Source organism: Mustela nivalis, assembly GCF_964662115.1.
Source record: "Mustela nivalis genome assembly, chromosome: X".
Lineage (NCBI taxonomy): Eukaryota > Metazoa > Chordata > Mammalia > Carnivora > Mustelidae > Mustela > Mustela nivalis.
This window is the reverse complement of record NC_139040.1, coordinates 47,602,246-47,746,424: the sequence shown is the minus strand read 5'-3', so window position 1 is coordinate 47,746,424 and position 144,179 is coordinate 47,602,246. Positions and strand designations below refer to the sequence as shown.

General features: G+C 36.6%; 1 pseudogene across 1 annotated transcript; it reads left to right on the top strand.

Annotated features, from left to right (window-relative positions):
- Positions 1-24,480: 24,480 nt before the first annotated feature.
- Positions 24,481-141,748, top strand: LOC309855888 (Y-box-binding protein 1 pseudogene; annotated as a pseudogene). Its single transcript has 3 exons — positions 24,481-24,624; positions 25,860-26,051; positions 140,415-141,748. The product of its transcript is annotated as a Y-box-binding protein 1 pseudogene (transcript).
- Positions 141,749-144,179: the final 2,431 nt, after the last annotated feature.

The following is a 144,179-nucleotide window of genomic DNA, read 5'->3' as shown; positions in this document are numbered from 1 at the left end:
AGGGTTCTTGCTGAGCAAGAAGACTGATATGGGCATTGTTCCCAGGATGCTGGGATCATGGTCTGAGTCAAAGGCAGATGTTTAACTGACTGAGCCACCCAGGCATCCCTCTGCTGATTTTAAAACAAGATGGCTTGTTATTTAGAGACTTATTTATTTATTTATTTACTGTGAACTTATATTTGGTCAGATGTTATCTGTGGGATATTTTGAGGTGATAGTTTGAATTGAATTCATGTATAAGATATTTTGGTTGTCCGTGTCAGTTTTGTGTTGTTTTGTTGGTGTTTTGGAGCACAATCAATACAGAAAAGTGTAAAACAAAGTTTCAGCTTTGATTTTTCAATTGTGGTAAACTATGCACAACATAAAATTTATCATTTTTAAGTGTAAAATTTTGTAGCATTAAGTACATTCACATTGTTGTGTGCCCATCATTACAATCTGTTTCAGAACTTTTTCATCATCCCAAATTGAGACTCTATACCCATTTAAAAAAATAATAATTCCTCATTTCCTCTTCCTCCAGCCTATGTAGCCTCTATTTGACTTTCTGTTTATATGAATTTGATCATTCTAAGTACTTCATATAAGTGGAATCATACAATATTTGTCCTTTTTGTGATTTCTTTCACTTAGCATAATGTCATCTAGGTTCTATATTGTAGTATTTATCAGAATTTATTTTTAATGTTGAGTAATATTTCGTTATATGTGTGGATATACAAACACACATACATATTCATCTGTCGGTGTATATTTGGGTTCTTCTCACCTTTTGGCTATTATAATAATGCTACTATGACATGGGTGTACAGATATTTGTTTAATTTATTGCTTATAATTCTTTGCACATATACCTAGAAGGGGAATTGCTGGATATATGTTAACTGTTTAATTTTTTGTAACATGTTATACACCTTCCACAGAAGCCTCACCATTTTACATTTTGGGGAGAAATGCACAAGGGCTCTAGCTGGTCACATTCTCATCAACACGTTTTTGATTTTTTTTGTTTTCTGTTTGTTTGCTTGTTTTTGTAATAGCATCTTAATGGGTGTGAAGTGGTATCTCAATGTGAGTTTGATTTGCAATACCTTAATAATTAGGGATGTTGAAGATTATCTCATGTATTTATCAGCTATTAATATACCTTCTTTGGAGAAATACATACCCATTTTTTAATTGAGTTAGTTTTGTTGTTGTTGTTATTGAGTTGTGTGACCTTATTATATAATTCTGACTATAAAGTATTTATCAGAAAAGTGATTATCAAATTCTTTTCACTCTCTTAATAGTGTCATTTTATGCACATAAGTTTTTTTTTTCTTAATTTTGATGAAAGTTACTTTACCTGTTTGTTTTATGTTGCCTGTATTTTGTTGTCATTGCCAAGTCCAATGTCATGAAGTTTATCCCCTATATTTTTCTTTAAGTTTTTTGGCACTTAAATTTCACCTCTGATCTATTTCAAGTTAATTTTTATGTGCTGTAAGGTTAGTGTCCACCTTTATTCTTTTTCATGTTGATATATGTCTTTTGCCTGATGTAGAACCTAAGAAAACAATAGAACAGATCAATGAAACCAGAAGCTGGTACTTTGAAAAATTGATAAATATCTATCCAATCTTAAACAAAAAGAAAAGTAAAAGGATATATGTCTTTCCCCATTGGACAACTAATAAATTTGAGGGTTTATTTCTGGGCTCTTTATTCTATTTTATTGATCTATATGTCTGTCTTTATACCAGTACCACACTCTTTCAACTACTGTAGCTTTAAAATAAGTTTTGAAATTAGGACTTTGAATCTCCCAACTTAGTTATTTATCGAGTTACTTTTTCTTGCTTAGGTTCTTCTGAGATTTAATATGGATTTTTCTATTTCATTTGAGTTTTGATGGTGATTACATTGGATCTGTAGGTTGACTTGATTAATATTCACACATTACCATATTAAGCTTTACAATCTATAAATAGAAGATGCCTTACCCATTACTTTTGTCTTCTCTAAATTTTTCAGAACTTGTTTTATAGTTTTTTGTATTCATGTCTTTCACCTCATTGATCAAGTTTATTCCTAATTACCTTATTCTTTTTGATGTTCTTGTAAATGAAATTGATTTCATAAATTCATTTTCAGATTTTTCATGATTAGTGTATAGAAGTGTAACTGAATTTTTAAATATTTTTTGATCTTGCAATATGCTACATTTACTTATTAGCTCTGATAGATATTTTTGTGAAATCTTCAGGATATCTACATATATGGACATATCTTCAAAAATAGATCATTTAACTTCTTCATTTCTAATTCAGATTTTTTTCCTCTTGTTTTACTGCTTTGGCTAGATTTTTCAATACAGTGCTGAATGGAAGTAACAGATTGGTAATTCTTAATTTGTTCCTGATTTTAGGTAACAGCTTTCAATATTTCACCAGTAAGTTTGATCTTAGCTGTAGATTTTTCATATATGGCCTTGAATATCTTGAAGTTTTCTTCCATTCCTAATTTGATGAATGATTTCATCATGAAAGAGTGTCATACTTTCTACATCAATTGAGAAGTTCATGTAGGTTTCTTCTTTTGCCTTCATTCTGTTAATGTGGGGTCTTATGTTGATTTATTTTCACATTTTGTATTCTAGGATTAACAGAAGACACAGAACATGTTGCTGACTTCAATATAGCTTTGGTGATTCATGCTTTCTCTTTATTTTTAGCCTCTAATGATGACCCTTTCTTATCTGATATTTGCACAATACAGTGAAGTCTTTAAAACATTTTTATCCAGTATTTTTATTTTGTAAGACAAGATGTTTTCTGAAACATGTAGCCCACCATATTGCCACACACATAACTGCATCATCACTCATTTTTGTCAGTTTTTATTAAAGGCCATACAACACAACTGATTATCTTCTGCAGTTTGTTTCTAGACAATGTGTGAATTTACACAGTGTTCAGGGACAAATCTTTGGTAATAAACATTTCCACATTTTGGTTACCAAGATACGGGTTCTGAAAATCCTAATTTCTAACATTTTTGTAATTATATACAGCATGCAGACTGTGTTTAACTCATTAATTAAAACTTAGTGTATGTTACATCACTGGTTTGATAATCAAACTTCTACTCCTGGACTTGTAACTGTTGCTCAATTGGCACTTCCAAAATCTCTCTTTTTGGGAATTTTATTTTGGGGTGAATAAGCAGAAAAATTCTGGAGATATAGGGTAGTGTATCAATGCAGAGACATTTGGTATACAGTCGCAGATAGATAGGAACAGAGAAACTTCAATCCAAGATGGTAATATAGAAAGACCCTGATTCACCTGTTCCATGGAACACATCAAATTACAACCATTTATATAGAAATTTCTCCTAAAAAAGAACTGAAGGCCAGATGAACAACTTCTGTACAGCAAATTGTAAAGAGAATGACGAAAGAGAAATATAGCAGATACAGAGACATGGTAATAGAGGGAACCCCAAACCTTAACGCCAGGAACTTCATTAGGGAGGGATAGTACTGAGGGTCCAGGAACAGATTAATATTTCCTTCAGCACAGAAAGAAAACAAATAAACACAGTTTAAGAGAACAACTAGTATATAAAAAAACCATCCCTAAAACTTGCCAGGCTGCACTGGGAGCTGCTTTAACTCTCTCTGTATGGAAGAGACTGATGGACAAAGCCTATATTCTCCCTCTAGCTTGAAAGCACAGACCAGTACATGCTAACCAGTTACCCAGTTAGCTAATCAGACAGACAGTTAACCAGTATGCCACATCAATGAACTCAAGGCCCCTAACACACCAACCCCAACAATCTCCACCAAGGTGGTAACAGGGTGGTGTACATGGGGACAACCCTGGTTAGCAGTCACTATAGTTCCAGCATCCCCGCCAAGAAGACATAACTAGAAGGTACCTCAGAACGCTCTAGGCTCACACCATTTTGGCTTCAGAACTCTTGCTAGGGCACATCCAGACCAAAGTGCTCTGGAACCTTTTGGTTGACATCTGCTTTGGTCCAGTTGCCCTGACAGGGTTATCCTTTTGCAGGGCATCCTGGAAACCCCTGGCATAAGTCTACCTCATTTCAAGTAATCCTGCAAGAGAACTCCCAGCATGGAGTTGACCAGATTCCTCAATGTGCACTCACTTTGGATTTAGCTGTCCTGTTAGTGTGCCCTCAGCATGTAGAACTATGGGAACCCCCACCCTACCTCTACTTCAGCTTTAGCTGTCCTGCCAGAATTCCAGCTGTGAAGAAAGCTCTGGGACCTCCTGGTGTGAATCCTGCCTCAACTCCAGTCATCTGGATGGGACACCATATGTGCAGAAATCCCTGGAGCAGCCAAGATAAAAACTTCAGCTTTAGATATCCTGCCAATGTACACCCTGTCTACAGAAACTTGCAGCACACTACCTTCACCCATTTCAATTTCAGCTGTCCTGTCAGGACATCTAGAAGATTGAGAGGCCAGAGAACCCCAGGCCATATCAGCCAGAGATCAATCCAGCCAACAAAAGTCACCAAGCATACATACTCTACCTAGTGGATAATTATTCACAAGACTGTTCCTTCAAGTTCAGGAGAAGTAGCTGTTCTGCCTAATTCTTAGAAATAAACACAGAAAGTCAAACAAAATAGAGATACAAAAGAATATCCTCCAGACAAAAGAACAATACAGAGCCTCAGAAAAAGAACTAAATGGAATAGAGATAAGCAATATGCCAGATAAAGAATTTAAAGTAGTGTCCTGGGGTCAAGATGGTGGGTGTTTCATCTGGTCCCTCAAATTTAGCTGGATATCTACCAAACCATTCTGAACACACATGAATTCAACCTGAGATGTAAGAAGTTTTATCTGGATCTCTGCAAGCAGAAAAATGACTACTTTTTGGAAGGTAGGAGGTCAGAATCTTGAATCTTCAGGGGAAATATTGGAAGACAAATAAAGTGGACAGGGAGCCTCTATAAACCAGCCAATGGAAAGTAATATAATACTGGAGCACAAAGTTGGGACCCTCTGAAATCTGCTCTAGTGAGAGATACCCCTTTCTGAAAAGGGAAAAGCAAATGAACAGAGCAGAAATCCAAGCGGATCTTTGTGGTCTCAGGATCTCAGGAGACTCAGAAAGTACATGGGAGCCTGAACCGATAGAGTGCCCAAGCAGTGGAGCATTGACACTGGTTATGGTCAACAAGCACAGAAGTGACTCTCAGCTCCAGTCACCATAAACTATGAGCCAAGCCAGTAGGGATACCACTCTCTGCCTGAGCACCCTGAAAAGGACCAGAAGGTGTGGGCCATTTAACAACATAGAGGGAGCTTAAAATAGTTTACATCCATGACAACAGCTCTCAGGGCAGTGTGGCCCACAAAAGAACACAAGGGCAAAACTTAGCATGACCTGGGAACTGTAGAAAAGGATGCACATGTGAGCCCACAGCAACTAGCAACTGCAAAATCAAAGTGAAGCCATGCCCACAGGTCCCCATAACTCCCCCTGGAGAGGAGCAGCACACATGAATACCATGAGTCTGTGGGTTGGTACACACAGAAGTGGAGACTCTTTGGCCTGGAGGATCTATTGAAGAAAGGGGACTGTGAACTTGTGGCTCTGGGCCAGAGATTCCCAAATGGCCCTATTTGTTTTGACACTCTAAAGAGAAGTAGAAAGCCACCAGGGAACAAAAGCCACACAGATGTCCAAGTCACATTAAGCCCATCCAGTTGATAAGGAGTGGGGCAACTCCACAAAGGAAAAGATACCTGAGAATCCCAGCAGCTGGACCCTCCCCCAGAAAACAGACTGGAAGAACAGGTGAATGAATAGATTATTTCCCACAGAACTATAGAACTCCAGCACTAAAAGAAAATAATATAAGGAGCTCAATATGTTCCCTCATGACTCGTTTATACTTCAGAGTAAAATCTCCATTTCTTTTTTATTTCTTTTCTTATCCTTTCTTTTTTTTTTTCACCCTATCCTATTTCAAATAGATTTTTATTTCCCAACTTATATTTTTAAGTAGCTTTTAACTTCTATTTTTTCACATCTAAGTTTTATAGATTTATGCCCCATTCTAGCCCATTTTGCACTTTATTCAATTTTATATACATATGTACATATACACATACATATGTATACACACACACAAGTTTGGATTTCTTTGTAACGTTAGGATATAGTGTCTTCTAATATACAGACAAAAATCAATCAGGAACAGGCAGACCACCCTGCTTTGTCCACCCTGAAAGACTATACTCTCTTCTCCCCACCCCACCTTTTTTATTGTTTTGGATCATTTGGGCTTGGGTGGCATATCTGTGGTAGCTTTTGAACACTTCTGTTTTTTCTGAGTTCCATTGATATTTTGGGCTCTATTCATTTGCTCAACCATCCCTAAACGGAATGACTAGGAGGAGGACCTCTCAACAAATAAAAGAACCAGAGACAATGTACTCTGTCACAGAACTAATGGATATGGATATAAGCAAGATGTAAGAGATAGAATTCAGGATAGCAATCATGAAGTCAATAGCTAGGCTTGAAAAAAGTATCAGTGACAAATAGAATCTCTAAGGGCAGAAATGAAATCTAATCAGGTCAAAATTAAAATTTCTATGAATGAGATGCAGTCTAAACTGGATACTCTAACAGGCAGTGAAAATGAGGCAGAACTGTGAATCAGTGATCAAGAAGAAATGCTGAAAAAAAGGAAGAAAGTTGAGGAAGATAGTGATATGCAGCTAGTAGCCCATGAAAACAGACTTATATAGACCAATTATGCCATGAAACATTCTAATGTCAGAATTAATGGGATCCATGAGGGTGTGGGGAAATTGTATCTGAACATATCTTAGTTGAGAAATTCCCTAATATGGGGAAGAAAACAAGCATTTGTGTCCAAGAAGCAGAGAGGACCCCTCTTAAGATCAATCAAAATAGATCAACACCCTAGCATAAAATAGTGAATCTTGCAAATCTTAGAGCCATGGAAGCTATCCTGAGAGCAACTGGGGAAAGAGATTTCTTATGCATGGAGTGAATAGCATCAGAATAACATCAGACCTCTCCTCAGAGACCTGGCAAGACAGAAAGTGCTGGCAAGGCATATTCAGGATGCTAAGTGAGAAGAACATGCAGCCAAGAATACTTTATCCAGCAAGGCTGTTATTGAGAATGGATGGAGAGATAAGAAACTTCCAAGATAGGCAGAAACTGAAAGAATACGGGACTACCAAGACGTCCTTGTAAGAAAAATTGAGAGGGTCCTATTAATGAAGAAATACCCCAAGAGTAATATAGGCCATAAATTAATAATATACAGAAACAGGGACTTTATGAGCAATAAAACGGCACTAAATTAAAATCTTTCAATAGTTACTTTCAATGTGAATGGGCTGAATACTGCCATCAAAAGAAACAGGGCTTCAGATTGTATTTTAAAATAGCAGGACCCATCCATATGTTGTCTACAAGAGACTCATTTTCAACCTAAAGTCACCTCCCAATTGAAAGTAAGGAGATGGAGAACAATCCACCACACTAATGGACCTCAAAAAAAGCTGGGGTAACAATCCTCATATCAGACAAATTAGATTTTAAGCAAAAGACTGTCATAACAGATGTAGTGGGACACTATATCACACTTAAATAGTCTATCTATCAAGAAAAACTTGGGACGCCTGGGTGGCTCAGTTGGTTAAGCAGCTGCCTTCGGCTCAGGTCATGATCCCGGCGTCCTGGGATCGAGTCCCGCATCAGGCTCCTTGCTCAGCGGGGAGCCTGCTTCTCCCTCTGCCTCTGCCTGCCATTTTGTCTGCCTGTGCTCGCTCTCTCCCCCTCTCTCTCTCTCTGATAAATAAATAAAATCTTTAAAAAAAAAAAAAAGAAAAACTAACAATTGGAAATATCTATGCCCCTAACACAGGAGCAGCCAACTATAGAAACCAACTAATAACCAAAATAGACATATTGATAATAATACATTAATAATAGGAGATGTCAGCATGCATAGCTACAATAGTAGGAGACCCTAACACGCATAGCTATAGACAGATCATCTAAGAAGAATTTCAACAAAGAAACAAGAGCTTTAAAAGGCACATTGGACCAGATGGACTTCATAGATATATACAGAACATTCCATCCTATAACAACAGAATACTCATTCTTCCTCGAGTGCACCTGGAACTTTCTCCAGAATAAATGACATACTGGGTCACAAATCAGATCTCAAACATACCAAAATATTGAGATTATTCCCTGTATATTTTCAGACCACAATGCTTTGAAACTGGAACCCAACCACAAGGAATAATTTGAAAGGAATGCAAACACTTCAAAGTTAAAAGGTATCCTACTAAAATGAATGGGATAACCAGGAAATCAAAGAAAAACTTAAAGAATTCATGCAATCCAATGAAAATGAAAACACATCCATTCAAAACCTATGAGATACTGCAAAGGTGGTCCTTAGAAGGAAGTACATAGTCATCCAAGCCTCTCTCAAAAAATTAAAACAAACAAACAAACCCAAAACCAAACCAAAACAAAACAAAACAAAAAACCCACAAATGCACAAGCTAACCTGACATGTAAAGAACCTGGAGAAAGAACAGCAAATAAAGTTTAAGCCAAGCAGGAGAAGAGAAATAATGAAGACTAGAGCATAAATAAATAAAATAGAAAACAGAAAAAAGGGAGAACAGATCAACAGACCTAGAAACTGGCTTTTTGGCAGAACTCATAAGATCGATAACCCTCTGGCCAGATTTATCCAAAAGAAAAGGGAAAGGACCTGAATTAATAAAATCATGAATGAAAGTGGAGAGGTCACAACTAACACCAAGGGAATAGAAACAATTATTAGAACTTATTACCAGCAAATGTATGTCAAAAAATTAAGCAATGTGAAAGAAATGAATTTCTTCCTGGAAACTTATAAACTACCAAGACTGAAACAGGATGAAATAGACAATCTGAATAGACCAATAATCAGTAACAAAATTGAAACAATAATCAAGAGCCTCCCCACAAAAGAGTCCAGGACCAGGTGGCTTCCCAGGGGAATTCCACCAAACGTCTAAAGAGCTCAAACATATTCTACTGAAGCTGTTAAAAAAAAAAAAAGAAGAAGAAGAAGAAGGAAAGAAAAAAAGAAAATTAAAGAAATAGAAGGAAAACTTCCAAACTTCTTCTATGAGGCCATTATTATCCTGATCCCCAAAGCAGGGAAAGACCCCTTAAAAGGAAAACTACAGACCATTATCCTTGATGAGCACGGATGACAAAATACTCAACAAGATCCTAGCCAACAGGATCCCACAGTATATTAAAAGGATTACCCATCATGACCAGGTGGGATTTATTCCTGAGATGTGAGAATGATTCAACATTCACAATCAACCTGATAGATTGATTTAATAAAAGAAGAGACAAGAAACAAACGATCCTCTCAATTGATTAAAAAAAATGACAAAATACAACATCCTTATGATTAAAGCCAAGTGTAGGGATAGAGAGAGAATACTTCAATATCATAAAAGCCATCCATGAAAAGCCCATAGCAAATATCATTCTCAATGGGAAAAAACTGAGAACTTTTCCCTTAAGGTCAAGAACATGACAGGGATGCCCACTCTCATCATTATTATTCAACATAGTACAAGAAGTCCTAGCCTCAACAATCAGACAGCATAAAGAAATGGAAGGCATTCAAATTCCCAAAGAAGTCCAACTCTCTATCTTCACAGATTACATTTTACTGCATGTGAAAAACCCAAAAGACTCCACCCTCAAAATAATAGAACTCATATAGCACTTCAGCAATGTATCATGATAAAAAATGAATGCACAGAAACCAGTTGCCTTTCAATGTAACTGGAAAAAGAGAAACTAAGGAATCAATTCCATTTACAATAGCACAAAAAGCCATAAGATACCTTGGAATAAATCTAACCAAAGAGGTAAATGATATATATTCTAGAAACTACAGAACACATAAAAGAAATTGAGGAAGACACAAAGAGATAGAAAAACATGCCATGCTCATGGATTAAAAGAACGAACATTGTTAAAATGTCTCTGCTTCCCAGAGCAATCTACATTTTCAATGCCATCCTTATTAAAATACTATTGGCATTTTCCACAGAGCTAAAAGAAACAATCCAAAAATTTGTATGAAGCCAGAAACCATCTGGAATCGCCAGGGGAAAGTTGAAAAAGAAAACCAAACCTGGGGACATTTTGGTGCCTGACTGGAAGCTATATTACAAAGCTGTTATCTTCAAGACAGCTTGATATGGGCACAAAAACAGACACATAGATCAATAGCTCAGAGTAGAGACTCCAGAAATGTACCTTTACCTCTATAGTCAACTAATCTTTGGCAAATCAGAGAAGAACATCCAACGGAAAAAAGAGAGTCTCTGCAATAAATGGTGCTGGGAAAATTGGACAGCTGCATACAGAACAATGAAACTGGACCATTATTTTACAGCATACATAAGGATAAACTGAAAATGGATGGAAGACCTCAATATGAGACAGGAATCCATCAAAACCCTAGAGGAGAACATGGGCAGTAAATTCTTCCACATTGGCCACAACTTCTTTCATGACGTTTTTCTAAAGGCAAGGGAAATAAAACCAAAAATGAACATTTGGAACTTCAACAAGATAAAAAGCTTTTGCATATCAAAGGAAACATACAGGGGCACCTGGGTGGCTCAGTGGGTTGAGGCCTCTGCCTTTGGCTCAGGTCATGATCCCAGGGTCCTGGGATTGAACCCCACATTGGGCTCTCTGCTCAGCTTCATCTTCTTTCTGCCTGCTTCTCTGCCTGCTTGTGATCTCCCTCTGTCAAATAAATAAATAAATAAAAATTAAAAAAAAGAAACACAAAGGAAACATACAACAAAACTAAGAAGCAACCCACAGAATGGGGGAAGATATTTACAAATGATATTGCAGATAAAGTGCTGGTATCTAATATCTATAAAGAATTTCTTAAAATCAACCCTCAAAATAAAAATAATCAAGTCAATAAATGCCAGAAGACATAAAGAGACACTTCTCCTAAGAAGATGTATATATGGCTAACAGGCACATGAGGTGAGGATGTGGATAAAGGGGAAACCTCTACTCTGTTGGTAGGAATGCATGCTCAGATAGCTACTCTGGAAGCACTATGAAGGTTCTGCAAAGTTGTTGACTATAGAGCTACACTATTACCCAGAAATTACACTACTATGTATTTACCCCAAAGATACAGATGTAGTGAAAAGAAGGGACACATATACCCTAATAGTCATAGCAGCAGTGTCCATAATAGCCAAACTGGATGGAGGTGAGATGTCCCTCAACAAAAGAATGGATAAAGAAAGTGTGGTTCATATATACAATGGGATATTACTCAGCCTTCAGAAAAGATGAATAACTGCCATTTGCATTCAACATGGATGGAACTAGAAGGGATTATGAAAAGTGAAATAAGTCAAGCAAAGACAATTATCATATGGTTTCACTCGTATATGAAACATAAGGAATAGCACCAAAGACCATGGGGGAAGGAAAAGAAAACTGAATGTGAAAATGTCAGAGAGGGAGACAAACCATGAGAGTCTCTGGACTCTGGGAAATAAACTGAAGCTTGCAGAAGGAAGGAGGTGGGAGATGGTGTCACTTGGTGATGGGTATTAAGGAAGGCATGTGTGATGATGAGCACTGTGTGTTATACACAACATCTAAAACTAATGATGGACTATATGCTGGCTAATTTAAAATAATAATACAAAAAAAAAGAAAGAAAGACATGGCAAAAATAATTTAAAGTAATGATCATAAAGCTACTCATCAGGCTGAGAGAAGAATAAAATAACTCAAAGAAACCTTCAATAAAGAGATAGGAAATCTAAAAGAGAACCAATCAGGTTTGAAGATTATAATCATTGAAACTAAAATCACTAGAGGAAACAACAATAGATTACTGGGTACAGAAGAATGTAGCAGTGATCTTGAAGACAAGGTACTGGAAAACACCCAAGCTGAACATCAGAAAGGTGAAAAGAGTTTTAAAAATGAGGATACTTCACAGATCTCTGACAACATCTAGTGCACAAGCATTAACATTATAGAGGTCTAAGCAGAAGAGAAAAGTTAAAGGACAGAAAAAATATTTGAAAACTTCCTTAACCTTGGGAAGGAAATGGATATCTCAGTTAAAGAAGCACAGAGAGCTCCAAACAAGAGAAATCCAGGGAGCGCCACACTAAAACATACAAAAATTATGTCAAAGGTTGAACATAAGAAAATTTTGAAAGTACCAAGAAAATTTCCAAAAGTTCATTTTTTCTTTTGTTTCCTTTGCCTTAATCAAGATCAAAAGCTTGTGCACAGCAAAGGAAACAGTCAACAAAACAAAGAGACAACCCACAGAATGGGAGAAGATATTCGCAAATGACAATACAAAGGGCTGGTATCCAAGATCTATAAGGAACTTCTCAAACCCAACACCCAAAACAAGATAATCAAGTCAAAAAATGAGCAGAAGACATGAACAGACACTTCTCCAAAGACATACAAATGGCTAACAGATACATGAAAAGATGTTCATCCACTAGCCATCAGGGAGATTCAAATCAAAAACACATTTTGATACCACCTTACACCAGTTAGAATGGCCAAAATTAACTAGACAGTAAACAACATGTGTTGGAAAGGATGTGGAGAAAGGGGAACCCTCTTACACTATTGGTGAGAATGAAAGTTGGTACATCCACTTTTGAAAACAGTGTGGAGATTCCTTAAGAAATTAAAAACAGATCTTCCCTATGACCCTGCAATTACACTACTGGGTATTTACCTCAAATATACAGATGCACTGAAAAGAAGGGCCATTTTACCCCAATGTTCATAGCAGCAATGGCCAGTCGCCAAACTGTGGAAAGAACCAAGATTCCTTTCAATGGATGAATGGATAAAGAAGATACGGTCCATCTATACAATGGCATATTATGCCTCCATCAGAAAGGATAAATACCAAGCTTTCATATCAATATGGACAGAAATGGAAGAGAGTATGCTGAGTTAAATAAGTCAAGCAGAGAGAGTCAATGATCATATGGTTTCACTTACTTGTGGTGCAGAAGGAATAACACAGAGGACATTGGGAGATGGAGAGGAGAAGGGAGTTGGGGGAAATTGCAGGGAGAGACAAGTCATGAGAGACTGTGGACTCTGAGAAACAAACTGAGGGTTTTGGAGGGGAGGGGAGTGAGAGGTAGGGTGAGCTCTGTGGTGGGTATTATGGAGGGCATGTATTGCATGGAGCCTTAGGTGTGTTGCATAAACAATGAATCTTGGAACACTGAAAATAAATAAAATAAAATAAAATAAAATAAAATGAAAAAAAATGTTAAAAAGAAAAAGTAGCAACAGAAAAGAAAAAAGTTACCTATGAGGGAAACGCTATAGAGCTGTCAGAGAATTCCTCAGTAGAAACTTTGCAGTACAGAAAGGAGTGACATAATGTGTTAAAACTGCTGAAGGGAAAAAACAAAAACAAAAACAAACTTACAACTAAGAATACGCTACCTGATAATATTATCATTCAGAATTGAAGAAGAGATGAGGATTTCCCCAGACAATCAAAAGTTAAAGGATTTTATCATCACTAAACCAGTGATACAAGAAATGAACTTCTTCAAGGGAAAAGAAAAGGCCATTATAAGAAAATTATTAATAAATTATTTAAAATAGGACAACATACACATAAACCATGGAAAAGGGAATAAAAAAGTTGTCTTTAGAATGCATTTGAACATACAAGACCGTCAACTGCTATGGATATTGTATACGGACCTTATAGTAACCACAAAACTGAAACGTAAAACAGATACACAAAAAATAAAGACAAAGAAAGCCAACACATCACTGCAAAAACTCATCAATCACAAAGAAAGAGAAGAGGAGAAGAAAAGAATAGAAAATTACATGAACACCAGAAAACAACAAAATGGCAATAAATACATAATTATCAATATTTTCTTAATTTTTATCTTGTTTGTATGCTTCAAGTTTTTATTTAAGTTCTAATTATTTGAATGTATATTATATACATTTAATGTATAATGTATATTGTAATATTGGTTTCATGAGAAGAATTAGTGATTCATCATGCACATATATCATCCAGGGATTATTACAATTGCCCTCCTTAATATCCACTACTAATTTAACCCATTCGCCACTGATCCAGTTTTCTCAGTAGAGTCAAAAGTTTGCTTTATGAGATATGCCTCCCTCCTTTTTCCCTTTCCTCTAAGTTCATCTATTTTTTTTCTTAAATTTCACATGAATGAAATAATATGGTATAATGTCTTTCTCTGACTGACTTATTTCACCTAAGGATAATACTTTCTAGTTCCATCCACATTGTAGCAAATGGAAAGATGTCATTCTTTTATATGCCTGATCAATATTCATATCTATATACTACAACTTCTCTATCATTTATCAGTTGAAGGACATTTGGGCTCTTTCTATAATTTGTCTATTGTTGATAAAGTCACAAAACAGTAGGGAACATGTATCCCTTAGAATCAGTATTTTTGTATTGGTTAGGTATATACCTAGTAATGCAATTGCTGGGTCAAAGGGCAATTCTATTTTTAACACTTTGAGGAATCTCCATACTGCTTTCCAAAGTGCCTGCGCTAGTTTGCATTTCGAGCAATAGTGTAAGAGGGTTCCCCTTTCTCGGCATACTTTCCAAAATCTGTTGTTTTCTGTGTTTTTCATTTTAGCCATTCTGACAGATATTAGTTGATATATTGTTCTAGTTTTGATTTGAACTTCCCTGATGATGAGGAATGTTGAGCATCTTTCTGTGGGTTCGTTAGCCATTTGGATGTCTTTGAAAAAAGAAAATGTCTGCTCATGTCTTCATATCTTCATTTTTTAACTGGATTATTGGTTTTTGGGTGTTCAATTTGTTAAATTCTTTACATATTTTGGATATTAACCTTTTATTGCATGCATCATTTGCAATTATCTTGTCCCATTCCATGGGTAGCCTTTTAGTTTTGTTGATCGATTCCTTCACTGTGTAGAAGGTTTTATCTTGATGGAGTCTCAATTTTTACTTTTGTTTCCCTTTTGGAAACATGTCTACCAAGAAGTTGCTACAGCCCAGGTAAAATAGCTTGCTGCCTGTGTTTTCCTCCAAAAGTTTGATGAGTTCCTGTATCATATTTAGGTCTTTCATCTATTTTAATCTATTTTTGTGTATGGTGTAAGAAAGTGTTCCACTTTCATTCTCCATCTTACTGTCCAGATTTCCCAATACCGTTTGTTGAAGAGACTGTCTTTCTTCCATTGCATATTCTTTCCTGCTTTGTCAAGGATTATTTGACCATAGAGTTATGGATCAATTTCTCCTATTTTGTCTCATTGATATATGTGTCTGTTTTTATGCCAGTAGAATACTGTTTTAATCACTATACCTTTTAAATAGAACTTAAATTATGTAATTGTGATGCCTCCAGCTTTTCTTTTCTTTTTTTTTTTTTCCAAGATTATTTTGGCTATTTGGGATCTTCTGTGGTTCCATAAAAATTTTACGATTTTTTTTGTTCTAGCTCTATAAAAATTGCTGGTAATACTACTTTTTTTTTAAATCATGTAAAGAATTTTAGTGTATTTTTTCTGTTAAAACAGTGGGTAAGAAATTATTGTTTCTGTGGCCCCCAAACACCCTATCAAACACAGAATGTAATAATATACTAATAAAACAATCATTAGCAATTGTCCTTGTAATTTGCAAAGGGATTTTACATATAATACTTCACTCAGTTCTTCTTTGACACAAACTGTACAAAATAGAAAACTAAAGTGAACCAACTTTCCCAATTTGCAAATGGCGATTTCAGATTCAAATTTATTTCTGACTCCGAAGTCCATGATCATTCTGTTGCCTCTGACTACTGAATAAATTAGCCACATCATACCAAATGAAGAAATTATTTAGCAAGAATATCATATCCAAGTTATAGCAAGTGATCTTGGCTGTGATATCATACTTCAGTTACACAAGATATTACCCTTGAGGAAGACTGGGTGAAGGGCAAATGGGGCCTCTTTGTACTCCTTTTTTTTTTTTTTCTTTTCAGTGTAACAGAATTCATTGTTTTTGCACCACAGCCAGTGCTCGACGCAATACATGCCCTCCTTAATACCCACCACCTGGCTCCCCCAACCTCACACCCCTCAAACCTTCAAAACTCTCAGGCTGTTTTTCAGAGTCCATACTCTCTAATGGTTCACCTCCCCTTCCAATTTCCCTCAACTCCCTTCACCTCTCCTCTCCCTATGTTTTCCATGTTATTTGTTATGCTCCACAAATAAGTGAAACCATATAATAATTGACTCTCTCTGCCTGACTTAATTCACTCACCATAATCTCTTCCAGTCCTGTCCATGCTGCTACAAAAGTTGGGTATTCATCCTTTCTAATGGAGGCATAATACTCCATAGTGTATATGGACCACATCTTTCTTATCCATTCGTCCATTGAAGGGCATCTTGGTTCTTTCCACAGTTTGGCAACCGTGGCCATTGTTGCTATAAACATTGGGGTACAGATGGCCCTTCTTTTCATGGCATTTGTATCTTTGGGCTAAATACCCAGGAGTGCAATTGCAGGGTCATAGGGCAGTTCTATTTTCAACATTTTGAGGAACCTCCATGCTGTTTTCCAGAGTGGCTGCACCAGCTTGCATTCCCACCAACAGTGTAGGAGGGTTCCCCTTTCTCCACATTCTCTCCAACACACGTTGTTTCCTGTCTTGCTAATTTTGGCCATTCTAACTGGTGTAAGGTGGTATCTCAATGTGGTTTTAATTTTAATCTCCCTGATGGCTAGTGATGATGAACATGTTTTTATGTGTCTAATAGCCATTTTTATGTCTTCATTGGAGAAGTGTCTCTTCATATCTTCTGCCCATTTTTTGATATGATTATCTGTTTTGTGTGTGTTGTGTTTGAGAAGTTCTTTATTGATCCTGGACATCAGCCTTTTGTCTGTACTGTCATTTGCAAATATCTTCTCCCATTTCATGGGTTGCCTCTTTGTTTTATTGAATATTTCTTTGCTGTGCAGAAGCTTCTGATCTTGATGAAGTCCCAAAAGTTCATTTTCGCTTTTGTTTCCTTTGCCTTCGGAGAAATATCTTGAAAGAAGTTACTGTGGCTGATATCGAAGAGGTTACTGCCTATGTTCTCCTCTAGGATTCTGATGGATTCCTATCTCATGTTGAGGTCTTTTATCCATTTTTAGTTTATCTTTGTGTATAGTGTAAGAGAATGGTCGAATTTCATTCTTCTACATATAGCTGTCCCATTTTCCCAGCACCATTTATTGAAGAGACTGTCTTTTATCCACTGTAAATTTTTTCCTGCTTTGTCAAAGATTATTTGACCATAGAGTTGAGAGTCCATATCGGCGCTCTCTACTCTGTTCCACTGGTCTATGTGTCTGTTTTTATGCCAGTACCATGCTGTCTTGATGATCACAGCTTTGTAGTAAAGCTTGAAATCAGATAACGTGATGCCCCAGTTTTGCTTTTCTTTTTCAACATTTCCTTATCAATTTGGGGTCTCTTCTGATTCCATACAAATTTTAAGATTATTTTCTCCAGCTCTTTGAAAAATACCAGTGGAACTTTGATTGGAATGGCATTAAAAGTATAGATTGCTCTTGGCAGTATAGACATTTTTAACAATGTTTATTTTTCTGAACCAAGAGCAAGGAATGGTCTTCCATCTTTTTGTGTCTTCTTCAATTTCTTTCATGAGTGTTCTGTAGTTCTTCAAGTACAGATCCTTTACATCTCTGGTTAGGTTTATTCACAGGTATCTTACGGTTCTTGGTGGTATAGTAAATGGAATCAATTCTCTAACTTTCCTTTCTGCATTTTCATTGTTAGTGTATAAAAAAGCACTGATTTTTGTACATTTACTTTGTATCCTGCCACGTTACTGAATTGCTGTATGAGTTCTAGTAGTTTGGGGGTGGGGTCTTTTGGGTTTTCCATATAAAGTATCATGTCATCTGCGAAGAGAGATTTTGACTTCTTCATTGCCAATTTGGATACCTTTTATTTCTCTTTGTTGTCTGATTGTTGTTGCTAGGACTTCTAATACTATGTTGAACAAGAGTGGTGAGAGTGGGCATCCTTGTCACATTCCTGATCTCAACGGGAAGGCTGTGAGCTTTTTCCCATTGAGAATGATATTTGCTGTGGGTCTTTCATGGATAGATTTTATGAAGTTGAGGAATGTTCCCTCCATCCCTATACTTTGAAGCGTTTTAATCAGGAACGGATGCTGGATATTGTCAAATGCTTTTTCTGCATCAATTGAGAGGACAATGTGATTCTTTCTTCTCTTATTGATTTGTTCTATCACATTGATTGATTGGCGAATATTGAACCATCCTTGTAACCCTGGGATGAATCCCACCTGGTCATGGTGGATAATCTTTTTAATACACTGTTGGATCCTGTTTTCTAAGATCTTGTTGAGAATTGTAGCATCCATATTCATCAGTGATACTGGTCTGAAATTCTCCTTTTTGGTAGGATCTTTGCCTGGTTTGGGGATCAGGGTAAGTCTGGCATCATAAAAAGAGTCTGGAACTTTTCCTTCTGCTTCAATTTTTTGAAACAGCTTCAGGAGTATAGGTGTTATTTCTTCTTTGAAAGTTTGGTAGAATTCCTTTGGGAATCCATCAGGTCCCAGGCTCTTGTTTTCTGGGAGGTTTTTGATCACTGCTTCAATCTCCTTATTTGCTATTGGTCTATTCAGGTTGTCAATTTCTTCCTGGTTCAATTTTGGGAGTTTATAGTTTTCCAGGAATGCATCCATTTCATCTAGTTTGCTTAACTTATTGGCATATAACTGTTGATAATAACTTCTGATGTTTGTTCCTATTTCCTTGGTGTTAGTTGTGATCTCTCCGTTTTCATTTATGATTTTATTAATTTGAGCTTTCTCTCTTTTCTTTTGGATTAGTGTGGCCAATGGTTTATCGATCTTCTTGATTCTTTCAATAAACCAGCTTCTAGTTTCATTGATAACGTTCTACTGTATATCTAATTTCTACCTCATTGTTCTCTGCTCCAATCTTGATTATTTCCCTTCCTATGTGTGGAGTTGGTTGTATTTGTTTTTGATTCTCCAGCTCTTTAAGATGTAGAGACAGCTGGTGTATTCTGGATTTTTCAAAAATTTTTGAGGGGGGCTTGGATGGCTATGTATTTCTCCCTCAGGACCACCTTTGATGTATCCCATAGGTTTTCGACCGAAGTGTCTTCATTCTCATTGGTTTCCATGGTTGTTTAAGTTCTTCTTTGATTTCCTCATGGATCCAAGCATTCTTAAGCAACGTGGTTTTTAGCTTCCAGGTGTTCGAGTTCTTTCCAACTTTTCCTTATGATTGAGCTCCAGTTTCAAAGCATTGTGATCTGAGAATATGCAGGGAATATTCTCAGTCTTTTGATATTGGTTGAGTCCTGATTTGGGATCCAGTATGTGGTCTGTTCTGGAGAAAGTTCCATGTGCATCGAGAAGAATGAGTATTCTGTTTTAGGGTGCAATGTTCTGTATATATCTATGAGATCCATCTGGTCCAATATGTCCTTCAGTGCTCTTGTTTCTTTATTGATTTTCTGCTTGGATGTCCTGTCTATTACTGAGAGAAGTGTGTTAAGATCTCTTACTATTTATGTATTCATATCAATATGACTATGATTAATAGTTTTCCTATGTAAGTGTCTGCTCCCATAATGGGGGCATAGATATTTACAATTGTTAGATCATCTTGGTGGATAGTCCCTTTAAGAATGATTTAGTGTCCTTCTGTATCTCTGACTGCAGACTTTAGTTAAAATTTAATTTATCTGATATGAGAATCGCTACCCTGGCTTTCTTTTGAGGCCCTTTGGAATGAAAGATTCTTCTTTATCCCTTTACTTTCAGTCTGGGTGTATATTTAGGTTCAAAATGGGTCTCTTGTAGACAACATATGGATGGTTCCTGTCGTTTTATCCAATCTGCAACCCTGTGTCATTTTATGGGCTCATTTAGGCCATTCACACTGAGAGTTATCATTAATAGATATGTTTTTATTGGCATCATGTTACCTTTGATGTCTTTCTTTGTGTAGATTGTCTCTATATTTCTGTTCAATGATATTATTAAGATTTTTCCTCTTATATAGAACCCCCCTTAATATTTCCTGCAGTGTCGGTTTGGTGGTTGCATACTCTTTTAAGCCTTGCCAGTCTTGGAAACTATCTCTCCATCCATTTTTTTTTTTTTTTGAATGTCAGTCTTGCTGGATAAAGTATTCTTGGCTACATGTTCTTCTCACTTAGTGCCCTGAATATATCTTGCCAGCCCTTTATGGCTTGTCAGGTTCCTGTGGACAGATCTGCTGTTATTCTGATGGGCTTTCCTCTGTATGTAAGGAGCTTCTTTGTCCTAGCTGCCTTCAAGAGGGCATGTCTACAATTATATTTCCTCATTTTTTTTTACCAGGTGCCTCAAGGACTTTCAAGAACCTCTAATCTTGGGGGGAGACCGTTCTGCTTCTAGTACATGAACGCTGGTTCCATTCGCATGATTGGGAACATTTTCATGGAGAACTTGTTCCACTATATCTTCTAGACATCTTTCTTTCTCCTCCCTTTCAGGGATTCCAATAATTCTGACAGTGGAACATTTCATGGCATCATTTATTTCCCTGATTCTGTTATCATGGCTTCTAAGCTGTTTGTTCCAGGCTTCCTCCTGATCCTTTCTCTCTATCTGTTTGTCCTCCAGATCACTAATTCTATCTTCTGTCTTAGTTACCCTAGCTTTGAGAGAATTTAGATTAGATTGGAACTCATTGAGAGCATTGTGAACATCATCCCTGGTGTCTTTCAGTTCTGCCCTAATCAATTCCGTTTAGTCATCCATGGCTTTCTCCACCCTAGCTATTGCCTGGATAATTCTTTGACTGAATTCCCTTTCTGACATGGTGTCTATGTTGATAGCCATTGGTTCTATTGCAGAAAGCCCATCCTCTGAATTTTTCTTCTGTTGTGCATTCCTCCTCCTAGTCCTTTTTGTGAGAGATGGCTGAATGGATGTAGCTGGATGTATCAACCGTGGTGCAGTCAAGGTGCACCCTGAAATGCTTCTGAGCAATCAAGAGTCCCCACCCAAATGAAAGAAAAAAGAAAGAGTGAAAAAAGAAAAAAACAAGTGAGAGAGAGAGAGACAGGAAAAAAAAAAAAGAAAGATAAAAGAGAAGGCTCAGCCCAAATGGGTGCCTAGGTAATATTTATGAAGTATAGAAACAAAAAAAGACAAACAAAAAGACTGATAAAAGTAGATGACAAGAGAATATATATATATATATACATATATATATGTATATATATATATATACATATACAAATATATATATACATATTTATACACACACACACACACACACACACACATATATATATATATATATATATATATGCAAAATGAAAGAAAACAGAAAACCAAAACAAAGCAAAACAAAAAGAACCTTGTCAAAAAGAACCCCAAGTAGAAGATTTATATACTATCAGGACAAACACAAATACACAGAAACACTGGCAGAAGAAGATGGGAGAGTGGTTATAAATTCTCAGTGTGGGTGTGGAAGGTTATTTTGATTCTTCCTGGGTGTATCTTGATATCTTTGTTAAAGGACTTAACTTTCCTAAGATAAAAATTGGTTTACCTATAGGGGTAGCATTGATTGGGGAAAGGGGATTACCTTGAAGTTAAACTATATATGAATATTTAAAAATAAAATAAAATAAAGAATAAACAGAACTAAAATAAAATAACATTAAAAAATTAAAAAATAGAAAGCAAAAGAAAAACATGGGTATATGTATCAAAAAGTTCAGGTTAAAAAGTTATTATGGAATTTGATGTACTGCACATCTCACTGTGATGGTAAATAGGTTAAAAAATAATCTATATATAAAAATGAACCAGAATAATGGGAATGAATTAAAAATAAAAGTTGTATCTATGAAGTAGTGGTGGTTGTTCTTTTGTCTTTCTTCCCCCCCCCCATTGGCTTTCCGGGGGAGGGGCCTGCCACGTGGGTTTTAGGCAGTGTTCCCTGAGTTAAGTCCTCCCGCCCCCCCCCCAAGGGGGTGGGCTCTGAGGAAACCAGTTTTTCAGGCTTTTGTTCTCTGGAGGTTTTTATGATTGTTTGTTCATTTGTTCTCTCACCTTGACGGCTTTTGATGGCTTTTGGAGGTTTAGAGGAAAGCCAACTGCACCCAGACCTCCCTCTCAGAGAGAAGCCTCAGTCTGTTCCCCTCTGAGTGCTCCAGAGCACATAAGTTCCCCCTCGGCCACTGGCAGAGCATGTTCCAAGTCGCGGTCCCTGTGGACACAGGAACTTCTGCTTGTACACAAAACCATGACAGTGGCGGCTGTCTGGGCAGCTCTGGACCACCAGAGAGGTTCGAGTCAGCGATCACACACTGAGATTTTCCCACTGGCCTGAGCTGGGAGTGCCTAGACTTTATGGGTCCAAGAGCGCCCATGTGCACCTTTCTCGGGGAGAGGTGTGGGGCCCAACTCAGGCTCTGATAGCACGACATGGCGCATGCATGGGGACTGCAAAAAGGCTGTAGTTCTGCTGACTGGTGAGGCTCCCAACCCCTCACAGGAGCCAAACCCCACGCTCTCTCAGACGTGCTCGCGTCTCAGGGACCAAGACCTGGTTTCTTTCCTGCATGCTCTCTGGCTCAGCACCAGGGATATCTGTCCTGGGTCCAGGGACTTTTGCCCCTGTCCCTAACTGCCCCAATTCCCACAATTTCCCCCCACGATCCTTTGCTCTTTTGAGTGCTTTCTACCAGACTCCAAGTTAATGCTGGTCCCCAATTGCAGGGCACTCTCATATTGGGGTATTACTTTCCAGGGGGTCACCTCTGTGTGACTCCCTCCCTCTTTTGTTTATCTTCCAATATCAGTCCGACATTCCCACTCTGCTTTACCTGACCACTGGTGTCTTCTGCTCCCATAGAGATCCAGACGTGTATAATTCTAATCTCAGGCTGATTTCATGGGTGATCAGAGTTCTTTGGTAGGTAATCAGCTCTCTTAAGGGTACAGGTCAAAATGGCGCCTCCTCCTACTTCCCCACCATCTTGTCTCCCCCTCTGCTGGTGATACTTTGATAGGGATTGCATTAAATGTGCATATTGCTTTGGCCAATACAGACATTTAAGCCGTATTTATTCTTCCAATCAATGGGAATGGATTTTTTTTCACTTTTATGTGCTATCATCAATTTGTTTTATAAGTGTTCTATAGTTTTCAGAATACAAATCTTTTCCTTTTTTCAGTTAGGTTCATTTCTAGGTATTGTGTCCTTTTTGGTGCAATTGTAAATGGGATTGGTTCCTTGATTTCTCTTTCTATTGCTTAATTTTTGGTATAGAAAAATGCAACAGATCTCTATATATTAATTTTATATCCTGTGACTTTACTTAATTCATGTAAAAGTTCCAGTAATTGTTTGTGGAGTCATTCATGTTTTCTACATAGAGTATCATGTTATCTTCAGATAGTGAAAGGTTGACTTCTTTGCTGATTTGGATGCCTTTTATTTTTATTTCTTGTCTGATTGCTGAGCCTAGGACTTTTAGTACTATGTTAAATAACAAGGGTAAAAGTGGACATCTTAGTTTGTTCCTTACCCTAGAGGAAAAGTTTTCATTTTTTTTGTACACGGTTTTTAAGGTGTTGAGATATATTCCTTCTATCCCCACTTTGTTGAGGATTTTTATCAATAAAGGATGTTGTAGAGAGAACCCAAGATGGTGGAGCACTGGGGGACTCCTTTTCAACAGGTCCCTGAATTCAGCTAGAAATCTACTAAGCCACTCTGAACACCCATGAAATCAGCCTGAGAAGTAAGATTATACACATCTGGATCTCTACAGGGGTAGAGGATGATCAGTCAAGAGGTACAAAGAATGGAGTTGGGATTAAACAGGTATTGGAGGAAAAAGAGATGGGGGAGGGAACCACCAGAAGCTAGCCACTGGAAAGTAATACCCTAGTACAAAAGTGCCCTGTTCTTGGAGACCAGCAATAGCTTGGACACCCATGGCTGCAAGATGGGAAGGGACTGATAAAAGCATTCAAACATAACAAAGGGGCTTAAGGGGAAAACACTGAGACTGGGCAGGTGCTACAGGTGCTGACCTATGCCCACGGTTCTGGGACCAGCTGCAGCTGCTGCCCAACCTAGCCTAAGAGGACCCTGTGTGGACTTGAGTCAACTGTCACTGCTGCCAGTGCCACCACCACTGTCACTGCCACTGCCTGCACCCAAGAAGACATGGCTTTGACTGGAGCCCACAGTCCAAGAAATGGCTGCCACCAGGGCCCAAGCTCACCCAAACAAGGATCTCTTATGGTTTTGGTGGCACAGGGATATAGAGACAAGCAAGGATCTGGTGCAACCACTGAGATGATTGCTGGGGTTGTGCACAGCTTGTGGGAGTCTACAGTTTTCAGAGGCACTTACAAATAAGGGAGAATATGTGTTCTGGAGTGCTCAGAATGGAATAGACTGTAACTTCTCTATGAGGTGGAGGTCAGGGTACAGACAATTTACTTTGCTCTGACCCTCAAAAAGGCATGAAAAGCCACCAGAGAACAAAAGCCTCCAGAAAACAAAAGCCAAAAACACAGATTCCACAGAGTCCAACCCCTTGATGGGGGCAGGACAACTCAGCCCAAGCAGGATTGACTGAAAAACAGCACAGCAGGACCCTACCCAGAAGACAAGCTGAAAGAACAAGAGGACAACAGCTGCATGGTCCCCGTAAAACTGTAAAACCCCAACACCAGGGGAAAACAATATATTAAGCTCCTGACATTACCTCATGGTCTGTATATTTCTTAGATAAACTTTTCTCTCTCTTTTTTAAAAATTTTAATTTTTTTAAAAAATTCATTCTCATTTTTTAAAACTTACTTATCATTTCAACTAGATGTTTAATACAATATATTCCATAGTAACTTTTTCTTAAAGATTTTATTTATTTGAGAGTGTGAGAGAGATCACAAGTAGGCAGAGGGGGAAGGGGAAGCAGGCCCCCTGCTGAGCAGAGAGCCCCGTGTGGGGCTCAATCCCAGGACCCTAAGATCATGACCTGAGCTGAAGGCAGAAGCTTAACCCACTGAGCCACCCAGTCAACCCCTGTAGTAAACTTTTAAACTGAAATTTTTTATACATGTACTTTTCTTTCTTTTTCTTTTAGATAGCTAGATAGAAGCTTCAATGTAGTTCTTTCCCTTCCCCCCATTCACTACTACCTACATATATATATATATATATATATATATATATATATATATATATACCAGTTTTAATTTCCCTGTATCTCTGGGAAGTAGATGTTTCTAACAAACAGAAAAAAAAATACACCCAAGAAGAAATGAAATACTCTTCCCAAGGGATTATAGCCATCTTCCTGTTACCCCCCCCCTTTTATTTGGGTTCCTTTTATTTTTCTTTTGTCAGTCTTTTTTTTTTTTTTTTTGTACTTAATAAATCTTACTCTTAGGTCCCATTTTTGCTTTGTTTGTTTTGTTTGGTGTTTTGTTTTCTTTTTGTTGACTTCCAGTTGTGCCAAGCCTTCCCAAGGTGAAACTTGCCTGGATTATGGTTGATATTTTTGGCTGCACATACTCTCAAATACAACTTAACAGAATGACTGGGAGGAGGAACTCCCAACAGAGAAAAGACCGAGAGACAGTGGCCTCTCCCACAGATCTAATGGATATGGATCTAAGCACCATGTCAGAAATAGACTTCAGGGTAGCAGTTATGAAGACAATAGGCTGGAGAAAATTATTAATGGCAACATAGATTCCTTCATGGAAGAAATGAGAGCAGATCTGGTACAGCATAAAAATGCAATCAATGAGATCCAATCTATTCTAGATGCTCTAATACTTAGGGTAAATGAGGCAGAAGAACAAATTAGTGAACTTGAAGACAAACTGATAGAAAAGAAGGAGTAGGAGGAGGCCTGGAACAAACAGCTTAAAATCCGTGAAAGCAGAATTAGAGAAATAAATGATGTCATGAGACATCCCAAGGCCAGAATTATTGGGAACCCTGATGGGATAGAGAGAAATAGAGGGCTAGAAGATATATTTGAGCAAATGGTAGCCAAGAACTTCCCTGGAAAATGAAACAAGTTTTGTGTCCTAGAGGCAGAGAGGACCCCTCCCAAGATGCTCCAACATATAATATTAAAGCTCACAAATCTTAGAACCAAGGAAACCATTTTAAGGGCAGTTAGAAAGAGGAGATTCCTTACATGCAGAGGAACATCAGAATAATGACAGACTTGTGTACAGAGACCAGCAAGCCAGAAAGGGCTGGCAAGACATATTCAGGGTACTAAATGAGAAAAATACACAACCAAGAATTCCTTATCTGGCAAGGCTGTCACTCAGAATGGATGGAGAGGTAGGGAGCTTCCAGGACTGGCAGAGACTGAAAAAATATGTGACCACTGGAGTGCCTGGGTGGCTCATGGATGGACTGGAAGAGATTATGCTGAGTGAAATAAGTCAAACAGAGTGAGTCAATTATCATACATTTTCACTTATTTGTGAAGCATAAGGAATAGCACAGAGAACATGGAGAGATGGAGAGGAGAAGGGAGTTGGACGAAATTGGAGGGGGAGAAGAACCATGAGAGACTATGGAATCTGAGGAACTAACTGAGGGTTTTGGAGGGGGGGGCGTGGAGGAGGTTGGGTGAGCCTGGTGGTGGGTATTATGGAGGACAGATATTGCATGGAGTACTGGGTGTGGTGTATAAACAATGAATTCTGGAACACTAAAAATAAATTTTAAAAAAATAAATAATTTTTTTAAAAAAGAAAGAAATTATTTTCAATAGCTATATGACAATAAATTAAGCAACCTGGAAGAATTGGAGGGCTCCCTGGAAACCTATAAACTACCAAGACTAAAACAGGAAGAAATTGACAACCTGAATAGACCAAAAACCAGTAACTAGATTGAAGGAGAGATAAAAAAAAAAAAAAAAACCTCCCAAAAAATAAGAGTCCAGGAACTGATGGATTCTCTGGGAAATCCTACCAAACATTCAATGAAGAAATGTGACTATTCTCCTAAAGTTGTTTCAAAAAATAGAAACAGAAGGAAAACCTCCAGACACTTTCTATGATGTCAGCATTACCCTGATCCCCAAGCCAGGCAAAGACCCCATCAAAAAGGAGAATTTCAGACCAACATCCATGATGAATATGGGTGCCAAGATTCTCAACAAGATCCTAGCTAATAGGATCCAACAGTACATTAAAAAGATTATCCACCATGACAAGGTGGTATTTATCCATGGGATGCAAAGGTGGTTCAACATTCGCAAATCAATCAGTGTGATTGAACTCATAAATAAGAGGAGAGACAAGAACCACATGGTCCTTTCAATTGATGCAGAAAAAGCACTTGACAGCATCCTTTCCTGATTAAAACTTTATAGAGTATAAGGATAGAGGGGACATTCCTCAAGTTCATATGATCCATCTATAAAAAAAAAACCCACAGGAACATGACAAGGATGCCCACTCTTACCACTACTGTTCAACATAGTACTAGAAGACCTAGCAACAGCAATACCACAACAAAAAGAAATAAAAGCTATTTAATATGGCAAAGAAGAAGCCAAACTCTCTCTTCTCAGATGATATCATACTTTATATGTTTATAGCAGCAATGTCTACAATAGCCAAACTATGGAAAGAACCTAGATGTCTATCAACAGATGAATGGATAAAGAAGAGTTGTATATCTATACAATGGAATACTATGCGGCCATCAAAAGAAATGAAATTTTGCCATTTGTGACGACGTGGATGGAACTAGAGCATATCATGCTTAGTGAAATAAGTCAATTGGAGAAAGACAACTATCATATGATCTCCCTGATATGAGGAAGTGGAGATGCAACATGGGGGGGTTAAGGGGTAGGAGAAGAATAAATGAAACAAGATGGGATTGGGAGGGAGACAAACCATAAGTGACTTTTAATCTCACAAACAAACTGAAGGTTTCTGGGGGGAGGGGGGTTCGGATAGGGGGGTGAGGTTATGGAAACTGGGGAGGGCATGTGCTATGGTGAGTGCTGTGAAGTGCGTAAACCTGGTGATTCACAGACCCGTACCCCTGGGGATAAAAATATATTATATGTTCATTAAAAATTAAAAAAAAAAAAAAGAAAGAAAAGAATGTGCATTCTGCTGCTTTAGGATGAAATGTTCTGGATATATCTGTTAGGTCTATCTGGTCCAGTATGTCATTCAAAGGCACTGTTTACTTGTTGGTTTGCTTCTTAGATCATCTGTCCATTGTTGTATGTGGGGTGTTAAAGTCCACTACAATTACTGTACTTTGATCAACGAGTTTCATTATGTTTTATATTAGTTGATTTATATATTTGGGTGCTCCTGAGTTGGGGGCATAAATATTTGTAATCAATAGATCATGTTGGATAGTCCACTTTATTATGATACAATGCCTTTCTTCATCTCTTGCTCTACTCTTTGGTTTAAAATCTAGTTTGATATAAGTATAGGTACTCCAGTTTTCTTTCGATGTTCATTAGCACTATAGATGGTTCTCCATCTTCTCATATTTAACCTGGAGGTGCTTTAGGCCTAAAATGAGGTTCTTGTAGACAGCATGTAGATGGCTTTTGTTGTGTGTAGGTTTTGTTTTGCTTTGTTTTTATCCACTCTGATACCCTATATCTTTTGATTGGAACATTTAGTCCATTTACTTATTGGTGATTATTGGCATTATTGAGTAATACTATAGTAATAATATAATATTATTGAGTAATATTATTATTATTATTATTATATTATTATTATTATTCTGGGGATTTTCTTTGTTCCTTTCTAGTCTGTGTTACATAGTCCTCTTTTGTATTTCTTTCATGGATGGTTTAGTGGTCACAAACTCTTTTAATTTTTGTTTATTTAAGAAACATTTTATCACTCCTTCGATTCTGAATGACAGCCTTGGTTAATAAAGTATTTTTGGCTGCATATTTTACCCATTAGAACTTTTGAATATACCATGCCACTTTCTCTGGCCTGCCAGGTTTATGTGACGAGTTCTCCTGTTAAACTTATTTTTTTGGTGTCTTATTATTTTTTATCTTCCCTTGTGGGTTAGGGATTTCTTTACCCTTGCTGCTTTTAGAATTCTGTCTCTATCTCTATATTTTGAGAATTTTACTACAATGTATCTTGGTTTTGGCCTTCTTTTGTTGATTTTCAGGTGAGTTTTCTGTGTCTCTTTTCCTGGGACCCTTATAATATGAATGTTATGAATGTTATTGTGTTTTTTGGATTTGCTGAGATCTTTTAAGTCTACCCTTTTTATCCAATTTTGTTTCTTTCCCTCTTTTTTTCAGTTTCATTATTTTCCATAAGTTTATCTCATATCAGTTATTCATTCTTCTCTTTCTACCTTTGCAGTCATTACATTCAGTTGATTTTGTATGTTGGTTCTTAATTTTTTTTTTTATTTTTTAAAAAATTTCAGCCTGAAAAGTTGCTATGTCTTTTATGTCTATGGTAAGGACTCCCTAGTTTCTTCTTTGCTTTTCTCAAGCACAACTAGTCTCTTTAAGTTTTTTTTTTTATTCTGTTCAGTCATAATATATATATATATATATATATATATATATATATATATATATATATTATTATTTCCCTGTCTGTGACATTTTCTTGTTCTTTCTTTGGTGTAAATTCCCCCATTTTGGCATTTTGTCTAGGTCTCTGTCTTGTGTGTGTTAGGAAAGCCTATTATATTTCCTACTACTGAGGATAAGAGTTATATTAATAAGAAGTAATACACTATGCAGAGCCTGACACTTTAGGAAGTGTTTCTGGTGTTTGTTGTGTGCAGTCTGCTATTATGTCTTGGCTGTTCTTTCCCTCAGGTCAGTCGTCTGCAAAGTTTCTCCTTGCCTGCAGTAGGGAGTCCACTGTTTGGTGAGTTTTAACCAAATATGTTTTGGCTTACCTTTTACAAGAGGCTAGATTATATTTCCCCTAGAGCTGAATATTTGCAGCATCCTATGGTCAGTAGACTTGGTGGTTTCAGGGGGCTTGTGCTTGTGTTCTGAGGGAGGTACCACTGTTTTTCTGACTCTGAGGCACACCTATTCTTGTAGAAAAGCATCTTCAGAGCAAAGGGGTATTCAGCGTTTGGTGAAAGTAGTTCAAGCCTACTCTGTGGATGCTGTAATGCTCACTTCAGTCTCTCCATGGTCATGGACAGGGATACAAATGGCATCAGCTGACTTTCTCATTCCTGGAGGAGGGAGTTTCCTCCCACTGCTGTTCATGTAGCTCTTATGGAAGAGCAGTCTTGTTCATGGGTCCCAGGCATTCCTTAAATCTCTGCATTCACCATTCTTTGAGCTATCTACCTACCAAGTGGCAGTGGTTTTGCATTTTATCTCAGTCATGCTCGTGATGTTTCAAAAATCCAGGTTTTAGGAACTAAGTAGTCACAGACACTTACTGATCCTCTGGGGGTGGGTCTCAACACACTGGCTCATGCCATGCCACTTTGTCCCATAATGGAAGTTTTATGAATATGCAAGGGTTGGAGTTTATGGAAAAGTGCAGTAAAGAGCTACCATCCAGGTGGGCTGCCCTCAACTGGTGTCTCTGCTCATAGGCCAATTAACAGGGAAGCTCAATGGTGTCGAATGTCTCTTTTGTCCCCTGACAGGCAGTGCCATCTCTCTCAAATGCACTCCAAATGGGGAACAGTTTCTCCCAATGCAATCCAGAGGATTCCTGAACCATGCTGTTAAATCTTGGGCCTCTGCTCTCCTTCACAGAAACACTGCTATGCTCACCAGGCTCCACCCTGGTGATAACATAGACTTCTAAAATTTCAGACTTTGAGCTCTGTTACTTGTAAAAATTTGCAATTATCAGTGCCTCTCAATTTCCTCATCAATTGTTTTGGGGAAGTGTTTTTCTTGTGCAATACCCTGTGTTCTCTATCTCTGTCTTTCTGTCTCCCTCTCTCTCCTCTCTCCCTGATTCAGAGTCTCTCTTCTCTGCAGTTGATGATTCTTTCCTCCCCTAGATCACATCTCCCCACCTCCTACTTTCCACAGTGTGACCAGTTTTCTCCCTCTGTTGTCCATTTTGTTCTCTCATTCCTCAGATGGATTTCCTCTCAATAATTACTTTAAATGTAAATGGCTTAAATGCTCCAATCCAAAGACATAGGATGGAGGAATGGATGAAAAATAATACCTATCTTTATGCTGCCTACAAAGGGCTTATCTCAATCTTAATGGCACATATGGACTGAAAGTTAAGGGATGGAAAAATAATTACCATGCAAAAGAAAGAGAGAGAAAGCTGTGGCAGCAATACTTACATCAGACAAAATAGAATTTAAACAATACAATAACAAGAGACAAAGAAAGGCATTACTTCATAAGGAGTGAATCAATCCAAAGGTCAATATAACAATAAATATCTTTTCACCCAGCATTGAAGCACCTGAACACATAAAGCAAATATTAATAGACTTAAAGAGAGAAATTAATGGTAATAAAATAATAATAGTGGATGTTAACACCTCAATTACATCAATGGATAGATCATCTAGGCAGAAAATCAATAAGGAAACAGGATCTTTGAATGCTACATTAGGCCAGATGGGCAAAACATATATATACAGAATATTCCAGCCAAAAGTAGAGACTACACATTCTTCTTAACTGCACATGGAATGTTCTTCAAAAGAGATCAAGTGTTATGTCACAGAGCAACTATCAATAAATTTAAGAAGATTGAAATCATACCATACATTTTTTTTCTGATCACAGTGGTGTGAGACTAGAAATCAAGGGGAAAAAAATGGGAAAACACAAGCACATGAAAGTTAAACACCATGATTTAAAACAACCAATAGGTCAACAAAGAAATCTAAGAAGACATTAAAAAAATTGCACTGAGACAAATAAAAATGGAAACACAACAGTCCAAAATGTTTGGGATGCAGCAAAAGCAGTTCTTCTTTTTTTTTTTTTTTTTAATATTTTATTTATTTATTTGACGGACAGAGATCACAAGTAATCAGAGAGGCAGGCAGAGAGAGAGGAGGAAGCAGGTTCCCCGCTGAGCAGAGAGCCCAATGCGGGGCTCGATCCCAGAACGCCAAGACCATGACCTGAGCCAAAGGCAGAGGCTTTAACCCACTGAGCCACCGAGGTGCCCCCAGATCTTTTTTATTATTTTATTTTATTTTATTTTTTCAGTGTTCCAAGATTCATTGATTATGCACCACACCCAATGCTCCACGCAATATGTGCCCTCATTAATACCCACCACCAGGCTCACTTAACCCCTTACCCGTTCCCCTCCGAAATCCTCAGTTTGTTTCTCAGAGTCCACAGTCTCTCATGCTTAATCTCCCCCCTCCAATTTACTCCAATTCACTTTTCCTTTTCTTCTCCTAATGTCCTCCATGTTATTCCTTATGCTCCACAAGTAAGTGAAACCATTTGATAATTGACTCTCTCTGCTTGTTTTATTTCACTTGGCATAATCTCCAGTTCCATCCATGTTCATATAAAAGTTAGGTATTCATCCTTTTCAATGAAGGCATAATATTCCATTGTATGTATGGACTATATCTTCTTTATCCATTCATCTGTTGAAAGACATCTTGGCTTTTTCCACAGTTTGGCTATTGTGGCCATTGCTGGTATGAACATTGGGGTACATATGGCCCTTCCTTTCACTACATCTGTATCTTTGGGATAAATACCCAGTAGTGCAAAAGCAGTTCTAAAAGGGAAATGCATAACAGTACAGAGCTACCTCAAGAAACAAACAAAAACTCATATAAATAATCAATCCCTATATATAAAGGAATAAGATAAAGAAGAACAAACAAAACCTAAGTGAAATAGAAGGAAGGAAATAATAAAAATCAGAAATAAATGAGAGAAACAAAAAAAAAAAAAAGAAAAAGACAGAGAGAGAGATATCAATAAAATCAAAATCTGTTTTTTGGAGAAGATGAACAAAATTGATAAAACCTTAATAAGACTCATAAAAAAAGAATCTAAATGAATAAAATCAGAAAGAAAAGTATCAGCTGACACCAAAGAAATATAAAGTATTATAAGAAAAAATATACATATATATGTGTCAATACACTAGTCAATCTAGAAGAAATGGATAAATTTCTAGAAATCCACAATCATCCAAACTTGAGTCAGATAGAAATAGAAAATCTGAGAATAATGGGGTGCCTGGGTGGTTCAGTTTGTTAAGTGTCTGCCTGCAGCTCAGTTATTGATCCCAGGATCCTGGGATCAAATCCTATACTGGGCTCTCTGTTCAGTGGAGAGCTTGCTTCTCCCTCTCCCTCTACTGCCTCTGCTTGTTCTCTCTCTCTCTCTGTCAGATAAATAAATAAAAATATTTAAAAAAAATAAAATCTGAGAATATTAATTTCTAGTAGTGATATTGAATTTAAAATTTTCAGAATATCACTTTGTTCTCTATAGTTAAGAGTCTATTTCTTGGTTTGCCTCTCTTCTCCCCTCTCCCTGTTCCTTTGTTTTGTTTCTTAAATTCCACGTATAAGTGAAGTCATATGGCATTTGTCTTGCCCTGATTGACTTCTTTCATTTAGTATAATGCTCTAGCATCATCAACATTGCAAATGACAAGATTTCAATCTTTTTGATTGCTAAGTAATATTGTATTGTCTATATATACCACACCTTCTTTATCAATTCATCAGTTGATGGACATTTGGAATCTTTTCATAGCATTTGAAAAAGTATAACACCCATTCATGTTGGAATTTCTCAAAAAAATAGGTTAAGAGTGAACATACTTCAACATAATAAAGTCCATTTATGAAAAAATCCACAGCTAACATTACACTCAGTGGTGAAGAACTGAGAACTTTTCCTTGATTAAGATCAAGAACAATAGAAAAATGTCCACGTTCACCACTTCCATTCAACATAGTACTAGAGGTCCTAACCACAGCAATCAGATGAATAAAAGAAATAACATGCATCTATTATTGGTAAGGAAGAAGTTAAAGTGTCATTCTTTGCAGATGACATATTCCTGTAAGTAGAAAACCCTAAATAGTCTACTGAAAAACTACTAGAAGTAAAAATGAATTCAGTAAACTTGCAGGATACAAAGTTAATATGCAGAAATTAGTAGCATTACTATATATGAATAACAAATTAGCAGAAGGAGAAATTAAGAAAATAATTCCACTTACTGTTGCACCAAAAAGGATACAGAACCTAAAAATAAACCTAACCAAGGAGGCAAAAGACCTGTGATCTGAAAACTACAATATATTGATGAAATTGAAGGTGACACAAAAAAATGAGAAAATATTCCATTTTCATGGATTGGAAGAACCAATATCATTAAAATGTATATTCTACACAATGCAATTTATATATTGAATAAAGTCCTTATCATATCACCAACACTTTTCACAGAACCATAACAAAAAAACTTGTATAGAACCACAATAGATCCTGAATAGCCAAAGCAATCTTGAGAAAGAAGTAAAAAAACTGTTAGGTAATGAAAACATTATGGTACTGGCAAAAAAATAGACACATATCAATAGAACAGGATAGAGAGCCCAGAAATAAACCCATTCTTATATGTTTAATTAATCATTGAGAAAGGAAGCAAGGATATACAATAGAAAATTCACATTTTCAATAAATTGTGCTGGGAAAACTGTGCAGCTACATGCAAAAGAATGAAACTGGACCATTTTTTTATAGCACATGCAAACATGAACTCAGATTGGATTAAAGATCTAAATGTGAGATTAAAGCCATAAGAATCTTAGAAGGCAGGCAGTAATTTCTTTGACACCAATTGTAACAAATTTTTCTAGATATGTTTCCTCAGGTAAGGAAAACAAAAGCAAAAATCAACTATTGGGATTATCTTAAAATAAAAACATTTTGCACAGCAAAGAAAACCATCACCAAAACAAAAAGGCAACTACTGAATTGGAGAAAATATTTTCAAATAATGTATCTAATAAGGGGTTAATATCTAAAATGTACAAAGAACTTATACAACTCAATATCAAACACAGTGTGATTAAAAAAATGGGCAGAATATATGTAAAAAGCAAGACATGAATAGACATTTTTCCAAAGAAGACATGCACATAACCATCAGACACATGACATGTCCTCAAAATTAATAATCATCAGGGAAATGCAAATTGAAACCACAATGAGATGCCACCTTACAGCTGATAGAATGGCTAAAATAAAAAAAACACAGGAAATATAATATTTTGGTAAGTCTGTGAAGAAAAACAAGCCTTCATGTTCTTTTGGTGGGAATGCAAATTGGTACAGCCAGTGTGGAAAACAGTATGGAGTTTCCTCAAAAAAAAAAAAAAAGTACCATATGATCTAATAATTCTGGATTTCTTTGGGTATTTACTCAAAGAAAACAAAAACACTAATTTGAAAAGATATATGCACCCCTATGTTTATGGCAGGGTATTTACAACATCCAAGATATAGAAGGAACCTAAATGTCCACTGATAGAAAACTGGGTACAAAAGAGGTATCCATATATCTATCAATTATCTATCTATCTATCTATCTATCTATCTATCTATCTATTTATCTATCTATTGGTACAAAAGAGGGATCTATCATCTATCTATCTATCTATGTATCTATCAATGTAGATATCTACATATCTATCATATGTAGATTTATGGATATCTATCTATCTATGTAGATAGATATCCATAAAACAGGATGTGACCTTGCCATTTGTGACAACATGGATGTATCTAGAAGATATTATGATAGGTGAAGTAAGTCAGGAGAAATAAGGTGAGAAAGACAAATACCATAAGATTTCACCCATATGTTGAATCTAAAAAACAAAACAAAGAAACAAAAAGCAGAATTAGACCTATAAATAGAGACTGATTAATTTTCAGAATGAAGGGAGGTAGGGGATGGGAAAAAATAGGTGAAGGGGAGTAGGAGATACAGACTTCCAGTTATAGAATGAATAAACTATGGAAATAAAAGGTACAGCATAGGGAATATAGACAATAATATTGTAATAGCATTGTATGGTGACAGATGATAACTATACTTGTGAACATAGCATAATGTATAGAGATATTGAGTCATTTTGTTGCACACCTGAAGCTACTATAATATTATATATCAGCTATAGTCAAATAAATAATAGAGAAAATCCATTTAAAAAGGAGAAACGAGCAGATAAGAGGAGGGAAGCCTATAAGTAAGAAAGGCTAAATTTTTGGCTGATATAAGGACATAAGTCATGAAGATACATAGGACATGATAAGTAAAGAGGAAGGAATGAGAGATCAAACAAAAGTCAGCAGGAATTAACACTGGGTAGAACTGATAAAAAGGGGGCAAATATGAATATCCAGAGTAAGTCAGGGGCAAGAATAGCAAAAATAGCTGAAGGTTTGCCTTAAAAATCCTCTCTAACTTCACAGGACCCGAATGGAGGTTGGGAAATCATTTCTTAAAATTGACAGGATATCTTGTTAGTATAATTCATGGCTTTATTTTACTAATTTTATCTATTTACCATATCTATTATCTATCTATCTGTCATCTATCTAACTGTCATCTATCTATCTATATCTATCTATATCTGCATTATCATCATCTATTTCTCTATGTATTTTGCTGATAGTTTTGTTTCTCCCACAGAGAAAATTCATGATCTTTATAATACAAATTTTCTGATTAGAAGATACTTTTCTTTCTAATTTGTGTATTTGTGTTTTGGTTCCCAGCAGATTAAGCTTTCCAGAATTCTGACCTATGGATAAATAGAGACATGACAATTTGGAAAATGATCAGGAACCAGATTTGTTACTAAGTGCTTCCATTATCACTATGACAGATTTAGAGCTCTTTAAATTTCGATCTCTTTGCCCTGATAGTTATTCTTTATTCAAGAGCTTTCTGAGTTAAACATCCTTTTGGTGCATTAGCCAAACCCTCAGCTTAAGTATACCTTTATCCTTGGATTGAAAACTATTTAGGAATTTCTTGATGTCATTTTCAAGACAGTGGCTATACAGCTTACTCAACTAGAATTACCCATTGGGAAAAAGCATGAGAGTGAATCTTTATCCTTATCCATAGTCAAAAAACCCTACCATGTTGGTATCACATGGTATCATGGTCGGCATCATGGTTGGTATCACAACTGAGTGCTAAGTCAGCATTTCTATTTCTTTAATCCTTTCCGGAAAGGACCAAATTTTCACTGGGTTTGGGATCTTATTATATCAACTTTCCAGAAAAGAAGATGACTACAGTAGGGGTTGCTTGTGGAATTTGTATGATATTTTATAATAAAAACAAACTTTTAATTCATGAATTTTATAAGCCCATACATAAAATGTTCCTTATGGATGTATATAATCTATCATATTACATCTACTAATGTTTGTCTCCAGTTTAACCTGAGTCATAAAATATAAAGATAAAACTATGTTACCTGAAAAGATAGTATCTTTGACACATTTTCTTATTTTATTAACTACCTGCCATTTTAAAATGTTAATTAGACTTATTATTAATCCTTTTGTCTTTTTGTAGTCTTCCTGCATAGCACTATTTGCAGCATTTTGAGTCATCCATATGTACCAGGTGTTTCCTTTCTGTAATTAAAAAAGCACTGACCACAGTTAAGTTTTACAAGTTATAAACTGATGAATTCCTTTTAAAGATAAGCACATTATGGAATGAAACATAGCTTTTGAAGAACTTAACCTCATTTTCAAAAGCCTTTTAAAATAATTGATTCTGCCCCCACCAAAAAAAAGTGCCAATAGCTTCATGGAAGAATGAGATTTGGCAGTTAAACAAGTACTTATCAATTCCATGTCAGTACAAGTTCCAGAATTTGCATTCAATCTAATAGAGTCCAAAATTTTAAACTCAGTAATCATTCTTTTATTGTTTCAATGTTGTGTCTTATAATTTCATCTTTACTTAGTTACTATGCTCCTGACTTAAAAAACTATTTCTGTTTAACACTTTCATCAAATATAGTATATAAAAAATAAAATATACATCTTTGTTATTTTAAATTTTGTAAGCTTGATTAATATTTGGAAGAAGATACATGTAAAATATTATTTTTTTTCTTTTCTGCTACTGACTTTAAACTCATCACATATTTGTAACTCGCAAATAAGTAGTCCAGACTCTTTCATTAATGAATATTAGGCACAGTTTCAACATATATTATGCCAGAAAAATTGAAGAAGACTATATGTGATTCCATGTGATAGCTGATGAAATAATATTGGCCAAATAAAATTGAACTATTGATCAATTTGATGTGGTGTGCCAGTGAAAGTTTTATTTCTCTATGATGATTAGTTTTTTGTTTGTTTGTTTGTTTTTAAAGACAGAGATCACAAGTAGACAGAGAGGCAGGCAGAGAGAGAGGAAGGGAAGCAAGTTCCCTGCTGAGCAGCGAGCCCAATGCGGGGCTCGATCCCAGGACCCTGGGATCATGACCTGAGCCAAAGGCAGAGTCTTTAGCCCACTGAGCCACCCAGACATCCCTGATTAGTTTTTTTTTTTTTTTTTTTTTTGGGATTAAGGCAATCCATTTATTTTTTTTTTTCAATTTATAAACATATATTTTTATCCCCAGGGGTACAGGTCTGTGAATCACCAGGTTTACACACTTCACAGCACTCACCAAAGCACATACCCTCCCCAATGTCCATAATCCCACCCCCTTCTCCCAAACCCCCTCCCCCCATCAACCCTCAGTTTGCTTTGTGAGATTAAGAGTCACTTATGGTTTGTCTCCCTCCCAATCCCATCTTGTTTCATTTATTCTTCTCCTACCCACTTAAGCCTCCATGTTGCATCACCACTTCCTCATATCAGGGAGATCATATGATAGTTGTCTTTCTCTGCTTGACTTATTTCGCTAAGCATGATACGCTCTAGTTCCATCCATGTTGTCGCAAATGGCAAGATTTCATTTCTTTTGATGGCTGCATAGTATTCCATTGTGTATATATACCACATCTTCTTGATCCATTCATCTGTTGATGGACATCTAGGTTCTTTCCATAGTTTGGCTATTGTGGACATTGCTGCTATAAACATTCGGGTGCATGTGCCCCTTTGGATCACTACATTTGTATCTTTAGGGTAAATACCCAATAGTGCAATTGCTGGGTCATAGGGCAGTTCTATTTTCAACATTCTAAGGAACCTCCATGCTGTTTTCCAGAGTGGCTGCACCAGCTTGCATTCCCACCAACAGTGTAGGAGGGTTCCCCTTTCTCCACATCCTCGCCAGCATCTGTCATTTCCTGACTTGTTGATTTTAGCCATTCTGACTGGTGTGAGGTGATATCTCATTGTGGTTTTGATTTGTATTTCCCTGATACCGAGTGATATGGAGCACTTTTTCATGTGTCTGTTGGCCATCTGGATGTCTTCTTTGCAGAAATGTCTGTTCATGTCCTCTGCCCATTTCTTGATTGGATTATTTGTTCTTTGGGTGTTGAGTTTGCTAAGTTCTTTATAGATTCTGGACACTAGTCCTTTATCTGATATGTCGTTTGCAAATATCTTCTCCCATTCTGTCAGTTGTCTTTTGATTTTGTTAACTGTTTCCTTTGCTGTGCAAAAGCTTTTGATCTTGATGAAATCCCAATAGTTCATTTTTTCCCTTGCTTCCCTTGCCTTTTGCGTTGTTCCTAGGAAGATGTTGCTGCGGCAGAGGTCGAAGAGGTTGCTGCCTGTGTTCTCAAGGATTTTGATGGATTCCTTTCGCACATTGAGGTCCTTCATCCATTTTGAGCCTGATTAGTTTTTTAAATCATCTTGTTTAGATCTTCGAAATACTTCTTCTTGAAAAATCTTACTGTGAAGTAGACATCTCTTTTTTGCCCAAGAATTTTATTCTGTTAAGACATGAACCTAGTATTTTTTTTTTGAAGAATATCTTCTTTTTCACATTCAATTCATACGGTCTACCTAGGATTGAGATCATCCCCAAACATTCAAGGTTACACCCTAATTAGCCTAAGCCATTTATCTGTTCTCAATGATTGTTTTAAGGATAGATATTTTTCCTACTATAGCCAATAATATACAATCAAAATTTTGCTAATGTTTCTGGGAAATAGGCTGTTATTCTTTCTTCTTGGACAGAAATATGAGATGATGTAGACATTGCAGACAGTGTCAATATCTTCGGATTTTATAGAGTTTGAATATGAAGCCAACCAAGCTGGAGGAAGAGTAATGACATAGAGATAAAATGAGTCCTGATGACATCATTAAACCCTAAATACAGCTGTTCATGAAGCAATTTCTACCCTAGGATTTTTCAGTAGTTAGGCAACCCACATATTCCTATCTCTCTCTTCCCCAGCCTCTCCCTTTTTTTTTTTTTTTAATCTTAACACACTGTATGTTGAGTTTTCTATTACTTGAAGCTATGGGTAAAATATAAATGGATAGGTAAAATGAGAGTAAATGGGTAAAGTTCTCCAAACTTGGAACATGTTACCATAGTTATCAGGGCTTCTTAAAGCCTAGGATTTTAATAAATGTTACTTTTGAGAAAAGGTGAGGTGAGGAGCTTAGATTTTTATATTTTTAATACATCTATATTATATAAATTTTTTGAAATATCTTTGAAATGGTGTATAAGAAAGCAACTTATTTCTGTACATTGATTTTGTATCCTGCCACATTACTGAATGCTCTATGAGTTCTGGTAGCTTGCGGGTGGAGTTTTTTGGGTTTTCCATATGAAATATCATGTCATCTGCAAAAAGAGAGACTTTGAATTCTTCTTTGCCAATTTGAATACATTTTATTTCTTTTTGTTGTCTGATTGCTGTTGCTAGGTCTTTTCAATACTATGTTGAACAATAGTCGTGATAGTAGGCATCTTCCTTGTTCCTGACCTCAAAGTGAAGGCTATTACGTTTTCCCCATTGAGGATGATATTCAATGTGGGTTTTTCATAGATAGATTTTAATAAGTTCAGGAATGTTCCCTTTATTCCTATACTTTGAAGGGATTTAATCAGAAATGGATGCTGTATCTTGTCAAATGCTTTTTCTGCATCAATTGAGAAGACTATGTGGTTCTTCTCTCTTCTCTTATTGATTTTTTTTTTTTCTATCACATTGATGTGTGAATGTTGAACCACCCTTGCATTCCATGGATAAATCCCATCTGGTCATGGTGGATAATCGTTTAATGTACTGTTGGATACTATTAATTAGGATCTTGTTGAGAATCTTGGCATCCATATTCATCACGGATACTGGTCTAAAATTCCCCTTTTTGATGGGGTCTTTGCCTGGTTTGGTGATCAGGGTAATGCTGGCTTTATAAAAAGAGCCTGGAAGTTTTCTTTCTCTTTGTACTTTTTGAAACAACTTCATGAGAATAGGTATTATTTCTTCTTTGAATGTTTGGTAGAATTCTCCAGGGAATCCATCAGTTCCTGGACTCTTGTTTTTTTGGAGGTTTTTGATCACTGTTTCAATCTTATTTCTAGGTATTGGTCTATTAAGGTTGTCAATTTCTTTCTGTTTCAGTCTTGGAAATTTATAGGTTTCCAGGAATGTATCCATTTTATCTAGGTTGCTTAACTTACTGGCATATAGCTGCTGATAATAATTTCTGATGATTGTTTCTATTTATTTGGTGTTAGTCGTAATCTCTCCCTTTTCATTCATAATTTTATTAAATTGGGTTCTCTTTTCTGTTGGACTATTTTGGCCAGTGGTTAATTGATCTTATTGGTTCTTTCAAATAAACAGCTTCTAGTTTCACTGATGTGTTCTACTGTTTCTCTAGTTTGTAACTCATTGATCTCTGCTCTAATCTTGATTTTTTTCCCTTCTTGTGCATGGATTTGCTTAATTTGTTGTTGATTTTCCAGTTCTTCATGGTGTAAAGAGAGCTGGTGTGTTGGGGATTTTTCATTTTTTTGAGTGAGACTTGGATGACTATGTATTTCCTCCTAAGGGCCACCTTTGCCATATCCCATAGGTTTTAGACCAATGTGTCTTCATTCTCTTCCATGAACTGTTTAAGTTATTCTTTGATTTCCTGGGTGATCCAAACATTCTTTTTTTTTTTTTAAAGATTTTATTTATTTATTTGACGGACAGAGATCACAAGCAGGCAGAGAAGCAGGCAGAGGGAGAGGAGGAAGCAGGCTCCCCGCTGAGCAGAGAGCCTGATGCGGGGCTCGATCCCACGACCCTGGGATCATGACCTGAGCCGAAGGCAGAGGCTTTAACCCACTGAGCCACCCAGGCACCCCGATCCAAACATTCTTAAGCAGGGTGGTGTTTAGCTTCCAATTGTTCGATTTCCTTCTGTACTTTTTCTTGTGGTTAAGTTCCAGTTTCAAAGTATTGTGGTCTGAGAATATGCAGGGAATAATCTTAATCTTTTGGTATCGGTTAAGTACTTATTTGTGACTCAGTATGTGGTCTATTCTGGAGAAAGTTCCATGTGCACTTGAGGAGAATGAGTATTCTTGGTTTTAGGGTGGGATATTCTGTATATTTCTATGAAATCCATCTAGTCTAATGTGTCATTCAAAACACTTGTTTTATTGCTGATTTTCTGTTTAGATTATTTGTCTACTGCTGAAAGTGTCATGTTAAGATCCCCTACTATTAATGTATTCATATCAATATGACTATCTTGATTAATTGTTGTCTTATGTAGTTGGCTACTCCCATACTGAGGGCATAAATATTTACAATTGTTAGGTGTTCTTGGCGGATAGACACTTTAAGAATGATGTAGTGACCTTCGTTATCACTGACTACAGTCTTTAGTTTAAAATCTAATTAATCTGATATGAGAATCACTACCCCAGCTTTCTTTTTTTTTAAGATTTTATTTATTTATTTAACAGACAGAGATCACAAGTAGGCAGAGAGGCAGGCAGAGAGAGAGAGAGAGAGGAGGAAGCAGAATCCCTGCAGAGCAGAGAGCCTGATGTGGGGCTTGGTCCCAGGACCCTGGGATCATGACCTGAGCCAAAAACAAAGGCTTTGACCCACTGTGCCACCCAAGTGCCCCTACCCCAGCTTTATTTTGAGGCCTGTTGGCATGAAAGATACTTCTCCATTACTTCACTTTCAGTCTGGATATATCTTTAGGTTCCAAATAGATCTCTTGTAGACAGGATATGGACAGGTCCTGACATTTTATCCAACTGGCAATGCTGTGCCATTTTATGGGATTGCTTGGACTGTTCACATTGAGAGTAATTATTGAAGTTCATGTTGCCTTTGAAGTTCTTGTTTCTATAGATAGTCTCTGTAAATTTCTGGTCTATGTCACTCTTGGGTTCTTTCTTTTTTTATAGAACCTACTCCCCCTTAATATTTCTTGTAGGGCCAGCTTGGTGATCACATACTCTTTTAAACCTTGCTGGTCATGAAAGCTCTTCATCTCTTCATCCATTTTGAATGTCAGCCTTGTTGGGTAAAGTATTCTTGGCTGCATGTTCTTCTCCTTTAGTGCAATGAATATGTCTTACTAGCCCTTTCTGGCTTGCCAGGTTTCTGTGGACAGGTCTGACATTATTCTGATGGACTTTCTTCTGTACATAAGGAATCTCTTCACCCCAGCTACCCTCAGGAGCTCTTGACAAAAATTATGATTCATTAGTCTCACAATCAAGTGTCTCGATGTTTTACTAGATTTGTTGATCTTAGTGGGTGTCCTTTCTGCCTCTAGGACATAAACACTGGTTCCATTACCCAGATTGGGAAAATTATCATCGAAAGTTTGTACAACTGTATCTTTTTGTATTCTTTCTTTCTCCTCCCCCTCAGGGATCCCAATAATTCTGATGTTAGAACATTTCATGGCATTATTTATTTCCCTAAATCTGTTTCCATGGCTTCTAAGTTGTTTGTTCCAGGCTTCCACCTGATCCTTTTTATCCATCAGTTACTCCTCTAGATTACTAATTCTATCTTCTTCCTCAGTTACCCTAGCTGTTAGAGTATTCAGTTTAGATTGGGTCTCATTGATGGCATTTTTAACATCTTCCTGCATGACATTCACTTCTACCCTTAGAGATTCCATGTTGTCATTAATGATTTTCTCCAACATAGCCATTGCCTGGATAATTGTTACCCTGAATTCCCTTTCCAACTTATTGTTTATGTCCATATCCAATAGTTCTTGTGGAGAGGGCACAGTCTGAATTTTTCCCTGTTGGGTGTTCCTCATCCTAATCATTTTGGTGAGAGGTGTTTGAGGGGATATATAGTTGAATATATCAACCACAGTCCAGACAAGGGGCACCCTGGAACGCTTTTAAGCAATCGGAAGTCACAGCTCTCCACTGGCATCTTCTGCCCTTGCAGAGGTCCAGGATTGTATAGTCTTATATCTCAGGCAGATTTCATGAGTGTTCAGAGTGTTCTGGTAGATAATTAGCTCACTACAGAGAACCGATTGAAACAGGGTCTCCTACTTCTCTGCCATCTTGCCCCTTCTCCTAAACAGACATTTTTAAAAAGAAATCACAGTTGGGGGAAATTGGAGGGGGAGACAAACCATGAGAAACTGTGGACTCTGAAAAACAGTCTGAGGGTTTTAGAGGGGCGGGAGGTTGGAGGTTGGGTGAGCTTGGTGGTGAGTATTATGGAGGGCATGTATTGCATGGAGCACTGGGTGTGGTGCATAAACAGTGAATTCTGGAACACTGAAAAGAAATTTTAAAATAAATAATTTTTTTAAAAAAATCACAAATGGACAACAGGTACATAAAAGATACTCAGCATTACTGATTGTCAAGGAAACGCAAATCAAAAACAGAATGAGGTAACACTTCATACCTTTTAGAAGGGCTATCATCAAAAAGACAAGAGATAATGTTGATGAGGGTGCAGATAAAAGGGAATATGTGCACTGTTGTTGGGAATATAAGTTGGTATGGTCATTGTGGAAAACAATGTAGAAGTTTCTTAAAAAATAGAAAATAGATTTACAATATGATCCAGCAATTCCACTTCTTGGTATATACCCAAAGGTCATTAAAGCATAATATCAAAGAGTTTTCTATACTCCCATGTTCACTCTAGCACTATTCACAATAGCCAAGATACATAAATAGTCTAAGTGTCCATCAACAGATAAATGAATAAAAAAAAGTGATTATATATAAAATTCAGCCATGCAAAAGGAGGAAATCCTGTTATTCCTGGCAACACAAATGAATTCTGAGGATGATATATTGAGATAAGCCAAACATAGAAAGAGAAATACATGATATCACTTATATATGGAATCTAAAAATCCAAACACATAAAAGCAGAGAGTAAAATGGTAATTAAAAGGGCCTGGGAAGTTGGGGGGCATAGAAAGATTTTTTTTTTTAAAGAACAAACTTACAATGAGTAGCAAATAAGTTCTAGGGATCTAATGCACAGTATAGTGAATATAGGTAACCCTATGTGTTATAATTATCAAAGTTGCAAGGAGACTAGGTTTCAATTATTTTGAAGACAAAAAATAAATAATGGTTATGTGATATTATAAAAGTGCTATCACTACAATGACATCATATTAAAATATAAATAAATTAATTAATATATTGCATATCTTAAATTCACGCATTGTAAAATCTCAAATATATTTAAATTAAAAAGAGAAAATCATGAATATATAATAAGAGAAATAAAATATAATGCAATTAAAGACTTGGTGTCCTACATTTTGGAATACAAAATGTTGCATAGAAAATGTCTAGTATTACATACAAATTCATAAATTACCCCAAGTTCAGAATTATATGTTAAAGAAAAAAAATTAAGTAAAATACTCAAGTCTGAAATAGAACATGACAGATTTTACTCAAGAGTTACCTAGAGGATAGCACATTTTTTGACATATGTTAGGCTGCATAGAAATAACAAACATTTACAATAAAATAAAACTCTCTTAAAAATAAGATATACCAGATTCCTGGGCGCCTGGGTGGCTCAGTGGGTTAAGCCGCTGCCTTCGGCTCAGGTCATGATCTCAGGGTCCTGGGATCGAGTCCCGCATCGGGCTCTCTGCTCAGCAGGGAGCCTGCTTCCTCCTCTCTCTCTCTGCCTGCCTCTCTGCCTACTTGTAATCTCTCTCTGTCAAATAAATAAATAAATCTTTAAAAAAAAAAAAAAGATATACCAGATTCCTCCATGAGATTTCTAAAGATTCTGTTACTGAAATTGCATACTATTTGCATAATATTTTTAAATTTAAAAAATCTTCTAAAATGTGATTTTCAATTTGATCATTAGAAATGTGCCTGACAACAAAAACATGATTTACGGTTTCAACAATTTTTACATATGATTAAAATCAGAGTAATGTTAGATAGTGGAACATGTTGATTAAATAATTAATTGTTATTTTATGCTATTCTTCTGAAATAAAGGTAGAATCATTCAGAGACAACTACTTTGTTGCTTCAAAATCTGGGACTATATCCTCTTGTTAGAGTTCTTCTCTATGACTACCAATTTTTTTCTTAATATAGTTTCTCTGATATTTCAAGAAATGATCTAGTCTAAGAATATAATTAGAATACACCAATAAAGCTGACAAAGATGGAGATCACATACCAGCATTCAATAGAGGAACTCTATGGAAAAAAAAAAATTCCAACAGTATTTAATATTTGACCATGCTCATAGAATTTAATATACTCAGGCTGATTTTGCCTTGGTTTGATTTATTCACCAAGAAGTAGTAAACTGAATTGGAACGGACTATATGTATTTGAATTATCACGGGGAGAATATAGCTCTCATTTTTTAATCTCCACATGAAATGTAAGATCTACTTGTTAGTAGATAATGCCCAATTTCCTACACAATATGAAACCTGAATTAAGATATCATATATGGTTTGAGGAGGGGCAAGATGGTGGAGAAGTAGGAGATCCTGTTTCAACTGTTTCCCTAAAGTGAGCTAAATATCTACCTGAACACTCTGAGCAACCAGGAAATCAGCCTGAGATGCAAGATTCTGGATCTCTAAGGGGGCAGAAAACATCAGTGGAGAGGTAACACAGAGTGAGAACATTCAGACTGATATCAAAGGATAAACAGAAGGGGAGGGTAGCCACCAGAAGTGACCCATTGGAAAGTAAAACCCCATTACAAAAGTGCCCTGTGTTTTGGAACCAGAATTAACATGGAATATGTTTTAAAGCACTCAAAAAGAGCAAAAGGTCTTCAGGGGCATCTGGTGTAATCAGGCAGTCATGGGCAAGGACCTAAGCCCACAGACCCAGGACAACCAACACCAGCAACCTTCCATGCCAGAGAGGATGAAGTGGAATCCACAGTCTGTGGCCCTTGAGCCCCTGGATTTCCACTGTTTGTACCACTGCTCAACTGGGCGTCTTACTGCCCATGTGTGAGACAGTCTGGTATGGGTGCTAGTTGGTACTCTCTAGGTCCACAGCCTTCTGCACTCTGTGTGCCCTGCACAACTGCAGGGTTTGAGTGAACTCCCAGCTACACCTGAGAGAGCTTGGTGTGGACACCAGCTGGCAGCCTCTAGGCCTGTGGCCTTCTGCAACTGGCCAAGGGTCTGAACACTCCGAGCCTATGCCTGAGAGAACCTGGTGCAATATTTGGTCAGGAACCCTCAGAAGTGGCAACATTCCATGTGAGGGTCTGAGCATACCCTGTGTGGCCCTGGACTCCAGACAGCAATCCTGGCAAAGGCAACCACCAGAAGTGGGTTCCCTGGACCAATACCACTCAAAATTTTAGTGACACAAGGGTGCAGAGACAAGCAGGCACCTTGGGCGACCACTGAGACGATGGCTGGGGACATGCACTGCCTGTGGAAGTTTGTGCTATTCAGCATAGTTTGCAGAGAGGGAGTCTGTGTGTTCTGGAACACTCAGAGGGAAGCAGACTGAGGCTTGTCTCTGAGGTGAAGGTCTGAGCGCAGTTTGCTTTCCACTAAACCTCTGAAAAGCTGCAAAAAACCACCAAAGAACAAAAACCTCCAGAGAACAAACACCTGAAAAAACGGTTTCCACAGAGCCCAGAACATTGATAGGGCAGAGGGCGGAGCCAGACTGACTGAAAAACAGTGAGACAGGCCCCTTCCCCAGAGAGCAAGCCAAAAGAATGAGAGGACAACCATCACAGGGTCCCCATAAAACTATAAAACCACAACATCAGGGATAAACAATATATTAAGCTCAGGAGATTGCCCTAAAACCTATATATTTCATAGATACAACTTTTTAATTTTTTCAATTCGTTCTCAGGATTCTTGTTCTTTTAATGTTTTTAACCTACTTAAAATTACAACTAGAGGTTTAATACAAAATATTCCATAATACCCTTTTAATTTGAACTTTCTTCATACATATTCCTGTGCTTTTCTTCTTCTTTTCTTTTTTTCTTTTTTTTAAAATATACATATAGATATAAGCTTCAAGGTAATCAATTTTCCCTATTCAATACTGCCCCTATATATAAACCAGTTTTAATCTCCCTTTATCTCTGGAAAATTGAGTACTTTAACAAAGATATCAAGATACACCTAGGAGGAACCAAAATAACCTTCCTTGCCCACTTCAAGGATTTATAACCACGCTCCCATGTTTTTCTTCTCTCAGTGCTTCTGAAAATTTGTTTTTGTTCTGGTATTAAATAAATCTTATCCTTGGCATTCATTTTTTCTGGGTTTTCTCCTTCTCCTTCTTCTGCTTCTTCTTCTTTTTTCTTATCATTTATTTTCTCAGTATTTTTGTTTGTCCGTTTTTGTTTATAAACCTTATAAATCTTACTTTTGGGATTCATTCTGGCTAGGTTTTCTCTTTTACTCTCTCTCTCTCTCTCTTTTTCTTTCTTTTTTGTGGTGACTTCTAATTCCACCAAAACATTTCAGGGTGCACCTTGCCTGGTTCGGGGATGATATATTCTGCTATACAACCCCTCAACCACCTCTCACCAAAATAACTAGGACAAGGAACACTCAACAGAGGAAAAATTTAGAGACAGTGCCCTCTCCATCAGAACTATTGGATATGGACATAAATGGTATAATGGAAAGGGAATTCAGGGTAACAATTATCCAGGCAATGGTGGCTAGGTTGGAGAAAACCATTAGTGACAACGTGGAATCACTAAAGCTGGAAGTGCGAGACAACCTGGCAGAAGTTAGAAATGCTATCAATGAGATCCAACCTAATCTAAATACTCTAACAGCTAGGGTAACTGTGATAGAAGACAAAATCAGTGATCTAAGGACAAAATGATAAGAGAAAAGGGATCAGGAGGAGGCCTGGAATGAACAGCTTAGCAGACATGAAAACAGAATTAGGGAACTAAATGATGCCATGAAATGTTCCAACATCAGAATTATTAGGATCCCTAAGAGGTTGGAGAAAGAGAGAAGACTAGAATATATAATGGAACAAACTCTGGATGAAAAATTCCCCAATCTGGGGAATGGGACAAGTGTTCATGTCCTAGAGGCAGAAACGTCATCCACCAAGATCAGTGAATTTAGAAAGACCACAAGACACTTAATTGTGAAACTCACAAATCATAATTTTAGGCAAGAGCTTCTGAGGGCAGCTAGGGGATGAGATTCTTTATGTACAGAGAGAGGTCCATCAGAACGATAGACCTGTCCACAGAAACCTGCCAAGCCAGAAAGGGCTGGCAAGACATATTCAGGGCACTAAATGAGAACAGGCAGTCAAGAATACTTTAATCAGCAAGGCTGACATTCAAAACGGATGGAGAGATAAAGAGCTTATAATACTGGCAAGGTTTAAAAAGGTTATTAAACTACGAAGGTGGCCCTGAAAAAAAATATTAAGGGAGATTCTATAAAAGAAGAAAGAAGCCAAGAGTGACATAGAACAGAATTTTACAGAGACAATGTATAGAAACAAGGAATTCACAGGCAACATTATGCCAATAAAAATGTATCTTTCAATAATCACTCTCAATGTAAATGGCCTAAATGCTCGTATAAAATGACACAGTGTTGCAGAAAGCAATAGAACCCATCCACATGCTGTCTATAAGAGACACATCTGGAACCTAAAGATACATCCAAACTGAAAGTGAAAGGAAGGAGAAGCATCTTTTGTGCCAACGGGCCACAAAAGAATGCTGAGATAGTGATTCTCATACCAGATTAATTAGATTTAAACTAAAGGCTGTAGTCAGAGATAAAGTAGGACACTACATCATTCTTATGTTTAGTTAGCCAACATATAACCATCATAGGTTTTCATTGTAGTATTCAACAATTCATTAGTTGCATATAACACCCAGTGCTCATTCCAATGTGTTCTCTCCTTAATACCTGTCCCCTGGTCACCCCATCCCCACACCCCCTCCTTTCTGTAACCCTCATTTTTTTCCCCCGGAGTCCAGGGTCTCTCATGGTTTATGTCCCTCCCTGGTTTCTTCCCATTTAGTTTTCCCACCCTTCCTCTGTGGTCGTTTGCTCTATTCCTTATGTTCCTCATTTGAGAGATACCACCGTCAACCAGCCAGAATGGCCAAAGTTAACAAGACAGAAAACAACAGGTGTTGGCAAGGTTATGGAGAAGGGGGAACCTCCTTGCACTGTTGGTGAGAATGCAACCTGGAACAGTCAGTCTGGAGAAAAGTACGGAGGTTTCTCAAGACTTTAAAATAGAGCTACCATATGACAAATTGATTGCACTACTAGGCATTTACTCCAAAGCTTGGGCATTTCTGAGAGTCTCTAAGAAGTACTCAACAGAAGAGGATAAAACCATTTATTTGTAAAATTAATAACAAAAGGATTAGGCTTAGGTGGGGACTTACAGGTTGATATTTCCACTTGGGTATCAAGTCTGACTTCTGACTTCTCCATTCCATATGATCACAGACCCAATCCAAAGAATAATGTCATATCTTCATACTTCTACAATATATGGCAACCTAGACTTTTTTTGAAACTTGAAAAAAAAAGTAGGACAGTACATCATTCTCAAAGGGTCTGTCAACTAAGAAGATCCAACAATTGTAAATATTTATGCCCCCAATATGGAAGCAGCCAACTACTTAAGACAACTGTTAATCAAAATAAAGCATCATATTTATATGAATACATAAATAGTAGGGGACCTTAATACGACACTCTCAGCAATAGACAGATCATCTAAACAGAAAAACAGCAAAGAAACAAGAGCTTAGAAAGATACATTAGACCAGATAGACTTCATAGAAATATACAGAACTTTCTACCCTTAAACAACAGAATACTCATTCTCCTAGAGCACACAAGGAACTTTCTTCAGAATAGACCACATACTGGGTCACAAATCAGAGCTCAAAAGATACCAAAAGACTGAGAGTATTCCCTGCACATTCTCAAACCACAATGTTTGACACTGGAATTCAACCACAAAAAAAAAAAAAAAATTGAAGGAATTCAAACACTTGGAAGCTAAAGACCACCCTGCTTAAGAATGTTTGGATCAACCAGGAAATCAAAGAAGAACTTAAACAATTCATGGAAACCAATGAGAATGAACACACATTGGTGCAAAACCTATGGGATATGGCAAAGTTGGTCCTGAGAAGGAAATACAATGACCACCCAAGCCTCACTCAAAAAAATTGAAAAATCCCAAATACACCAACTCTCTTTACACCTTGAATAACTGCAAAATCAACAACAAATTAAGCCAACCCCATGTACAAGAAGGGAAATAATCAAGATTAAAGAGGGATCAATGAGTTAGAAACTGGAGATATAGTAGAAGAACACATCAATGAAACTAGAAGCTGATTCTTTGAAGGAATCAATAAGAATGATAAACCACTGTCCAAAATAATCCAACAGAAGAGAGACAGGACCCAAATTAATAAAATTATGAATGAAAGTGGAGATATCAAAAGAAACAGCAAGGAAATAGAAACAATCATAAAAAAATATTATCAACAGCTATATGCCAATACGTTAAGCAACATAGAAAAAAAATGGATGCATTCTAGGAAACCTATAAACATCGAAGACTGAAACATGAAGAAATTGGTAACCTGAATAGACCAACTTCTAGTAATGAGATTGAGGCACTGATCAAAAACCTCCACAAAAATAAGAGCCCAGGACCTGATGGATGCCCTAGGGGATTCTACCAAACTTTCAAAGAAGAAATAATACCTATTCACCTGAAGTTTCTTCAAAAAATAGAAACAGAAGGAAAACTTCCAGACACTTTTGATGATGCCAGCATTACCCTGATCCCCAAATCAGGCAAAGACCCCATCAAAGGGGAATTTCAGACCAGTATCCATGATGAATATGGATGGCAAGATTCTCAATAAGATCCTAGCTAATAGGATCCAACAGTATATTAAAAAGGTTATCCACCATGACGAGGTGGGATTTATCCATGGGATGCAAGTGTGCTTCAACATTCGCAAGTCAATCAATGTGATTGAACTCATAAATAAGAGGGGAGAGAAGAATCACATGGTCTTCTCAGTTGATGCAAAAAGGGATTTGACAAGATACAGCATCCATTCCTGATTAAAACCATTCAAAGTATAGGGATAGAGGGAACATTCCTCAACTTCATAAAATCTATATATGAAAAACCCACAGCAAATATCATTCTCAATGGGGAAAAGCTGATAGCCTTCCCCTTGAGATCAGGAAGATGACAAGGTTTCCAACTCTTGCCATTGTTGTTGAACATAGTAAGAAAAGTCCTAGCAACAGCAATCAGACAACAAAAAGAAATAAAAAGTATTCAAATTGTCAATAAGAAGCCAAGGTCTATCTCTTCACAGATGACATAATACTTTATATGGAAAACCCAAAAGACTCCACCCCCAAACTACCAGAACTCATACATCAATTTAGTAATGTGGCAGGATACAAAATCAATGTACAGAAATCAGTTGCTTTCTTATACTCTACCAATGAAAATATATAAAGGGAAATTAGAAAAGTGATTCCATTTACTATAGCTAAAGAACTATAAGATACCTGGGAATAAACCTACCCAAAGAGGTAAAGGAGCTGTACTCAAGGAATTACAGAACATTCATGAAAGAAATTGAAGAAGATGGAAGACCATTCCATGCTCATGGATTGGAAGAATAAACATTATTAAAATGTGTATACTGCCAGAACAATCTATACTTTCAATGCCATCCCTTCAAAATCACACTTATATTTTTCTAAGATCTGGAAAAACAATCCTAAAATTTGTATGGAACCAGAAGAGACCCCTAATTGTTAAGGAAATGTTGAAAAAGAAAAACAAAACTGGGGGCATCGTGTTGCCTTATTTCAGGCTTTACTACAAAGCTGTGATCACCAAGATAGCATGGTACTGGCACAAAAACAGACACATAGATCAGAAGAACAGAGTACAGAGTCCAGATATGGACCACAACTCTATGGTCACATGATCTTCAACAAAGTAAGAAAAAAATATCCAGTGAAAAAGACAGTCTCTTTAATAAATGGTGCTGGGAAAATTGAACAGCTATCTATAGAAGAATGAAACTTGACCATTCTCTTACATCATACACAAAGATAAACTCAAAATGGATAAAAGACCTCAATCTGTGCCAGGAATCTATCAACATTCTAGAGGAGAACATAGGCAGTAACCTCTTCAACATTGGTCATGGCAAATTCTTTCAAGACATGTCTTCAAAGGCAAAGAAAACAAAAGCGAAAATCAACTTTTGGGACTTCTTCAAGATCAAAAGCCTCTATACAGCAAAGGAAACTGTCAACGAAACAAAGAGGCATCCCACGGAATGGGAGAAGATATTCGCATATGACACTACAGAAAAGGGGCTGATATCCACAATTTATAAAGAAATTCTTCAAACTCAATGCTCAAAAAACACATAATCACGTCAAAAAATGGGCAGAAGACATGAACAGACATTTATCCAAAGAAGACATACAGATGGCTAACAGACACATGAAAAAATGTTCATCATCATTAGCTATCAGGGATATTCAAATCCAAACCACAATGAGATACCACCTTTTACTAGTTAGAATGACCAAAATCATAAGACAGTAAGCAACAAGTGTTGGAGAGGACGTGGAGAAAGGGAACCCTGTTACACTGTTGGTTGGAATGCAAGTTGGTGTAGCCACTTTTGAAAACGGTGTGGAGATGCCTTAATAAATTAAAAATAGAGCTTCCCTATGACCCTACAATTGCACTACTGGGTATTTACCACAAAGATACAGAGGTAGTGAAAAGAAGGGCCATATGTACCCAATGTTTATAGCAGCAAGGTCTGCAGTCTCCAAACTGTGGAAAGAGCTGAGATGCCCCTCAACAGATGAATGGCTAAAGAAGAGGTGGCCTATATATACAATGGAATATTACTCAGCCATCAGAAAGGATGAACACTTCACCTTTAAATCAACATGGCTGGGAATGGAAGTGATCATGTTGAGTGAAATAAGTCAAGCAGAGAGATTATATTATCATACAGTTTTGCTTACTTGTGGAACATAAGGAATAACATGGAGAACATTAGGAGAAGGAAATGAAAAGTGAATTGGGGGAAATCAGAGTGGGAGACTATGATAGACTGTGGACTCTGAGAAACTGACTGAGAGTTTTAGAAAGAAGGGGGTGGGGGGATGGATAAGCCCAGTGGTGGGTATTAAGGAGAATATGTATTGCATAGAGTAATGGGTGTGGTACATAAATAATAAATCTTGGAACACTGAAAAAATAAAATAAAATAAATAAAAGCAGTGTAAGTGTTAAGATGAGATACTTAGGGGGACGCCTGGGTGGCTCAGTTGGTTGGACGACTGCCTTCGGCTCAGGTCATGATTCTGGAGTCCTGGGATCGAGTCCCGCATCAGGCTCCCAGCTCCATGGGGAGTCTGCTTCTCTCTCTGACCTTCTCCTCGCTCATGCGCTCTCTCACTGTCTCTCTCTCAAATGAATAAATAAAATCTTTTAAAAAAAAAGATGAGGGGCGCCTGGGTGGCTCAGTGGGTTAAGCCGCTGCCTTCGGCTCAGGTCATGATCTTAGGGTCCTGGGATCGAGTCCCGCATTGGGCTTTCTGCTCAGCAGGGAGCCTGCTTCCTTCTCTCTCTCTCTCTGCCTGCCTCTCAGTGTACTTGTAATTTCTCTCTGTCAAATAAATAAATAAAATCTTTAAAAAAAAAAAAAAAGATGAGATACTTAGGATCAATATTATTTACTGATGCAATCAATATGGTACAATGAAAATAAACAAATACTTTCTCTGAATTCAAAATTAGTAAAGAGGTATATTCCTGGACAAGCTGTAATTTCCCTTTAAAATTAAAGAAAGCTTCCCTATGGAATATCAACCTAAGTATGATCCATGATATACTACAGGATAAATCAGTGTCTCAAAAGTAGTGAGTCATTAAGGTAATGTTTCAAGGTAATTCTGAAGGCAGGTAATGTAATGTACATGATAAAAAGGTGTTTTATTTATTTTTTAATTTATTTTATTATTTTTTCATTATGTTCAATTAGCTAACGTATAGTACATCATAGGTTTTTGTTGTAGTGCTCAATGATTCATTAGTTACATATAGCACATCAAGTGCCCTCCCTAATACCCATCACCCAATCACTCCATCCCATAACCCCCCTCTCCTCTGTAACCCTCAGTTTGTTTACCAGCGTCCAGAATCTCTCATGGTTTGTCTCCCTTTCTGATTTCTTCCCATTCAGTTTTTCCTTCCTTCCCCTGTGGTCCTCTGCTCTATTCCTTATGTTCCACATGTGAGTGAAACCATATGATAATTGTTTTTCTCTGCTTGACTTATTTCACTCAGGATAATCGTCTCTAGTTCCGTTCATGTCAGTGCAAATGGTGAGTATTCATCTTTTCTGATAGCTGAGTAATATTCCATTGTATATACACACCGCACCTTCTTTATCCATTCATCTGTTGAAGGACATCTAGGTTCCTTCCATAGTTTGACTCTTGTGGACATTGCTGCTATGAGCATTGGGGTGCATTAAAATATGATAGATAGAGCCCTACATGTGGAAAAGTTACAGATGAAGCAAGTCCAAGTTCTGCATACTTTATATACTACCATAGAATTGCAATATCACCAAAATTAAGAGGTAATGGTGGAGTCGTAAGGATTTCTGCAAACAGTTGACACATTTGGTGGGGCCAACACTAGGGCCAATAACATACAGCTCTCAACTCTCAGCAAAGCTACTTTTGTGAAATAAATGGATAGAGGTAATATCTGGACACAACCTGGAGAAAATAAATTTATTAGAAAGAACAGTTATTTATAAGTGTATTAGTTTGTATGTGTTTCCCCTCAGATACACCTAGATCCATAATGATAAAAGTTATTATTATACTTGGAAAACATAATAACAACAAAAAAGCAAATAATGAGCAAATATCCAAGTCCATTGCATGTGTGACAATGAAATTAAAGGAAAAGAAAAAAGAAGTCTTCAGTGACTTTTTTGAACCTGTGGCATATATTGTTATTGCACAGCATAGGCATGTTTCTGGCAAAGAATAGTAATAAAATATTTGATTTACATCTTCAAAGTTACAAAAAGGTGGGAAATAAAATCTTTCAGGCTCCCCTTTTAGTTCTGTATTGTAACTTGAAAATCAAAGTGTCATTTGACATTAACGGCTCGCAAATTTGGATATAATAAAAAATTATTATTGCTTTGGTCAATGTGAGCCAGGCTGAAGGACTGTGAAGGTCACAGAGGCCAATTCTGTAGTCAGTTCCAGGAAGGATTTGGTAATTTTATGACCATTAATAATGTTTGTGGATTTCATGCAAGCTAAGCTAATGAAGAGGGTAGTCAAAGCCATGCTGCAGTGTTTAAAATAGCCATCTCCCATATGTTAAAGAAATAATTTTATTTTCACCTTGCACCATTAGCTCAAAAAAGATGATTTTCTCCATCTGGGAGATTCTAACCTAGGCACTGTGCTCTTATAGAATCAAATATGACTACATTAATGGCATTAATAGAACTATCTCACATTTTTTTAAAGATTTTATTTATTTATTTGACAGAGAGATCACAAGTAGGCAGGGAGGCAGGCAGAGAGAGAGAGAGAGAGAGAGAGAGAGGAGGAAGCAGGCTCCCCGCTGAGCAGAGAGCCCGATGTGGGACTTGATCCCAGGACCTTGAGATCGTGACCTGAGCTGAAGGCAGCGGCTTAACCCACTGAGCCACCCAGGCGCCCCAGAACTATCTCACATTTTTATAATAATTAACATTTTACAAAATAATTTCTATCTAATTATTCATTTACTTTTCATAGTACCCCAAAGTAATGATAATCATCTGGGATATTATTCTTACTCTTTGTTTGTTTTTTAACCTGAATAGAACCCAGGCCAGATATTTCTTAGAACTCATATAAAGCCCTTTACTATTGATGGCTATAGAACCAGAGAACAAGGTTAAGGGGGCTAAGTAATTTCACTGCTTTTGATCTCAGCTTTCTTACCAGTAAAATGAAGAAGATGATCCTTAAGGTATCTCCAGCTCTAACATTACAGAGAGCTATGAGTCCAGTTTGCTGTCGAAGCCAACCTCATTTTGACATAAAATCCTTCCAGCCTGACTGTTTAATAACCTTCTATCATCCTTGTAGTACTGAGGAAAATGTACATGCACTGTTAAGAGCTGATGCGTCCATTTTATCACTAATGTGTTTTGCTTCTTAGGAAGCACATCATCAGTATTGCATGAATTCACATATGCTTTCTTTTCCTTTTATTCTCTGTTAAAATAAAATCTTATACAGAAAGCTTGTATATTAACATCATGTTCAAATTTCAAGGTACAGTGAACTTAGGTGTTTAAGTATGTAACATATATTTCAAAAACTAAAATTAATTTCTACTGGAGTCCTTATTTTGTCTGAAGCAGAAATGGTAATAAAGGTACTGTTCAGACAAACTTAGTCACTTTTATTATGTTTCACAGTCAAATTAACGGCATCCCTCTTGCACCTCCCTTCTCCCCATGTTATATTCTAAGCTTACGAGGGTGTTTATGCTAATGCCACAGGGATATCACTCTTAATTTTTATTTGTCTTTATTTTCTCAGATGCAACTAATTCTAAATTCCTTTTTTAAAGATTTATTCATTTATTTGACACAAAGAGAGAGTACACACACACAGGCAAGGGGCACTGGAGAGGGAGGAGAAACAGGCTCCCCACTGAACAGAGAGCCCAATATGCGGTTTTGATCACAGAACCCTGGGATCATGACCTGAACCGAAAGCAGATGCTTAAGTAACTAAGCCACCCAGCAGCCCCAAGATGCAACTAATTCTAATACTGAATTGCATTACTGTACTTGCTAGTATCATTTTGATGTAATTGTGTCCTTACTTGATTCTCTGGTGGATTATCCACACTTGAACTTTGTTATAGCCTAATCTCATAGCATTCACAAGATACCTGTAGGTCTGTTGGTTTTCTCTCCTTCTCAGCTAGTTTTCACACCTGACACTTGGAGATCATGGGGAAATTTTTGTATTTAGCTTAGTTCCTTCAGAACTTTAGGAAACCCAATGTACCTCTCTCATACTCCAATTATTAGAAATGTCATACTATCGATTCTTGGAACATGTTGTCAAGGGAAGACTTTTCCATGAGCCTTGTAGAATACCTGTGTTTTATCAGAGAAAGAGGTTCAAATAGTTTCTCATGGGGAAATCTAAAATTAAAGGGGTTAATATTCCCCTCTTCTCCAAATCTTAGACTGTGTTACCACATTGTTCCTAAATTTACATTCTCTCCAAATTATTAATGTCTCTTATTTGGCCCAGAGAGCTCTGTTTTCCTTCTCCTGTGACAGGAAAAATGGCTAGCTAAGTATTTTTACAAATATAAGGTATATGATAGGACTTGGGACCTTGGAAGTTCAATGTTAGTAATACATTTTTATTGTTTTTCTTTGCATTTCAGCTGCGATCTCACTTTTCTGGATATAGAGGCCAAGTTGAATTTAAATAGGAATGAGGGTGAGGCAATGGGTACCAAAGAAAAGCCGGAAGGATGTCAAATTAAGGAAATAACTAGGAAGAGTAAAAACAGAAAAGAATCAACCACAGAGACTAATGATTTACATATGATGTCTCCATATACAGATAAAGTAGGAACTAGTTAGAGACCCACCCACTGTCTTTTGTCTTTTTCCCCTTGAAATAACCACTAGAATTTCTCAGAATCCACAGTAATCATTGGAACACAGTTTGAAAACTACTGGGACATATTAAAAATTGGGGTTTAGTATTGATTCTACAATTACCTATTTATGTGATTTTGGTTAGGTCACTTAATCTCTTGTGCTCTGCTAACCACATTTAAAAAATAATAACAAAACATATTAAAACAAAAAGGTAAAATTAGACCTTCTATGTGTAACTCATAGGCTACTGAAATGAAAACACACAAAGTAGATGTAAAGCACTACTAGAGTCAAGCACTATAGTCAAAGAAATACATGTTTCCATACACATTATATATCTATACAGAAACAGAGAAAGAATGTTTATTTTCTTTTTGTTTTACTCCTCCTGGTTCTTTCAAGATCTCAGCACTTCACTGAAAATATTTTCACAATAATGAACTGTCTTATAGTGAAATTATGATGTGCCTTTGGTGTGCTCAGAGACTTCATTACCATGACTTGCTAGGCATTGTCTCCACAATCATACCCCATTTATACAAAACATTTTCTTCATCTTTTTCTCTGTCAAAACTTACCTTTCATTCAGGATCTTGAGTGCTACTGTTCCATTCCTAATAATTCCTGTTATCTTGACAAGGATCATCTAAAGGCAATGATCCAAATTATATTAGCAACTCTAGTTGTGTAAACTTAAGTCTAATTGTGGATATTAATATTGTGTAAAGGTATTTGAAAAAATTAGTGGTGATAGCAAAAGTAGGAGAAGCAGAGTAGATGGGCAGGGAAAAGATTTTTTTAATATATCGTAAATAACACCAAAGTTTATTAATTGAGCTCAGCCTTTAAATTATTAAAAATGTATTGATCTAGAAAGAAGGCATGGTTAGTAATCTTGAACATTCATTGAAGGATAAATATCTGGATAATAGATTAGTGTGCATGTGTGTGTGTACATGTGTGTAAATTTTGTGCACACATACTTGTGATTGGGAAAAGGGAATATAAATATTTCTTTCCATCAAAATTTAATCTGTTTTAATTCAGACAAGATTTTGCAAACATTAAAGAGAACAGGGGAAACCAGCAATAGAATTTGCAAGAAATGAATTAAATGACAGTATTACTGAGCTATAACATACAAAGTGTTTTGGAACATGCCACTACTTTATTGAGTCATTTCTTTCCTCTGCTGTTGTTTCAAATCCCATGCACAAATTAGGAATATCCCAAGCCTACAATTTTTTTGCTTTATGCTTTAGACAGACCAAGGCATTATTCAGCAGAGACAAAACCCTTGACAATATTTCTTGGCTGGCTCCATATTCAATTAGCTTTGCCATGTTTTTCAAAAATAGACATATAGTTGAGACTATTATAAAATATCTTTTGTAGTGGAAGGTTAAAAAAACTAATCAAAATCTTGCCATGTCTCTTCCCCAAAGAAATCTCATTCTCCATACAGAAACCAGATTATCAGAATCTAAGGAGGAAAATCAGTAAAAATTATGGAGTTTGGAAAATATAAACAAAGAAAAAATTTTCATCTACAGCAATAGCTGAGAATGGCATTAGAACTAAGTGCCATTCAGATGCTGTAAAGCTGATGAAAATGGATGGAACTGTACAACTTAATGGTGCAAAAAGATGGGTTCAGCTATTTGTTCAGAAGGAACATTTCAATAAATTCTTAAATGTATTTCAAAGTTGCTGTCATCACTTTGTGTTTTCTAAATACCCGCTGGGGGAAGATGGCAGAAGTGGTAGATATCAAACCATCTCTTTTTCAGAAAAAAACTCCATTACCAGTAATAAAGACCTGAATTCCTCTGCATGGAACTTGTCAGTGGAACTCAGAACAAGCATCATATTTTCTAAAGTTGTAGCTATGGGCACAACTATTGGGTAGAATTGATAAAGTGAAAGTCTTATTTTTTATTTCCAGTATCTTTATTAAGAAATATCAAAAGTTCATTACAGTTTCATACACAGTTTCATAAATTTCAAGTGAAGGCAAAAGTAGAGATACCATCATATGTATGTTTGAACACTACAGTAGATAACCAGAGGTAACCCTATAATTTCTGTCACATTGTTTAACAGTGGGCCCACAAAATGCCTTTTCCCCACTTCTACTATGTACAACATAATATCTTACGTTACTATAAAGAATTTAGATGTGTCATAAATACTTCTTACATATTTGTCCTTTTATTTTATCATCGATGTTACCCCAAAAACTGAGCTATTTATAAGAAGCACAAAATCTTTGAGTCCCACTCATTGCTGTTTGTAGTACATTTTCACCAAGCCTACTTTGAGAGGGGGATAACATTACAAATTACATGTTACCATATTATAGTTGGGAAAGAACTACACACATTTTTTTTTTAATTTAGCATTTAACAAAAAGGGGAGAATCACTAAACTTGGAGACAAAACACCACAGTCTTTCAGTGGAATCATTAAGTACAGGACATGTCTGCCAATTCCACTGAGCTCCTCACAAGCAGTAAATGACATGACCAAGAACTGGATCCAGGAACACCAACACACAGTAATGAAAGGGATCTTCCTGGGGAAAATACATCACAATCTTTTATGTCACAGACATTGCATCAGAATGGCATTACATTTTCAAAACAATTGAGAATAGTATGTCATTAGCACCTGATGAGAAACACAATGGTGTGATAAGCCTTGGTGAAGCCTAGTGCTGGGATCTTTTAAGTAGGTTTTTGAAGATATTGTACAGCAACATCAGAATGACCCATCTTAAGAGGAATGACTCTTTATTCATCCATATGAGGCTGCAAGTCTCATTGGGCTTGCATTCATATTCAGTGACAGAGAAGGGTCTAACACACTGGCAGTGACCCTGCTTGCGGTAAATGTAGAACTTGCCCTGCCACACCATATTCAAGGTCCCAATGAAAGTGAAGGTCATGATGATCTGGATGGGTTGCTTCTCTCCAATCTTAGTTGGGGCCACACCCTCTGTGTCATATGTGTCCATATAAACAATTCTGTCCCCTTCAGACTCTTTAGACTTCAGCTCCAGTTGACAAGTGCACCACCAAAGGAAATGTTTTCAAACTGAAATGTGGTGGGTTTAATGGTGAAGCAAAAGTCTTCATAAAATTGTTGACTTCACTGTTAGAAACTGGATGATAATGTCATTAGAATCTGAAGTACAAATACTTGTGTTCTCCTACTTCCTTCCATGGGGATGCACATGACAGGGGAATGGAGAAGAAATATTTCCTTTATCTAATAAAATGGTCACATATTCAATATTTGACATACCGCTTTCATATACAAAGGAATGATAGGACTCAATTTACCTCAAACTATATAATTCAATGTTTCATCAAGATTAAGGCAGAATTTAAAAGAAAGAATAAGGCAGAATTCCATTCCTTTCTTTCCTTTTTTAAAAAGAATCTATTTATTTATTTGAGAGAGAAAGAGAGAGACAACAGAGAGAGAGGAAACACAAGCCAGGGGAGTGGGAGAGGGAGAAGCAGGCTTCCAACTGGGCAGGGAGCCCAATGTGGGGCTTGATCCCAGGACCCTGGGATCATGACCTGAGTGAAAGGCAGATACATAATGACTGAACCACTCAGGCGCCCCAGCAGAATTCCGTTTCTATTATATAATGGAATATCCCTTTGGCTATTCGAGGTCTTTTCTGGTTCCATATAAATTTTAGAATTATTTGTTATAATGGAAAATAACTGAAGAATAGGTAGCTAATTCTTGATTATTTTAAAATAATATAAAAGATACAGCCACATTCCTTCTCGACCATCTTTATGTGAAAAGATTCTCAGCATATTTGAATTAAGCATGATATAAGTCACTGAGATAGCTGGGTGGAAATTCCTAAATGGGGATGTAGTCTTGCCTTTTCAAGGTCACTAAATAAAATATCAGCCAGGGAAGTAAGAACTGTGGGTCATTACCATTTTGAGACTACTTAGGAACCAAAGTGAAATGAATCAGTGGTCCGTGTACTACGCCTACAGAACTGTATCAGATATGCCCCAAAGCACCAACATAGCTAGTATTTATTAGAGGTCTGGCTGGCAGTCTTAGGAAAATGGTCAGTGCCATTGTTACAGGAGAGGTCAGTTCATTAAAATTCAAATTTTACTTCTTAGCTGTAGAAGTGACTCCTTTAGAACCAAGTTGTGACATTTTTGCTTTAGTAAGCCAAGATCTTCAATCCTCATTACCTTCAAATACTTATTAAAAACAAAAACTGATTTTAAAATATTATTACAAATATTTATCTTTTGTTTTCTTTCTTGGAAATTCTAATTAAATATAACAGTAATATGTGAATATTCAAAACATTTCAGACTATTAAAGAATTAAGTTATAGGCACCCTATACAAATTATCAATTAACATTATGTTTAGTTTTATAAGACTTACATCTCAATTTTTCAGCAATAAAAACTCTTCTTGCAGACTGTCATGACTTAAAGGAAATCATGTAGTATTTGACCACATCTGAGATATTTTCATGAAAATGTTTAAGATATTACACTACACCAAAGGAAATAGTTGAAAAGTTTAAGAAATGGACTCAAGCAGTCGCTTGTAGTTTGGCTAAGCAATGCAAAAGAGTTGATGTTTTCATATCATTCATGAATTTCTATATTGTGGCAGTCATTTCAAACTTGCAAACTTGTCAATAGAGCTGTGCATGAGAAAGGAAGAGAGAGTGCATGGGGAAGAGAGGTGAGACAAAGTTGACCAACAGTAATTTTTAAATAAATGTCTTGGCATTTTCGTTTGAAAAAAAATACAGAAAATCTAGAAAAATACTACTGACTCTTTAACTTCATCCTGTTTTCCCATTTTAAAACACCTTACATGATTTGTCAAAACCAATAAATGAACACTGGTATATTACAATTATCCAAAGCCCATAATTTATTTATTTTTCTTTGTGGCCACCTAATGTCTCTCTCTCTCTCTTTATTTTTCTGTTGCAAATTATTATCCAGAATAACATATTTTTATATTTTTATTTTATTTTATTTTTTCAGTGATCCACAATTCATTGTTTATTCACAACCTGCAGTGCTCCATACAATAAATGCCCATTTTATTTGTTTTTGTGTCTTCTTAATCTTCTCAGATCTATGACAGTTTCTATAATCTTTCTTTGTTTTTCATTACCTTAGTAGTTTTAAAACGTACTAATATTTTATGGAATGTCCCTTAATTTTGGTTTATCTGCCTTTTAAAGTAACTAGACTGTATAATAATTTGTAGGGGAAAATGCCATGGAGCTAAAGTGTTTTCATTCTACTGTATTTAGCTGTAACTTAAGGAATTATCTACATTGGTGATGTTAACATTGAGCACTTGGTTAAGTCATATTTATTCACTGTAAAATTAGTATTTATGTCTTTTTCAAACTCTATTCTTTGGAAACCCATCACTAATTTCAGCCTACACTCTGGCGAGAATGGTAGTTGGGGAGAACGTTTAAGCTCCACCTTGATGAGTGGTCTACAAATGTACACCTACAAAAATTATTTGTACATTTTTAAATGACTCAAACTAAATTTTATGCAATGTCTATTTTATCATAATAAAAAATAGGTATGTATAAGATAAAGTCAACAGAATTTAGTAACTGGTAAGAAGTAAAGAATAAGGGAGGAGGATGAATTAAGGAAGACCCGAGTGCATACCTATATATTTTATTTGGAAATTTCACATAAGAAATATGTGTCTATTCACCTCCATTTATATTTATCAATAATTCATTTATATCAGTTCAAAGTCCTGTATATTTATTTGGTTTATAATCCAATACTACTTTATTTATTTATTTTTTTTTTGCTCAAATTGTTCCAGTTTTGACTACTGGGAGCTATTTCACATTGTTTCCTGTATCCCTTCGGCATGCCCCATAAGTTTGTTTTTACAGACTTCCTTATTTTCAAATGCTATAGGATTCTCCAGGCTCATTGATATATTCCTTGCTCTAATTCTAGAATCAACCATTTGTTCAAAGATTTCACATTCCTTTTTTAGGAGAATATTTATCTATCTATCTATCTATCTATCTATCTATCATCTATCTATGTATCTATCATCTATATATCATCTATCTATCTCTTATCTATCTATCTATATAATTCCTCTATTCAGTTTTAGAGGTGTTTCTATCAGCCCAGGTAGAGAATCAGAGAGTTCTAGATCAGTATTATAGAGATTTAATTTTATTTCATTCCTCATTGCTCAAAAACACTCTTAATAAAACTGGATTAGGGAAGTAGAAGATAGTATCAAAGGGTAAGCTAAAATGCTAAAAATTAATTCTTTCTCAAGGTATTAGTTTGTAATGTTTTGGGAACATCTAATATCATGGTTGGAGAAAACCTTTTCATTCCCTTTTCCTCCCCTCAGTCCCTGAGTTTCCTAGTTCGAGTATTTCCACATGAGTGATATGCAATGTCATTCAAGGAATGGAAAGCAGTTGAGATTTTTCATGTGATTATTGTGTGTTGTTGAATGTCCCTTAAAGCAACCTCCAAGAAAGCTTCAGTCTGTACACTTTCTGAATGAATGTTGGATTTCAATTCTTGTCAGGTCAAGGATTAAGATAGCAAGTTAACTATGGGTTCTCTACATTTTGGGGTGAGTGTAATTCATTCATTCTCCAGGCCTGAGCTGACTACCTTCCAAAGATCTCCAATCACCCACGAAATCAGCCTGAGATCAGAATTATACACGTTTGGATCTCTACTGGAGCAGAAGATGCCAGTGGGCAGGTAAAGTGGAGTGGGAAAGTCGGACTGATATGGGAAGATAAACAAAAGTGGGAGGGAGCCACCAGAGGTGACCCGTTGGAAAGTAATATCCCAATATGAGAGAGCTCTGCGCCTGGGGACCAGCATTAACTTGGGAGTCTGGTAGAAAGCACTCAAAAAGAGCAAAGGATCACTGGGGGGGAAATTGTGGGAATCAGGGTGTTAGGGTCCGGGATTAAGTCCCCAGACCCAGGAGAGCCACCCCTGGCTCAGAGCCAGAGAGAGTGAGGCAGAGAAACCTGGTCTTGGTCCCTGAACCACCAGCACGCCTCAGAGTGCTTGACGCCTGGCTCCCTTGAGGGGCTAGGAGCCTCTCCAGCCAACAGAAGCACAGCCTTTTTGCTGTCCCTAAGCAAATGTCCTGCTGTACCACCAGAGTCCGAGTCGTGCCCCGCGCCCTACCCTGAGAGAAGTGCACAAAAACAACCAGCCAGATTCGCTCAGACCTGAAAGACCAGGCACTGCCAGCCTGGGCCAGCGGGAAAATCTCAGTGTGCGATGGCTGCTTGGAACTTCTCTGGCAGTCTGGAGCTGCCCAGACAGCCACGACTGCTGTAGTTTGGAGTACAAGCAAAAAATGGGACCGCGACTGGGAACCTGCTAGGGGGGATTTATATGGGCTCTGCAGCCGGACTGAGGCTTCTCTCTGAGAGGGAGGTCAGGGTGCAGTTTGCTTTCCTCTAAACCTACAAAAACCATCAAAAGCGGTCAAGGCGAGAGAGAAAAACAAAAGTGAACAAATATAAAAACCTCCAGAGAACAAAAGCCTGAAAAAACCAGTTTCCTCAGAGCCCACCCCCTTGAAGGGGGCAGGAGGACTTAGCTGAGAGTACTTCAGGGACTGAAAACCCACGTGGCAGGCCCCTCCCCCAGAAAACCAACCAGGAAATGAAAAAAAAAAAAAAGACGACAAGAGAACAACCACCACTGCTTCATAGGACAATATTTATTATCAATTCGATCCCACTATTCTGGCTCATTTTTTTTATATAGTTATTTTTTTATTATTATATAGATAATTTTTTAACCTATTTACCATCACAGTGAGATGTCCAGTACATCAGATTCCATAATAACCTTCTAACCTGAACTTTTTGATACATACACCTGTGTTTTCCTTTTGCATTTCTATTTTTTAAATTTCTTTGTTTTTAAATTTTAGTTTAGTTTAGTTTATTCCTTTTTTTTAATTTTTATTTTCTAATATTCATATAGAGTTAAACTTCAAGGTAATCCCCATTCCCCAATCAATGCCACCCCTTTAGGTAAACCAATTGCTAACCCCCCCTTATTTTAGGAAAGTTGAGTCCTTTAACAAGGATATCAAGATACATCCAGGAAGAATCAAAACAACCATCCTCACCCACACTGAGAATTTACAACCACTGTCCCATCTTTTTCTTACACCAGTATTTCTGTGTTTTTGTGTTTGTCCTGATAGTATATAAATCTTACACTCAGGGTTTTTTTGACGAGGTTCTTCCTTTATTCACATATATATATATGCAAATATATATAATTGTTTTCTCTTGTCATTATACTTTTATCAGTCTTTTTGTTTGTCTGTGTCTGTTTGTATACTTCATAAATCTTACCTTGGGACCCATTTGGGCTAAACTGTCTCTTTTATCTCACCTTTTTTTCCTGTCTCTCTCCCTCTCTCTTTTTTTTTTTTCTTTTCCTTTTCTTTTTCCACTCATTTGGGTGGGGAACCCTAATTGCTCAGAAGCATTCCAGGGTGCACCTTGACTGCACCAAAGTTGATACACCCAGCTACACCCGTTCAGCCACCTCTCACCAAAATGACTAGGAGGAGGAATGCCCAACAGAAGAAAAGTACAGAGGATGGACCTTCTGCAACAGAGCTAATGGCTATCAACATAGACAATATATCGGAAAGAGAATTCAGGCTAACAATTATCCAGGCAATAGCTAGGTTGGAGAAAGCCATGCGTGACCAAATGGAAATGATTAGGGCCAAAATGAAAATGACCAGAGATCACGTTTTCAATGTTAGGGAAGAGCTGAAAGCTACCAGAGATGAGCTTCACAATGCTCTCAATGAGTTCCAATCTAATATAAATTCTCTCAACGCTAGAGTAACTGAGACAGAAGATAGAATTGGTGATCTGGAGGACAAAGAGATAGAGAGAAAGGATCAGGAGGAATCCTGGAACAAACAGCTTAGAAGCCACGAAAACAGAATCAGGGAAATAAATGATGCCATAAAACGTTCCAACGTCAGAATTATTGGAATCCCTGAAGGGGAGGAGAAAGAAAGATGTCTAGAAGATATAGTGGAACAAGTTCTTCATGAAAATTTTCCAAATCTCGTGAATGGAACCAGCGTTTAAGTACTAGAGGATGAAAGGTTTCCCCCCAAGATTACAGATTCTCGAAATTCCTCGAGACACCTAATAGTAAGAATGAAGAATTACAATTGTAGGCAGAACCTCTTGAAAGCAGCTAGGACAGAGATCCTTACGTACAGAGGAAAGCCCATCAGAATAAATTCAGACTTGTCCACAGAGACCTGGCAAGCCAGAAAGGGGTGGCAAGATATATTCAGGGCAACGAATGAGAAGAACATGCAGCCAAGAATACTTTATCCAGCAAGACTGACATTCAAAATGGATGGAGAGATAAAGAGTTTCCAGGACCGGCAAGGCTTAAAAGACTATGCAACCACCAAGCCGATACTGCAGGAAATATTAAGGGGGCTCCATTAAAGGAGGAAAAAGCTCAAGAATAGCATTGAACAGAAATATAGAGACAATCTACAGAAAGAAAGACTTCAAAGGTAACACGATGTCGATAAAAACGTATCTATCAATAATCACCCTCAATGTGAATGGCCTAAATGCGCCCATAAAAAGGCACAAGGTTGCAGACTAGATAAAATGTCAGGACCCATTCATACGCTGTCTAGAAGAGACCCATTTTTAACCTAAAGATACACCCAGACTGAAAGTGGAGGGATGGAGAAGCATCTTTCAAGCCAAAGGGCCTCAAAAAAAGGCTGGGGTAGCGATTCTCATATCAGACAAATTAGATTTTAAACTAAAAACTGTAGTCAGAGATACAGAAGGACATTATATCATTCTTAAAGGACTATCCACCAAGATGATCTAACAATTGTAAATATCTATGCCCCCAATATGGGAGCAGCCAATTACATAAGAAAACTAGTAATGAAGATAAAGAGTCATATTGATTTGAATACACTAATCATTGGAGATCTTAACACACCTCTCTCAGAAACAGACAGATCATCGAAGCAGAAAATCAATAAAGAAACAAGAGCATTGAATGTCACATTGGACCAGATGGACCTCATAGATATATAAAGACAATTCCACCCTAAAACAACAGAATACTCATTCTTCTCAAGTGCACATGGAACTTTCTCCAGAATAGACCACATACTGGGTCACAAATCAGGACTCAACCAATACCAAAAGACTGAGATTATTCCCTGCACATTCCCAGATCACAATGCTTTGAAACTGGAGCTCAGTCACAAGGAAAAGTTCTGAAGGAAATAAAAAACCTGGAAGCTAAAGACCACCTTGCTAAAGAATGCTTGGATCAACCAGTAGATCAAGGATGAACTGAAACAATTCATGGAAACAGATGAGAATGAAGACACTTCGATCCAAAACCTATGAGATACAACAAAGGCGGTCTTAAGGGGGAAATACATAGCCATCCAAGCCTCCCTCAAAAAAACTGAAAAATCCAGAACACAGCAGCTGTCTCTACACCTTAAAGAACTGGAGAATCAACAACAAATCAAACCAACTCCACACATAAGAAGGGAAATAATCAAGATTAGAGCTGAGATCGATGAGGTAGAAACCAGAGATACAGTAGAACGTATCAATGAAACTAGAAGCTGGTTTTTTGAAAGAATCAATAAGATCGATAAACCATTGGCAACACTAATCCAAAAAAAAAGAGAGAAAGCTCAAACACATAAAATTATGAATGAAATAGGAGAGATCACAACGAACACCAAGGAAGTAGAAACAATCATCAGAAGTTATTATCAACAGTTATATGCCAATAAGCTAAGCAACCTAGATGAAAGGGATGCATTCCTGGAAAACTATAAACTCCCAAAATTGAATCAGGAAGAAATTGACAACCTGAATAGACCAATATCTAGTAACGAGATTGAAGTGGTGATCAAAAACCTCCCAAAAAACAAGAGCCCAGGACCTGATGGATTCCCTGGGGAATTCTACCAAACTTTCTAAGAAGAAATAACACCTATTCTCCTGAAGCTGGTTCAAAAATTGAAGCAGAAGGAAAACTTCCTGACTCTATGAAGCCAGCATTATGCTGATCCAGAAACCAGGCAAAGACCCTACCAAAAAGGAGAATTTCAGACCAATATCACTGATGAATATGGAAGCTAAGATGCTCAACAAGATCCTATCAAACAGGATCCAACAGCACATTAAAAAGATTATCCACCATGACCAGTTGGGATTCATCCCTCGGCTACAAGGATGGTTCAACATTCGCAAATCAATCAATGTGATAGAACAAATTAATAAGAGAAGTGAGAAGAACCACATGGTCCTCTTAATTGATGCAGAAAAAGCATTTGACAAAATCCAGCACCCGTTCCTGATTAAAACACTTCAATGTATAGGGATAGAGGGAACATTCCTGAACCTCATCAAATCTATGAAAGACCCACAGCAAATATCATCCTCAATGGGAAAAAGCTTGCGTCCTTCCCATTGAGATCAGGAACACGACAAGGATGCCCACTCTCACCACTCTTGTTCAACATAGTATTAGAAGTCCTAGCAACAGCAATCAGACAACAAAGGGAAATAATAGGTATCCAAATTGGCAATGAAGAAGTCAAACTCTGTCTCTTTGCAGATGACATGGTTCTTTATATGGAAAACCCAAAAGACTCCACCCTCAAACTACTAGAACTCATACAGCAATTCAGCAACGTGGCAGGATACAAAGCCAATGTGCAGAAATCAGTGGCTTTCTTATACACTAACAATGAAAATACAGAAAGGGAAATTAGCAAATCGATTCCATTTACTATAGCACCAAGAACCATAAGATACCTGGGAATAAACCTAACCAAAGATGTAAGGGATATGTACTCAAGGAACTACAGAATACTCATGAAAGAAATTGAAGAAGGTGCAAAAAGATGGAAGACCATTCCATGCTCTTGGATTGGAAGAATAAACATTGTTAAAATGTCTATACTGCCTAGATCAATCTATATTTTAATGCTAGTCCGATAAAAATTCCACTGGTATTCTTCAAAGAGCTGGAGCAAATAATCCTAAAATTTGTATGGAATCAGAAGAGCCCCCAAATGGCTTAGGAAATGTTGAAAAACAAAATTAAAACTGGTGGCATCACGTTACGTGATTTCAATCTTTACTACAAAGTTGTGATCACCAAGACAGCATGGTACTGGCATAAAAACAGACACATAGACCAGTGGCACAGAGTAGAGAGCCCAGATATGGACCCTCAACTCTGTGGTCAAATAATCTTCAACAAAACAGGAAAAAATATACAGTGGAAAAAAGACAGTCTCTTCAATAAATGGTGCTGGAAAAACTGGGCAGCTATATGTAGAAGAATGAAACTCGACCATTCTCTTACACCATACACAAAGATAAACTCAAAATGGATTAAAGACCTCAATGTGAGCCAGGACTCCATCAGAATCCTAGAGGAGAACATAGGCAGTAATCTCTTGGATATCAGCCACAGCAACTTCTTTCAAGATATGTCTCCAAAGGCAAAGGAAACAAAAGTGAAGATGAACTTTTGGGACTTCATCAAAATCAAAAGCTTTGCACAGCAAAGGAAACAATCAGGAAAACAAAGAGGCAACCCACGGAATTGGAGAAGATATTTGCAAATGACAGTACAGACAAAAGAGTATGGTGAGAGTATGGTGATTATGCTCAGTTCCTTTTGCCTTTAGTTTTGCAGACTCCACTCATTTCCAAAATGATTTAATTCAACAACATTTTTCCCATACATATCAGAGAATCTGATTCATGTTTGTGATACAGTTACATTTTTTTTTTTTTTTTTTTTTTTTTTGTGCACCGTTCCTGGAATACTGCAATACCAGGTCGATGCATGGAGTGGATGGAGCAAGCTCCTATTCCATCTCCTAATTCCAAAAATCCATTTAATATATTGTCCTCGGATAGAGGACGTATCAGATATTAAACTGATAAGAACAGATATTACACTTGATCTTAGCCAAAAGGCTGAGAAGCGATACAGTTACATTTTTGACACATTCTGCATTACATCCAGATATTCTCTGATCTCCTAAGTGATTTTGTTGATTTGCATATATGAAGGTTTACTCTTTTTTAATCTTAAACTTTATGGTTTTGACAAATATAGTCATGTATCCATCATTAAATTATCATACAGAGTAGTTCCACATCCTTAAATATTCCCTTTGCTTCACTTTTTCAGCCCTTCCCCAAGACCCTGGTAGCCATTGATCTTTTTACCATTGCTACAATTTTGTCTATTCCAGTCTTAATTTTTTTGATGTATTCATTCAAAATGTGTTTTTTTTAAATTTTTAAATTTTTATTTTAAATTTCTTTTCAGTGTTCCAGAATTCATTGTTTATGCACCAAACCCAGTGCTCCATGCATTATGTGCCCTCCATAATACCTACCACCAGGCTCACCTAACCCTCCAACCCCCACCCCTCCAAAACCCTCAGTTTTTTTCAGAGTCCACAGTATCTCATGGTTCATCTCCCCTTCCAATTTCATCCTCTCCATCTCCCCATGTCCTCCATGTTATTCCTTATTCTCCACAAATAAGTGAAACCATATGATAATTGACTCTCTCTGCTTGACTTATTTCACTCAACATCATCTCTTCCAGTACTGTTCATGTTGATACAAAAGTTGAGTATTCATCCTTTCTGATGGAGGTATAATACTCCGTAGTATATATGGACCACATCTTCCTTATCCACTCGTCCGCTGAAGGGCATCTTGGTTCTTCCCACAGATTGGTAACTGACCATTGCTACTATGAACATTGGGGTACAGATGGCCCTTCTTTTCACTACATCTGTATCTTTGGGATAAATACCCAGTAGTGCAATTGCAGGGTCATAGGGAAGATCTATTTTTAATTTCTTAAGGAATCTCCACACTGTTTTCCAAAGTGGCTGTAGCAACTTGCATTTCCATCAACAGTGTAAGAGCATTCCCCTTTCTCCAGATCCTCTCCAACACTTGTTGTTTACTGTATTCTTAATTTTGGCCATCCTAACTGGTGTAAGGTGGTATCTCTATGTGTTTTTTATTTGAATCTCCTTGATAGCTAATGATGATGAACATTTTTTCATGCGTATGCTAGCCATTTGTATACCTTCATTGGAGAAGTGTCTGTTCATGACTTTTGCCCATTTTTTTACTTGATTATCTGTTTTGGGGGGTGTTGGGTTTGAGAAGTTCTTTGTAGATCTTGGATATCAGCCCTTTGCCTGTACTGTCATTTGCAAATAACTTCTCCCATTCCATGGGTTGCCTCTTTGCTTTGTTAACTGTTTCCTTTGCTGTTGACACCAGTTTTTAAATTAACTGGGTAAATACCCATGAGTGTAATTGATGGATCATGGAGTAAAAGCATGTTTAGCTTTAGAAGGAACTGATAAACTGTCTTCTGAAGTAGCTGCTGCATTTTACATTTCCACCAAAAATGAATGAGAGTTCCTTTGTTTTGCATTTGCATCAGCATTTGGTATTGTGAATTTTTATCTATCGCCTATCTATTACTTATCTATCTATTTTTTATTTGTTTGTTTTGAATTTTAGTCATTCTAATAGGTGTGTAGTGATAAATCACTGTTGTTTAATTTGAACCTCCCTAATGACAAATAATGTTGGCAATATTTCATTTGCTTTATTTTACATTTGCTTTATTTATGCAACATACTGCATGCATATGTTAATGAGGTACCCAGATCATTTTCCCATTGTTAACTGGATTGTTTGCGTTTTATTATTGAGATTAAATGATTCTTTGCATATTTCACAGAAGTCCATTATTAGTCACTTTGAAAATAATTTTCTGCCAGTCAGGCTTGTGTTTTATAGAATAGAAGATTTATTTCAAAACTTTATTAAACCCAAACTTTTTTTTCTTTTATGCATCATGCTTTTGATGTTGCATATAAAAACTCATAACCAAACTCAATGACTTGTGATTTTCTTCTAAGTTTTGTTCTAGAATTTTTGTATTTTGCATTATAAATTTAGGTTTTTGAAATATTTTAATTTACTTTTTTGTAAACTTTAAGTTTACTGTGTAGGTTTTAATATTTTTTCCTGCATGTGGTCATCTAATTGTTCTAGCAACATTTGTTGTAAATATTATTCTTGCTCCATTGAATTGCTTTTGGTTTTTGCTAAAATATCAGTTTACTATATTTGTGTGGGTCCATTTCTGGGCGCTCTTTCTATTGCCTTTATTTTGTGCTTATTCTTTTCCCCATTCTCTTAACTGGTTAGCATTTCTTTATAATAAATCCTGAAATGGGGTAATTGGGTCTTCTGGTGTTACCTTCCTTCTTCAGTATTGTGTTGCCTAATATAACACTTTTGAATTCCATATGATCTTTAATAAATAAAAAATCTTTAAAAAAAAGAGTCAGAAATATGATCTTTAGAATTAGTTTGTGGGTATATACAAAAGAGTTTCCTGAATTTTTTAATGGGATGGCATTGAATATCTAGATCTTATTGGGAAAACTGACAATTCATCAACACTGTATTTTCTAACCAATAAACAGAATTCTCACTCCATGTATTTAGATGTTTGATTTTTTTAAAAACTGTTTCATAACTCTTCACATAGAGATATTATACATATTTGGTTACATTTATACTTAATAATTTCAATTCTTGAGGTGTTATTATAAGTGAAATTTTTACATTAAATTATTTTTTAAATTTTATTTATTTTTCATTTTTTTAAAAATTTACTTTCTGTACAGTTAACTTAGAGTGTTATATTGATTGCAGGTGTACAATATAGTGTTCCAACAACTCTGCATTACTCAGTTTTAATAATGATAAGAGTATTTATTATCCATTACCTTTATTTATTTTTTTTTATTATTACCCATTTTATTACCCATTTCCTATTTCATCCATACCCTACCCACCTCCTCTCTGGTAACCACAAGTTTGGACTCTATAATTAATAGTCTGCTTCTTGGTTTGCCTCTCTCTTTTATTCTCCTCTATTCATTTGTTTGGTTTCTTAAATTCCACATATGAATAAAATCGTATGCTATTTGTCTTTCTCTGACTTATTTCACTTAGCATTATAATCTGTTATAAAGATCAAGATTTCATTCTTTATATGGCTGAATATTTCTTTACCCATCATTTATTAATGAACACTTGGGCTGCATCCATTATTTTGTTATTGTAAATGCTGCTATAAACATAGGGGTGCATTTATCTCTTTGAATTAGTGTTTTTGTATTCTTTAGGTAAATACCCAGTAATGTTATTACAGGATCATAGCATAGTCTATTTTTAAACTACATACCGTTTTCCACAGTGGCTGCACCAGTTTGCATTCCTACCAACAGTGCATGAGGGCTCCTTTATATCCACATCCTCACCAACATCTCTTGTTTCTTGTGTTGTTGATTTTAACCATTCTGACAGGTATGAGGTGATTTTTCTCACTGTAGTTTTGATTTGCACTTTCCTGATGATGAGTGATGTTGAGCAGGTTTTCATGAGTCTATTAGCCATCGGATGTCTTCTTTGGAAAAATGTCTATTCATGTCTTCTGCCCATTTCTTAACTGGATTATTTGTTTTTTGGTGTTGAGTTTGATAAGTTCTTTATGAATTTTGGATACTAACCCTTTATCAGCTACATCATTTGCAAATATCTTCTCCCATTCAGTAGTTTGAGGTTCAGTTTTGTCGATTGTTTCTTTCACTGTGTGGAAGCTTTCTATCTTGATATAGTCCCAAATAGAATTGTAAATAGAATTACTTTTTTAAAGCTTTAAAATCTTGGCTTTTATTAGTATTATTTACTTTATTAATATTGTCAAAGTTCATTGAAATATGTAAAAACACCTAACAATTAGAGATCATCACTGCCTCTATATTATTTCTTTACAGCTTTGAATGTAGTCATATTTCAATTCTTATATGAGAGAAAGCTCTATTATGGTCTATGAGGGATATTATCTATGAGAAAAATAAAACTCATTACAGTATTGTCAGCAAATTGATCAACACAAACAAGTAAAGATGAATCATAACATATTCATTTATACATTGCCTGTAATGTCCTCTGAAACTTGGTGGGTATACATAGCGCTATATATGTATATGCAATTTGGCTTAAATTTGTGTTTTGGTGGGTAATGAGCCAATGAACTACCATAACATAAGTTCTGTACCATGCAATTTCCTAATGAACACATTCAGTAATCTAAATATATAATAGAAGAATCATTAATTATGTTGGGATATAATAGGGAGAGTTTTACATTTTCCAGCTTTATTGACTTCCAATTGACAAATAAAATTGTATATATTTAAAGTGTAGAAGATGATATTTTGGTATACATATACATTGTGAATTGAGTACAAAAATCAAACTAATTAACATGTCTATCACCTCATATAGTTACCATTTTATTTTTGTGGTAAAATAACTTGAGGTGTATTTTCTTAACAAATTTCAAGTATATTACATATTATTAGTAACTATAATAAGGTCTCCAGACCTTATTCATCTTATAACTGAAAGTTTGTACCCTTCAATCAGTAATACATCACTTCTCCCAACCCTAACCTCTGGTAACCACCATTCTAATTTCTGTTACTACGAGCTTCACTTTTTTTTTTTTTTTATAAACATATAATATATTTTTATCTCCAAGGGTACGGTGAATCACCAGGTTTACACACTTCACAGCACTCACCAAAGCACAAACCCCCCAATGTCCATAACCCCAACCCCCTTCTCCCAACCCCCTTCCCCCCATCAACTCTGTTCGTTTTGTGATATTAAGAGTCACTTATGGTTTGTCTCCCTCCAAATCCCATCTTCTTTCATTTATTCTTCTCCTACCCCCTTAAACTTCCATGCTGCATCACCACATCCTCATATTAGGGAGATCATATGATAGTTGTCTTTCTCTGCTTGACTTATTTCGCTAAGCATGATACTCTCTAGTTCCATCCACGTTGTGGCAAATGACAAGATTTCATTTCTTTTGATGTCTGCATAGTATTCCATTGTGTATATATACCACATCTTCTTGATCCATTCATCTGTTGATGGACATCTGGGTTCTTTCCATAGTTTGGCTATTATGGACATTGCTGCTATAAACATTTGGGTGTACGTGCCCAAAGAACAAATAATCCAATCAAGAAATGGGCAGAGGACATGAACAGACATTTCTGCAAAGAAGACATCCAGATGGCCAACAGACACATGAAAAAGTGCTTCACATTATAAGATTCCACATGTAAGTAAGATCATGCAATATTTGCCTTTCTGTGTCTGTTTTATTTTACTTAAGAGAACGTCATCTATGTTCAGCCATACTGTCATGAATGGCAAGATTTCCTACTTCTTATTTTGTAGTAATGAAGAGTATTTAACTGTATATATAAAACATATTCCTTTATCCATTCACCTATTAAGACCACTTAAGTTGTTTCCATACTTTGGCTACTGTGATTAACGCTGCAAAAATATGAGAGCTTTGGGACACCTGGATGACTCTGTTATTAGCACCTGTCATTGACTCAGTTCATGACCCCAGGATCCTGAGATTGAGCCCTGCATCAGGCTCTCTGCCTGTTTCTCCCACTCCCAATCCCCCCTACTTGTGTTCCCTCTCATACTGTGTCTCTCTCTGTCAAATAAATTAAATAAATCTTTAAAAGTATATATGAGAGGGACGCCTGGGTGGCTCAGTTGGTTGGATGACTGCCTTCAGCTCAGGTTATGATCCTGGAGTCCTGGGATCAAGTCCCGCATCAGGCTCCCAGCTCCATGGGGAGTCTGCTTCTCCCTGTGACCTTCTCCTCGCTCATGCTCTCTCTCACTGTCTCTCTCTCTCAAATAAATAAATAAAATCTTAAAAATATATTTATGGGAGTGTAAGTTTCTAAATTTCAATTTCAAATTTTTAATTTCTTGCATATAGGAACATAAATTTACTTTTCTATTTTGACATCACCTCCAGCAACCTTATTGTATTGATTTTTAATTCCTGAAATTTTTCCTTTTTTTATAGATAGACAATCAAATCATATCAACTCCAAACAAACACAGTTTTATTACCACCTTTTCAATTCATATACATTTCTTATTATTATTTCACTTTGCTACCTAGGATTTTCAATACAATGCTGAATAAGAATAGTGACCCTTGAATACCTACCATTTGCACTGCCAAGGATGGAACTGGAGGGGATTATGTTAAGTGAAATAAGTCAAGCAGTGAAAGACAATTATCACTCCTTTGTGAATCCACGAGAGACTCTGGACTCTGGGAAACAAATTGAGGGTTACAGAAGGGAGAGGGTGGGTGGGCAATATAACAGTGTCATGGGTATTAAGGAGGGCTCCTGTTGTGATGAGTCCTGGGTGTTATATACAACTAAGGAATCATGGAACACTACATCAAGAACTAATGATGTAATATATGTTGGTTAACCAAACATAAATTAAAAAAAAAAAAAGTGATCCTTGCCTTTTTTTAATCTCAGAAAAAAATTCTATATTTCTCTGCTAAGTATGACATGAATGGTAGATTTTTTAGAGTTGTCCTTAATCAGGTTGAGAACTTCTTTCTTATCCTAGTTCACTGAATGTTTTTATTATGAATGAGTGTTGGATTTTGTCCATATTTTTTCTTCTTTTATTGCATGATCATGTGATATTTCTTCTTTAGTCAATTAGGTATTGAATGTTTAGCCAACCTTGTATATCTGGGACAAATCCTAGTTGATCATGGAGTATAAATAGTTTTATGTAGTTAGATTCAGTTTGCTAATGTTTTCTTGAGGATTTTTGTCCCTATATTCATGAGACCTAATTGTCTGTAGTTTTCCTTTTTTGTAATGTCTTTTTCTGGTTTTGATAATGCTGGATAGGGTAATAATGGTCTCATAACATGAGTTAGGGTGTATATGCTTTGGTTCTTTGAAATTGAGTTTTCCTTAAATATTTGATAAATTTGACAGTGAAATAATCTGAGTCTAGTGTTTTCTGTTTTGGAAAGTTATTAACTCGATTCCTTTAATAGATAAAGGAACAATTAGTTATACATGTTTTCTGTGAATTTGGGTAGTTTGTGTTTTAAAGAAATTGGTCTTTTATGCAAATTATCATATTTGTGGGTATAGAGTTGTTCATAGTATTTATTATCCTCTTACTGTTTTTGAAATGAGTAGCAATATCTACTTTCATATACAATATTGATTGTTATCTTCCTACTTTTCCAGTTAGCATAATTAGAGGTTTATTAATTTTATTGATCTTAACAAGGAACAAATTTTTGGTTTCATAATTCTGTGTATTTCTTTTCTGCTTTCAATTTCATTGATTTCTGCACTAATTTATGTTGTTTTTATTTTCATTGTGTAGAGCTAAATTACTCTTCTCTCTACTTTCTTAAAACTGAAGCTTAGATTACCAATTTTATATCTTCATTTTATAATATGATGTTTTTAAAATTTCACATTTCTAGAAAAACACAATTGTATGCTTTTGCTTTAACTCACAAACTTTTCTTTTACTTTTTTTCTCATTAAGTTCAAACTATTTTTTTATTTTTTTAATTTAATTATTTTTTAAAATTTTATGAAGCTTTCTTTAACTCAGGTTATTTATGAGTTTAAATATTTCCAAATATTTAATGACTTTCCAGTTATATTTATGCTATTAATTTCTAGTATATATTATAGTCTGAAAGCACACTTTTTTCTGATTCCAATTTAAAAATTGTTCCGGTGTTTTTTTAAGAACCAATATGTCATCTATCTTGATGAATGTTCCATGACAGATTAAAAAGAATATATATTCCCCTGTTGTTGGATGGAACATAAGATAAAAGTCAAGTAAATCAAGTTGACTCATGGTATTATTCAGGCCATCTATATTATTACTGATTCACTGCCTTTTTGAACTATCAATTACTAAAAAAAAGTGTTGAAGTCACCAAATGTAATAGTGAATTTGTCTTTCTCTTCTTTCAGATGTGTCATTTCTGCCTCATGTATTTTGATGTTCTATTAGGTGCACACATGTTTAGAATTGTACGGTGTATTGGCGAATTGGCCCCTTTGACAAATACTATGTAATGTCCCTCTTCATCACTGATAATATTCCCTGTTGGAAAATCTGCCTTTTTTGAAATTCATATAGGTACTCCAGCTTTATTTTCATTAGTGTAGATCTATATTTTCCATTGCTATACTTTTATCTGTGATTTTATATTTAATGTGCCTTACCAATAGATAACACATAATTGGGTTTATTTGGGGGATCCACTTTGACAAACTCTGTCTTTTACTTCATATATTTAGACTATTCACATTCAAAGTGACTATAGCTATAGCTGGATTAATATCTACCATATTTGTAACTGTTCAATTTTGTTCTTTTTCTGCCTTCTCTGATTGTAATTGAGCATTTAATATTTCATTTTAGCTCATCTCTTAGTGTATCAATTAACTTTTTTTATACATTGTTGCTCTAGAGTTCACAATATACAACTTTGTTATTTTTTATTATTTTTTAAATTTCAATTCAATTAATCAACATACAGTACACCTTTGGTTTCAGATATAGGGTTCAATCATCCATCAGTTGCATATAACCCCATGTACTCATCACATAATTTGCCCTCCTTAATGCCCATCATAAGATTACCCCATTCCCCCACCCACTTCCCATCTGTCAACATTGTTTGTTTCCTATTGTTAATAGTCTCTTATGGTTTGTCTCCCTTTCTTATTTCTCCCCATTCAATTTTTCCTCCCATCTCCTATGATACTCTGCACTTTTCCTCATATTCCTTAAATGAGTGAAACCATATGACAATCATCTTTCTCTGATTGACTTAATTCACTGAGCAAAATCCCCTCCAGTTCCTTCCATGTCTATATAAATGGTAAGATTTCATCCTTTTTTTTTTTTAAGCTTGGAAGGAATTCAATATAGTTTATTTTTTTAATATTTTATTTATTTATTTGACAGAGATCACAGATAGGCAGAGAGACAGGCATAGAGAGAGAGGGGAAGCAGGCCTCACTGAGCAGAGAGCCTGATGTGAGAATTGATCCCAGGACCCTGAGATCCTGACCCGAGTGAGTCTGGTATTTTGGGGGTGGAGTTATTTGGGTTTTCCATATAAAGTATCATGTCATCTGTGAAGAGAGAGTTTGATTTCTTCTTTCCCAGTTTGAATAGTTTTATTTCTTCTTGTTGTCTTCTTGCTGTTGCTAGGACTTCTAGTCCTATATTGAACAAAGCTGTCATCATCAAGACAGCATGGTACTGGCACAAAAACAGACACATAGATCAATGGAACAGAATAGAGAGCCCAGAAATAGACCCTCAACTCTACAGTCAACTAATCTTCGACAAAGCAGGAAAGAATGTCCAATGGAAAAAAGACAGCCTCTTCAATAAATGGTGCTGGAAAAATTGGACAGCCACATGCAGAAAAATGAAATTGGACCATTTCCTTACACCACACAGAAAAATAGACTCAAAATGGATAAAGGATCTCAATGTGCGAAAGGAATCGATCAAAATCCTTGAGGAGAACACAGGCAGCAACCTCTTCGACCTCAAAGTGGAGAGAGTGTGCATCCTTGTCATGTTCCTGATCTCAAAGGGAAGGCTGTCAGCTTTTCCCCATTGAGAATGATATTCACTGTGGTTTTTTCATACATAGATTTTAGAAAGTTTAGGAATATTCCCTCTATCACTATACTTTGAGTTGTTTTAATCAGGAACGGATGTTTTATCTTCTCAAATACTTTTTTTCTTCAACAATTGAGAGGGCCACATGCTTCTTCTCTCTCCTCTTATTGATTTGTTCTATCACATTGATTGATTTGTGAATGTTGAACCTCCTTTGCTTCCCATGGGTCAATCCCACCTGGTCATGATGGATAACCTTTTTAATGTACTGTTGAATCCTATTAGCAAAGATCTTGTTGATATTCTTAGCATCCACATTCATCAGGGATATTGGTCTGAAATGCTCCCTTTTGGGTGGTCTTTGCCTGGTTTAGCAATCAGGGTAATGCTGGCTTCATAAAAAGAGTCTGGAAGTTTTCCTTCTCTTTCTATTTTTTTTAAACAACTTCAGAAGAATAGGTATTATTTCTTCTTTGAATGTTTGGTAGAATTCTCTAGAGAATCCGTCAGGTCCTTGGTTGTTGTTTTTTTTTTTTTTTTTTGGGAGATTTTTTGATCACTGCTTCAATCTTGTTACTAGATATTGATCAATTCAGGTTGTCAATTTCTTTGTGATTTATTTTTGGAAGTTCATAGATTTCCAGGAATGCATCCATTTTGTCTAGGTGGCTTAAAATTATTGGTATATAGCTGTTGATAATAATTTCTGATGGTTTTTTATATTTCCTTGGTATTAGTCCTGATCTCTCCTTTTCCGTGAATAATTTTATTAATTTGGGTCCTCTCCCTTTTCTTTTGGATTAGTTTGGCCAGTGGTTTATCGATCTTATTGATTCTTTCCAAAAACCAGCTTTTAGTTTCATTGATGCATTTTACTGTATCTCTAGTTTCTATCTCTTTGATCTTATCTTGATTATTTTCCTTCTTGTGCTTGGGGTTCACTTAATTTGTTGTTTATTCTCCAGTTCTTTCAAGGTGCAAAGAGAGCTGGTGTATTTGGGATTTTTCAATTTTTTTGAGAGGCTTGGACGGCTATGTATTTCCCTCTTAGGACCACCTTTGTTATATCCCATAGATTTTGGATCAAAGTGTCTTCATTCTCATTGGTTTCCATGAGTTGTTTAAGTTCTTCTTTGATTTCCTGGTTGGCACAAACATTCTTAAGCAAGGTGATATTTAGCTTCCAAGTGTTTGGATTCCTTCCAAACTTTTTCTTGTGGTTAAGTTTCAGTTTCAATACATTGGGGTCTGAGAATATGCAGGGAATAATCTCAATCTTTTGGTATCTGTTGAGCCCTGATTTGTGACCCAGTATGTCGTCCATTCTCGAGAAAGTTCCATGTCTGCTTGAGAAGAATGATTATTCTCTTGTTTTAGGGTGGAATGTTCTGTATATATTAATGAGGTCCATCTGGTCTAATGTGTTGTTCAATGTTCTTGTTCCTTTATTGATTTTCTTTGGATGGTCCGTCTATCACTGAGAGTGACATGTTAAGTTCCCCTACTATTAATGTATTCATACCAATATGACTATTTATCTTGATTAATAATTGTCTTATGTAGTTTGCTGCTCCTGTATTGGGGGTATAAATATTTATAATTGTTAGATCCTCTTGGAGCATAGACTCATTAATAATGATGTAGTGTCCTTCTTTGTTTCTGACTACAGTCTTTAGTTTAACATCTAATTTATCTGATATGAGAACCACTACCCCACCTTTCTTTTGAGGCCCATTGTCATGAACAACGCTTCCCCATCCTTTCAATGGGTCTCTTGTACATAACATATTGATGTGCCCTATCTTTTCATCCAATCTGCAGCCCTGTGCCATTTTATGGGAGCATTTAGGGTGTTCACATTGAAAGTTATTATTGAAAGATATGTTTTTATTGACATCTTGTTGCCTGTGATGTCCCTGTTTCTATAGATTGTCTTTGTAAATTTCTGTTCCGTGACACTCTTGGGTTTTTTCCTCTTTTATAGAACCCCCCTTAATATATTTTTTAGGGCTGGTTTGGTGGTCATATACTCTTTTAAACCTTGTTGGTCTTGGAAGATCTTTATTTCCTTCCATTTTGAATGTCAGCCTTGGTGGGTAAAGTACTCTTGGCTGCATTTTCTTCTCATTTAGTGCTCTAAATATGTCTTGTCTGCTCTTTCTGACTTATGAGGTTTCTGTGGACCAGTCTGATGTTATTCAGGTGGAAATTCCTCTGTGCCTAAGGAATCTCTTTCCCCTAGCTGCTTTCAAGAGCTCCTTTCTAAAATTTTGATTCATTGGTTTAACAATCAGGTGTCTCAAGGTCTTTCTAGATTCTATGATCTTGGGTGGGTGACCTTTCTGCCTCTAGGACATGAACACTGGTTCCATTCTACAGATTGGAAAAATTATCATAGAGAATTTGTTCAACTATATCTTCTAGTCTTCTTCCTTTCTCCTCTCCCTCAGGGATCCCAATAATTCTGAGGTTGGAACATTTTATGGCATCATTTATTTCCCTAATTTTGTTTTCATAGCTTCCAAGCTATTTCCTCCAGGCACCCTCTTGATCCTTTTACTCTATCAGTTTGTCCTCTAGATTACTAATTCTATCTTCTGCCTCAGTTACTCTACCTGTTAGAGAACTTAGATCAGATTGGATCTCCTTGATAACATTTTTACATTCTTCCCAGGTGGCTTTCACTTCTGCCCTAATGGATTCCATGTTGTCATTAATGTTTTTCTCCAACCTGGCCATTACCTTGATAATTGTTACCCTGAATTCCCTTTCCAACATACTGTTTATGTCCATATCCAATAGCTCTGGTGGAGAGGGCACAGTCTCTGAATTTTCCCTCTGTTAGGCATTCCTCCTCCTTGTCATTTTAGGGAGAGGTGTTTGATGGGTTGTGTAGCTGAGTATGTCAACCACAATCTAGGCAAGGTGCACCCGGGAATGCTTCTAAACAATCATAAGTCACTACCAAAAAGAAAGAAAAAAGAAAAAAAAAAAAGAGAGAGAGAGAAGGAGAGAGAGACAGAAAAAAATAAAGAGAGAGAGAAAACTCAGCCAAAATGGGCCCCAAATGTAAGATATACAAGGTATACAAACAAAAATGGACAAACTAAAAGACTGACAAAAGCAAATGACAAGAGAAAATAAAAAAAAAAGAACCCAGCCAAAATGAAATCCAAGGATAAGATTTATGTAATACCAGAACAAAAAATACACAGAAACCCTGACACAAGAAAAAGACAGGAGGCTCATTATAAATCCTCAATGTGGGTGAGAAAGGTTATTTTGATTCTTCCTGGGTGTATCTTGATGTCTTATTTAAAGGGCTCAAATTTCCAGAGAAAGGGAGATTAAAACTGGATTATATATAGGGATTATATTGATTAGGGAAAGAGGATTATCTTGAAGTTTACCTCTATATGTATATTAAATAAAACAGAATAGCAAAAGAAATACACAGGTATATTTATGAAAAAAAGTTCATGTTAAAATGTTATTATGGAATTTGTTGTATTGAACTTCTCCTTGTAATGGTAAATAGGCTAAAATAATTTTAAAAGAAAGAGAATAGGATATAGGTCAAGATGGCGGAGAAGTAGCAGGCTGAGACTACTTCAGCTAGCCGGAGATCAGCTAGATAGCTTATCTAAAGATTGCAAACACATGAAAATCCATCAGCAGATCAAAGAGAAGAAGAACAGCAATTCTGGAAACAGAAAAACAACCACTTTCTGAAAGGTAGGACGGGTGGAGAAGTGAATCCAAAGCGACGGGAAGATAGACCCTGGGGGGGAGGGGCCGGCTCCCGGCAAGCGGCGGAGCAACCGCGAACAAAATCAAGACTTTTAAAAGTCTGTTCCGCTGAGGGAGATCTCTCCAGAGGCTACCCGGGGTGAAGCCCACGCGGGGTCAGCGTGGCCTCAGGTCCCGCAGGGTCACAGAAGGATCGGGGGTGTCTGAGTGTCGCAGAGCTTGCGGGTATTGGAACGGGAAAGCCGGCTACAGAGACAGAGCCAACAGTAAACTCGCAGCTCAGTGTTACCTTGAAACCGATAGCAGGCTCGGTGAGCTCAGAGAGCAGCCGGAGGTCAGGCAGACGAGAGTAACTGGGCGCTGTTCTCTAAAGGCACACTGAGGAGAGAGGCCCTGGGCTCTCGGATCCTCCGGGCCGGACACCAGGAGGCCGCCATTTGTATTCCCGTCCTCCGGAACTCTACGGAAAGCGCTCAGGGAACAAAAGCTCCTGAAAGCAAACCCGAGCGGATTACTCACCCCGACCCTGCTAAGGGCGGTGCATACCACCTGGGGCAAAGACACTTGAGAATCACTACAACAGGCCCCTCCCCCAGAAGATCAACAAGAAATCCAGCCGAGACCAAGTTCACCTACCAAGGAGTGTGGTTTCAATACCAAGGAGAGCAGCAGAATTCCAGAGGAGGAGAAAGCAAAGCACGGAACTCATGGCTTTTTCCCTGTGATTTTTTTTTTAGTCTTGCAGTTAATTTAATTTTTTTCTTTTTCATTTTTTGTTTTTTTTTCTTGCTTTCTGGTAAAATTTGTTTTTAACTTTTACCTTTTTCTTTTTTAACGTTTTTTAACCAGTTTATCTAATATATATATAATTTTTCATTTTTATATTTTGCTTATTTGTTTTCTTTATCTTTAATTTTTTTCTTTCTTTTTTTTTCTTTCTTTCTTTTTGAACCTCTTTTTATCCCCTTTCTCCCCTCTCACGATTTGGGATCTCTTCTGATTTGCTTAAAGCATATTTTCCTGGGGTTGTTGCCACCCTTTTAGTATTTTAATTGATCCTTCATATACTCTTATCTGGACAAAATGACAAGACGGAAAAATTCAACACACAAAAAAAGAACAAGAGGCAGTACCGAAGGCTAGGGACCTAATCAATACAGACATTGGTAATATGTCAGATCTAGAGTTCATAATGACAATTCTCAAGGTTCTAGCCGGGCTCAAAAAAGGCATGGAAGATATTAGAGAAACCCTCTCGAGACATATAAAAGCCCTTTCTGGAGAAATAAAAGAACTAAAATCTAACCAAGTTGAAATCAAAAAAGATATTAATGAGGTGCAATCAAAAATGGAGGCTCTCACTGCTAGGATAAATGAGGCAGAAGAAAGAATTAGTGATATAGAAGACCAAATGACAGAGAATAAAGAAGCTGAGCAAAAGAGGGACAAACAGCTACTGGACCATGAGGGGAGAAATCGAGAGATAAGTGACACCATAAGACGAAACAACATTAGAATAATTGGGATTCCAGAAGAAGAAGAAGTGAGAGGGGAGCAGAAGGTATACGGGAGAGAACTATTGGGGAGAATTTCCCCAATATGGCAAAGGGAACGAGCATCTAAATTCAGGAGGTTCAGAGAACGCCCCTCAAAATCAATAAGAATAGGCCCACACCCTGTCACCTAATAATAAAATTTACAAGTCTCAGTGACAAAGAGAAAATCCTGAAAGCAGTCCGGGAAAAGAAGTCTGTAACATACAATGGTAAAAATATTAGATTGACAGCTGACTTATCCACAGAGACCTGGCAGGCCAGAAAGAGCTGGCATCATATTTTCAGAGCACTAAACGAGAAAAACATGCAGCCAAGAATACTATATCCAGCTAGGCTATCACTGAAAATAGGAGAGATTAAAAGCTTTCAGGACAAACAAAAACTGAAAGAATTTGCAAACACCAAACCAGCTCTACAGGAAATATTGAAAGGGGTCCTCTAAGCAAAGAGAGAGCCTACAAGTGGTAGATCAGAAAGGAACAGAGACCATATACAGTAACAGTCACCTTACAGGCAATACAATGGCACTAAATTCATATCTCTCAATAGTTACCCTGAATGTGAATGGGCTAAATGCCCCTGTCAAAAGACACAGGCTATCAGAATAGATAAAAAAACAAAACCCATCTATATGTTGCCTCCAAGAAACTAAGTTTAAGCTCGAAGACACCTCCAGATTTAAAGTAAGTGGGTGGAAAAGAATTTACCATGCTAATGGACATCAGAAGAAAGCAGGAGTGGCAATCCTGATATCAGATCAATTAGATTTTAAGCCAAAGACTATAATAAGAGATGAGGAAGGACACTATATCATACTCAAAGGGTCTGTCCAACAAGAAGATCTAACAATTTTAAATATCTATGCCCCCAAGGTGGAGGCAGCCAACTATATAAACCAATTAATAACAAAATCAAAGAAACACATCAACAATAATACAATAATAGCAGGGGACTTTAACACTCCCCTCACTGAAATGGACAGATCATCCAAGCAAAAGTTCAGCAAGGAAATAAAGGCCTTAAACGACACACTGGACCAGAGGGACATCACAGAAATATTCAGAACATTTCATTCCAAAGCAACAGAATACACATTCTTCTCTAGTGCACATGGAACATTCTCCAGAATAGATCACATCCTCGGTCCTAAATCAGGACTCAACCAGTATCAAAAGATTGGGATCATTCCCTGCTCTAAAGCTAGAACTCAACCACAAGAGGAAGTTTGGAAAGAACCCAAATACATGGAGACTAAACAGCATCCTTCTAAAGAATGAATGGGTCAACCGGGAAATTAAACAAGAATTGAAAAAAATCATGGAAACAAATGATAATGAAAATACAACGGTTCAAAATCTGTGGGACACAACAAAGGCAGTCCTGAGAGGAAAATATATAGTGGTACAAGCCTTTCTCAAGAAACAAGAAAGGTCTCAAGTACACAACCTAACCCTACACCTAAAGGAGCCGGAGAAAGAACAAGAAAGAAACCCCAAACAAAGTAGGAGAAGAGAAATCATAAAGATCAGAGCAGAAATCAATGAAATAGAAACCAAAAAAACAATAGAACATATCAACGAAACTAGGAGCTGGTTCTTTGGAAGAATTAATAAAATTCATAAACCCTTGGCCCAACTTATGAAAAAGAAAAGAGGAAGGACACAAATAAATAAAATCATGAATGAAAGAGGAGAGATCACAACTAACACCAAAGAAATACAAACTATTATAAGAACATACTATGAGCAACTCTATGCCAATAAATTTGACAATCTGGAAGTAATGGATGCATTCCTAGCAACATATAAACTACCACAACTGAACCAGGAAGAAATAGAAAGCCTGAAGAGACCCATAACCAGTAAGGAGATTGAAACTGTCATTAAAAATCTCCAAACAAACAAAAGCCCAGGGCCAGACGGCTTCCCGGGGGAATTCTACCAAACATTTAAAGAAGAACTAATTCCTATTCTCCTGAAACTGTTCCAAAAAATAGCAATGGAAGGAAAACTTCCAAAGTCATTTTATGAGGCCAACATCACCTTGATCCCAAAACCAGAAAAGGATCCCATCAAAAAAGAGAATTACAGACCAATATCCTTGATGAACACAGATGCGAAAAAAATCAACAAAATACTAGCCAATAGGATTCAACAGTACATTAAAAGGATTATTCACCACGACCAAGTGGGATATATTCCAGGGCTGCAAGGTTGGTTCAACATCCGCAAATCAGTCAATGTGATACAACACATCAATAAAAGAAAGAACAAGAACCATATGATACTCTCAATAGATGCTAAATAGCATTTCACAAAGTACAGCATCCCGTCCTGATCAAAACTCTTCAAAGTGTAGGGATAGAGGGCACATACCTCAATATCATCAAAGCCATCTATGAACAACCCACCGCAAATAGCATTCTCAATGAAGAAAAACTGAAAGCTTTTCCGCTAAGGTCAGGAACACGGCAGGGATGTCCATTATCACCACTGCTATTCAACATAGTACTAGAGGTCCTAGCCTCAGCAATCAGACAACAAAAGGAAATTAAAGGCATCCAAATTGGCAAAGAAGAAGTCAAATTATCACTCTTCGTAGATGATATGATACTATATGTGGAAAACCCAAAAGACTCCACTCCAAAACTGCTAGAACTTGTACAGGAATTCAGTAATGTGTCAGGATATAAAATCAATGCACAGAAATCAGTTGCATTTCTCTACACCAACAGCAAGACAGAAGAAAGAGAAATTAAGGAGTCAATCCCATTTACAATTGCACCCAAAACCATAAGATACCTAGGAATAAACCTAACCAAAGAGGCACAGAATCTATACTCAGAAAACTATAAAGTAATCATGAAAGAAATTGAGGAAGACACAAAGAAATGGAAAAATGTTCCATGCTCCTGGATTGGAAGAATAAATATTGTGAAAATGTCTATACTACCTAAAGCAATTTATACATTTAATGCAATTCCTATCAAAGTACCATCCATCTTTTTTAAAGAAATGGAACTATTAATTCTAAAATTTATATGGAACCAGAAAAGACCTCGAATAGCCAAAGGGTTATTGAAAAAAAAAGCCAACGTTGGTGGCATCACAATTCCGGACTTCAAGCTCTATTACAAAGCTGTCATCATCAAGACAGCATGGTACTGGCACAAAAACAGACACATAGATCAATGGAACAGAATAGAGAGCCCAGAAATAGACCCTCAACTCTACAGTCAACTAATCTTCGACAAAGCAGGAAAGAATGTCCAATGGAAAAAAGACAGCCTCTTCAATAAATGGTGCTGGAAAAATTGGACAGCCACATGCAGAAAAATGAAATTGGACCATTTCCTTACACCACACAGAAAAATAGACTCAAAATGGATAAAGGATCTCAATGTGCGAAAGGAATCGATCAAAATCCTTGAGGAGAACACAGGCAGCAACCTCTTCGACCTCAGCCGCAGCAACATCTTCCTAGGAACAACGCTAATGGCAAGGGAAGCAAGGGCAAAAATGAAGTATTGGGATTTCATCAAGATCAAAAGCTTTTGCACAGCAAAGGAAACAGTTAACAAAATCAAAAGACAACTGACAGAATGGGAGAAGATATTTGCAAATGACATATCAGATAAAGGACTAGTGTCCAGAATCTATAAAGAACTTAGCAAACTCAACACCCAAAGAACAAATAATCCAATCAAGAAATGGGCAGAGGACATGAACAGACATTTCTGCAAAGAAGACATCCAGATGGCCAACAGACACATGAAAAAGTGCTCCATATCACTCGGCATCAGGGAAATACAAATCAAAACCACAATGAGATATCACCTCACACCAGTCAGAATGGCTAAAATCAACAAGTCAGGAAATGACAGATGCTGGCGAGGATGTGGAGAAAGGGGAACCCTCCTACACTGTTGGTGGGAATGCAAGCTGGTGCAGCCACTCTGGAAAATAGCATGGAGGTTCCTCAAAATGTTGAAAATAGAACTGCCCTATGACCCAGCAATTGCACTACTAGGTATTTACCCTAAAGATACAAACGTAGTGATCCAAAGGGGCACGTGCACCTGAATGTTTATAGCAGCAATGTCCACAATAGCCAAACTATGGAAAGAACCCAGATGTCCATCAACAGATGAATGGATCCAGAAGATGTGGTATGTATACACAATGGAATACTATGCAGCCATCAAAAGAAATGAAATCTTGCCATTTGTGACAACGTGGATGGAACTAGAGCATATCATGCTTAGCGAAATAAGTCAAGCAGAGAAAGACAACTATCATATGATCTCCCTGATATGAGGAAGTGGTGATGCAACATGGGGCCTTAGTGGGTATGAGAAGAATAAATGAAACAAGATGGGATGGGAGGGAGACAAACCATAAGTGACTCCTAATCTCACATAACAAACTGAGGGTTGCTGGGGGGAGGTGGTTTGGGAGAAGGGGGTGGGATTATGGACATTGGAGAGGTTATTTGCTTTGGTGAATGCTGTGAAGTGTGTAAACCTGGTGATTCACAGACCTGTACCCCTGGGGATAAAAATATATGTTTATGAAAAAAAAAAAAGAAGGGAATCTTTCTGCCCTTCAACAGACGAATGGATAAGGAAAATGTGGTCCATATACACTATGGAGTATTATGCCTCCATCAGAAAGGATGAATATCCAACTTTGTAGCAACATGGATGGGACTGGAAAAGATTATGCTGAGTGAAATAAGTCAAGCAGAGAGAGTCAATTATCATATGGTTTCACTTACTTGTGGAGCATAACAAATATCATGGAGGACATGGGGAATTGGAGAGGAGAAGGGAGTTGGGGGAAATTGGAAGGGGAGGTGAACCATGAGAGACTATGGACTCTGAAAAACAATCTGAGGAGAATGAAGTGGTGGGGGGGTGCGATGATGGGGTACCAGGTTGTGGGTATTATAGAGGGCACAGATTGCATGGAGCACTGGGTGTGGTTCAAAAATAATGAATACTGTTATGCAGAAAATAAATAAATTTAATTTAAAAAAAGGGAAAAAAAAGAAAGAGAATAGTGAGAGCAAATTAAAAATAAAAGTTGTATCTATGAAATATACAGGCTTTAGGGAAATATCAGGAGCTTAATATATTCTTTTCCCCAGTTATTGGGGTTTTACAGTTTTATGGGAACCCTGTTGGTTGTCCACTCGTTTTTTTTTTGGCTGACTTTCTGGGGGAGGGGCCTGCGGTATTGTTTTTCAGGCAGTCTAGCATGGGTTGAGTCCTCCTGGCTCCTGTGAAAAGGATGGGCTCTGAGGAAACTGGTTTTTCAGGCTTTTGTTCTCTGGAGGTATTTGTTCTTTGGTAGCTTTTTTGTGGCTTTTCAGAGCTTTAGTGGAAAACAAATTGCACCCAGACCTCCTCTCAGAGAGAAGCCTCAGTCTGGTCCTCTCTGGGTGTTCCAGAACACTTAGACTCTCCCTCTGGAAACTCTTCTGAGCTGTGCCACGTCCCACAGACAGTGTACATCCCCAGTCACCATCTCAGGGGTCACCCAAAGGGCCCGCTTCTCTCTGTACCCCTGTGCCCCTAAAACCATGAGGGATATTGGTCCAGGGGCCCCACTTCCAGTGGTTACCTTTGCCAGGACTGCTGTCTGGGGTCCAGACTGCCCAAGAGATCCCAACCAGAGATAGTGTGGTGAGATTTTCAAGCCTGGGCTGGGAGTGTTCAGACTCTGCTGGTCTAGAGACCACCTGCTAGCATCCACATGGAGATCTCTCAGGGGAGGGTGGGGAGCAGAGTTCAGGCCCCCGGTCACACAGTGCACGTGCAGAGTGCAAAATGCTGTGGTTCTAGAGAGCTCTGGCTGGCATCCACAACAGACTCCCATGTGCACTGGAGGGAAGTGTGCCTAGCCCAGCACTGGTGCAGGCTGCAGAAAGCTGGGGGATATGGTATCTGGGAAATGGCCTTGTAAAATGAATTTGGAGGTATTTCCTCCTCTTCAGTTTTATTAGAAGAGTTTTAGCAAAAATTCTATTAATCTTTCATTAAGTGTTTGGTAGAATTTACTATGAAGCCACCTAATTTGAGCTTTCATTTTCTAGAATGGTTTTGATTACTAAATCTGAATAGACTATTAATATATGAGGGTTCTCCTCATATATTATATGAGGAGAACCCTCATATATTAATAGTCTTCAGATTTTCTAATTCTTCATGATCTAGTATTGATAGGTTGTATATATTTAAGACTTTATCACTGGGGTTGTAAGATAACAGCACAGTAGGAGGACTCTAGGCTTGTCTCTTCACACAATTACAACAAGATAACTATGAAAACATCCTAAATATCACCAAAATTGACCTGAAGACTGGTAGGTCAAACTCTACAACTAAAGGTAGAGAGCAGGTCACATCAAAGAAAGGAAGTGCAGAAATGCAAAGAGGGGGCCACAATTCCAGTCGCAAAGAAGAGTGAAAGACTAATACACAAGGGAGCACATGGAGAAGATAATTCCACATAGTCATTGGCATGGAAAGTGAGAGGGGACAAATTTGAGTTATGGCAACCAGTCTGGCTTAAAGGTCAACAGATGTGGCTGGGATAGAGGCCAGAGGGCATTGCACTGTTCTTGGAAGGAAGGCATGCAAACAACTTGTGGAAATACAAAATGGAAAAAGGAATCTGAAGAGCACCTAGGGAACACAGTGGGGAGGTTATTTACTAATCTTAAAGCACATTCCATAGAGGCATTATTTATGGACAAACACCTCGAGACCAGGGAACTGGCTAGTTCCATTTCTTTCCCCCACCCTTCAGCAAAAGCACATGGCAACTGGTGAAAACCAGCCCAATGTCAATACATACTACCTAACTTGCTTATTCCAAGACTTGCTACACACACACACAAACACACACACACACATACACACACACTACAGTGAAATCACCTTTCCTAGTCACACTAGCTTCAGCCCCAGCCTGGCAGATCCACCCCGCCAAGAGACCCACCAAAGTGATGCTCACTCTGCATCTCCAGACACAGGAGTTTTGCAGACACTCAGTTCAGGTGGCAGTGGTGACAAATCTTATTTCACAATCCAGTTAAACTTTCCACATTCAGTCTAGGGACCAAACACTGCACACAGTAGACAAATGGAGCCTCTGCAGATAACTGCCTTGAAGGACAAAGTGGACAGGTAAAAACAGCAGAACACATGGAGCACACATTAGAGACTCCCAGAAGTACCAGGCCCTGGGGAACAAGAACCACAGCACGGCAGGGCACTATAGGATCTCTTCTTCATAAGGACATTACTCTCATGAACAGGAAGCTGAATATCCTAAAAAAGAAGTAGGTACAGAGACTTAGACACAATGAGAAGACAGATAAATTGATCTCAAATGAAAGAACAGGACAAAAGGCCACCACCAGAGATCTAAGTGAACAGATTTAAGAAGCATGCTTGATGGAGTATGTGAAGCAATGAACATAAGGATATTTACAGAACTTGAGAAAAGAAAGGAAGACATCATTGAGACAAGTACTATGGAGATAAGTAATGACAAAGAAGATATAAAGGCCTCAATACATAAAACCAGAAACACAATTGATGAAACAGAACACCAGGCCAGAAGAAGCAGAAGAATGAAGTAATGTATGTACTCTCTCTCTCTTTCTCTCTCTCCCAAAATAAACAAATAAATAAATCTTTTAAACAATGGCAAGATATAATGATTAAAAAAAATTAAAAGGAACAATACACTAGAAAATAGTAATTTACAGGGCACCTGGGTGGCTCCATTAATTAAGCAACTGCCTTCAGCTCATGTCATGATCCTGGAATCCCAGGATGGAGTCCTGCACTGGGCTCCCAGATCTGCAGGGAGTCTGCTTCTCCTTCTGATCTCCCTTCTCATGCTCCCTGTCACTCTCTCTCTCTCTCAAATAAATAAAGAAAATATATTTTTTAAAGGGAAAATAGTAATTTACAAGGGAAACCCCATAAGGCCAGCAGATTTTTCAACAAAAGCTCTCTAAGTCAGAAAGGAGTGGTGTGATATATTCAAAGTTATGAATAGTAAAAATTTGCAGCCAAAAATACTTCACTTGGCAAGGCTATCATTCAGAATAGAAGGAGAGATACAGAGTTTTCCATGCAAATAAAAACTAAAAGAGTTCATGCCCACTAAAACAGCCCTATAAAAATATTAAGGGTGCACTCTGTGAAGAAAAGAGAGATTAAATGTGAGAGTATAAAGGTTGTAACACAAATACAGTAAAAATAAATACTTCTGTAAAAGATCATTTAAAGAACTCACAAGACAAAAGGATATAAAATATGACAACATATACCTAAATTGTGGGGATCAAACCTAAAGTGACCATCAACTTAATATAGATTTGTATATGCAGAAGAGGTTATACACAAACTTAATGGTAACCATGTATTAAAAACTACTAACAATTATGCAAATACTAAAAAGAAAAAATTCAAATATATCACTAAAGAAAATCAGTAAACCATAAACGAGAAAAACACACAAAAAATAGAGAAAAATTTTCAGAGATAATGACAAAGCAAACAATAAAGATTTTATTCATTTATTTGACAGAGATCACAAGTAGGCAGAGATGCAGGAAAAGAGAGGGGGTGGGGGAAGCAAGCTCCCTGCCAAGCAGAGAGCCTCATGCAGTGTTCTATCCCAGGGTCCTGGGATCATGACCGGAGCCGAAGGCAGAGGCTTTAACCCACTGAACCACCCAGGTGCCCCCAAAACAAATAATAAAATGGCAATAAATACATAGCTATCAATAATCACTTGAAAATGTAAACAGAATAAATGCTCTAATCATGAGACATAGAGTGAAAGAATACATAAAAAAAAAGCAAGACTCATCTATACACTGCATATAAGAGACTCATTTAAGATCTAAAGACACATACAGATTGAAAGTGAGAGGATGGAGAAACACCTATTATGCAAATGGATGCCAAAAGAAAGCTAGAGTAGCAACACTGATATTGGAAAAAATGGATATTGAAAACAGAGACTATAGGGGCAACCAGGTGGCTCAGTTATTTGAGTGTCTGCCTTCAGCTCAGGTAATGATCCTGGAGTCTTGGGATTGAGCCCCCACATTCAGCTACCTGCTCAGCAGGACGTCTTCTCCCTCTGCCCCTCACCCTGCTTGTGCACTCTCTCTCCTCTCTCTCTCTCTCTCTCTTTCAAATAAATGAATTTTTTTTAAAAAGACCGTAAAAAGTGACAAAGATGGACAGACATTATGTAATAATGAAGGGAACAATTCAACAATGAAGGTAGCAATTGTAAATATTTATTTACCCAGTATAGGAATACCTGAACACACAGAACAGTTAATAACAAACATGAAGAACTGATAGATGATAATACAATAAAAGTAGGGGACTTTATCACCTCACTTACTTCAATGGACAGATCTCTAAACAGAAAATAAGCAAGGAAAGAACAGCTTAGAATGACACACTGGAATAGATAGATTGGGATTTAACAGATATATTTAACTGATAGTATATCCCATTCTAAAACAGCAGAATACACATTCTTTTCAAGTACACATGGAACATTCTCTGAAATAGGTTACACATTTGTCCATGAAACCGACCTCAACAACTTCAGGAAAATTGAAATCATACCATGAATCCTTTTCCAATCTATTTTTCACAAGAAAACAATTTGGAAAGTCTACAAAAACATGAAGGCTAAATAACATACTACTAAACAATGAATTGGGTCAACCAGGAAATAAAATACATTTTAGATAATTACATGGAAATAAATGAAGATGAAAACACAAAATTCACAAACCTTTTTGATGCAGCAAAAGTGGTTCTAAGAGGGAAGTTTATAACAATACAGCCCTGCACCAGGAAGCAAAAACAAACAAACAAACAAACAAAACAAAAACAACAAAAAACAAAAATAAAAAACCTCAAATACACAACATAATACCATCACCACAACAACAAATACAACCTAATGTTACAGCTAAAAAAGGTAGAAAATGAACATCCAACAAAAACCTAAAATCAGCAGAAGGAAGGAAATAATGAAGATAGGAGCAGAGAGGCAACTGGGTAGCTCAGTTGGTTAAGTGTCTGACTCTTGATTTCAGCTCAGGTCATGACCTCAGAGTTATAAGATTGAGCCCTGTGTTGGGCTTCATGTTCAGTGGAAAGTCTGCTTCTATGCCTCTCCCCCTGCTTATGCTCTCACTCTTTCTTTCTAAAATATATAATTCTTTAAAAAAATAGAAAATAAACAAATGTTATAGAACTTAAACCAAACATTAAACACACACACACACACACACACACACACAATAGAACAGATCAATGAAACCAGGAGCTGGTCTTCTGAAAAAATAAATATGACTGATAAACCTCTAGCCAGACTTCTCAAGGAAAAAAAAAAAAAAGAAAGTACTCAAATAGAATCACAAACAAGAGAGGAGAAATAATAACTAATATCACAGAAATACAAATAATTTTTAGAGACTATTATTATAAAAACTATATGCCAAAATTTAGGCAACCTAGAATAAACAGATAAATTTCTAAAAGCCTGTGGAATGCAAAACCTGAAAGAGGAATAAGTACAAAATTTAAATAGACTAAAAACCACCAAGTAAATTGCATCAGGAATCAAAAACTACCATCATACAAAAGTCCAGGACCTGATGGCTTCACAGGAGAACTGTAATAAATATTTAAAGAAGAGGACACCTGAATGGTTCAGTTCTTAAGTGTCTGCATTTGGCTCAGTTCATGATCACAAGGTCCTGGGATTGATCCCTGCATTGGGCTCCCTCCTCAGTTGGAAGCCTGCTTCTTCCTGTCCCACTCACCCTGCTTTGGCTCACTCTTTCACTGTCTCTCTCTCTCTGTGTCAAATAAATAAGTAAAATCTTTAAAAAAGTAAATAAATATTTAAAGAAGAAATAATACCTATTCTCAAAATATTCCAAAAATAGAAAAGGAAGGAAAGATTCCAAATTCATTCTATGAGGACAGGATTACCCTGAAAACAAACCCAGATAAAGATACCACTAAAAAAGAGAACGACAGGCCAATATTGCTAATGAGCACAGATGCAAAAATCATTAACAATATATTAGCAAATTGAATCCAATAATACATTAAAAAAAAAAAAGCATTCAGCATGATCAAGTGGGATTTTTTTTTCCTGAGTTGCAAGTGTGGTTCTTGACATTTGCCAATTAACCAATGTGACACATCACATCAGTAAAAGAAAGGATAAGAACCATATGACCATTTCAATAAATGCAGAAAAAGCATTAGACCAAGTACAATATTTATTTATTCATGAAAGGTGCATGGGTGAATTAGGCTCCCCACTCATTAGAGAGTTTGCTTGTTTTCCTCTCCCTCTCCCCCTTCCTCTCTTAAATAAATAAATAAATATTTTAATAAAACCTATTCATGATTAAAACCCTCAACAAAGTAAGTTTAGAGCAATCATACCTCAACATAATAAAGGCCATATATGAAAAACCCACAGCGAACATTACACTCAATGGGGAGAAACAGACTTTTCCCCCTAAAGTCAGGAAAAAGGCAAGGATATCCATGCTCATCAGTTTTATTCAACATGGTACTGGAAGTCTTAGCCATAACAATCAGACAACAAAAAGAAATAAAAGGCATCCAAAGCAGCAAGGAAGAAGTAAAACTTTCACTCTTTGCAAATGACATGATACTATCTATAGAAAATCCTTAAGACTTTACAAAAAAAAAAAATGCTAGATCTGATAAATTGAATTCAGTAAAGCTGAAGGATACAAAATGAATGTAGAGAATTCTGCTTCAATAATGAAGCAGTAGAAAGAGAAATTAAGAAAACAATCCCATTAACAACTGTACCAAAAATACTAAAATATGACTTCAAAGACCTCTATTCTGAAAAGTAAAACACACTAATAAAAGAAATTATAGACAACACACAGAAATGGAAAAACTTCCCATTCTAATGGACTAGAGGAAAAAAATATCATTAAAACCTTTACAGTACCCTAAGCGATCTACACATTTCATACAGTCCTTATCTAAATACCAGTAGGATTCTTCATACAACTACAGCAAACAATCCTAAAAGTTGTATGGAACCATAAAAGACCCCAAAGAGCCAAAGAAATCTTGAAAAATAAAAGCAAGCTGGAAGCTCCACAATTCCAGATTTCAAGTTATATTACAAAACTATAGAAATCAAAACAGTACAGTATTGCCACAAAATTTGATACATAGATCAATGGAGGAGAATAGAAAACCCAGAAATAAACACAATCATATCACCAATTAATCTTTGATAAGCAGAAAGAATACCAATGGGTAAAAGTCAGTCTCCTCAAAGATTTTGGAAGAACTGGACAGCAACATGGAAAAGAATGGAGCTGGACCACTTTCTTACACCATATACAAAAATACATTCTAGGTGGATTAAACACGTAAGTTTGAGACCTGAAATCATAAAAATCCTAGAAAAGATACCAACAGAAACTTCCTTGACATCGCTATAGCAATTTTTTCCTAAATATGTCTCCTGATAAGAGGGGAATAAAAATAAAAATAAACTATTGAGACTACATAAAAATAAAAATATGCACAGTGAAGGAAACTATCAACAAAACTAAAAAATAGCCTGCAGAATGGGAAAACACATTTTCAAATAACATATCTGATAAAGGGTTATTATCCAAAATATACTTTTAAAAAACTACCAAAATCAACACCCAGAAAACAAATGATCCAATCAAAAAATGGGCAACAACAGATGTAAACAGACATTTCTTCAAAGAATAATCCAGATATCCAACAGACACATGAGAAGATGTTCATTGTCACATTCCGTCAGGAAAATGCAAATCAAATTTACTATGAGATATCACCTCACATCCATCGGAATGGCTAAAATCAGCAACACAAGATAAATCATGTGTCGGCGATGATGTAGAGAAAGGGGAACCCTCTTACACTGTTGATGGGCATGCAAACTGATGCAGATCCTCTGGAGAACAGTATGGAGATTCCTCAGAAACTGAAAAATAGAACTACCCTACAATTTAAGAATGGCCCTACTGGGTATTTAGACAAATTAAAAACAACAACAACAACACTAATTCAAGTGGACACATGAACCCATATGTTTATCACAACATTACTCACAATAGCAAAAATTATGGAAACAGCCCAAGTGTCCACTGATTGATGAATGGATACAAAAGTGGTATATGTACACACACACTCACACACACACACACACACACACACAGGAATATTTATTAGTCAATAAAAAAGAAGATAATCCTGCCATTTGTAAGGGCATAGATAGAGCTATAGAATATACTGCTAAGCAAAATATGTCAGTGAAAAGACAGATACCATATGATTTCACTCATATGTGGAATTCAAGAAACCAAACAAACAAGTGAAGGGGAAAAAAAGAGAGGCAAACCAAGAAACAGATGTTTAATTATAGATAACAAATTGATGGTTATCAGAAGGGAGGTGGGTGGGGGAATGGGTTAAATAGGTGATGGGACACCTGGGTGGCTCAGTTGGTTAAGCAACTGACTTTGGCTCAGGTCATAATCCTGGAGTCCTGGGATAGAGTCCCACATAGGGCTCCCTGCTCAGTGGGGACTCTTCTTCTCCCTCTGACCTCTCAAGCTCTCTCTCTCTCTCATTCTCTCTCAAATAAATAAACTCTTTTTAAAAATAGGTGATGGACAGGAGTGCACTTGTGAAGAGCACTGGATGACGTATGGAACTGTTGAATCACTGTACCCTCCCTATACCTGAAACTAATATAACTATATATTAACTAACTGGAATTAAAATGAAAACTTTAAAACAGGAAGGAAGCAAGGAAAGAAGGAATGAAAGAAGGAAGGAAGGAACAAAAGAAATGAAGGAAGGAAAGGAGGGAGGGAAGGGAAGGAAAGAGAAGGGAGGAAGGGAGGGAGGAAAGGGGAGGGAAGGGGAGTGGAGGAAAAGGGGAGGGAGGGAAGGGAGTGAAAGGAGGGAAGGGAAGAAGAAGAAAGAGTAGGGGAGGGAAGGGAAGGGAATGAAAGGAAGGAAAGAAGGAAAATAGAAGAAAAATAAATTTATCTATTTCTTCTAGTTTATCCCATCTCTTTGGTTTATAAGTATCCATAGTACTCTCATAATTCCTTTCATTTCTGTAGCTTCAGTTGTAATGTCTCCTCTTCTGTTTTTGATTTTTTTCCCTTTTTTCTTAGTCTAACAAAAACTTTGATAACATAAAAACCACTTTTGGTCTGTCTCTCTCTCTCTTTTCTGTTATTTCTCTAGTCTCAATTTCATTTACTTCTCTGGTCTTTATTATTTACTTCTTTCTGCTAACTTTCAGAATTTTTTTCCTAGTGACTTGAGGTGTAAATGTAAGATGTTTACTGGTATTTTACATGTATGTGTTTATTACAATAATCTTCCCTCTCAGTACTGCTTTTGCTACATCCCCTAAGTTGTAGTGTGTTGTATTTTCACTTTCATTTGTCTCAAAATATTTTTAGATTCTAAAAATTTCCTCATTGGATCACTTGTTCAGGAAATTTTTGCTTGATTTACACATATGTGTGATATTGTCCATTCTCTTCCTTTTGATTTGTAGCAGATTTTTTTTTTAGATTTGTAGATTTTATGGATTCATACCGTTCTGGTCAGAAAATATATCTGATATAAATTTTGTCTTCTTTAAATTTGCTAAGACTTGTCTTGTGACCTAACATGTGTGCTATCCTAGAGAATGTTTTGTGTGTACTTGTGAAGAATATGTATTCTGCTGCTGTTGTAGAGAATGTTCTATGTATGTTCTGTTAGGTCCATTTGGTATATAGTGTTAAATCCTATTTCCTTAGTTTCTGTCTGGGTGATCTATCCATTATTGAAAGTAGAATACTGAAATCCTCTACTCTTATTTTGTTGCTGTTTATTCCTTTAGTCCTGTCAGTGATTGCGTTATGTATTTTGGTGTCCTGATGTTGGGTGCATATTTATTTCTAATTATTATATCTTTCTGATGAATTGATCTTTATCATTGTATAATGTTCTTTATTGTCCCTTGTGATAGTTTATGACTTAAAGTCTATTTTGCCTAATATATGTATAGCCATCCTGCTCTCTTTTGTTTCTCATTTGTGTAAAATGTCTTTTTGATACCTTTACTTACAGGCTATGTGTATCCTTAAGTCTAAAATGAGTCTCTTATAGACAGCATAGAGTTGGATCTTATCCTATCATCCATTCAGAAAATATGTCTCTCTTTTTTTTTTAATTCTTTCAAGTTTTTTTTTTATTTTTTATTTTTTATAAACATATATTTTTATCCCCAGGGGTACAGGTCTGTGAATCACCAGGTTTAAAATATGTCTCTTGATTAGTGTGTTTGAATGCATTTAAAATAATTTTTGAAGAAAACTAATTGACATTTTGTTAATTGTTTCTTTTCCTTTTATTTTTTTTAATATAATTTTTTATTTTTTATAAACATATATTTTTATCCCCAGGGGTACAGGTCTGTGAATCACCAGGTTTACACACTTCACAGACTCACCAAAACACATACCCTCCCCAATGTCCATAATACCACCCCCTTCTCCCAAACCCCCTCCCCCCAGCAACCCTCAGTTTGTTTTGTGAGATTAAGAGTCACTTATGGTTTGTCTCCCTCCCAATCCCATCTTCTTTCATTTATTCTTCTCGTACCCACTTAAGTCCCCATGTTGCATCACCACTTCCTCATATCAGGGAGATCATATGATAGTTGTCTTTCTCCGCTTGACTTATTTCGCTAAGCATGATACGCTCTAGTTCCATCCATGTTGTCGCAAATGGCAAGATTTCATTTCTTTTGATGGCTGCATAGTATTCCATTGTGTATATATACCACATCTTCTTGATCCATTCATCTGTTGATGGACATCTAGGTTCTTTCCATAGTTTGGCTATTGTGGACATTGCTGCTATAAACATTCGAGTACACGTGCCCCTTTGGATCACTACATTTGTATCTTTAGGGTAAATACCCAATAGTGCAATTGCTGGGTCATAGGGCAGTTCTATTTTCAACATTTTGAGGAACCTCCATGCTGTTTTCCAGAGAGGTTGCACCAGCTTGCATTCCCACCAACAGTGTAGGAGGGTTTGTGGTTTTGATTTGTATTTCCCTGATGCCGAGTGATATGGAGCACTTTTTCATGTGTCTGTTGGCCATCTGGATGTCTTCTTTGCAGAAATGTCTGTTCATGTCCTCTGCCCATTTCTTGATTGGATTATTTGTTCTTTGGGTGTTGAGTTTGCTAAGTTCTTTATAGATTCTGGACACTAGTCCTTTATCTGATATGTCGTTTGCAAATATCTTCTCCCATTCTGTCAGTTGTCTTTTGATTTTGTTAACTGTTTCCTTTGCTGTGCAAAAGCTTTTGATCTTGATGAAATCCCAATAGTTCATTTTTTCCCTTGCTTCCCTTGCCTTTTGCGTTGTTCCTAGGAAGATGTTGCTGCGGCTGAGGTCGAAGAGGTTGCTGCCTGTGTTCTCCTCAAGGATTTTGATGGATTCCTTTCGCACATTGAGGTCCTTCATCCATTTTGAGTCTATTTTCGTGTGTGGTGTAAGGAAATGGTCCGATTTTATTTTTCTGCCAATAGGATTCAACAGTACATTAAAAAGATTATTCACCACGACCAAGTGGGATTTATTCCAGGGCTGCAAGGTTGGTTCAACATCCGCAAATCAGTCAATGTGATACAACACATCAATAAAAGTAAGAACAAGAACCATATGATACTCTCAATAGATGCTGAAAAAGCATTTGACAAAGTACAGCATCCCTTCCTGATCAAAACTCTTCAAAGTGTAGGGATAGAGGGCACATACCTCAATATCATCAAAGCCATCTATGAAAAACCCACCGCAAATATCATTCTCAATGGAGAAAAACTGAAAGCTTTTCCGCTAAGGTCAGGAACACGGCAGGGATGTCCATTATCACCACTGCTATTCAACATAGTACTAGAGGTCCTAGCCTCAGCAATCAGACAACAAAAGGAAATTAAAGGCATCCAAATCGGCAAAGAAGAAGTCAAATTGTCACTCTTCGCAGATGATATGATACTATATGTGGAAAACCCAAAAGACTCCACTCCAAAACTGCTAGAACTTATACAGGAATTCAGTAAAGTGTCAGGATATAAAATCAATGCACAAAAATAGTTGCATTTCTCTACACCAACAGCAAGACAGAAGAAAGGGAAATTAAGGAGTCAATCCCATTTACAATTGCACCCAAAACCATAAGATACCTAGGAATAAACCTAACCAAAGAGACACAGAATCTATACGCAGAAAACTATAAAGTACTCATGAAAGAAATTGAGGAAGACACAAATAAATGGAAAAATGTTTCATGCTCCTGGATTGGAAGAATAAATATTGTGAAAATGTCTATGCTACCTAAAGCAATCTACACATTTAATGCAATTCCTATCAAAGTACCATCCATCTTTTTCAAAGAAATGGAACAAATAATTCTAAAATTTATATGGAACCAGAAAAGACCTCGAATAGCTAAAGGGATATTGAAAAAGAAAGCCAACGTTGGTGGCATCACAATCCCGGACTTCAAGCTCTATTACAAAGCTGTCATCATCAAGACAGCATGGTACTGGCACAAAAACAGACCCATAGATCAATGGAACAGAATAGAGAGCCCAGAAATAGACCCTCAACTCTATGGTCAACTAATCTTCGACAAAGCAGGAAAGAATGTCCAATGGAAAAAAGACAGCCTCTTCAATAAATGGTGCTGGGAAAATTGGACAGCCACATGTTTCTTTTCCTTTTAAAGAAAATATTTTAATATCATGTAACCTACCTATAGAAAACATGTATATTTTTCCATGAAGTTTCACAAAGTGAACAGACTTGTAAACCTAGTACTTAAAAAAAGACAAAGAGGGGCGTCTGGGTGCCTCAGTGGGTTAAAGCCGCTGCCTTTGGCTCAGGTTATGATCCCAGGGACCTGGGATTGAGCCCCACATCAGTCTCTCTGCTTGGTGGGGAGCCTGCTTCCACCCCCGCCCCCTGCCTGCCTCTCTGCCTGCTTGTGATCTCTGTCTGTCAAATAAATAAATAAAACCTTTTTACAAAAAGACAAAGAACACAATAAACCAAACAACTTGCGAGGCTTCCTCCAGCTGTTGTTCACTATTCATTTAAGAAAAATCACTCACCTGGTCTCTAGTAAGATGGATTTGTTTATTTTGTGAGTTGATATACATGAAATCTTGCCTTTTGTGAAAAGTGTTCTTCCTTTGTTTCTTTTTGTCCACAAACTGCAATTTTTATTCATTTATTTGTTTGTTTATTTTAAGGTCCAGTTATTTAACACATAGTGGAATACTGGTTTCAGGAGTAGAATTCAGTGATTCATCACTTACTTACAACACCCAGTACTCAACACAAGTGTCCTCTTTAAAACCCATCAATGATTTACCCTACCCCCTGCCCGTCTCCCTCCATCAACCATCAGGGTTTTTTGTTTGTTTATTTGTTTGTTTTGTTTTGTTTTGTGTTTTTTTTTTTTTTTTGCTATAGTTAAGAGTCTCTTTATGGTTTGTTTCTCTCTCTGTGTTTCCCTTCCCTTACATTAGTCTGATTTGTTCCTAAAATTCCACATATGAGTGAAAATTATATGCTATCTGTGGGAGGTTGGGTGAGCCTGGTGGTGGGTACTATGGAGTGCACGTATTGCATGGAATACTGGGTGCGGTACATAAACAATGAATTCTGATACACTGAAAAGCAATGTAAAAAAATAAAATAAAATAAAATAGATTCTTATGGATTAGATCTGCTGACAATATATTCCCACATTTTTATTTGTTTATACTTTATTCATATAAAGTACTTCTTTGCTTGTTTGTGTGATACAGTTGGCCCTTGATCAACATGAGGGTTAGCAGTTCCAAACCTCCATGCATTTGTAAATCTATGTATAATTTTAACTTTGCCAAAACCATTATTAGTAGCTAATAATAGCCTGCTGTTGACCAAAAGCTTTACAATAACATAAACAGTTAACACATGTTTTGTAAATATATGATCTATTTTTTTTCTTACAATAGTAACTTCCTTCCTTCCTTCCTTTCTTCCTTCCTTCTCATCTTTTCTTTCCTTCTTCTTCTCCTTCTCCTCCTCCTCCTCCTCCTTCTTTTTCTTCTTCTTCTTCTTCATATTTCTAGGCTACATGGTGTGTGTCTGTATGTTTGTTTTCCACAAATTGTCACAGATATCCACAAATGTTTCCAATATATTTATCTAAAAACTGTGCATATAGGTAGATCTGTACTTTTCAAACCCATATTATTCAAGGGTCAACTGTATTTCTTTTTAATCTTGTTGCCTTTAAGATTAACTCTATATTTTTTAAGTAGTTTGAACTATATGCCTATGGATGTGTTTGTGTGTATATATGTGCTGTTATCTTATCCTGTCTGGTGTTTTCTGAAGTCTTTGTTTATATGGTTTGGTGTTTATCATTAATTTAGAAAAAAAAAAAACTATCCTATATCCTTTAAATATTTCTTCTCCATCTTCTCTCTATTCTCCTGGTATTCCAATTGTTCATCTGTTAGACAACTGTTTATTGTTCTTCAGCTCTTAGATTATTTGCTCTCTCTTTTACTTTCTCTATATTTTTTTTCCTTCTTGTTTTCCAGTTTTGGCTATTTCTATAAGCCTATCGTCAAGTTCACTTATTCTTTCCCTGGCTGTATTAATCCTACTAAGATGTCTGCTAAAATCATTCTTTATCAAGGGTACTGTTTTGTTGTTTTTTTTTTTCATTTTTAGCATTTCCATTTGATCCTCTAATGATTCATAATGGAAGTTTGTCAGTAGATTTTATTTTCTAATGTCAGCTTTACCCTTATTCTTAAGAGTTCCCTTTGTATTGCACTTCAGAGAGAGTATTTGCCTTTCATATTACTTATTCTGCAATGCTTTTTTAGACTTGTAGAGGTTTGGAATGGGTTGTACTCATTGTTTTTTATTAAGACTCAGTATTAATCAGGCACTTTTTCCCTAGTGTATATGGATATTGCTCTTAGTGGTGTCCTTGTACTGGCATAGGTCTGAACCCAGAACCCATTCTTTGCCCTTTGCCCTTTCCAGAAGCAATCAGATTTCACTAGTTCCCTGAGGATGACAGTGCCCCTTCTACCACAAACTATGGTTTTCATTTGGTGGGGAAGATAAGAAATTGGGTACAGGTGAAGTTTCTTGTACTTTCTGAAGTGTCTACTGTCCATATATCCCATGTATATGGCACAAGGGAGAAATTTTCAGGACTCTCCCAATCTAGTCTGTGATCACCAAGTGAGGTCTGTGAAGAAAAAGCATGATAGATGATGTGAACTCTCTGTAACCAACACGGGTCTCACACTATCAAATAGATAGTTTACTGAACTCCACCAATTTTCCAATTATCCCAGGTGAACTATTGCATCTTACTCAAATAATCTAGTGCTTGGCTCTCATCTCCCCCAGAAAGTGCTATACCTATCTGGATTCTGGGATACTTGATTATCTTAAGATTTCAGTACATTAATGGACTGAAGGAAAGTTGCCAACTTTCCGTTGGTCCAGCTTTTATTCACTGTAAAGTCAAGAGTAATTTTCTATCTAACTCTCTTTCATATCTAAATGAAAAACAGAAGTGCCACTCTTAATAATTTTTATTCTTAGTTTTTCAAACATAAAGATTCATTATTTCCAAATGTCAATCAAATGTTCCTAGGCTTTTTGATATGCTAGCATATCTCCTCCTCTTTTTAAGGTACCAACTATCAATAATCCTCATTTATTTGTTCTTTTTGGATGTCACCATCTATATGAGCCAGAAGCAATATCAAAAGGAAAGTAGTAATCTCTTTCTTCCTATATAGGTGTCCACTTTCCTAATATGTTTAATTTTTATTTTTTGAAAATTTTATTTATTTATTTGACAGAGAGAGACACAGCAAGAGAGGGAACACACACTGGGGAAATGGTAGAGGGAAAGGGTGGCTTCCAGCCGAGCAGTGAGCCCTATGCAGGGGTCAATCTCAAGACCTGAGCTGAATGCAACCACTTAACAACTGAGCCACCCAAGAGCCCCTATTTTCTTAAATTAAAAAAAAAATGAAAAAATATATATAGTATCTTAAAACATATTATATTTAAATTTTTATCTAAATATGATTTATTTTTGGAAAATGAATCCAAATATATTGTTGATGTCTATAATGGTAGCTTACTAAAGGATGTTCGTGGTTCTATGAGTTTAATGCTGTCTACAAAACTAAAACTTTTTTGTCTCTTTTAAATTTTTTTTATCTTTTCATATTGATTATAAGAATATATTTTCTGGATTTTGGATTTTGATAATGAATATACAGAAAAAAATAGAGGTTATAAAATTAGGTAATTAGCAGTTGAGCAATTTCAGGTAATTAATTCAACTATTCTCAGACTCAGTTCTGATTATACTTGCAGTATTTTTGATTTAGCATGGGTTACAGTATCAAATAAAATGTTACAGTTAAAATGAAATTGAATCAAATTTTCTTTGCTTAGAAATGAACTAAGCATATTACTGAGTCACACAATAAGTTCTCAGCTCAAATACCAGTATTCTGGAGCTGGCTCACACAGGTTCACAACATCTGATTGTTAAATTTTCAGGAAGTTTGTAAACTGGTATCGCAATTATTAGAAGCTAAAAATTGTCTCATGGCAGAAGTGCTTATACTAGAAAATGCTACAAACCTGGAGGTCCTTTCCCCTCCATTAGAGGACTAGTTTATCAGCAAACTATTGCAAACGTCTGGGCAACTCAGGCATATGAAACCCATAAAAACTCAGACAGATTAAACTGAGCTCTACATCTAACAGCTTGTTTAAAATCAGGAAAAAATGGATCAGTTGGTTGACAACTAAAAATAATGATGGGTCTTTAGGCCATCATATTCACTGTATAATAGCAACATTTATAGATGTATGACAAAGTAATGCAGTCTGGCTTTTTCTTCTCTGATATTACCAAACAACTTCTGGTAAGCCCTCATTTGCAAGTAATAAAAGCAGAACAAAAATTTACAAACCTGGGCGCCTGGGTGGCTCAGTGGGCTAAGCCACTGCCTTCAGCTCAGGTCATGATCTCAGGGTCCTGGGATTGAGTCCCACATTGGGCTCTTTGCTCGGCAGGGAGCCTGCTTCCCTCTCTCTCTCTCTCTGCCTACCTCTCTGTCTACTTGTGATCTCTCTATATAAAATAAATAAATAAAATCTTTAAAAAAAATTACAAACCTATCTTGCTTATGTAAATTAACTATAAAACTGAAGATGTACACAATAAGGGTAAAATTGTAGGATGTTGTAAAATGTTAGACACCATAATTTTTCTATAAGAGAAATTTTAATTTCAATTTGACAGCTTAATGTTTTAAATTTTACTCTAAAGTAAATATTGTTATTTATTTATTTATTTATTTATTTATTTTATTGACATATACTTGACATACAATACCCTGTTAGCTACATCATAATGATTCAATATTCTTATAAATTATGAAATTATTCCCCATAAATCTAATTACCATCTGTCATTACACAAAGTTAGTAAATATTATTGAATATGTCCCATATTTTATACATGACATCTTTATGAATGTTATTTTATAACTAGAATTTTGTAGTTCTCAAGCCCTTTCATCTATTTCACCTACTCTTGACTTTTAACAGATTTTTATTGACTTTCATGAAAAGAATCCTCAAATTATCGTTTTCTCTTAAAAGAAAGGTTTGTTTGTTCTTACAATATAAACTTAGCACCACAGTCACTATAGAACATTAGGAATATACAGTAAAGAAGAAGAAAAATACATCACCAAGATTTCACCCATAAAGATAACCACTGCTTGTATTTCAGTCTGTTACATTCCAAATTTTGATATATTTTTCTTTTCTCTTTTATCTTGAACTTATATTTTTCCACTATTTTTATTATGTACTTATAATCATATAACATATATATGCACTTATGTACATAATTCATATTATAAAAGTAGCACATTATTAGTAGTACATTATAATTCATTTTATAAAAGTAGTACATTATAATACATATTGTAAAATAGTACATTAAAAAGAAGTACATTAAAATAAGGGAAATAGAACCTATATTATGTTAATTATATTTACAAGATTTTAGGAAAATGTACCAAAGTGTTAACAGTGTTTATTTCTGGGTGGTGGTGATTTTAAGTCATTTTAAGATGCATAACATAAAAATGCATTAACACAATTGAGAAAAAATTGTACACACATACTTAAGCATAATAATCACAAACATTCACAGGTATTTGGTGAAAAATGGTGAGAGAAGTCCCATAACTGATAATAGCTACCAATTGCAAATTGTTCCTTTTGCCCAACTAAAACCAAGCTATTTAATGTTTCTATAATTCAGAAAAATCACTTCTTAAGTATTTTGATAATGAAAATGGTTACTATACACCTTTGCAATTTTACTTTTGTGGAATATTTAAAAACAAATTTCTTGTTTGCAATTTTCCTGGCAGAATGCAAATGTAACAAAGACTGTTAACAAATATTAGAGCACAATACTACTTCTTGGTTTTAGTTGTCAAAAATATACACAGAGATTTTAGGCACTAGTTGGGTGAATATTTTAATTAAAGTAACTCACTTTCAAAGAAGATAGAAAAATCAATTCCAAATACAAATAAATCTGGGAAATCCTGTATGCCATGCACACTTTAAAGCAGAGGTTACTCAATTCTCTTGGCAATTTTCTGACCAGCTAAGCACATTATGTTGCACATTTTATTTTCCTTGGTCAATTTCTGTGGCAGGCAGAATTCTAAGATGGCCCCAAAACATTCTTGCCTTTAGGTATATATGTACCTTCCCTCATTTAACTCAATGAGACACTAATTTAAGCACTGCTAGAAAGGGATTTTGCAGGTGTAATTAAGGTCCCAAATCAATTTACCTTAAGATAGGGAGATGATCCAGGTGGATTTAACCTAATTAAATTAGCTCATTAAAAGCAGAGAGTGCAACTGGGCCTGCTGGGAACAAAGTAAAATATCCATGTTGTTATTTGTTTATAGGGGCCACATAACAAGGTACTGTGATAGTCCTCTAAGTGTGCAGAGCAATCCCTTCTGACAGCTAAAAGGAAAACAGAATCCCCCATCCCACAATCACAAGGAATTGAATTCTGTCAACCATTGAGCTTGGGATAGGACTCGGAGTCAAAATTAAAACTGCAGCCGCTGCTGATACCTTGATTTCAGGCTGGTGAGACCCTGAGCAAACTATCAGTCCATGTCATGCCCAGACTTCTGGCCCACTAAAACTGAGATTTAAAAAAAGAGAAAATTGGGTCAGCCTTCCTTGAAAAGCTCTCTAGAAATGGAGAAGAGATTCAACCGTTATGATTCTTTTTTTCCTTTGATTTTTTGTTTCCTATGTTCCCTTCCTTCTTCTAGGCTAAAACTAGTTGCACTCTTTTTGGCAGGTGATTTGGAAAAAAGGAGCTATCTTACAAGTAGACTAGATTAACCTTCAATGACAAGTGGGCCTTTCAAACAAATGAAGACTGAAAACACTGATGGCACCATGAAGTCATCATCTTAGCTCTGAATTGTCTACCTATAGGTTTCTACTTATGTCAGAAAAACAAATAAACAAAATCACTTTTTATTGTTTCTTCAAATTGGGTTTTCTGGGGATGCCTGAGTGACTTGGTCAATTAAGCATCTGCCTTTGGCTCAGGTCATGGCTCAGGTCATGATCCAAGGGTCCTGGGATCAAGTCCTACATTGGGCTTCCCTGTTCAGCAGGGAGTGTGCTCCTCCCTCTGTCAGATGCTCCCTCTAATTGTGTTCTCTCTCTCTCTTTCACTCTCTCCTCTCTCTCTCTCTGACAAATAAATAAATAAAATATATTTTTTTAAAAATGTATTGGGCTTTCCATTACATGTAACTAGACCTGTTCTTATATAACATAATTTACATTAATTAGTTAAACAAACACAACAGCACTGTTAGGTGAATAAAAATATCTTCATTTTAGAAATGAAGAAACAGCCATGGAGAGTATATGTAAATTTTCTAAGGTTACACAGCTACAGAAGGAGCCATCATTTAAACCTAGACAATTTAATTTCAGATTCCACACCTTTAACTCCAATGCCATACTGTCCTAATTCTATGCTAACACCTTCAAATCAATAGTTTTCCATCATAATGTAAATTCCTGACTTTTTGAAGTTTTTGCAGTATGTTTATTTTGGCCTGAAATTGTCACATTCCTGTCATGTACTCAGCTTCTAAAAACTTACCTACATTTATCAAAACTTTGACATATTTTAAAATCTTTATTTCCATCCTAGACTTTGTTATTTGTTTGCCTTTCTTGACATTTTTATCTTGAAAGAATTTCACTGCACCATTTAACAACACATCGGCCACATCCAATGTGTATACTGCACACCCTGTAAACTTCTACAGTGCCATTGCTTCTGAAATTCTGAACTCAAATGATCCATCATATGACTGCAATGTTCTGCTCATATATTCTCTCATTCAGTCATTCATAATATACCTGTTCCTCTTACACAAGTCACTGAAGCCTACTACATTTCTCCTGTCAACTCTTCATCCTCTTTTAATTGATTTTCATATTCCACCTAAATTCTTCAACTTATCTTTCAATCACTTCTGTGTAATTATATTAAAACCCATTGCTTATATTCCAATGTACTGGTAGAACTCCTGCACTCTTCATACAGATTGCTAATCAGGAATAGGGAAAAGTACATAATTATGAAGAATAACCAACAGAAAATCATAATCTACATATTTATCTTGGACTTTTCCATATCCATAATAACTTTTTGAGACTCCTTCCATTTTTCTCAAAATTCCAAAATTTCTATTATTATTTCTACCGGACACCTTTCCTTCTACTTCAGAGAGAAAATGAACAAATCAAATGAAAACTCCCTTAAATGTATTCTACTAAAGCTATATATGTATACCATCCTCACACAATCGAAGTACAATTCCAGCTCATGTCAAGCTAAAATTTTAATTGGATATTTAAAAATCTTAACTTATTTCTCCCTAATTTTCTTGTTCTTTAAAGTAGTGGAATTTTAGGTCAGTTTTCAGTGAATTTTTTTTTAATTTTATGAAAATTAGGGTATACTAAGCAAATATATTTCTTTGTTTTATTATGTGTTTAATTAATTTTTATTGTTGTTTTTGTTTATTTTTGTAGAATTCAGAATTAGAGTAAAGCATATTCCTACATTACTATATTTACTAACTATTGCAGATATTTTAAATTTTTAATTAGGAAAGATTGCTTTTATTGTTATAGTTATGGTTGACTTTTTCAGTTTTCCTCTTGGAGTAAACCCATTCTTTTTCTTTCATATTTACATATACTGACATCACATTTATCTCTTTGTTATTGAAGGACTTTATTCTCAGTATCATTGATTTAATTAAAATACACACTTAATTATAACTTTTACAGCCTCTGATGTAGATATCATTATTGAGTTTTGTAAGTTTCCCTGTAGTCCTTATTCTCCTCTTAATCAGTTACCTATTCATAACAAATTGTTCTCTTTTTATCTTTTTATCATTTCAGAGAACTTGAATGTGTTTTGTTTTGATAGAGACTGCAACAAAGCTCCACTCTTTCTGGTTATTTTAAGATATTATTTAGGGCGCCTGGTTGGCTCAGTGGGTTAAGCCGCTGCCTTCCGCTCAGGTCATGATCTCAGGGTCTTGGGATCGAGGCCCGCGTCGGGCTCTCTGCTCAGCAGGGAACCTGCTTCCCTCTCTCTCTCTCTCTGCCTGCCTCTCTGCCTACTTGTGATCTCTCTCTGTCAAATAAATAAATAAAATCTTTAAAAAAAAAAAGGTATTATTTACAAAAACAAAGAGGGTATTTAGCAAATTCATTTTCATTTTTGAAATCTCTGGAGAAGTAAAGAATTTCTTCACAGGGTCTATGTTTTGTTATTGTTGTGCTGCTTTCTTTCATATCATCCTCAAATGAAGCTACTATTATATGGTTTCTATACTGGAAATTACCTGGATGCATTCTCATTCCACTTATTTATGGGAAAATCCCTCTCTTAAATCTACATTGGGAAATGAATTAGATATACTCAGCTCCTGGTTAAATTTTTTGTCTTTCATGTAAGATTCACACAATGAACTGGAAAATAATCTTATTTCCATTGACTGGATTTCAGATATTCTAAAATAAATAGACTATAATGAAAAGTGCAATCATTCACACACACCTTTCACCAGTGAAAGACCCCTTTCACTGTGTCTTTCCCATCCTCAACCTCACACACCATTTGGTTGGAATATTATTGGAGGTTCCAACATTCAAGGTACCAGAATTTATTCTCTCCCTCCTAACAGGCTGGTTGTTATCTTTAAGTTTCAGACTGTGAATCTGATACAGTTGCACAGGAAGCAAAAAAAAAGGAAATTAAACTACCTTCTTCCAAGACTGTGTGCATTGTAGGGGTTAAACGCTATAGATACAGACCTTATGTAACTACCAGAATACTCTTTATTTTTTAATTTTAATTATTTATTTATTTTTTATTTTTTTATAAACATATAATATATTTTTATCCCCAGGGGTACAGGTCTGTGAATCGCCAGGATTACACACTTCACGCACTCACCATACCACATACCCTCCCCAATGTCCATAACACGACCCCCCCTTCTCCCAATCCTCCTCACCCCAGCAACCCTCAGTATGTTTTGTGAGATTAAAAGTCACTTATGGTTGTCTCCCTCCTAATACCATCTTGTTTCATTTATTCTTCTCCGACCCCCTTAAGCCCCTATGTTGCATCTCCACTTCCTCATATCAGGGATATCATATGATAGTTGTCTTTCTCTGATTGACTTATTTTGCTAAGCATGATATCCTCTAGTTCCATCCATGCGGTCGCAAATAGCAAGATTTCATTTATTTTGAAGGCTGCATAGTATTCCATTGTGTATATATGCCACTTTTCTTTATCCATTCATCTGTGGATGGACATCTACATTCCTTCCATAGTTTGGCTATTGTAGACATTGCTGCTACAAACATTCGGGTGCACGTGCCCCTTCGAATCACTACACTTGTATCTTTAGGGTAACTACCCAGTAGTGCAATTGCTGGGTCATAAGGTAGTTCTATTTTGAACAATTTGAGGAAACTCCAAGCTGTTTTACAGAGTGGTTTCACCAGCTTCCATTCCCAAGAAAAGTGTAGGAGGGTTTCCTTTTCTCCGCATCCCCGCCAGCATCTGTCATTTCTGGGCTTGTTAACTTTAGCCATTCTGACTGGTGTGAGGTGATACCTCATTGTGGTTTTGACTTGTATTTCCCTGATGCTGAGAGATATGGAGCACTTTTTCATGTGTCTGTTGGCCATCTGGATGTCTTCTTTGAAGAAATGTCTGTACATGTCCTCTGCCCATTTCTCGATTGGATTATTTGTTCTTTGGGTGTTGAGGTTGCTAAGTTCTTTAGAAATTTTGTACACTACCCCTTTATCTGATATGTCGTTTGCAACTATCTTCTCCCATTCTGTCAGTTGTTTTTTGGTTTTCTTCACTGTTTCCTTTGCTGTGCAAATATTTTTGATCTTGATGAAACCCCAATAGTTCATTTTTACCCTTGCTTCCCTTGCCATTGACGATGTTCCTAGGAAGATGCTGCTGCAGCTGAGGTTGAAGAGGTTGCTGCCTGTGTTCTCCTCAAGGATTTTGATGGATTCCTTTCTCACATCGAGGTCCTTTATCCATTTTGAGTCTATTTTTGTGTGTGGTGTAAGGAAATGGTCCCATTTCATTTTTCTGCATGTGGCTGTCCAATTTTCACAACATCATTTGTTGAAGAGACTGTCTTTAATCCACTGGACATTCTTTCCTGCTTTGTCGAAGATTAGTTGACCATAGGGTTGAGGGTCTATTTCTGGGCTCTCTTTTCTGTTCCATTGATCTATGTGTCTGTTTTTGTGCCAGTACCATGCTGTCTTGATGATGACAGCTTTGTAATAGAGCTTGAAGTCTGGAATTATGATGCCACCAATTTTGGCTTTCTTTTTCAATATTCCTTTGGCTATTTGAGGTCTTTTCTGGTTCCATATAAATTTTAAGATTATTTGTTCCATTTCTTTGAAAAAGATGGATGGTACTTTGATAGAAATTGCATTAAATGTGTAGATTGCTTTAGGTAGCATTGACATTTTCACAATATTTGTTCTTCCAATCCAGGAACATGGAATATTTTTCCATTTCTTTGGGTCTTCCTCAATTTCTTTCATGAGTACTTTATAGTTTTCTGCATATAGATTCTGTGTCTCCTTGGTTAGGTTAATTCCTAGGTATCTTATGGTTTTGGGTGCAACTGCAAATGGGATTGACTCCCTAATTTCTCTTTCTTCTGTCTTGTTGTTGCTGTAGAGAAATGCAACGAATTTCTGTGCATTGATTTTATATCCTGACACATTACTGATTTCCTGTACAAGTTCTAGCAGTTTTGGAGTGGGGTCTTTTGGGTTTTCCACATATAGTACCATATCATCTGTGAAAAGTGATAGTTTGACTTCTTCTTTGCTGATTTGGATGCCTTTAATTTTCTTTTGTTTTCTGATTGCTGAGGCTATGATTTCTAGTACTATGTTGAATAGCAGTGGTGATAATGGACATCCCTGCTGTGTTCTTGACCTTAGCAGAAAAGCTTTCAGTTTTTCTCCATTGAGAATATTTGCGGTGGGTTTTCCACAGATGGTTTTGATAATATTGAGGTATGTGCACTCTATCCCTACACTTTGAAGAGTTTTGATCAGGAAGGGATGTTGTACTTTGTCAAATGCTTTTTCTGCATCTACTGAGAATATCATATGGTTCTTGTTCTTTCTTTTATTAATGTATTGTATCACATTGATTGTTTTGCAATGTTGAACCAACCTTGCAGCCCTGGAATAAATCTCCCTTGGTCGTGGTGAATAATCCTTTTAATGTACTGTTGAATCCAATTGGCTAGTATTTTGGTGAGAATTTTCGCATCTGTTTTCATCAAGGATCTTGGTCTGTAGTTCATTTTTTTGATGGGATCCTTTTCTGGTTTTGGGATCAAGGTGATGCTGGTCTCATAAAATGAGTTTGGAAGTTTTCCTTCCATTTCTATTTTTTGGAACAGTTTCAGGAGAATAGGAATTAGTTCTTCTTTAAATGTTTGATAAAATTCCCCTGGGAAGCGGTCTGGCCCTGGGCTTTTGTTTATTTGGAGATTTTTGATGTCTGTTTCAATCTTCTTACTGGTTATGGGTTTGTTCAGGTTTTCTATTTCTTCCTGGTTCAGTTGTGATAATTTATCTTTTTCTAGGAATGCATCCATTTCTTCCAGATTGTCAAATTTGTTGGTATAGAGTTGCTCATAGCATGTTCTTATAATTGTCTGTATTTCTTTGGTGTTAGTTGTTATCTCTCCTTTTTCATTCATGATTTTATTCATTTGGATCCTTTCTCTTTTCTTTTTCATAAGTCTGTCCAGGGGTTTATCAATCTTATTAATTCTTTCCAAGAACCAGCTCCTAGTTTCGTTGATTTGTTCTATTATTTTTTGGTTTCTATTTCATTGATTTCTGCTCTGATCTTTATGATTTCTCTTCTCCTGCTGGGTTTAGTGTTTCTTTCCTCTTCTTTCTCCAGCTCCTTTAGGTGTACAGTAAGGTTGTGTACCTGAGACCTTTTTTGATTCTTGAGAGAAGCTTGTACCACTATATATTTTCCTCTCAGGACTGTCTTTGTTGAATCCTACAGATTATGAACCATTGTGTTTCCATTATCATTTGTTTCCATGAATTTTTTCATTTCTTCTTTAATTTCCTGGTTGACCCATTCATTCTTTAGAAGGATGCTGTTTAGTCTCCAATTGTTTGGGTTCTTTCCAAATTTCCTCTTGTGATTGAGTTCTAGCTTCAGAGCATTGTGGTCTGAAAATATGCAGGGAATGATCCCATTCGTTTGATACCAGTTGAGACCTGATTTATGACCCAGGATGTGATCTATTCTGGAGAATGTTCCATGTGCACTAGAGAAGAATGTGTATTCTGTTGCTTTGGGATGAAATGTGCTGAATATATCTGTGATGTCCATCTAGTCCAGTGTGTCATTTAAAGCCTTTATTTCCTTTTTGATCTTTTGCTTGCATGATCTGTCCATTTCAGTGATGGGAGTGTTAAAGTCGCCTACTATTATTGTATTATTGTTAATGTGTTTCTTTGATTTTGTTGTTAATTGGTTTATATAGTTGGCTGCCCCCACGTTAAGGGCATAGATATTTAAAATTTTTGCATCTTCTTGTTGTACAGATCCTTTGAGTATGATATAGTCTCCTTCCTCATCTCTTATAGTCTTTGGCTTAAAATCTATTTGATCTGATATAAGGATTGCCACTCCTGCTTTCTTCTAATGTCCATTAGCATGGTAAATTCTTTTCCACACCCTCACTTTAAATCTGGAGGTGTCTTCGGGTTTAAAATGAGTTTCTTGGAGGCAACATATAGAAGGGTTTTGGTATTTTTCATCCATTCTGATACCCTGTGTCTTTTGATTGGGGCATTTAGGCCATTAACATTCAGGGTAACTATTGAGAGATATGAATTTAGTGTCATTGTATTGCCTATAAGGTGACTGGTACTGTATATTGTCTCTGTTCTTTTCTGATCTACTACTTTTAGAGTTTCTCTTTGCTTAGATGACCCCTTTCAGTATTTCCTGTATAGCTGGTTTGGTGTTTGCCAATTCTTTGAGTTTTTGTTTGTTCTGGAAGCTTTAATCTCTCCTTCTATTATCAGTGATAGCCCAGCTGGATATAGTATTCTTGGCTGCATGATTTTCCCATTTAGTGCTCTGAATATATCATGGCAGTTCTTTCTGGCTTGCCAGGTCTCTGTGGATAAGTCTGCTTCCAATCTATTATTTTTACCATTCTATGTTACAGACTCCTTTTCCCTAGCTGCTTTCAGGATTTTCTCTTTGTCACTAAGACTTGTAAATTTTCCTATAAGTTGACAGGGTGTAGACTTATTCTTATTGATTTTGAAGGGGGTTCTCTGCACCCCCTGGATTTTGATGCTTTTTCCCTTTGCCATATTGGGGAAATTCTCTCCAATAATACTCTCCAGTATACCTTCTGCTCCCCTCTCTCTTTCTTCTTCTTCTGGAATCCCAATTATTCTAATGTTGTTTCGTCTTATGGTGTCACTTATCTCTTGAATTATCCCCTCGTTGTCCAGTAGCTGTTTGTCCCTCTTTTGCTCAGCTTCTTTGTTCTCTGTCATTTGGTCTTCTATATCACTAATTCTTTCTTCTGCCTCATTTATCCTAGCATTTAGAGCCTCCATTTTTGATTGCACCTCATTAATAGCTTTCTTGATTTCAACTTGATTGGATTTTAGTTATTTTATTTCTCCAGGAAGGGCTTTTATATCTCCTGAGAGGGTTTCTCTAACATCTTCCATGCCTTTTTTGAGCCTGGCTAGAACCTTAAGAAATGTCACTCTGAACTCTAGATCTGACATATTACCAATGTCCATATTGATTAGGTCCCTCGTTTTCAGTATGGCCCCTTTCTCTCTCTCTCTTTTTTTTTTTTTTGTGGTGAATTTTTCTGTCTTGTCATTTTGTCCAGATAAGAGTAATGAAGGAGCAAGTAAAATACTAAAAGGTTGGCAAAGACCCCAGGAAAATATGCTTTAACCAAATCAGACAAGATCCCAAATCGTGAGGGGGAGAAAGGGGGTAAAAAGCGTTTCTGAAAGAAAAAAAGAAAAGAAAAGAAAGAAAGAAACAATTAACTAAAGAAAATAAAGAAAAAATATAAAAAAGATAAATATATTAGATAAACTAGTTAAAAATGTTAAAAAGAGAAAAGGGTAAAAGTTAAAAAAAATAATAGAAGAAGAGAGAAAAAAATTGAAAAAGAAAAAAAAATTAACTGCAAGACTAAAGAATCATCGGGAGAAAGCCATGAGTCCCGTGCTTTGCTCTCTCCTCCTCTGGAATTCCGCTGCTCTCCTTGGTATCGAACCTGCCCTACTTGGTAAGTGAACTTGGTCCTGGATGGATTTCTTGTTGATCTTCTGGGGGAGGGGCCTGTTGTAGTGATTCTCAAGTGTTTTTGCCCCAGGCAGAATTGCACAGCCCTCACCAGTGGCTGGCTGAGTAATCTGCTTGGGTTTGCTTTCAGGAGCTTTTGTTCCCTGAGTGCTATCCTTAGAGTTCCGGAGGATGGGAATGAAAATGGTGGCTTCCCGGTCTCAGGCCCGGAGGAGCTGAGGGCTTGGGGCCCCACTCCTCAGTGCGCCCTCAGAGAACAGCACCCATTTACTCCCATCTCCCTGGCCTCCAGCTGTGCTCCAAGCTCACTGAGTCTTCAACCGGTTCAAGGTAACCCCGAGCTGTGACGTCACTCCTCGTCTCTGTCTCTGTAGCCGGCTTCCCCATGTTAATACCTGCAAGCTCTGTGATACTCATACACCCCCGATCCTTCTTTGACCTGGCAGGACCTGAGGCCATGCTGACCCCACGTGGGCTTCACCCCGGTTTAGCCTCTGGAGCGATATCCCTCAGGGGAACAGACTTTAAAAAGTCCTGATTTTGTTGTCCATTGCTCTGCTGCTTGCCGGGAGCCAGCCCCTTCCCACGCAGTCTATCTTCCTGTCATTTTGGATTTACTTCTCCACCAGTCCTACCTTTCAGAAAGTGGTCGATTTTCTGTTTCTAGAACTGCTGTTCTTCTTCTCTTCGATCTCCCATTGGATTTGTAGGTGTTTGCGATCTTTTGATAAGCTATCTAGTTGATCTCCTGCTACCTAAAGTAGTCTCAGCCTGCTACTTCTCTGCCATCTTGACTCCTCTCCCCAGGATGCTTTCTTAAAGATTGCTTTCATCATATTTCATTACCTAAATAAGAACAATCCATTTATATCTCAGCACTTTTGCTTATACTGTCACTTTTTCCTTTCTCTCTGCCTAACCCTTGATTTTTAAGTCAAATTACAAAGTTAATCATTGTTGGCAAGCTTCTGCCTTTTGAAAAGCATAGTACTTATTTTTCACACCCTATGCCCCGTAAGAAATAAACTCCATGAAACAGGAATTGTGCTTAACATGTTCTCCTTTCCTTTTTATTCTGTTTTACTTACCAGAGCCTACAAAAAGTCATGTCTTATGCTCATTTTTATCTCAAAGACATAATGTGATTCTTATTTAGAATCATCAACAAATATTTGTTAAATTCACAGATTTTGATTAACTGAATGAATGTCTTTGTCATAGACTTTGAGAACTTCTCATGTTACATATTTATGGGATCTAACCTGTGTCTTCCTATAAAGACTCATCATTGGGGTGCCTGGGTGGCTCAGTTGGTTAGCATCTACCTTCAGCTCAAGTCATGATCCCACAGTTCCTGGGATTGAGCCCCATGTCAGGGATTTCTTCTCAGTGGGGAGACTGCTTCTCCCTCTCCTCCCCACTCATGTTCTCTGCCACTATTTCTGTCTCTGTCTTTCTCAAATAAACACATAAAATCTTAAAGAAAAAAGATATATCACCATCACAATTTCAAGTGACCATTATTTTCCTATATTTTAAAAAGTATTGTAGGAAATACACATTTATAATACTAGTCCTTATTAGAATTGATAAGTAGTACTACTGTATTGAAAAAGTGGAAAGAAAAAGAAAAAAAAATATTTCAATTTCTTTGAGGAAAAGCTGTAAACTGTACTATGTACTTCAGAAATATTTCTGAGAATTGCTCAGGCAAAAGGTTTGCTTTTGTAATGTTTATGCTTTTTATTTTAAATAATGAGGGAACACCATACCTTATTCTAAAGAACACTGGAGAGCTCTCCAAACTTGGATGTCAATCTGATCTTTGCTACAAACAGATCATTGAACTCAAGCAAGTCATAAAACTGCTACAAGCTCAGTTTCATCATTTATAAAGTGCATATTCCTACCAGTCACAGGTTTTTGTGGGAAGGAAATGAAATAATAAACATCAAGTAACTGTAAACCTGTTAAAAATTATTTAAATATAAGAAATTATTATCATTACTAATAAGTGATTAAAAAAGGAAATCTCAGTTGAACAAAATGAGAATGACGTAATGTCAAGTGTCATGTAATACCTTTCTAAAATCCTGAATTCCAAGATATAGCAAGTTTATTAATATAGAGTTGCCAGTGTCTCTGTCACAACTTCATATTCCATCAGGAGAAAACCTGTTTGACTTTCATCTAACCAATACAGACTAGTTTTTTCTGCATAGTGCCAGGTTAAACTGTCTACAAAGCTATCAATAACTCAGAATATTTGACTTAAATATCTCAACCTTACTGACTTTTTAAAACCATGCCCAGTGCATACAACTCTCTTAGATTGCTTTTGTTCTTATTGCTGGAATGTTTCTATTAAAGAAATTTAGTTAAGACACTATTTTAATGTTTGAAACACCAAATTAAAGTCATCGTATTAACCTTTCATTGAAATGCTCCTATTTTCACATTTACAGTATATGAATATGGGATATATATATATATATATATATATATGTATATGTATATATATACATATATATCACAATTATATATATATATATTGCATATACAATTGCAATAAATTTTTTTCACTTAGAGAACTAAAAATTTGATAGTATATTGAAAAATATCTTGATGGTATATTGAGAAAGAGCTTCCCACAGAAATATTGATTGCATTAAGAATTCAATTCTAAATCTATATGAACTATTATGGATGCATTCTGTCATGTATAAATGAGAGATTAATTTTCTTCATACAGAACCACTTGAGGTTTTTTTGAATGTTAGGAGTTGAGAAAACAAAGTCAAGCTAAGCGTCTCTTTCCAAGGACCAAATGTTACACATTTTGAATTACCAGTTATATTTTTGTCAAATCAGTAATTTGAAATGAAGAAAAACCTTTTAACTAAGTTTATTATCTGGCTAACCACATTCAAGGCTGTTAAAATAAACATACAAAGGCGCACTGAAAGGCACATGCTTTCTTTGTGCAGGTGACAGATGACCTTCATTATCATTAAAAATTACTAACACGTCAAATAAATTATTCATTTCCCAGCATAATTTTTATGAATTTTAGCTTACTGCCTTACTCCTTTTTATAAGTACTGAACTAGAAGGACTATTTCTCCCCTTGTCTATTCTGCAGTAGTGAGACTTTCTTTATAAGCCAATACACATGCTTCTATATACTCATAAATCTAGGTGTCAACCACCCCAGACTATATCCTCTTCACTACACTCAGGCAAGATTGGCCACCTGAGTTTTTTGCTTGTTTGTTTTGTATTGCTTTTAACTAAAACTTAATTTAAAATTTATAAACGTATAGACAATATCTCATATACTTTTCTTCTATTCTGTACTCCTATCAATCATCCTAATCACAAACATGGGGAAAATCACAAATGACAATTAGAAGTACATTAATTTTATATGATTTTAATAATTCTCACAGGTTTATCAAATATTCATTCTGTGTAAAGCACTATACTAAGTGTTTTGGGAACTTTGTAAATGATGTAACTACTATCTACCTCCTTAAAGACCTAAAGTGCAGTAAAAACAGATATATATATGAAAAATTCTGTATGTAAGTAACAGGAACAAGAATGCCTAAAGGAAGAGCTTACATCTAGCAGAGAATATTTTTGAATTAATTATCTTTTTTTAAATTTAACTAAGCAACACATAGTACATCATTAGTTTCAGATCTAGAGTTAGTAATTCAGTTGCATATAACACCAAGTTTTCATCACATCATGTGAATGTATCAGAAACACATAAAATGAATAATATATCAATTACCCAAGGATCCACTATTTAATAAATGATAATAGTCTATTTGAAAATAAATAAATCATTACATATGGAGGAAGGTCCTTTTGGGCTACTCACTTATTCAAAATTGCCTCCTTCAGAAGTAACTACTAAAAATAGTGTATTATTCTTTTCCATGTTTTTATATTTTTTTCATAAGCATGAACTCATTAACCATATAACTATATCTATAAGTAATTGATATGTGCAGTTTTAACATTTATATATTTATTTCTATCTTTTTCATAGCTTGCTGATTTAGTCAACTTTTTATATTAGGGGTATCTATGTTGACAAATATAAAACATTTATTCACATTGTTATATAATATTCCCTTGTGTGAATAAATATGCCACAAGCTATCCATTCTGCTATTTATGGATAGTTGTGTTCCCAATTTCACTTCAGTGAATATCGTATTATGTGTTTTATTGTATGTATGTCAGTGATCTTAAGCTATGCACTAAACTCTTGGCCATTCTCTCACCTTTGAGCAATTGTTCTATTTCCTCTGCTGGAATGCCCTTCTCCTTGACTACCTAAGTCACCGTTTTCAAGTCTTTGCTGAAATGTCACATTCTCTGAAGTTGTGTGAGGTTGGCTCTGACTGCACTATATCCTGGCATAACTGGTAACACGTTTTTTTTTTAACTATTTTTTTTTGTACGACACCTATTTTTACTTGTTTTAATATAGTTTATCTCCACTACTGCTATTAAAATGTTGCTGTTGTGAATGTGATCTTCTATTTTTAAGAAAGAGAGAGAGAGAAAGTGGGGGGGGAGGGACAGGGAGAGAGAATCTCAAGTAGAATCCATGCCCAACACAGTGGCCCATGTGGGGATCAGTCCCACAATCTTGAGATCATGACAAGCCAAAATCAAGAATAAGACACTAAACCCACTGAGATACCCGGGTTCCCTGGATATAATCGTTTTGATGGTATATTTTCTGTATGAATATAGATAAAGTTCAAGAATTTAATTGAGATGTATGTGTATATATACATACACACACACACACACACACACACACACACACACACATATATATATATATATATATATATATATATATATATATAACTTTTTTTATTTGATTTGATTTTCTTGTCTTTTATCTAACTTCCTTGTTGGAGTCAATCATTCAATTCTTAATTCTAATAACACATCTGTAGATTTTCTTAGAATGTTTATGTAATCATAACAATATTTTTTTTCAATTTTTTTTTAATTTTTTATTTTTTATAAACACATATTTTTATTCCCAGGGATACAGGTCTCTGAATCACCAGGTTTACACACTTCACAGCACTCACCAAAGCACATAACCTCCCCAATGTCCATAATCCCAACCCCTCCTCCCAAACCCCCTCCCCTCAGCAACCCTCAGTTTGTTTTGTGAGATTAAGAGTCACTTATGGTTTGTCTCCCTCCCATTCCCATCTTGGTTCATTTATTCTTCTCTTACCCACTTAAGCACCCATGTTGCATCACCACTTCCTCATATCAGGAAGATCAAATGATAGTTGTCTTTCTCTACTTGACTTATTTTGCTAAGCATGATACGCTCTAGTTCCATCCATGTTGTCGCAAATCGCAAGATTTCATTTCTTTTGATGGCTGCATAGTATTCCATTGTGTATATATACCACATCTTCTTGATCCATTCCTGTGTTGATGGACACCTAGGTTCTTTCCATAGTTTGGCTATTGTGGACATTGCTGCTATAAACATTCGGGTGCACGTACCCTTTGGATCACTACGTTTGTATCATTAGGGTAAATACCCAGTAGTGCAATTGCTGGGTCATAGGGCAGTTCTATTTTCAACATTTTGAGGAACCCCCATGATGTTTTCCAGAATGGCTGCACCAGCTTGAATTCCAACCAACAGTGTAGGAGGGTTCCCCTTTCTCCGCATCCTCGCCAGCATCTGTCATTTCCTGACTTGTTTATTTTAGCCATTCTGACTGGTGTGAGGTGATATCTCTTTGTGGTTTTGATTTGTATTTCCCTGACGCTGAGTGATATGGAGCACTTTTTCATGGGTCTGTTGGCCATCTGGATGTCTTCTTTGCAGAAATGTCTGTTCATGTCCTCTGCCCATTTCTTGATTGGATTATTTGTTCTTTGGGTGTTGAGTTTGCTAAGTTCTTTATAGATTCTGGACACTAGTCCTTTATCTGATATGTCGTTTGCAAATATCTTCTCCCATTCTGTCAGGTGTCTTTTGATTTTGTTCACAGTTTCCTTTGCTGTGCAAAAGCTTTTGATCTTGATGAAATCCCAATACTTCATTTTTGCCCTTGCTTCCCTTGCCTTTGGCGTTGTTCCTAGGAAGATGTTGCTGCGGCTGAGGTCGAAGACATTGCTGCCTGTGTTCTCCTCAAGGATTTTGATGGATTCCTTTCGCACATTGAGGTCCTTCATCCATTTTGAGTCTATTTTTGTGTGTGGTGTAAGAAAATGGTCCCATTTCATTTTTCTGCATGTGGCTGTCCAGTTTTCCCAGCACCATTTATTGAAGACGCTGTCTTTTTTCCATTGGACATTCTTTCCTGCTTTGTCGAAGATTAGTTGACCAGAGAGTTGAGGGTCTATTTCTTGGCTCTCTATTCTGTTCCATTGATCTATGGTTCTGTTTTTGTGCCAGTACCATGCTGTCTTGATGATGACAGCTTTGTAATAGAGCTTGAAGTCTGGAATTGTGATGCCACCAACGTTGGCTTTCTTTTTCAATATCCCTTTGGCTATTCGAGGTCTTTTCTGGTTCCATATAAATTTTAGAATTATTTGTTCAATTTCTTTGAAAAAGGTGGATGGTACTTTGATAGGAATTGCATTAAATGTGTATTTTGCTTTAGGTAGCATAGACATTTTCACAATATTTATTCTTCCAATCCAGGAGCATGGAACATTTTTCCATTTCTTTGTGTCTTCCTCAATTTCTTTTATGAGTACTTTATAGTTTTCTGAGTATAGATTCTGTGCCTCTTTGGTTAGGTTTATTCCTAGTTATCTTATGGTTTTCGGTGGAATTATAAATGGGATTGACTCCTTAATTTTTCTACTTCTGTCTTGCTGTTGGTGTAGAGAAATGCAACTATTTCTGTGCATTGATTTTATATCCTGACACTTTACTGAATTCCTGGATAAGTTCTAGCAGTTTTGGAGTGGAGTCTTTTGGGTTTTCCACATATAGTATCATATCCTCTGCGAAGAGTGATAATTTGACTTCTTTTCCGATTTGGATGCCTTTAATTTCCTTTTGTTGTCTGATTGCTGAGGCTAGGACCTCTAGTACTATGTTGAATAACAGTGGTGATAATGGACATCCCTGCCGTGTACCTGACCTTAGCGGAAAAGCTTTCAGTTTTTCTCCATTGAGAATGATATTTGCGGTGGGTTTTTCATAGATGGCTTTGATGATATTGAGGTATGTGCCCTCTATCCCTACACTTTGAAGAGTTTTGATCAGGAAGGGATGCTGTACTTTGTCAAATGCTTTTACAGCATCTATAGATTATCATATGGTTCTTGTTCTTTCTTTTATTGATGTGTTAATTCACATTGACTGATTTGCAGATGTTGAACCAACCTTGCAGCCCTGGAATAAATCCCACTTGGTCGTGGTGAATAATCCTTTTAATGTACTGTTGAATCTTATTGGCTAGTATTTTGTTGAGTATTTTCGCATCTGTGTTCATCAAAGATATTGGTCTATAGCTCTCTTTTTTGATGGGATCCTTGTCTGGTTTGGGGATCAAGGTGATGCTAGCCTCATAAAATGAATTTGGAAGTTTTCCTTCCATTTCTATTTTTTGGAACAGTTTCAGGAAAATAGGAATTAGTTCTTCTTTAAATGTTTGGTAGAATTCCTCCGGGAAGCCATCTGGCCATGGGCTTTTGTTTTTTTGGAGATTTTTAATGACTGTTTCAATCTCCTTACTGGTTATGGGTCCGTTCAGGCTTTCTATTTCTTCCTGGTTCAGTTGTTTAGTTTATATGTTTCTAGGAATGCATCCATTTCTTCCAGATTGTCAAATTTATTGCCGTAGAGTTGCTCATAGTATGTTCTTATAATAGTTTGTATTTCTTTGTTGTTAGTTGTGATCTCTCCTCTTTTATTCATGATTTTATTTATTTGGGTCCTTTCTCTTTTCTTTTTGATAAGTTGTGCCAGGGGTTTATCAATTTTATTAATTCTTTCAAAGAATCAGCTTCTAGATTTGTTGATTTGTTCTATTTTTTTTTTTTTTTTGGTTTCTATTTCATTGATTTCTGCTCTGATCTTTATGATTTCTCTTCTCCTGCTGTGCTTAGGGTTTCTTTCTTTTTCTTTCTCCAGCTCCTTTAGGTGTAGGGTTAGGCTGTGTATCTGAGACCTTTCTTGTTTCTTGAGAAAGGCTTGTACCACTATATATTTTCCTGTCAGGGCTGCCTTTGTTGTGTCCCACAGATTTTGAACCATTGTATTTTCATTATCATTTGTTTCTATGATTTTTTTCAATTCTTCTTTAATTTCCTGGTTGACCCATTCATTCTTTAGAAGGATGCTGTTTAGTCTCCATGTGTTTGGGTTCTTTCCAAACTTCCTCTTGTGGTTGAGTTCTAGCTTCAGAGCATTGTGGTCTGAAAATATGCAGGGAATGATCCCAATCTTTTGATACAGGTTGAGTCCTGATTTAGGACCGAGGATGTGATCTATTCTGGAGAATGTTCCATGTGCACTAGAGAAGAATGTGTATTCTGTTGCTTTGGGATGAAATGCTCTGAATATATTTGTGATGTCAATCTGGTCCAGTGTGTCATTTAAGTCCTTTATTTCCTTGCTGATCTTACCTTGTATGATCTGTCCATTTCAGTCAGGGGAGTATTAAAGTCCCCTACTATTATTGTATTATTGTTGATGTGTTTCTTTGATTTTGTTATTAATTGGTTTATATAGTTGGCTGCTCCCACGTTGGGGGCATAGATATTTATTTTTTTTTTATTTTTTTTTAAAGATTTATTTATTTATTTGACAGAGAGAGATCACAAGTAGGCAGAGAGGCAGGCAGAGAGAGAGATTGAGGAGGAAGCAGGCACCCTGCTGAGCAGAGAGCCCGATGCGGGACTTGATCCCAGGACCCTGAGATCATGACCTGAGCCGAAGGCAGCGGCTTAACCCACTGAGCCACCCAGGCGCCCCTCGGGGGCATAGATATTTAAAATTGTTAAATCTTCTTGTTGGACAGACCTTTTGAGTGTGATATAGTGTCCTTCCTCATCTCTTATTATAGTCTTTGGCTTAAAATCTAATTGATCTGATATAAGGATTGCCACTCCTGCTTTCTTCTGATGTCCATTAGCATGATAAATTCTTTTCCACCCCCTCACTTTAAATCTGGATGTGTCTTCGGGCTTAAAATTAGTTTCTTGGAGGCAACATATAGATGGGTTTTGTTTTTTTATCCATTCTGATAGCCTGTGTCTTTTGACAGGGGCATTTAGCCAATTCACATTCAGGGTAACTATTGAGCGATATGAATTTAGTGCCATTGTATTGCCTGTAAGGTGATTGGTACTGTATATAGTCTCTGTTCCTTTCTGATCTACAACTTGTAGGCTCTTTCTTTGCTTAGAGAACCCCTTTCAATATTTCCTGTAGAGCTGGTTTGGTGTTTGCAAATTCTTTCATTTTTTTTTTGTCCTGGAAGCTTTTAATCTCTCCTTCTATTTTCAATGATAGCCTAGCTGGATATAGTATTCTTGGCTGCATGTTTTTCTCGTTTAGTGCTCTGAAAATATCATGCCAGCTCTTTCTGGCCTGCCAGGTCTCTGTGGATAAGTCAGCTGCCAATATAATATTTTTATCATTGTATGTTACAGACTTCTTTTCCCGGGCTGCTTTCAGGATTATCTCTTTATCACTGAGACTTGTAAATTTTACTATTAAGTGATGGGGTACGGGCCTATTCTTATTGATTTTGAGGGGCGTTCTCTGAACCTCCTGAATTTTGATGCTCGTTCCCTTTGCCATATTGGGGAAATTATCCCCAATAATTCTCTCCAGTATACCTTCTGCTCCCCTCTCTCTTTCTTCTTCTTCTACTGGAATCAAAATTATTCTAATGTTGTTTTGTCTTATGGTGTCACTTATCTCTCGAATTCTCCCCTTGTGGTCCAGTAGCTGTTTGTCCCTCTTTTGCTCAGCTTCTTTATTCTCTGTCATTTGGTCTTCTATATCACTAATTCTTTCTTCTGTCTCATTTATCCTAGCAGTGAGAGCCTCCATTTTTGATTGCACCTCATTTATAGCTTTTTTGATTTCAAGTTGGTTAGATTTTAGTTCTTTTATTTCTCCAGAAAGGGCTTTTATATCTCTCGAGAGGTTTTCTCTAATATCTTCCATGCCTTTTTCGAGCCCGGCTAGACCTTTGAGAATTGTCATTCTGAACTCTAGATCTGACATATTACCAATGTCTGTATTGATTAGGTCCCTAGCCTTTGGTACTGCCTCATGTTCTTTTTTTTGTGCTGAATTTTCCGTCTTGTCATTTTGTCCAGATAAGAGTATATGCAGGAGCAAGTAAAATACTAAAAGGGGGCAACAGCCCCAGGAAAATATGCTTTAAGCAAATTAGAAGAGATCCCAAATCGTGAGGGGGGAGAAAGGGGATAAAAAGAGATTCAAAAAGGAAGAAAGAAAAAAAAAAAAGAAAAAAAGAAAAAAAAAGAAAAGAAAAGAATTTTTTAAAAAGATAACAAATAAGAAATATATAAAAAAGAAAAATATATATATATATATATTAGATAAAGTAGTTAAAAACGTTAAAAAAGAAAAAGGTAAAAGTTAAAAAAAAATTTAACCAGAAGGCTAGAAAAAAAACCAAAAAATTAAAAGGAAAAAAATTAAATTAACTGCAAGACTAAAAAAAATCATAGGGAAAAAGACATGAGTTCCATGCTTTGCTTTCTCCTCCTCTGGAATTCTGTTGCTCTCCTTGGTATTGAAACCGCACTCCTTGGTAGGTGAACTTGGTCTCGGCTGGATTTCTTGTTGATCTTCTGGGGGAGGGGCCTGTTGTAGTGATTCTCAAGTGTCTTTGCCCCAGGCGGAATTGCACCGCCCTTATCAGGGGCCAGGGTGAGTAATCCGCTCGGGTTTGCTTTCAGGAGCTTTTGTTCCCTGAGCGCTTTCCATAGCGTTCTGGAGGACGGGAATACAAATGGCGGCCTCCTGGTCTCTGGCCCGGAGGAGCCGAGAGCCCAGGACCCCACTCCTCAGGGCGCTCTCAGAGAACAGCGCCCAGTTACTCCCATCTGCCTGACCTCCTGCCGTGCTCTGAGCTCACCGAGCCTGCGACCGGTTCAAGGTAACACCGAGCTGTGAGCTTACTGTTGGCTCTGTCCCTGTAGCCGGCTTTCCCGTTCCAATACCCGCAAGCTCTGCGACACTCAGACACCCCCGATCCTTCTGTGACTCTGCAGGACCTGAGGCCATGCTGACCCCGCATGGAGTTTGCCCCGGTTTAGCCTCTGGAGCGATGTCCCTGAGCGGAACAGACTTTTAAAAGTCCTGATTTTGTGCGCCGTTGCTCCGCTGCTTGCCGTGAGCTGGCCCCTCTTTCTGGGGTCTATCTTTCTGTCGCTTTGAATTCACTTCTCCGCCGGTCCTACCTTTCAGAAAGTGGTTGTTTTTCTGTTTCCAGAATTGCTGTTCTTCTTCTCTTTGATCTGCCGATGGATTTTCAGGTGTTTGCAATCTTTAGATAAGCTATCTAGCTGATCTCCGGCTAGCTGAAGTAGTCCCAGCCTTCTACTTCTCCGCCATCTTGACTCCTCTCCCCAGTGAATAACAATTTTGATTCTTACTTTTTAACCTCATTACCTATCAATGTTTTTTTTTTTTTTTGTTTTGTTTTTTTTTATCTAATACAATGTTAAAAAGAAGTGGTCAGAGAAGACATACTAATAATGTTGACAGTAATTGCCTACATTTTCACCATTAAGTATGAGAAATACTATGCTTTTTGATAAATTTTCTTTATTAAAGAATGTTTCTTTCCATATCTAGTTTGTTAAGATGTCTTAACAATAAGAAATGTTACATGTAAAAATATTTTTTATATTTTTTATTTATTTATTTGAGAGAGAGAGAGAGAGAAAAGGATAAGGAAAAGCAGGCTCCAGGGCTTGATCCCAGGACCCTGGGATCATGACCTGAGCTGAAGGCAGACACTTAACCAGCCACCCAGGTGCCCCATAAAAGGAAGTTTTTAAATGTAACCACTGAAATGATAGTATTTTCCTCTGGCAAATTTTATATTTACATACTTTATATGAAATTATGCATATTAAGTTTATATCATTATATCTAATATTATATACAAATTAACCCCAATGGATCATAGAATTAAATGTAAAATCTTATAGTATAGGGATGCCTGGGTGGGTCAGTCAGTTAAGTGATTGCCTTCAGCTCAGGTCATCGTCCCAGGGTCCTGGGATGGAGTTCTGCATCAGGCACCTTGCTCAGTGAGGAACCTACTTCTCCCTCTGCCTGCTGTTCCCCCTGCTTGTGTGTGCTCTCTCTCTCTCTGACAAATAAATCTTTAAAAAAAAAAGCATAATACAAAACTTTAAGTAGAAAACATAGGAGAAAAAAATGTGATGTTAGATTAGGCAATTAATTCCTACCTTCCATACTAAAGGAAAGATATAATTTAAAAATCATACGATTTCACTCATAAGTGGAACATAAGGAATAGTATGGAAGACCATGCGGGAAGGGAAGGAAAACTGAAGGGGAGGTATCAGAGAGGGAGACAAACTGTTAGAGACTATGGACCCTAGGAAATAAACTGAGGGTTTTGGAGGGGAGGGAGATGATGGATAGGGTAGCTCCATGATGGGTATTAAGGTGGAAATGTGTTGTGATGAGCACTGAGTGTTATACACAACTGTTGAATCATTGAAGTATCAAAAATTAATGATGTACTATATGGTGGATAACTGAACATGATAAAAAAATCAAAATAAAATAAAATAAGAAATCATAAACTGGGGATGCCTGAGTGGCTCAGTCAATTCGGCATTGGTCTTTAGCTCAGGTCATGATCCCAGGGCACTGGGATGGAGTCCCACCTAGGGTGCTTGGTCAGTAGGGAGACTGCTTCTCCCTCTGCCTGCTCTGCCTGCTCTACCTCCTCCTTCCCCTGCCTATGCTCTCTCTCTCTTTCTCTGACAAAATAAATAAATAAATAGAATATTTTAAAAGATCATAAATTAGACTTTATAAAAAGCAAATGAAATTTTGCTCTTTGAAAACACTGTTGTTTCATTGTTAGTGTATAAGAAAGCAACTGATTTCTGTGCATTAGTTTTTAGATCCTGCCACATTACTGAATTGCTGTATGAGATCTGGTAATTTTGGGGTGGAGACTTTTGGGTTTTCCACATAGAATATCACGTCATCTGCAAAGAGAGAAAGTTTGACCTCTTTGCCAATTTGAATACCTTTTATTTATTTTTGTTGTCTGATTGCTGTTTCTAGGACTTCTACTACAATGTTGAACAATAGTGGTGAGAGTAGGCATCCCTCTCATGTTCCTGATCTCAGTGGGAAGGCTCTCAGTTTTTCCCCATTGAGAATGATATTTGCTATGGGTTTTATTAAGGTAAGGAATAGTGCCTGTATCCCTATACTCTGAGGAGTTTTAATCAGGAAAGAATGCTATATTTTGTCAAATGTTTTTTTTTTTTTTTTTCTTTTTTTTTCTGCATCAATTGAGAGGCCCATGTGGTTCTGGTCTCTTCTCTTATTTATGTGTTCTATCACATTAATTGATTTCCAAATGTTGAACCACCCTTTCATCCCAGGGATAAATCCCACTTGGTCATGTTGAATAATCCTTTTATGTACTGTTGGATGCTATTGGCTAGGATCTTGTTGAGAATCTTGGCATCCATATTCATCAGGGATATTGGTCTGAAATTCTTTTTTTTTTTAAGATTTTATGTATCTATTGGACAGAGATCACAAATAGGCAGAGAGGCAGGCAGAGAGAGGAGGAAGCAGGCTCCCTACTGAGCAGAGAGCCCGATGTGGGGCTCAATCCCAGGACCCTGGGATCATGACCTGAGCCGAAGGCAGAGGCTTTAACCCACTGAGCCACCCCGGTGCCCTGGTCTGAATTTCTTTCTGATGGGGTCTTTGCCTGGTTTGGAGATCAAGGTAGTGCTGGCCTCATAGAAAGAGTGGAAGTTTTCCTTCTGTTTCTATTTTGTGAAACAGCTTCAGGACAATAGGTATTACTTCTTTGAATGTTTGGTAGAATTCCCCAGGGAGTCCATTGGGTCCTGCACTCTTGTTTTTTGGGAGGTTTTTGATCACTGCTTCAATCACATTACTGGATATTGGTCTAGTCAGGTTGTCAATTTTTTCCTGTTTCAGTCTTGGAAGTTTATAAGTTTCCAGGGTAGCATCCATTTCTTTTAGGTTGCTTAACTTATTGGCATATAACTGTTGATAATAATTTCTGATGATTACTTCTATTCCTGTAGTGTTAGTTATGATCTTTCCCCTTTTAATTCATAATTTTATTAATTTGGGTTCTGTCTCTTTTCTTTTGGATAAGTCTGGCCAGTGGTTTATTGATCTTATTAATTCTTTCAAAGAACCAGCTTCTAGGTTTGTTAATATATACTACTGGTTTCTAATTCATTGATCTCTGTTCACGCTTAATTATTTCCCTTTATGTGCATGGGTTAGGTTTAATTTGTTGTTGATTCTCCAGATCTTTCAGATGTAAAGATAGTTTGTGTATTTGGGATTTTTCTATTTTTTTTTTTTTTTTTTGAGTGAGGCTTGGATGGCTATGAATTTCACTCTTAGGACCACCTTTGTCATATCCCTTAGGTTTTGAATCAATGTTGAAGGGGAGAAATCAGAGTGGGAATAGAACCATAAGAGACTATGGACTCTGGGAAACAAAAAGAGCATTTTAGAAGGGAGGGTTGTGTAAGGCACATAAATAGAATAAAGATGGCGCCAGCTTGCCGTCTCTTCCAGCCAACAAGGGGCCAATTTCACAGTTTCGGTTCCTGAAACCTATGGCACTTCCTCCTCTCGCCCGACACGCCTTACCCAGCAACTGCTACTTGGCATAATCTTATTGGCTCTTCCCCCTCTGTCCTCACTTCCCTTCTGCTGCTCTATATAAGGTGTGCCCCCGCACAATAAAGTGAGATCCTGCTTCGACAGATCCCCCGAGCCCTGTGTCTTCTGTGGGTGCGTTCCGGGTTCGCGACACTTGCCATCCTGCTCAGCCCCAAGGAGAGGCCTCCGGCTGGCCTGGGCGCCTCCTCCCCTCGGGGGGGAGCCCAACAGGGTTGTGGGAAGATGGATGAGCCTAGTGATGGGTATTAAGGAGGACACAGATTGCATGGAGCACTCAGTGTTATAGGCAAACAATAAATCATGCAGCACTACATCATAAACAAATGATGTACTGTATGGTGACTAACAACACAATGCAAAAAAAAAAAAAGAAAGAAAAACACTATTGAGATAATAAAACTATGAGCCACAACCTAGGAGAAAATAACTGTGAATCACATTTCTGATAAAGGATATGTATTAAAAATGTGCAAAGCTCAACACAAGAAACAAATAACACGATTTTTAAAAGGGCAAAATAACAGAAGACCTACTTCTGCTAAGAAATATATAGATGAGAAATGAGCATAATAAAATGATACTTAACATGACTAGTTATCAGAAAATGGCAAAATAAAACCATTTTCAGATACCTCTAGACACCAGTCAGAGTAGCAAAAAAAAAAAAAAAAAAAAACGAAAAAAAAAACGAAAAATAAGAAAACACCAAGTGCTGGAAACAATATGAAGCAATTGAAACTCTCATACATTGCTACTGGTTATGCAAAATGGTATAGTTACTTTGAAAATGTTTGTCAGTATCTTATAAAGTTGTATGAACACCTACCATACTACCCAGAAAGCCTACGCCTTGATATTTCTCTTTGAGGAATGAAAACCAATATTACATAAAACTTATATGTGAATGTGAAGATAGAGGCACAGTAGGACGACCCTAGGTAACAAACTACTCTGAGCAAAACATTTTCATTTTGCAAAATTTAAGGTGCCATAAAAAGCAGGCATCATTCTTTGCAGATCTTATAATTATTATTGACTCCATAATGATTACCACTGTATTGTTTGATTTCCCAGAGTTTCACCCTCCATATGTAGCTTATTCCAATTAATCATAGGTAAAGCCTTAAGCAGATGTGAGGTCCCAGCATGCCAAAGGTTACCATTTCATTTCTCATCAGAATTGAGTCTTTATTTCATTCAGAAGGTGGACAGGAAAAATGCGAAATCTCATGCTAGGGGTCTATCTTTAGGAAACACTTCCCCTACAAATTATATTAGCCCAAATTACGTAGAATATAGAACCTGAGACAATGATTAAGTGGTATGTCTTATTAAGGAAGCAGAATCCCAGTATAGTATGAGTGAACAACAACAACAACAAAGAGAAAGAAAGAAAGAAATAGGGAAGTAGGGGAAACCATACAAAGTGATCCATTTCATGAAAATCCCCCAAGAGACATTGCTGGTCATTTGGCTGATAGTTTAACTTAGTCACCCAGGAGGACTCTGAAGCTGATCATGGGATCCTGCTTTCCATTGGCCAAAATTTATCCCACAGGGAGTGAATTCACCTGTGCTTCCAAATGGCACCATGCAATACCACCAGTGCATACTCAGGAAGTTAAATTTCAGTAAAAGTCACAAATTCAGACTATGTGGTTATCAACATGGCTGTATCACATCAGTAAAAAGAAGACCCTTCTGAAATGATTTAAGAGTCCCTAAGATGCAGAATCATATAGGTCCAAGAAAAATTGGCCATTGCATCACTGCATTAACTAACTGAAGTTCCAGAAGACTATGGCATTGAGGGTATGGCACTGAGGGCACAGAAGTTGTGGCCCATGCAATAACTAATTAGGGTTAATCCTAAGAATCCAAGGTTAAATGAATATAAAGAAAAATAATTTCATTCAAATTGATATAATCCAACACATACTGAACAAACAAGCAGATTAACACTTTTATCTAAGCAGAAGTCTGAGAGAAAATTGTGGAAAAACAAATTAAAAACATAAATTATTGCACAATTTATTGAAATCCCTGAGATGAATGATTGTATAAAAGAATGTAACTGTGCCACTATAATAAGAATGAATAATTTTGTTGCAATAAAAGGTGTGCCTTTGTTCCTGCTTTCTCTTGCAATCCAAGAGAAACATATTTGGGGGGAAGATGAATTTCTTTTAGGCAAAGTAAGCAGAAACTTCACACATTCAAATCTCCTTATTTAATAAAAATATAATTATAGACAAGAATGCAATTTCAGATGCACTTTAGTAAGTATGCAAAGCACAAGATTTTTGATAGTATTTATACATGAGAAAATACAAACAATAGTATGGAAAATACATAGCCCTCTTTACAATAATGCTAATATGAATTAAAATGAAGATGCCATGATAAATTTGTTAAAATAAAAAAGTCAATCAACATATACGAATAAAAATCAATAGTGCTAGGGCTGTGGGAAAACAGTCCCATATTGATGGTTACACTATAAATTAGAAAAATTTTTGGATAAAATATATTAAAGTGTACCAAGAACCATCAACCTATTTCTATAATTTGATGGAACCACTATACAGTTATAATAAGCAATAACAAAATGGTACAATGGCTCAACGATGATGAAAGTAAACTGTTTCACAGCGTTCCTGCAAATTGTCATACTGGAGCCAGATTGTATTGATCTTTTTTTTTTTTTAAGATTTTATTTATTTATTTGACAGAGAGAAAAGAAGAGCATAAGCAAGGGGAATGGCAAGCAGAGGGAGAAGCAGGCTCCCCACTGAAAATGGAGCCTGAATGCAGGGCTAGATTCCACAAGCCTGGGATCATGACCTGAGCCAAAGGCAGACACTTAACCAACTGAGTCACCCAGGCACTCCCAGATTGTATTCATCTTGATGTTACACTGTCTTCACTACACAGCTTCCAATGTCACCATGCTCATTTGCATGCAGCTTTGCATCCAGCTAACAAGTGGGGAAAGAGCACGAGTAGGGGTCATATAGGAGGTTTTAAATGACCTAGAAATGGAACATTTTGTTTATACTTGATTCTGTTATTTACAATTCAATCACGGACCACACCCAACTGGGAAGGAGGCTGAGGGAACATACGTTATGTGCTAAGAAAGAAAAAAAAAAGTGGATCTGGTGAACCAGTTACTTTTTCACTTTTTTTCACCACAACTGATACCAAGAAAATAACCCAGAAAGGCATAAAGAGTATTTTTTATAAAGGTGTACCTGGCAGTGATTTTAATAAGATGAGTATCAGAACTTTCTCTTCCCTCACTAGAATATAAGTTCGATGAGGACAGGATTTTTGTAGACTTGGTTTATTGCAATACTCTGTATTTGGAATAATGCCTGAAATTTTGTATGATTTTTTTAATTGAATAAAAAATGACTCAACTTATCAGTAGCAAAATAAACCCAACAAAGAGAGTCAGGAGTTTGATACTACAGCAATATGGACTGTGGTTGCTAATGGTAGTAGGTGATGGAATTAAGTTCAGGCAAGTATGTAGAACTTGACTTCAAGAAAAAGTTGCAGAAATAAATGATGGTAGAGACAATCAGACAATTCTTTTCAAGGAGATAGAGTAAGTTGTAACAAATATTTGGTTATAAATTGCAAACTGCACAAAGTCATAGAGGAACCTATTAGAAGTTCTTGCTAAATCTATGGCAGGCTGCACTTCATTGAGAAAACATCAATTGTTAACAAAACTGGTAAGACTAAGACAGGTTTTTTTTATTCCAAAGACCTAAGTAGTAGGTAAATTTTATCTTATTGTTATTTTTCAGTTTTAATAATTTTGACATCTTACATTTTGTAAATTTAAGGTATACAGTGTGTTACTTTAATATGTTTAGGTAATATGATTGCCACTGAAGCAATATTTACCACATTAAATCATTAAAGTAATATTTTCTTGTCTGTATTTATTACACTGTGTATTAGGTCCCTATGGCTTATTTACTCTTTGTTATAAGTTTGAACCCTGAACACAACTAAGCATCATGGAGAAGCAAATAAAAATTATAATGAAAGATCACCTCATACCTGTTAGAATGGCTATCACCAAGAAGAGAAGAGACAAGTGCTGGTGAGGTTATAGTGAAAAAGTAGTAGGTAAACTTTTAATTTGGAAATTCAGGCACTGGAGATGATCCAGGAACTGAAATCATGGAACCAGAAGACAAGCTTATAAGTAAGCCTGAAATAAAGTTAATTTGACTCTAAACTTAAATCTGTAATTGATCTATAAATTTAAGATGAGTACAACTCAGTCAATGTGAGTTTAAAGCTCTGGTATAGGTTTTTAGGAAATATCAGCTAGGGTGCAATGTGTTCTATTATAGCAACAACATAAAATAATTAATGTGGAGTGGATAAGCAGACTATGAAGTATCATGATATACATCATGATACAATAGTCTGTGTCAAATAAAAATGGCAATAGCAGAGAGCCCTGAGCAGCTCCACCGCTGCTGCCGGCCTAGTTACCATCACACCCCGGGAGGAGCCCCAGCTGCCACAACCGGCCCCAGTCACCATCACCGCAACCAGGAGCAGCGAGGCTGAGACCCAGCAGCCGCCCGCTGCCCCACTCCCGCCGCCCCCGCTCTCAGGGCTGCAAACACAAAGTCCGGCACCGCGGGCAGCACTGCAGGGAGCGACGGCCCTGTTGGCCTCACATTGGTGGCGCCTGTCGGCGGGGACAAGAAGGTCATCGCAACAAAGGTTTGGGGAACAGTAAAATCGTTCAATGTAAGAAACGGATATGGTTTCATCAACAGGAATGACACCAAGGAAGATGTATTTGTACACCAGACTGCCATAAAGAAGAATAACCCCAGGAAGTACCTTCCCAGTGTAGGAGATGGAGAGACTGTGGAGTTTGATGTTGTTGAAGGAGAAAAGGGTGGGGAGGAAGCAAATGTGACAGGCCCTGGTGGAGTTCCAGTGCAAGGCAGTAAATACGCAGCAGACCGTCACCATTATAGATGCTATCCACGTCCCAGGGGTCCTCCACGGAATTACCAGCAAAATTACCAGAATAGTGAGAGTGGGGAAAAGAACAAGGGATCAGAAAGTGCTCCCGAGGCCAGGCCCAACCGCGCCGGCCCTACTGCAGGCGACGGTTCCCACCTTCCTACACGAGGAGACCCTATGGGCGTCGACCACAGCATTCCAACCCTCCAGGGCAGGGAGAAGTGATGGAAGGTGCTGACAACCAAGGTGCAGGAGAACAAGGTAGACCAGTGAGACAGAAGATGTATCGGGGTGATAGACCACAATTCCGCAGGGGTCCTCCTAGCCAAAGACAACCTAGAGAGAATGGCAACGAGGAGGAAAATCAAGGAGATGAGACCCAGGGTCAGCAGCCACCTCAATGTAAGTACCGCCACAACTTCAATTACTGACACAGACGCCCAGAAAACCCTAAACCACAAGATGACAAAGAGACAAAAGCAGCCGATCCACCAGCTGAGAATTTGTCTGTTCCCGAGGCTGAGCAGGGCGGGGCTGAGTAAATGCCAGCTTACCATCTCTACCATCATCCGGTTTAGTCATCCAACATGAAGAAATGAAGATGAAATTCCAGCAATAAGAAATGAACAAAAGATTGGAGCTGAAGACCTTAAGTGTTTGATTTTTGCCCATTGACCAGATAAACAGAACTATCTGCATTATCTATGCAGCATGGGGTTTTTATTATTTTTACCTAAAGACCTCTCTTTTTGGTAATGACAAAGGTGTTTTTTAAGAAAAAAAAAAAAAAGCCTGGTTTTTCTCAATACACCTTTAAAGGTTTTTAAATTGTTTCATATCTGGTCAAGTTGAGATTTTTAAGAACCTCATTTTTAATTTGTAATAAGAGTTTACAACTTGATTTTTTCAAAAGTCAACAAACGGCAAGCACCCGTTAATAAAGCTCTTAAACAATTTTAAAAAATGACAATAGCAGAGAGTATCTAGCACATAAAAATATGTGTGTAAAATAATGTTCAATAGAAAAGAACAAACTACAAAAAATGTGCACAGACTTTACTTATGTTTAAATGCATACATACGTGGGCATCTGGGTAGCTCAGTCAGTTGTCTGACTCTTGATTTTGGTTCAGGTCATGATCTCAGGGTCATGGGATCAAGCCCTGCATTGGGCTCTGTGTTTAGCATGGAGTCTACTTGAGATTCTCTCTCCCTCTGTCCCCCTATTCTCTCTGTTTCTCAAATAAATAAATAATCTTAAAAAATAATAAATGCATAAGTATTGACAAAAACAAAAAATTGAATTTATATAAAAATGTTTAATATTAATAAAATTAAAATCTACTTTAATAATAGTAGTAATAAAATGTCTAAAAATATGTAAATATAGTTTCCGTTCTGGAAATAAAATGATTTTTTTCTCTTTATTTTTCTGAAGTGATTTATACAAATTATTATGTACAACTTTGGTCAATTCACTTTGTGATTCATGCATTTGTAGGTTTTTGTTCTATCACAATGCACATAAGAAATAGGTGTCTGAGAAGAAACAGTGTTTGTTCTGTTTTTGAATCTAACCACTAAAAATAAAAATGCTTTGTGATCCTTAGATTATTTAAGATTAGTATCTTTTAAGGATACTATTAATACACTAAAAATATTCTTTTTTTAATATTTTATTTATTTGAGAGAGAGACAATGAGAGAGAGCATGAGAGGGGAGAAGTCAGAGGGAGAAGCAGACTCCCCACGGAGCTGGGGGCCAGATGTGGGATCCCGGGATCATGACTCAAGCTCAAGAAAGTTGCTTAAACAACTGAGCCACACAGGTACCCACACTCAAAATATTCCTGAAGGATATAGTGATGTTTTGTTTTATTGATGATATAGATAAGTTGTAACTTCTCTTTTTCTTTTTTATCAGTGTTGACGCAATTTTATTAATTGTTTTGCCCTTTACAAAAAATGCTTTTTGTTTCATTGATTTATCTTGTTTTACTGCTTTTAGTTTTATTGATTTCTGTTCTCATCTTTATTTATTTCCTTCTTTTTCCTTTAGCTTTTTTGCTCTTCTTTTTCTAGTTCCTAGAAAAAGGTACATAGATTTTAATTAAATTATTGATTTAAGACCTCTCTTCATTTCTTTCTTTCCTTTTTTTTTTTTCCGATTTATTTATTATTTCTCAGAAGTTGAGAGCGCACAAGCAGGGGGAGTGGCAGGCAGAGAAGGCAGAGAGAGAAGCAAACTCCCTTCTGAGCAAGGGATCTGAGGCTGGACTCCATGCCAGGAACCCGGAACTGTGACCTAAGCCGAAGACAGATGCTTAACCAACAGAGCCACCCACATGTCCCTGCCTTTCTTCATTTCTGGTAATCATTTGGTCTTATAAATTTACCTCTCTGCACTCCTTTAGATAGGTCTCAAATATTTTGATATACCATATTTTCGTTTTCATTCACATCAATGTATTTTTATCCCCTTTCAGTCTTATTTGATCCATGGACTATTTTAGGAGTGTGTTATTTAATTTACAAATGTTTGGTTATGTTCCTCTTCTGTTTCTCTTATTGATTTAAAATTTGATTCCATAGAGAACACATTTTGATTATTTTAATGATTTTAAATTAGTTTGTTTATTACACTGGTGAATGATTTTAAATTTAAATTTGTTTGTTTATTATCTTGGTGAATGTTCCATGGGCATTTGGAAAAAAAAAAGTGTATTTTGCTGTTGGATGACATGTTCCATGTATGTCAGTGTGAACATGTTGGTTCATTTTGTTGTTCATATCTTCTACATGTTTTCTGATTTGTTTTGTCCAACAGTCACATCAGCTGCTGAGAATGCTTTGTCATAGTTGTCAACTATAATTATAAATTTGACTCTTTCCAGTTTTATCAGTTTTTGTTTCATGTATTTGTATTCTAAGACTCCATTGTTCGGTGCATTCATGTTTACAACTGCTATATCATCTTGGTGGATTGATCCTTTTATTATAATTTAATGTCTCTCTTTGTCTCTAGCAATTTTCTTTGCTCCAAGATAACCAATATGTATTTTAATATAGCAAGTTCTATTTTAATTTTTATTTTTATGATATATATTTAAAAATCATTTTGTTTTCAACTTATTAACAATGTCATTCTACTTAAAGTGAATTTTCTGTAGACACATATAGTTGGGCCATGTTGTTTTTATGCCTTTTGACATTTTTTGTCTTTTATTTGCTGC